The sequence below is a fragment of the Glycine max genome, chromosome 1 (genome assembly GCF_000004515.6).
Source record: "Glycine max cultivar Williams 82 chromosome 1, Glycine_max_v4.0, whole genome shotgun sequence".
Classification (NCBI taxonomy): Eukaryota; Viridiplantae; Streptophyta; class Magnoliopsida; order Fabales; family Fabaceae; genus Glycine; species Glycine max.
The window spans coordinates 56,130,584-56,274,300 of NC_016088.4; the positions used below are offsets into that span (position 1 = coordinate 56,130,584).

Sequence of the window (143,717 nt, forward strand, 5' to 3'; positions counted from 1 at the left end):
TCATTGAGTCGCTGTTCCATCTCTATTGGGGCATCACAGATGGACTTCTGGCTTGATCTCAGACCATGTTTGAAATTTTTATCCTTCTCTTTTTATTCTGACACTCATGCATATCTGATGAGACATACTACATTGGCTTCGGTTAAGTCTTTTTCAATAAATTTGTATTTATTTGTTTTTGTTTTTAGCAAAAAGAAAGAATTCTGTCCCCAGTTACTTTATTCCTTACTATCTTTCACTTGTATAGTTGCATTGTAGCATCTTAAATATCATAATTATCAAATGATTTGAAATTTAAATAAATACGACCTAAAAAGATGAGGTAATATATGTTCTAAACTTGAAAATATTATATATAATAAAAAAATTTAAATACTAAAAATAAAAATAAGAATGAAGTTCATTATAGAACCTATTTTTTAGAAATTGAAAATGTTAAGAACTCATAGTCTCATTCTTAAAAGATCATAACTTATTTTAGTCTTCAAATGTGTAAAAATAGTGACATATTAATTCTTTCGTTAACTCATTACCATTAACCTTAACATGTGAAGTATACATGACATTTGGTTTAGTTATGTGACAGTCCATGTGTACAAATGTTAACCACGTCAATTGATGAGTAAGATGAACTAATTTGTCAATAAATTCTTGATGGATTAATTTGTCACTTTGAAGAGATTTGTTTTTTTTTTTTTAACTGTAATCCCTTATGTGTGACCGTTGAATGTTAATGGCTACTTCTTACCGCTCTTCCTTTATATCATCTTCTTTCTCCTTTCCTTAACGAATTAATTTGCAGACATCTTCTATCAAATGACTATTTTTTTCTTTTCATTTGATTAGAGGCTTGTAAAAAACTTTTTGGGTTGATATTAAATGGGTGGAGAGTCAGCATTCGAGTTTGGTGGAAGCAAAACAAAAGTGCATGATTGTGGTAGCCATGATGATTTTGAGTCTTCCAACAATAATGGATGCAATTCGAGTTTGGTGGAAGCAAAACAAAAGTGCATGGTTGTGGTAGCCATGGCGATTTTGAGTCTTCCAACAATAATGGATGCAATTGGTTTTATGTGGAATGTAAATGTGGGAGGAAAGTTGTTATTTGAACTTCAAAAACAAAAATAAAACTAGGAAGGTTGTTTTACAGTTGCCCATTGCCAAAGGTTGGTTCCATTTATGTCATAAGCTTTGTTTGTTGTTGCTTTGTTTTTTGTCATGAAAATTTTGTGTTGATTGAGTCTTCTATTGTTGATGTGCAACATGTTGGAAGTTATGATTTTTTTATTGGGTGAATCTTATTGAAGAGAGGTGGATAGAAGAGATGGGAGTGAAAATTGATGGGTTACACAAGGAGCTGAAGATTATAAAATACTTTTTTTTTTATTTGTTACGTATGATGGTGGTGGTTTGTTACTTGTTGTGATTGGTATAGGGGTCATGTAAGTGAATAAAATGGTAATGCAAGTTGTTAGTTGATAGAAATTGTAACAGGTTTTTTATTGTAGGTTTTGGTCAAATTAGGACTATATTGTCAGATAAAGGTATATTGTTTATGAATGACATTGACATTAAGTATTATTGATAAATGACATATTTGTAATCGAGTTGTATTCGATTGGCACTAGAATAGTCACATGTAGGCCAAATATTTGAAAAATATTGCATGGTACTAAAACATTACATGCATAATGTCAACATTAAGTAACTTAAGAGAAGATTAAGGAACTTAAGTAGTTTAATATTAATCAACATAACAAGCATAATGTCAACATTAAACTATCAAATATAGTGAAATTTTAGTTGTGACAAGACCAAAACTTGAGCAAAAAAACACTACACACAAAGGCCATGACTATAGCTTCATCCTTCTACCAAAATAAACAACTATGGCCAAATGACCATGACACTAAGTTCATCCTTCTACCAAAATAAACAATAATTCATGGTCAAATGACACAATATAATGTTGTCATAATAGACATTCCCCAAAATAAAAGGCTCCAAGCAAACCCAATGTATCATTGGTTACAAATTTTTCTAATGCATATAATGATCCATAACCAAAAAAACATAACAATAAAAAATGGACAAAGATCCCCAATCATTTCTTCATATTTTCAAGATGCAAAAACCTTGGTGTAGGAATGAAGTTCATGAAATGTGTGGTCGAATCATCCTTGGAGATGGTGCACTCGGGAATTGTATTTTGATAGGTACTGGAGGCTGAACTGGGGATGGCCTAAATGCAGGTGTTGGTTGTATAACCATGAAGTTTGTTACCTGCATCAAAGACAAAATTGTGATAAGCATAATTTTCACCCCATTCACATACAACAATGCTTAACTCTAACATGTAAACAAAGTTCAACAATAGTGTTTACTAAAAAAAAAATGTGCACCCACCAAAAAACAAAGTAATACAAGAAAACAACTTAAGCAACAATCTTAAACCTCATTCGCCAAACCTTAACCCATAAACAAATTTGGACGATCCTAAACCCCATCATCGAAGGAACCAAAGAAAATAATCATCAACAAAAGAGTGTACCCACAATAAAACACAGCAAGACAATGAACCCATCATTTAATGCAAGAAAAAAATACTACACAAGCATATTCATCACTTTACCTTGCAATGTGGTGTAGACGACACAAAAGTTGGTCTTTGTCTTCAAATCCCACAACGAAAAATCTTTGTCACGGTGGCTATGAAGGCCTTTGGAGTCATTTCTCTCACTCTAAGGATGACATGAAGAAGAAAATGTACAAGTTGCTGTCACTCTAAGGGAGGGTTAAAAACAGGATTTCTATGTCTTATTGGAGAGTAAAAAGACATAACATTCTTCTAACAGATAAGTCCCAACGTGACTCAGCACAAAGTTTCCATTGCCTAATTTGTCCCAATATTGTCACGTTGCCAACATATGTGCCACCTAAGTACAAAACCTAATGTTAATGGTGATGGGTTAACAAAAAAATTACACATTTGGAGATTAAAAATTAATTTTTATTTTTTCTGAGATGAAATTGTCGATGCTTGACCCTTTCAAGAAAAAAAAAATAAGGGTTTACCCCGTAATACTAATCGGGACTTTGAGTTTTCTGGAGAACCTCACGTCAATGTAGAAGATGTAAGGAATTTACTTCATGTTTATATCGTTTGGTAACTATTTGAGAGTAGAGAGGAGCATGTAGACGCATATGAGATCCATTAACCAATAATAAACGCTAGCTTGCTGGAGGGGTCCATCACTTAGCCTTATTTCCGCGTATGCGTTTAAAGCATGTTTCAGAATTGCAAGTAGCGTTAAATTTGAGGTAGAAAAAGATTGATGGGGAGAAGTTACTTCACTTGCGAGAAAAACCGGTGAAGACATTAATATCACCTCTTGCCCATTTGGGAATAGGATAATTATCAATGAGAGTTGACTAGATGGTGACAATATTCTTGATTCTTTTTCAACACTAGAAACAATTGATTTTAATTTAAAATTTTGTCCAAACTATCTAGACTCTCTACCACTAAATCAATTTTTATGAATCTATGCGTTCGGTGTAAAATTAAATAATATGTACAAGGTTGTATCTAAGTTTTATCCTTAGCACAGTAATTTTGAATGAAACCAAGAAGCAAGGAAGCAGAGGAGAATTAATTAATCATGAGGGGGTGTTTATGTAAATGAAGTGTGGTTGATTCCTCCTCCCATAATGTAGGGGAGAGAGAGAAGGGGGTGTGATATGATTGAGTGAGATGGGCAGATGAAGAAGGCAGAATGGGCTGGAAGAAGAGAAGGCGTGGCAACAGTTTAGGCCGAAGTGGACATATGTAAGAATGTGGCATTGCGTTTGGCCACCAGCCACCACGCATCACCACCTCCAAAGTCCCTATTACTAATCTCCTCTGACATTGCTGTCTGATGCCGCCAAGACATTATAGGTCCACATTCATTGTTCCTCTATCGCCAAATTTAATTTTTTACTAATACGTACCCATCATCTTTCCTTTTGTCTCATCCTTTGTCTACCCCTCCCTATCCCAATCACATTCTCTACTCTACTTTGCTTCTCAATTCTTTGCTATATATTTTTGGGAGCCCTTGCCAATTCATATATGACACATTTGAATTAAGGTACTAATAATCCACAAGCATCAACACGACACATGATATAAACACGACAATTTGACGCTAGAGCGTAAAAATTAGGTGAAATATTTGTTCAAGTAATTTTCTACATGCCTCGCAGCAGTTTTAAATATCAATTGTGCTAGGAGTTGATGATACAAATTATTTGGGGTATGTGATGGTAGCAGCGGTTTTGGGCTAAAAGGTTTGAGACCCGAGCCCACCACTAATTTCGTTTGATTATATGAACCTATAATCTTTTGGGTTAATGCTTTATATACACTAATATAATAATGTTGGTGAGTTCTTTTTGTAGTATATTAGGTACTATATATAGTTGTTCTCTTTGTATAAAATATTAATTTCTTGATTATTTTATTTGACAATCAATACGTATAAGCTTTTTTTTTTAAAAAAAGTAAACTATATTTTTTTCTTGAAAATATGAGTATTATACTATTTTTGTGTTAAAACATATACTCGTCTTTCCTGATAGATTTGAGTATATGATACTCTATTCTATTTTTAATTTTTTGGTATATGATAGATTGGTGTTAAATTAAATTGTATATTCAATATAAGAGTGGATGAAAGATAGTCTAATATTTTTTTTTTGGAGGGAGAAAATATATTTACTAATTCTATAAAAATATATTTAATAGTGTTAAGTTAAATATATATTAAATTATATATATATATATATATATATATATATATATATATATACATTTCAGTATTAAAGGAGATGACAGTACTATTAATTTACATTTCTGGGAGGAAAATGAAATTTACTAAAAAAATTAGTACATTCTTAATGTAAATTACAAAATTGTGGTCATATTTAATATTACGTGAAATGTAAAGTTTAGTCTTTTTAGTTAATTTCAATACACTAGCTTATTTTTAAATCATTAAATAAGTATTAATTTAAAGTATAACTTTAAAATTAATTATTAAAAATCTAATATATAATATAATATTTTACAATTAAATAATAGTGTACATTATTAATACTTTTTAATTAAATTCTTCGCTTTTAATTTTATACAAACTTACTCTTATTAAATTCTTAGTCTTTTAGATATTCCCTAGCTACATACAACTTACTCTAAGAGTAGCAGGTCCCTAGGCCAGCTAATTATGTTTATAGTAGTATAATAATATTATTTTAGTTTGATTCTCACTTGTGATTAATGCCAAGTCAATTTGGTCATATATTCTAAAGTTAATTAAAAAGCCGGATTTGTTCCCTATTAATGCCAAAACCTTGAGTTTGCATATCAGAAGCTGCCTGCCACTAGGTTGAAGTTAAGAAACGAGGCATGACAACTTGTGTTAGTACTGAGAAGTTGGAGACGAAATTCCATTCATGAGTCATGACAATCGACAAAGCCAAGGAAATGGCTTTGGAGACAATTAACATCAACTTGCACATATCTTAATATAGTGCAAATCAACTTGCTTCTGTGCCCTCACTATTTTCTTTCCCGTTACTCTTAAATTTAAACATGTGAGAGCACGTTTTATGATTGGTGAGACAAAGAAGAAAAATAAATATAAAAAAGACAAAGCTAGATGTGAAGCAGAAAAGGACCACGTATATGCACTTTCTTCCTTCTCCGTGTGTCCTCTCTTATTTTTACAATATATATATATATCCATCTTAATTATACTTTAAATATTTTCCCTCTATTTTTTCAACCAAATAATCTCAATTTCTCACATTCTTCCCTCACTTATTCATTTCCATTTTCTGATTTCCCTTCCTCGCAATCAAACACAGTGGAGGTGGATGCCATTAATTTATGTAACATTCTAGCTAGTAATACAAAACGTGCATACTTCAATAATTCTAACGTTTATGGAAAAGGGTGGTGCTCAAAATAACATGATGGAGTGAAAAAGACATCTACCTAACCCAAAAAGTCCTTTCCTATGCAATCAATCTAGCTAGTTATATATTCTACTTTGTCCTTAATTATTAGATTTTTAAAAACGAATTTGTTTGTTTTATATTTTTTTTCTTCTAATTTTTAAATATATTAATTTTTTTATATATCTTTATTTAATTATTCTTTCTCTAAATATCAATAAAAAATAAATAAATGAATAGAAAAATAAAAAATAATAATTTTAGAATAATAATATAAATAATCAATAAATTTAATATAATTAACTATTTTTCTTAAAAAATTATATTAATTAAAATAATCTTATGATTAGATAAGAAAAAGGGAGCAATACAAATACTAACAATGCATTCAAGTCAATCAAGACGTGCGTTGCTGGCAATGACACGGCTCAGTCGGATCCCGAAATAGAAACAGGTATATAAGGGGCTGCTATATATAGCTAGTGTTCTTAACAAATGAATTTGCTCTGTTAATTATCTTAATTTTTTTTTATATAAAAAAAACAACTTGCGCAGTTAGGTATTCAATTGATTAAATACAAACATGTCTGTATTGGATCATAATACGTGGCTACAAGCAACGTTTAAATTATTGTAACAAGTAACAACTGCTGTGTTGTTTCGTTGTGATTCTTGATATCGAAAACATTAGATAAATGCAATAAACGCCTTTGTCTCATTAATCCCAATCTTTTAATTTACAGGTGTATAAATAGCATTTCCAAAGCTTATGTTCATCCACGTCCTGTTAAACACATTCATTTTCGTTCATGTCATTTTCTCTTGATAACTTCTTCATATTTTGGTCTACGTGCCAAAATAATTGTGATCTCTCATATCGATACAAAAGAAAAAGGTTTTATATTGTATGAAAAACTCTGTTTGGAGCCAATGATCTTTACATCTCAAAAATACTTATTCTTTAATTTTTTTCTTACTGAAAAATATATTTACTGCACATTATAAACGAAATTTTTTTTTCTTTAGTCTTTTTTTCTCTGTCCTGTCTTGTTTTCCTAGTCAGGGTTTGGGATGTTATACGCAAAGGCTTTGGGCTTGGTCCAAGAAACAAACTCTAGAAGGCTTTTTGGGTTACTTCTATCGTCTAGTTGTAGTTGGCCCAGATCTGCTAAGCACAACGAGAAGCGCACCATGCTTATGATGGAGAACCACTCAACTCAAGGCTCGTTATCTTCAGTGTTCAGTTTCAATTGTACACATTAACTTGTAATGTCCATTGACTGAACAATATATATATGTGTGTGTGTTGACCCATCAAACTAATAATCATTTATGTGTGATGCATGATGAGCTTTACAAAGTACTATTTATAGATTTTTCCTCTTAATGGTTGACAAATTTGATGCATACATGCTAAACAAACTAAACAAGATTTTCACATGTTTTGATCCGATGACATTGGTAATGTCAGTAACTTCCACTTGACTCTAATCTTTGTCACAAATTCATCTCTTTCGGATATATAGCCATTTTGACAAGTTTACATTTATCTTCTTCGATTTAAATTTCAAACTAAAAACTCGTTATTTTTCCGGTATCTCAAGAACATTTGTCACATTGTTCATCTAATATCATTTGATGACTATTTTCAAGAAATTTAAATACATAAAGTCGAAGTGCATTTTCAATACTTAAAAAATTTCCAAGTTTGCATCCACAATATTAAACAACTTTTATAAGATTATATTAGTGTATAAAAAAAATTATTCACGTGCAATTGTACTTTCTGCATTAAACATTTTACATTAATTTTCAAGAAAACATGATGTAGATACGTAGCATGCATTTGTATATACAGCTAAAAGATGAAAAGCGTTGATGAATTTTAGACGCCAGAAAGGGATGTTACTCAGATGGTAAATCACTCGCTTAGCATGCAAGAGGCACGGGGATTGATACCCCGCATCTCCAAAATTAATTTGTTTTCTTATGTTTTACATTTGAAGATAATTAACAGCACTACACGAATTAGATATCGTGGATTCTTTAATTTTCTGTTTTTCAATGAAATTTAAGAGATCCAGAGGTACCAACCATTAATTTGGGATTCATATCTAACTCTAGAAATTGGGGCAGAGCTTGGTATAGGCTTTATATTAAATATATTATTTGTAGACTATAGTAGACTTTCAAATCATATTGCAATTGGTTCCTAAAATGATATTTTATATCTTTATATGTTGCTCTGATTTATTAGATGATTGGTTAACAGGGAAATGTAGTCTCAATCGTGTGTGTGCGTTGTGTATGCAGAATGTACGTCTTTAAAAGATTAAATTTGCTTTTTTTTTGCTCTACGAGAAAAAAGTTAAATTATACTTAAAATACCTTTTTACTGTTTTAAAAATTATATTTTCATTTCTTATTAGATAACTATACGTTATATTTATTAATATCTTGAAAAAATTATAATTTAAAAATAAAATAATAATTTAAGCCTTTTTCTAAAAAAATCATATGTAATTATTAAAAACTTGTTTATATTTCAATTTGACATAAATAAGATTTTCTATTATACTATTAAATAGTAGAAATTATTTCAGAGGAAAATGATCATTTAGTAACTGAATGTGTAAATTGATAATAATTTAGTTTATAAAAAATAAAATTTTTGATTTGTTTCATAAATATATAAAAGGTGAGATAATTTTATTTTGTGTATAACTTAATGATAATTTAATATCTAAATTTTAAAACTTAATATCACATGGGTCTTTGAACATTATAATTTAATAATAAAATAATTTCATAAACTTAATAGGAAGATAAAATTATTGTAATTTTTAAATACTAAGAGATTAAATTAGAATTTTTGTTCTTTTAACAATTAAATTATCATAGATTTATATATTTGGAGATCAAAATAATTATTTATTCTATTATTTAAAGTTATTTCTTGTTAATTATTAATGATTTTAAGTCATTAAAAGAGTATAGAAAATTTAATTTGCAAATTTTTAGTCATCGAAACAAGATGAAAAAAATCTTTTGTCTTTATATATTTTCAAAAAGGTAATTTGTAATATGATTTCAACCTGCAACTTTTTCTTCTAGATTTTCTATGCTGATTTTTCTATTGATTTTATGATTTTTTTAAAAGTTTTTCTACAAAAAAAGTTATGCAAAATTTTCTATAATTTCGAGCTGAAATGTGAATAAATCCTTAAATTAAATGAAAATTTTAGATTTTTTTCATATTCCTCATACAATTTTTATTTTGTAAATTTTTTTTTGCAAAAAATATACAAAAGTTATAGATAAATTTTCTATTTTTTATTCAATAGTGGTCAAAGGTATAAAATCCGTAAAAATATAATTTGGGAAGTATTATTGATAAAGTAAAAATACGTTTTAATAACATAAATATAATTAATGAATAAAATATTTTCAATTAGTGTTTTAAATATAATTAAACTAAAAGAGTAATTTTTTAATCACATGTCACATTTTAATTTGAGTAAAAATGAAGACATAAAATATAATAATTGTTTCAATTTATTTATTAAAATAATATAAAACAATTATTATAAAACTATAATTCTTTTTTTAAAAGATTGAACTCCTTTTAATGGTTGGTCTAGTGCCGTCCCACGTACGGATGACGCTCAGGTCAACCTTATTGAACATTTTCATGAATTTTGAAAAATATGGAATACATATGATACAGATGCAGAACACACAACTACAGGGGTGGAAGCAGTAACACAGGTGCAAACAGCAATGGATAAGCCCAAGAGAAGAGTAGGAAGACCAGCTTACCTCAAGGATTACATTTGAGGGTGAATTATAGTTTTAAACAGGCTTAACAAACTTGATCCTGTAATATTCCATTTTGCACGAAAAGATTAGAATTTTGTTATGCATGTAAGATCAAGCAAAGGCAATGAAAAATATCCTTTCTGAATTTCTTCTTCTTTGTGTGGAGGTCCCTGCTCCTCCAAACCAGGTTTAGATTGTAGCTTGTATCAAAATACGTGGAATGCATTTTGAAGTTTTGAATAATACCAATGTCAAAACAGTTCAAAGTGAAATTTGAATTTAATTTATTAGGCACATCTCAAATATTATAGGGGATGTAGCTCAGATGGTAGAGCGCTCGCTTAGCATGCGAGAGGTACGGGGATCGATACCCCGCATCTCCACTTTCTTCATTTATTAACTTTTTATATCTTATAGTACATTTGATGATAGCAGCACTACACCATTATCTCAGCACTAGTGATGCTTATGAATCAAACCTACCCCGTTATAAAGATGGATAAGGTTCTGCCTGGACTCTTAATTCGTTTCTTTTCACCTTTTCATAGCAAAATAAATTAATCATCCATATACGGCAATATATATCTTTTTTATTTAAAGGCTTAATGTTGCACTTTTCCTTCCACGATATCAGAGTCTAAGCCCAAGGTTTTTGATTGTACAATTGTCAGATTTTTGTTATATTCAAATAATTTTGATTTCCTTTTTCTATATTACTGAAATGACGATGCATGACATGTTCTAGTTTTATCCATGTACCAAATTAATGAGTAAAATTAGTTCATCAGGACGAAGGATTTGTGAGGTAATGAAGTTTTGATTCATTTGAGTTAAAGGTAGGATGAAGACTCTATGAACAGATGCTCGTAGAATTGGCCATGGAAGGAGTTGCTCATAGGTGATGAATGATGATACTGAAGCTTGGAGATGATCCAGGAGAAAATAATCACAGAGATGAAAAAATCTTCTGATTTACTTATTAAGAGCCGGATTTGAGAAATCTTACATGCATTTGTAATTATACTGCTATATTACTGTACAATTGCTGAATTAGGATGCTAACAAACCGATTGATCCTACCCAACTGTAACTGAATAATTGAGGAGTTAGATACCCACACGTGATCATGAAGTAGTTCATACGGGAACTGTATACAGTATCATATACATCATCTGATTCTTCTTCATAAATATATATATATATATATATATATATATATATATATATATATATATATATTATAATTTTTGGGTACAACTTTTCCTACTAGCTAGTTACAAGAACATACTCCTCATTGTCGTAATTCAACTTTTAAATATGTTTTGCATTGACGGTGAAGTTGGTATAAATTGTTGATCACCCTCCTTGTTTAACCGTACCTGCATGCTTCTTCACTGAGGTGGGGAAAGAAGGAATTGACCATTGGACAATCGTAATTCAGATCAGCAGGCTTTGCAAATTTATGCCTTCAGCGTATATCAGCCACCACATAGCAATGAGATAAATAAATATCCAATCAAAAGGGCAAAAAGTAAATGGGGTGAATTAATAGGATCATAAGTCTTACCACTCCTGATCAATCAACATTTCATCAGTCAATCCAAACCGTCTCAGTTCCTCTTCTCCATGATGCATCAGTAAGCTATACCTGTTCATGCTCACTCCTTTTAGATCTCCATAATAAGCTATTAATAATACGCATACAAAACATACCTTCCACCAAAACCCTTTTCCATGACAAGCATATTTCCATTTCCCATGTTGTTGAGACTCTCGAACTGTTGAACCGTCCATTTGTACCACCTCATCAGAAAAACTCGAAGTGTTAGTCCGTGAGACACAATGACCAAGTTCATGTCTGTTTTTTTCTCCCCAGGTGGCTGATACCGTCCAATGTTAATATCTGTTCTCAGCGTTTCTCTGAATCCTTGTACCATACATATATAAAACTCAACATCAGTACTTAACTTTTTTATGTACGATTTGCAAAAACATAGTACATATTATTATTATTATTATTATTACCTGTTATTCTATCATATACATCAGCCGCGGATTCTCCATCTGGAAATCGGTAAAAGAAACGACCATAACGCTGGCGTAATGCCTTTTCCACTCTCATCTTTTCTCTGTTTTGAAAATTCCCTTTTAAATCACAGAATCAATTAGTAACTGAAATTGAAAACACACACTGACACACACAAGAAAAGTGTTCAGTTCGGCTAATACCGAAATCTTGTTCTCGAATGCGAGGCTCTTCTCTGAAGCCAGCGATTCTTGAGCGTTGAAAAGGACGAGCGAGGTGCTGCAAGGTTTGAAGGGTCCTTCTATATGGAGAGACGTAGAAGTAAACCTGCCAATGTTGGTCATGGTCATTCTCAATCATTTGCTTAATCCTTTTACCACATTCCTCTGCTTGGACCTTTCCTTTCTCAGTGAGGGATATCTTTGGATCAGGTATCCTTGTGTACACGCTCTCATCCACGTTTCCTTCACTCTCTCCGTGTCTAACAAGGATTATCCTTCGAGGCCTTGGTGGAACTGCAGCGGCAGGGTTGATGTGAGGATTCTTCTCTGGAAATCTGGCTTGGCCATTTAGTTCGATTGGTTCTGTTTGGTTGTGGCAGCATTGGATTAGTGAGCATGTGTTTGTGTTGGAATTTGGTTTCGTTTTAAGCCGTTTTTGTTGAGATAACGGGAGAGATAGAGTGGGAAATCCTGAGTATGAGAAAGGTAACACAGCCATGATGATGGTAAATTTATTAGAGCCACAAAAAAAGAATATGCTTATTTTATGTTCCAATTGCACTTCATCTCATTATTTTTTTGTGTGATTTTCATTTTCAGCTACCAACCAAATGTGATTGTTGCTAAGCAATAACAGCCTCAGAGGTGTGTATAGAGTGATCATGGAATGACAAATGGCTTCATAGGTGTGGTTCCTTGTTGCTATGTTTTTGGAAGAGAAGGTTAGGTTGCGTTTGGTTTATATTTTTTTTTTTTTTTTTTTGAAAATTATTTTCATTTTCTGAAAATTTGTTTCATTTTTAAAAAATTAAAATTTTGGAAATATGTTTGATTTGACTTCTTATTTTTTGTTTTCAAGAAATAAAAATACTAAAAATACGTTTTCAAAAAGATATATTTTTATATTTACTTAAAATTACATTCATTGTCACCGCATTTTCTTTTTATCCAAAATGAGGTTCGTGGTTTCAACTGAAAATAAAATTTTTGTTTTCAGGTTTTGATTTGTTTGAGAAAATATTTTCACTGTTTTAAAAATCCAACCAAACGCATTTGCATCATTATTTTCAAATAGAAAACAATCATACCAAACAAACTCTTATATCCTTTTAGTGTTTGCGTTTCTTTTTGGGCCAGGCTCATCCACATTTTTTGGCCCACCTTTACACCAGAAAAGAAAGCATAGCGAATAACAGTCTCGGTGACCCACTGTTTTTGAGATCTAACCACTTTTGGTTTGGGCCCCTGTTCTGTTCCGTGTTGAGAGACTTTCACTAGATTTGACCTATGGCTATATTATGTCTTGCAAGTTGCAAACAAACAGATAAGGCCTCCGTCCTTAAAACAAGGAATGGCTCAGATGACTTGATGTACATAGAGAGGAAGCATAACTAAACTATTATACTACACAAGAACTTACAATAAACCAGGAATGGGTTGTTTTATCTTGTCTTTTGATTGGTGATTAATGCACCGTGGCGTACAAGCCTTTTTAAAAGGTGGAACAAACAATACATTGTCTAACTATTAGTCAAAATTTATTAAAAAAATATAAATTAGAAGAAAAACTCATCAACGAAACAACAAAAATAAGAAGTTATCTTGTAGCAGAGCCTACTTGTTAGTAATTCTTAATTGAACAAGTGTTTGGTTCTATATAACAAAGCTAAAATGTGTGTATTTGACATGAAAATAAGAAGCTATTAATCGTAGAATATGCATTTGGATGTGATTTTGGTTCAAAATACATGTAGATCCAAAATATAAGTTAATAAAATTTAGTCAAATTTTAAATAATATATGTATGAAATAAAAAAATAATGAAAATACTAACTATTAAAAATTAAAAAATTTCTTTTATTTTGTGTCACAAGAATTTTTCAAATCAATACAGAATGAATATAATTGTATTTTTCATTCCTTATTTTTTTCCAAAAAAAAAAATCACTGGTAAATTGGCAGTTGGAATGGTAGGAACAGAAGAATGAAAATTATAGGTAAAAATCTTAATCTTTTACTTTTTCTAGAACTTTTTGTCCTGTTTCTAAAGTTTAAAATAGATCAATTCAAAGAACAATTCAAAGAAAAATAAAAAATAAAAGAACGAGATCTTGAGGCCGACCCAATCAATTTTTTTGCTTTAAACTCCTAAAAAAACTATTTTTGCTTACTACAAATATTTTTTTTAAATATATCAATAATTATTCAATAAAGAATATTAACTTATTAAAATCAGTTATATATTTTATTTTCAGAAGTCTTAATCTTATAATAATAATTGTCTCAATTTATGTTGGAGTTTTCTTTAAAAGAAAAACTGTAAAAAAAAAATTCTACAAAAACTCTAACAGGACAAAAGGAACAATTTTCAATAAAGAAAGGATAAAACTTATGTACAGTATAATAAGTACTTTAGCTTTATTTTCTAATTAAAGTTAGAATTGTTAAATTTAATGTCGGTTTTTATTATATTTAGTAAGATAAATTTTTAATTTTACTTAATAAAACAATACAAAAAAACCTAAATATTACCCTTCAATTTTATCTTTCAGAAAAATAAAAATAATTTATTTGATTTCCCCTTCTTCTTTATTCATCATTTTAACACCCAAAGAGTATATAATCCAAAAAGTTTAACATGCAAATATTTTTAAAGCTAAAAATTACAAAATATTAAAAAAAAACTTTAAATGCGTATTTTATACACTATGCTTTGCAATTAGGAGTTTTCATCAACTGATTATTTTTAACTTATAAATTGAATGTATACTATAAACTATTAAACTATGTTATATATATATTACTTAGAGTCGTCCTCCCTTAATAGGGTTCCAGTCTTTCCGAAATGCAATATTGATGCTGTTATAGAAACAGGTTTGCAAAAGGATATGGCGGCTGGCTGTAATTAAAAGTCTATGCCTTATTACAGGACACATAAGATCTTCTTCTTCTTTGCATTAATCTGATATAAGATGCATGTACGTACAAACAGGAAATTCAGCATGTAAAAGATCAGTTTCATACATATTTAATTTGTGTTGTAAGTAACTGTATATGGGCCAAAAGAGAGGAAAATTAAACGGATTGACAAATAAAACGAGTTGGCCAAGCAAGCAATTAGCCTTTTCTTCTGCCTCGTCGTCGTCTTCACTGATTTGCAGGGAAGCCTCGTTTTATCGTTAGGGACAGAATCTATCTTCGCTGAGCAAGCTTGCTTGTGATGTTTTGTCGTTTTCCTTTGCTCCGCTGTAATGCTCAAACCTTGTGGCCCCCTCTCTTTTTAGCCTTGTTTGCTGTTAGCCTTTAATACATTTATCCTTAATTCAACCAAACTTAATAATAATAAAAAAATACAATCAGATGGACCAACAAGCATAACTGCAAGAACATTGGACAAGCATGGACCATCTTTACATAACTCTTAGTTTCAGCTGGAAAAAATTGAACTCAAGCTCATTGTTATGTCATTTTCGATGGAGACACTTTCTTTTGAAAAGAAAAAAAATAAGCTACAATTAATAGCGAGTGGATATATATGAGGTGAAACAAAAACCGACCAAGTCAAAGTTGGTGTAAGAATGTGAGGACCAGTTCCTAGCTACATTCCGTTGGGTAGAGGACCATGAGCAGTATGTTCCTTAAACTTGATATTATGTAATTAATGATCTTAATTTTTAAAAAATTATTTTTAATTAAATTTTCAAAAAATTGTCTTCAAATAAAAGTTCTTGCGAAATTTTCACTTCAATATAAACTTTATATGTTTTTCTGTTTAATTATACTCAAATTTAACTTGATTAATTAATTAATTTTTACACAACCAAAACATGTTTAGAAGGTTCAGAATTATGATATTATTAGTCTTTGAAGGTGTGTTTGGGAAACTTCAACTCTCCCTCAAGCACGGTATATGCTTATAAGCGATGTGCTTTCAATTAGTTTTATCATCTGCAACAGCTGTGTCTTGTACCATGGGTAACGAGGCAAACAAAAATAATCATGTACAATCCAAAGTACTTCCAGGCTCCAGCGCGACCAATCTGGTAGGGCAAAACACTATAATTAATAGACGGTTAGACATTACTATATGAATGAAGTGAAATAACTGATCTAAATGGAGAAGTCAATGAAAATAATAAATTCATACTTCATTAATTTGTTTCATCAAATTTGGTAAGGATTAAGGAAATTAAAGAAAATAGTCACTTGGATAAATAAATAATGGAAAAATTGTAATAAAAAATATAGAAATCTCATTACATTCAATTCATAGATCCAACTCTCTAATTTTCACCTTAGTTTTTATTTTATTTTATTTTTACATAGAAAGCTTGGAAAATTGATTTACAACGCTGGAAGGCCCAAAGACAGACAGACTCTAACACTTTGTTTGTTAGCGTTCAACTGAGAAAGAAATGCAACGAAGGATCGAAAGAGAACTGTAGGTGATGAGGGTTTGAACTTCTGTTGCTTGATACCGACGAAATAGAGTGGAGAAATTTAAGAAAAGATGGGCCCCACACAAAAATATTTTCTCGCGATGATATGCAAAGAAATGCATAAAAGTGTGTTAGCTTTTGCCTTTTACTGTACTTCTACTACCCTCACTTCCTTTCACTCATGCTTGTTACTTGTTGTTCGCGCGTGCTCATTCGCTAATTGTTGTGATATGCTTTTTTTTCTTTTCTTTTCTTCTCATAATCCATTTTGTAGCTCATAATCAATTTTCTTTAACCATTATCGGGTGCGTTACTTGTGTGACAATGCATTTCTAGTGAGATATTAAGATGAAGAGCATCAATTATGCATGTGGTACACTAATTTTTTTTTTCTATTTCTCTTAAACCAAGCAACTCATATTTTCACTCTATTTCTTAACTATCTTTCTATTCTTCATTTATTTCCGACAACTTTAAAATTTGAATTTAATTAATAGTCAATTTTGATTAAGGATGATTAAAATTCCTCTACTTTATTATGTTTTTAACGAGATAATGAGAATTTTAATATCATTTTAATTTTTTACCATTATAATTTAAAAGAAAGAAATTACAAGTGTTTTAAAGAAAAAATTGATGCAAAACCTAAAAAAAATATTAAAGATTGAAATAACTCGTTTAACGCACAAGACAGATCCAGTGCATCATTTCGCTTAGCGACCAACTAAACTTAGTGCGAAGAAGGCCCATGAAAAAGTCAAAAGACACGCTTAGTGCAAATTCCGCGCTAAGCACAATCGCCACCATACTCGCTAAGCCCAAATATTGTCGCGCTCAAAGCGTGATCACTACCATATCCGCTAAAGCCCATAAGGGCGCACTTAACGCGAGATCGGGTGGATTCTAAAGCTATCTTAGCCTATAAAAGGAGCAAAAGGAGAGAGACAATGAGACAGATCCAGTGCATCATTTCTAAGCATAATAATAAAGTTCTCTATTGAATACACCCAAAGTCTAAGCATTTCTAATAGAGTAAACTCTCTTTCTTTAGCCATTCTTCCCTTCTTCTTCATTATCCATCCATTTTCTTCTTCTATCCCCATCAACTCCTAAAATGTAAAGTCTCTCACAGCAATGAGAAACTAAACCCCCCATTGTTAGGAGTCTGATAGACCAAACTCTTGTAATGTAATTCTTTCTTATCATCTATTTAATGTAATTTCAATTTTTATTGTTCTTTTCTGTGCTATATTGTTATTGGTTTTAGTTTGATCACTCATGCTCATGTATTGTTTAGGAAGTAATACATTAGAAAATGGTTATTTTATAGAGAAGTGGGAAATAACATCTAAATGAAATTATATAAAAAAATAAAGTGATGTTTGTTTAGCCTATTTTATGCATCTTTATTTTTTATGTGATTTACTATTTTATCTTTGTAAAATAATTTGAGAAAAAAAATAGATAAATTAGACTCTTCATGCACGAAACTAACCAAGTAGAGTATCATAATAAATATAGATGAAAACTAAGATGACATCAGATAGAGGAAAATTATTAATATTACATCACAAGTAGTTTTGACTTGTTAGACTCCAACACATGTACATTCTGCAATCATTTTTTGCATTCAAATTATTATTTATTTTTCTTATCTTCTTGGCTTTTACTTTCCCTTTAACATTTCATTTACAATTTATTGTCTCTTCTATTGCTTGACAATTTCCTACTAATTTCTTCTCCCTTTATTTCCTTCCTTTATACTAAACTCTAAATATAATTCAGTAATTCAATAATAAGTGCTAGCATGAAAAATGTCAGGTTGCTTGAAGCGTTGGAGCGTTGTATAAAGTCAGTAACAATTCACCCTATAAATTCACAATATAAGCGGGAAAAGGAAGAATAAAGAGAACAGAAACAAGGTTCCACATTCTCCCTTTCGTCTATTAAAGATTTGCACCTTGGAGAAAGATCTCAGTCCTAGAGTTTCAATGCAGTCATCACACCTTACCTTCCTCTCTTTCTCTTTCTCTGGTTTTCCGTTTTGTTTTCTATGATAGATGAACTCTGCTGAAATTCTTTGTAATTGAATCGATCTGTTTATTTTAATGCATATTTTCTCTTATGAATTTGAGCAAATTTCCTTTTTGCTTAATGTTTTCTTTGACTGGCCATTAATTAGCGAATTGATCTTAGGTTGTTTATGCTGTTAAAAAAAAATACTGTCTTGTTTGTGATTATTATAGGGATTAATAAACTTCATAAGCAAGAATGTGTATCGAATTTCTATGCTTAAGGCTTCGATAGATTAAGTGTATCTACAGGATTAGAACCGTGGGTTTAATTGAAGGGGCCGGGGGACTTAGATTCAAGGAAGCAGTCTAATTTTGATAATTTGAACTTCAATAGGGAGATTCAAACCCTAGTCGCTTTTATTCATTGTTCATCAGCTCATTCAAAAAACTTTACAAATCCAATTAAGTACAAATTAATCGTAGTAGTTGCATTTAAATCAATGTTTTACCAAACAAATTAGGTTAATAGTTTCTTGACATGTGAAAACTACAATTATTAACTTTTGAATTACCTACGAAACTTAAAATCAAGCACGTTATAAATATTCTTGAATCTATTCATATTAATTTTAAACATAAATAAATATGGAATAAGTTGTATAGTGATAAGTTATGTCAACTAGTTACGGCATGCATATACAATCACGGATCTAGGGGTAAGCAGGAACCTTATTTCAAGACTCTTTTGTATGCTTGAGAAGGGGAAAAAATTAATAAAAATTGAATAAAAAATAGGTTTTAAATTTATGTTTACTTAATTCTATTCTAGTATTGAATTCTATGTATAATTTTACACATAAAATTAATAATTGTTATTTTTGTGAAACTCTTAATTTATTAAAATTAAATATTTAAAAAATTGTGTCAAAAAAATTCTGTCCCTTCCCGTTTGATACATCTATGGATGCGTCCATGTGCATATAGGCCCTTGTTGGAAATAAATGATGCTTTTTTTCCTTCATATTATTACTTATATATGACTAATATATATGCCTACCGAATTTCTTAACAAAAAAGAAATTTTGAAACATGACGTACGGTTCTTTTGTTTTACTTCTTTTTACATCTTTGTTCTCTCAAACTTTGTTTAGTACTATATAATATATCTAACATGATAATATAAAAAAAATGCTTCCTCAAGCTTCATATATATATATATTACCTTGCCTACATCCGCCCTTATACTATGTAAAAATGATCTATATATCAAATTCTATCTATCCTTTCGTTTGTTATCAATCTTATACACACAATGACATATCAAATTATACCATGGTAATTTTGATAATTATTATACTATTTTTATATACGAGGGAAGATCAAATTATACCAGTATAATTTTGATAATTATTACACTATTTTTATATACGAGAATAAATCAAATCATACCGATATAACTTTGATAACTATTGCATTATTTTTATAACTTGATATATAATGTAATTTTTATTGATATAACTGTTAAGTTATATTCACATATTATCAAGATTGTCCGTATTAAATTTTGTCAAAATTGAACAACAAGAAAGTAATCAAATTATCTATATTTTAATATATTTTGAAATATTTATATTACGTCGATTTTAATATATATGGAAAAAAACAAATGATTTTTTATTTATATGAAATTTTGCATGTGCGATCTATATGAAATGAACTTTTAATCCAATGATAAGTTTTAAGAAAATATTATCCAGTTAAAAATTATAAAATTGTATAATAGTTGTGAAACTTATATATATCCCTCCTCTATATATAATAATGGCTATATATAATAATGGGTGGCTTTCATAAGACTTTCCTCTTAAGGAATTCGACACATAATCATCCATCCACACAAGCTGAACATTTGTTAATAAGGGGTTTAGCCTGAAGAAACTCATTTATGAGGGGAGAAAAAGGTTATTTTCATAATTTTGGTAATAACTATTTTAAGGATACATGCGATGCAATCTCTAGTGGTGTTTAATTAGTGTTTAAATTACCATTAATTAATATATAATAAAACACTAAATTTTGCATTTATCCTACGTGCTATGTGGAATGAAAACAACTCCTCAGTCGGAAACAGATTAGAGTTAAATGTTGAGAGGGATACACGAGGATCCCACATAATAATGGATATATGCAAGAAGAACAACGCTAGTATTGGTAATTTTTTGGTACATTGGAAAAGCAGTTAATTATATATCATTGAATTTAATTATTATAAAAATCAATAAATATATTATATGTGATAATTTATATTTAAATGACTGTGTATGTAGTATTATTATTATTTATTTTAAATAATAATTTTTTGGAGAGAAATATCATTTTTTGATGAAGATTAGTTACTATTTTTAACTTTAAATACTATATATTAATATTATGATTAGAAAAAAAATCAAATCAAATTGTAAGGGATAATAATTATTCAAATATACAAAATTATTTATATAACAAAAATTGATAATTATTTTCAAGATTAAAAATTGATAGTCTCATAACTATATAAAATAATCACATAATTTATTAGTTTTTTTTTGTTGACTCTCCAATTTATCATAAAAAAGAGACACTGAATCATCCCTAATTTAATTGAGAAATAAATAAAGTTTAATTAAAAATTATTTTCGTCAATTACATAATTTAGTAGTTTATATTTGTAATTATCGTTTCTCAATTTTTTTATTTGATACATTCCCTCTCTTTATATATGTATAATCCAAATCATTGAATATTTAGTTTTTCTTTCAGAAGAAGATTAACACTGTTGACACTTTTTTTAAAACTATTTTTCTTATTGAATTGCAAAAAGTTAAATTCAAATATTACACGTGGTTGGAGACAAAATTGTGTTTTTTTTATAAGTGTTAGTTTATGTTGTTTATTATATATTTAATATTAATTTGCATATTTGGATAAAATTAAAAGTCAGATGTAACTATCAAATCATTGGTTCAAAGTAGTTTTTTTTCCATATTTTATATTTTTTTATCGTTGTGTCAAATTATTATTCTGTGATGTTACTATTCCGTGACATATAACATTTTGTTTCGTTTACGGCCTTTATCATTTGTATTGACTTTATTGCTGTCGGTGAGTGCATGCCCATCTTTTATAAAATGATTCCATTAGAAAACGAGCGAGGAAGGAAAATTCAAACTGTATCATTACATGCAGTTTGCTACTTTTCAGTTGAAAAACTCCATTGTAGTCCCACAAAAAGGAAAATAATTTACATGAATAACAACAATGAGAGTAGAATCTCAGTATTTGTAGTTAAGAAAATCGTATATCATATATAGGATCTATTTGGGTGTAATTTTTTCTTTTATTTCTATGAGAAAAAAATGAAATAAACTTGATCATGAATTTAAAATTAACACTGCATTAGTTAACCTGTAAAAGTAATTATATTAGTCCCCATGCCCATGCGTGTAGGAACACTAATTTTCATTTCTGAGTTCGTTGGATAGTATTTGCGTATATGCCCATATACACATGTTATTCATATTTCATTTATGTATAAAATTAATAAATCAATTAAAAATTATCAATCTAAACTTGAGTGAGAAAGATTTAAGAAGTTGAAGTCATTCTAGAACTCCCATATCTCGTGATCCATATTTGATGGATGTTCACTCAATTATAATGATAAATCTTTAGAAACATTTCAAGAATGTGAAACCTTCCTAATTTTAATGGAAATGATCCCATTACATGGTTAGTTTAGATTGAATCAGATTTAAATTTGAAATCAAACCAATTAAATAATAAATTAATAAAACTAAAATAATTAAACTAAATATTTTTTTCTCTTTAAAATTGATTGAATCCAATCCATAAATATCTCTACCACCTAAAGTCCACCCACATAAAGCATCATGCACTCACACCATGCACTATGACTGCCTAAATAATTGTAAAAGACAGATAATAAATATACCAAAATAGTAATATGATCCATAACTACGAAAATTACTGTCTAAATAACTATTTAAAGACACAGAGTAATTAATACTACACAAACACTAATAATTCAGACCTGGTGAGTTTCAGTTTGCTTCTTATCCCTTCTCACATATATAAACTTCCCGGCCAAGGTGCGGCTTATCTATTGAGCTACCCGTCGTTAGTTTCAATATTAAAATTCTACCATTAATTAATATCACAACATTTCAAAACAATGGGAAGAACCTTATACAAATACTTTTAAAATTATTTATATAAAAATATCTCTATGTGATTGAATTATGGTCTTGTAAAGTCATCGAATGAGTTATTTCACTTGACGAACGATCGTAGAAATATGGCGTTAGTATTTTAAGTGGAAATCACCACATTGATACATATAATATGCAAGCCAATAAATGTCACTCCGTGCAAGGTGCGTATAGCATATATAATGCCTAAGCATGTTGATGATTTTTTTATAGTGGAGGCAAGGAATATTATTATTGTTTTGTTAATAATAAAAGCAGGCTAGCTAGTTTAGTCGGTGGATTTGCAAAAGCATTCCCCACCCTGCCCCCTTTTGCGTCATTCTCAAATTGAGACACGATTGATCCTCTAATTAAAAAAGTTGCATGATTTTCTCTTTGCACTGCGTCCCACTTATGCATGCTCTCCCCGCTTCAACATAACAGTAACCCTAGTGTAGGATTAGGATGGTCCTAACCACTAATCGCATATATATTCTAATGGTGGTTTAATAGTGTACGAATAAAAAAGAGTTAATTTTAAATGCACAAAGATAAATAAATATGAAGCAGGACCACCCTATAGTTTGTAGCCTGGTTGAGTTGCATGTAGTTACAAGTTTCAAACCTGTTCAAAAATGTTGCTGCTGTTAATGAAGTCCCAGGCTCGTACAGGTCTTACGCGCACACAATCCCCCGCCATTTGTGGAGTTCCTAATTGACCCCTTTCCCACGGCCATGAAAACCATCTTGGTCTTTGAAATTTGAAAACAACTATAAACCAGTCTTCCCTCAAATGTTTGTTTTTCACATCTAAAGAAAAGAAAAGAAAAAATATAACCGACGTTAATTGTCGGGGAAAATAAGAAATTCAAAAGGTAGTATAGAATGTAATTATTTTTTAAAAGATGTTATTTTGAAAAAGAAAGTTGATGCATGCTCCACCTTATTCATTCATTTGTGTATGGTATCCACAATGTGTTGTATTAATTTTGATTAGTAGGATAGGAATGTACCGTCAATTTGTAGTCTCCTACATTATTAACTCCCCAAGAAAGCATACAAAAGCCATACACATTAATTAAAAAAATAAATCTTGAGTGAAAGTTACGGGGGCTAACAGCCAATTAACAAGAGAATTTTTATTGGTAGACAAGAAATTAAAAAAAGGGAAGGGTGATGGAGGAATTGAATGGACTGGAGGTGGTGTTTGTTAAGAGGTGCGCGGAGTGCGCAGTGCACACCTCCATAAAAGAAAAAAGTACAAAGCTGGGTTAGAAGTAAGAAGTGGTGACGTCATTGTGGTGTAGGGCAAAGGAGAGGGGAGAAATTTGGTAATCGGCGGAGAAAGCTACCCTGACTGGACCACTTGCTTTTCAATAGACAAACATTTAAAGCTGTCTTGTGTTCGCCTTCTTCACTCCTCCACTCTCACCCTCGCGCGTTCCTCTCTTCTCTCGCTTTCCATTCACTAACTTCAGTATGAGAGTTTGACTCATTAGAACCTGTGCAACTTTTGTTCAATATTTCACTTCCAAAGACATACAGTGCTCAACATATACAACTCTAAAATTTGTTAGTAAAGATACGAACCATTAATTTACCAAGTTTGGTACTTAACAAATAAATAAATATAACCATTATTATAAAATAACAATTTGATTGGGTTAACTATTAGTGTTTAACTCATTTTAACGGTTTTAAGGATACTTAATGGCTGGGTTAGGTAGATTTAGAGAAAAAAAAAATTGTGAATCAATTAAATGGGATAAGGTTGATTCTTTTTTATTTTATTTTTTGTATTTTTTCTATGTTATTTAAATATTTTGCTTATCCTTTCACCACTTCTCAAACTTTGACCATTTTTATTCTTAAGTTAAACAATGTCCGTTTAAGTTATTTTATTTTAAGAATGTGAAATGACTTATGGTTTGGCTGAATCATCCTAACCGAATTTTGTTTTTAATTAGATAATAGTCTTAGTTGAACCGGGTTACAATCAATAGTTTCGATTGGAAATTTTCATGCGGACGGGGTGATCTGATTAGATCAAATCAATCAATCTAACACGAGATTAACAATCACGTAGCTTCAAATATTTTATCTCTATTACTTTCCCTAAATTAAGATAGATTACGCACTAATAATGATGTATGAATTATTTGTCTTGTTCGTGAAATAGAAATGAAAAGGAAAAACGCAGTAGTCTTCTAAAATATATATGAGATGATGCAAAACATGTTTGAAGCTGGTTTCGATTGAAAATTACCTACGATCAACATTATCATTTTCAATCACAATATAGCAAATCGCCAAAAATCATTGGCAAATAAAACCAGCATCAAAATATTAAATGTACGTACGTAGCTAGCATGCAGTTCCTTCACCATACATTCGGATAATGTAGGTTTTCCTTAAACTTTTTAGTTTATATATAGTTCATTAAATGGCCCGCAGCTTAATTTGGTGCTCGAAGTATTATTAAGTAAAACACCTAATAAGAGTGTTTTAATAAATAAATAGATAGATTGAATTAATGTCCTAGTTAAGTTTTTGAGTTGTATGATGAAATGCAAATGCGCGTGGAAGAGGCATATTTTGGATGATGAATAAATATAAAGAAAAGATGCGGTCCCATGCAAAATGGAGAGATGAGGATGGGTGGAGTACTTTAATACACCAATTAATAAGAATTAGATGGGCAAAGATTGGACCACCTCATCTCAATATCTCATCTCCCGCACAGTCCCTTATTATAGGAACATTATTTACACAAACCCAGGCGCATCTTTTCTTTCTCATTTCACTACTTCTCTCACCTTTTGTCTGCGCTGTGTAAGAACACAATAGTTTACAGATTAAACAACACAACAGAAAACTCTGCTAGCCTTTATTATTATTATATTATTATTTTTTGGAAGAGAACAGAGGCTGGCCCACAAAACTCAGCCCAAACAGAGTTCTCTTTCTGAAACCGTTCTGAAAAAGCCAGTAAAGGACTCCTACTTAGGATGACTTCGATCTTGGGATTCGTTTCCCTACAAAGATCCTCTTAATCCCATCACCATATTTTTTCTCCCTTAAAAAATTCACAAGGCCAGGGTTGTGTGATTGTGAAACAATAAACAAATTCATGGGCGAAGAGAGACCCTACAAATCTACTATTTTTCTATCATGGCAACATTATGGTGGGTTTGGGTTGGTTTTGGATGCGGGTGGTAAAAGCAGAATTTGTTAAAATATCAACATTTTCGTAAACTCATGTGGCGGCTTGTAGTATATGTACCAGGCAAAGGACGATCATTACTTTCTGTTGCTCCTGGTCCTTCATAAGTACTTCGTAGAGAAGGTCTGTTTTTTATTTTTTATTTTTTTTTATAATTAATACTCATATCTGACAACGCCTATTTATTTATATATTCAATTATTTGTATTCAATTTAAAACATTTTCTAATAACATTATTTATTTTACTGGTGGTAGGTCCTTAGGGATAAGAAAAAATTGAGGAAATTTCCTTGATATTTTTCTTACTGTACCAGAAGTCTGTTTTGGTTGTATTTATATCTTGCATTGACCCACTTCTAAGAGAGAGAAAGAGAGAAAGAGAGAGAGAGAGGTAGACATATATCAAATATGATGATCATGGCATGAGGGTCATCATCACCCCTATCTGATCTTCTATTTCTGAGGAAGTATTTCTCATCCTTTGTTCCTAGGTTGGTTTCATGGTAGCTTTATGTTGGCTTATTGAGAGAACAAGTCTGAGATAAAAAGGAGCTTCAACTTACTCTCCAAATCACCACCGTCGCCGTCCAGAAGTAGCTTCCACCGGCCACCGACCACCGCAGGCGCCACAACCACCACCAACCCTACTTTGATGCGTTTCCCACATACCTAACACAAATTATTCCACTCTTCCATTACGGTAAGATCTTATGAGTTATTTAATTACTTTTCACAGAAACAAGCAAAGTAACTGTATATTCAACTTCCTTTCGGCTTTTGGGCTTATAAATAATTCGGTATGGACCTCCCTTAATGATTTTTCAACTCTGTTTCAGTAGCCTTTGGATTCTGTTGCGTGATGAAACAACTCAACAAGCCAACCATATCCCTTGCAGCAAATATTCCAGCAACATAAGAAACCTGAAGCAGTATAAGTAACCGGTGAGAAAGCAATTTGATCAATTGAGAAGAACTTTAGCAATTGTTGAAGAGCTTTATTATATAATTAATTTGATGGCTCGACAACCTTGTGATGACAAATCATCATCTGGATTCTGCTACTCTGATGTGTCATCGGGAAATCCAACGATGTTGGTGAATCAGATCCAAGGCTTTGTGTCAGACCCGGAGATGTACAACCTAACCACAGGCATGGAAATGATAGGGTTTCCAAAGAGTGACACCAACGCTGTCATGTGGAGAAGTTTCATCCCCAAACCGGGTCCTTCCTCTTCCAAAACCATCAACGATAATTCCACAACTTTCTACCACCACGACTACAACAACAAGCATGCAGATTTCACACCAGCTGGGAATATTTCTCAAACAAGTGCCGATAATCTAATCGTGGGAAGTCATGATTCAGCCTCGTGGCAAGACAACATCAACAACAACAATAACAGCAGCAGGTTTGATGATTCTTCTCTAAGGTGTGTGTTTCCTTGTGAAACCAACGAAAGGCCTAGCCAAGGTCTTTCACTCTCTCTTAGTTCAACCAACCCTTCCTCTATCGGGTTGCAATCTTTTGAGCTAAGACAAACAGGCCAACATCTTGATTTTGTTTCGTCGAGTTCCAGAGATGGGTTCTTTGGAAAACCAGTTTCTCTTCAACAGCAACAGATGGTATCACAAGATGGGTATGTGAGTTCTAATTCTAAAGTTGCAAGCGTTTATCAACAAGGACATTTCCTGGTGAAGAACTCCAAGTTCTTGGTGCCTGCACAAGACCTTCTCAACGAGTTTTGTAGCCTTGACGCAAAGCAAAGCGACTTGGGAAAGCCAACAAAATCGTTGAATAAGAAGCAGTGGGAAGAGGAAAATAACGGTATCGGTTCCTCGAAGAAGCATTCTCTGACCTCTCTAGAGTTCGTGGAGTTGCAGAAGAGAAAGACAAAGCTGCTTTCGATGCTGGAAGAGGTATATTTGTTTCCAAAATCTTGTTTGGCTTCATTTATTAAGAGTGTTGTGTAATAATTCTACTTTTTGCAAGGAAATACACCTTTTTATCCATCGTTCCCCAAAATAAGGAAAAAGGTGTGTAAGTAAGTTAAATCCGCGCCTTTACTCCAAGTGAATTTGCTATCCATCTATCTATTCATCCAGGTCCTTTAACTTTTGGGTGTTGAGTGTGGGTTATTTGATGGATGGGATTGGGGGGTCTTTGGATTTTGATTCCTGAACTAACTGAGCAGCCACTACGGGCCCTATCATAAATGCTCTCACCTCATGACAATTGAACCCTTTTCATTTACCTTCACAAACACAAAACCCCTTCCCCTTTTCCTTTTCTTGCCAACATACATGCATGGTCAAATCATTTTCTCATTCCATGGGGGGCCTAGTTATAACTTTCAAATTACAGTGTTAGTTATTGACTTTGGTTTGGCTTCAAGGTTGACAGAAGGTACAAGCACTACCGCAATCAGATGAAGAGCGTGGTGTCGTCGTTCGAAGCGGTGGCGGGGAATGGTGCTGCCACGGTGTACTCAGCTTTGGCGTTGAAAGCCATGTCGAGACATTTCAGGTGTTTGAAGGATGGGATTATGGCGCAGATTCAAGCAACAAGAAAAGCCATGGGAGAGAAAGACCCAGTTGCACCAGGCACAACAAGGGGCGAAACGCCAAGGCTCAAAGTTATTGACCAAACACTGAGGCAACAAAGGGCGTTTCAGCAAATGAGCATGATGGAAACCCATCCTTGGAGACCCCAACGTGGCCTTCCTGAGCGAGCTGTTTCAGTTCTTCGGGCTTGGCTCTTTGAGCATTTTCTCCATCCGTAACAAACTCTGTCCCTTACTAATATATCCTCTTCTTAATTTTGTAATTTTTAGTTTAGCTACTTACATATATTATTCATGTCCCAATATAAGTAACCTACAAAATACATTTTGCTGAAGAATCAATGTTTCTCCCTAAAATAAAATAAGAAAACAAACTGCAAGTTGATGGTGCCGTGAGTTTCTCATGCGTAGCGTATAGAATCTCAATCATTTCTGCTTGCAAAAACTATGGTACATTTTGGTAGTTTCTGCGCATCACTATTCAGATTCCTTCTGCTGGTATTTCGTCATATTATTTTCAATCTTACGTTTCTAACGTGGCCATGTAAATAATTCTTTTATTTGGTCCTCTCTTTATTTTACAAATACTTTTTTATTTAATTTCCGTGTGTAATATATATATATATATATATATATATATATATATATATATATATATATATATATATATATCTCCCTCGTTTGACACCCTACCCTCAAAATTTTGCTTGATATCTAATTACTAGCTTAATTAATTACAGTGATGGTCAGACTATTATAACTAACTTTTGAGTCTATACCATAATTTGCAGGTACCCAAGCGATGTTGATAAACATATTTTAGCACGCCAAACCGGTCTCTCGAGAGGACAGGCACGTTCATATCTTTCTCTAACATATATATATATATATATATATATATATATGCACACACACACATACATACCTCATTTCCCATATTGGTTATATTTTAATTTGCATATAATAAAATAGGCATTAGGTATGAAGTCGTTATAATTATATTATACGATATATGATATGATATTCTTGTGAAAATTGAAAACTCCGTTGGCTGACCCTTATGTTTTAAAGCAGGTTTCGAATTGGTTTATTAATGCAAGGGTGAGACTATGGAAGCCAATGGTGGAGGAAATGTACTTGGAGGAAGTGAAGGACCCTGAAAACAACATAGCTTCCTCAGAAGGGGCTACTGATCAAGACAATGATATAAACCCAAATAATGTTGAATACCCTCCACCTCCTTCTTCATCACGATCAGAGGATCAGAAGCCATCTCTGGTTCGAATTGACTCCGAGTGTGCATCCTCCATCATCAACAACCACAGTACCCCAGATAACAAAAACGACCCAAAGGGCCACGAACAGTGCTTTGGGTCAGTGGAGCTTGATTTTTCATCATACACACACCACTCCTCGGGTATAGTTTCTTACGGAAGTAATGATCAGAATGGGAACAACAACCAGAGTGGGGTGTCTTTGACGCTAGGGTTACAGCAACATGGGGTGAGCCTAGCGTTCCCGCCAGCAACACAGAGTTCACTGTACTATCCAAGGGACCAAATTGAAGATTGTCAACCAGTTCAGTACTCTCTTTTCGATGGTGAAGGACAAAACCTGCCTTACAGGAATTTGATGGGAGCACAGCTTCTACATGACTTGGCAGGGTAGGATATATATATATTCTTCATTTGAGGAATTGAGGATTAAAATGGTGAGTATAATCAAGAAGAAATTAAGATTAGTCTTTTTTTTTTCTTTTAGCTAGCTACGTACAAAACTATTATATAGTACACAATTAATGCTTAATTCCATACATAAAGCTATATATACTCGGTTAATTTGATAAACGTACAGTTTAATTTCATCATGTGCATTCATGCTTATAATTTGGAATTGGGATTCGTAAGTCAAGATTTACACGTACAGAATTTATTTACTTAATTTAATCCTTTGTTTTTGTAGCTAAAAGCTAATTAATATAGTTTCCCTACATTTGAGTTGGAATGCTCCTAATTGGTTCGATCCTCTTTGAGGGACTATTTTGATAGGGGCTTCCGTTTGCCACTGAGCTAGTGGCAAATAAAATTCGTTTTGTGATGGTTGGAGATATTTGTAGTTTGTTATTATGAAAAGCAAAGACTATATGTATATTGAAAAACGACAATAACGTTTGGCTGTACAGTTTTGGTTGGATGCTAAGAAGAACAAGAATTACAAAAAATCAAAATAAAAATATCAAAGATAATTTGGTGGTTGTGGTCCCTAATTCACCGTTCTCATGAAGACAACATCTCGTGCCGATAAGAATTGGTTGCTTTATGATATGTCAACTTATGTTATTGGTTTGTCTGTGCCCCTTTCTTTTTGGCCAATATAAGAGATACCGCTCAATTAATGAATTTAGTATTAGAGGTGCTAAGTTATTCAGTCGATCCTATCACCTCCTATATGTTCTCTAAGGAATTGAACTAGTGTGTTAAAGGATTAAGAACAGAATCGAACTCACCAGAGACAGATACGCATGTACAACCGTACATTTTTTTTATTGCTATGGCAATAATGCAAGGGGGATTTCGGCAACAAGATCTCCTAAGTTATAAATTTGTTGTTGTCATTGTAAAAAAAAATTGTAGCGAAAATGATAATGGTATTCGTTTAAACCCTTATTACTATTTACTATGCATAATAATTATTTAGTTAATTTTTAATTTAATTTGATTGTATTAAGAATATAAATATTTTTTTAATGTATCATTTATATATATCACGTATGTTAACTATTATAATAATTATCTTAAAGTATATACAAATTAAGGATATTTTTAAATAGTTGAAATCTATAAAAAAAATTATAATTAAATGTATATGAAAATTAAACTTAGTTTTTGTTCTTTTAATTTCTTTTTGATGAAGGAATTTGTGTTTGCGGTTATGCGTTTTGTATTGTTATTTTATTATATCATCCCAAGAACGATAATGTTTAACTTAGGGTAATGTCATATATATGAGGATTTAGCCAAAATAATTGAGGAGAAGAAACAAAAGAATAAAAATATTTAATATTTGAAGAAGTAAAACTATATATTTTACACTCTTATATATCCCTTAGTTTAAATGACGTATCATATTATTTATATATTTTTTTGCAAACTACATGTAGCATATTATTTAATCTACATGCTAGCTGATCAATATATGAAACATATCATTATTAATACAAGATATCAAACTTTTTAAATAACAAATTATAATATATAAAATTTAAAATTATATGTAGCAGGAAATACTTATATTTGAGATGTGTATTTTTTTTTTATATATAATTTTGTTGGTTTGGGATGAGTGCACTATTTCCAGTTACGTATTTTCTTATGATGAATCCATTCCAACAGTGACGAAGTAGAAGAAACAAACTAGAGAACAAGCAACACACGGTTTCTTTCTTCTGGTGTGTGTATATACACACGGAAACAAGTCACAACTCCAAGAAGTGAGAATAATAGGCATACAATATACGCTAGTGAAACAAACTAGCTACAGTACATGTGTACTGGGAGAGTGTTAGGCAGAATTATTATATATATTATGTAAGTAAAATCAAATTAAAAAATAGAAATTGATAAACAGTTCGAAGTTTTTGTTGTGCGAAAGTTATGAAAGGATTATTGTTGTTATTTTATTAGGTAGTTATACTTATTTTCTCTCTCTTATGAATGGATATGCACATGTTTATTGGTTAAAAATCTATTCGTATGTTTTTGTGCATGACTTTTTTGTAAAATATAGCATTGCTCTAAAAATATAGGAATAAATTGATATAATATTAACTGTTAAACAAAAAATTAATTATAGAAATAAATTACAAATAAACGAAGAATATTTTCAATGTAAAAAAGAAAGTCATAACCTCTTTTTGTAGGGATAAAAGAAGAGAACGATAATACTTTCTCTTAGTAATATATATTATATCGATACTTCATACATTAAGAAAATTAGTTAACAGAGGAGGGGTGGGGACAAAGGTTAAAGAGAATAACATGATAGCAGGTGGCCAGTGAGTGGATGAGTTCATGGCATGTAGTACAGTGTGAATGTATGCAGTGTAGAGAGATGAAAGAGAGAAAGACAGGCATAAACACGGTGAGAAAGAGGGTTGGATGGTGGTTAGGAGTATGAGGGATAGAAGGAATCCACGCTTTGTGAAAGAGGAGGGTAGTGGACTCATTACAAGTTTCTACTTTTCTAACTTACCAGATGACTTCTAGGAACCAAGTATCTTGAGGATTTTTGCAAGACGGGACAAAGTGAAGGAAATCATTATTGCTCCAAGATGGAACAAGAGTGGGATGAGATATGGTTTTGTGAAATTTATAGAGGTAGAGGACTCTAAAAGGTTGGAGCGACAAGTTGATAATATTTTCATCGGGTCTTTGAAACTGTATGTCAATCTCCCAAGGTTCCAAAGGTCAAGAGGATTTGAAGAACAGAGGGAGGTTCAGGGTCAAAGAAATCACTATGAGGAGGGAGCAAGTCAAAGGAACAAGAGTACTCAAGGATATGAATATAGGTATCCCTATTCATACGCTCAAATAGTGAGCAAAAAGGGTCCTGGTGGTGTAAGATGGATAAAAATACAAGGCAAGGAAAGAGATGATGGGCGGAGTAGTCAAGACTTAAAGTGAACGTAAGTAACATGGAGTGGTAAAATGTAGCATGGTGGCAAGGGTTCATGATATCAATCTGGTTCAGAATATTCACGAGTTGTTTATCACTAAAGGGTTTCAATCAGTTAAACTGAGACACATGGGGGATAATTTCATGCTTCTTACACCATTGGATGGTCTGGAGATGAAGGAAATTGTCAAGGGCCCTGAGGATTGGTTGAAAGAAGTCTGAGTCCATAAGTCAGTAGTCATCAGACGAGTTCTCAAGCAATAGGTTAGCCTGCGTGAGGATTGAAGGGCTGCCTCTAAATGTGTGGCACCAGGAATGTTTTGAGAAAATTCTTGCTACATTGGGATATATTATTCTAATTGAAGAAAAAATAAATCTTTCTCATGGATAAATTATGCTAGGATTCTCATTCGTACTTCTAACATGGAAGTGGTGAATAAGAATTGGAAGCTGAGAATCAATGGACGATGTCATATGATCAGGTTGTTGAGGAAATAAAAGCTCAAGACGTGTGCCATAGTTGCTGTGGTGTTACGAGGTTTATGGAAAATGGCAATGGCTCATATATTAGGAGTCTCGACTTGGAGTTTACTTCCAGTGTATCAAAGTGTTCATCTGATGCTGGTAGGTGGTTAGATGCGGACAAGGTGGTCCGAGATGTTGTTCCGGTATCGGCGATGAGGGAATCCAATCTTCAACGTTTGAATTTGGAGAGGTTGGTCAACAACTTTCTTTCTGTGAGGAGAGACTAACGAATGTTGAAAAGTATGTACAGACGTAGGGGGTGTAGTAGACACAGTCTCACACCAAACTGGCTGTGAAGGTACAAAAGGAGACCAACATAGCGGAAAGGGCAATGATGACCATGATATATATCGTGTGATGGAGAATGGAGTTGTACATCTTAACCTTGTAGACACGCAACATCAACAGGTAGAAGACACAGTGCATCATGAGAACCCTAAGGGTATAGATGACATGTCAAAAGTGGTAGCACGTTGATGACCAAGTTGGGCCCACGGTTACAGACAACATTCGAAAAAAGTTTGAATCAAGTAATGGAAGAATAGTTAAAAAGAGTGTTTTTGGTGTGGGCATATGAGGCCCATGTATAATTGCCGAAAAGGAAAAAGTGAAATACGCAAGAGGTGCAAAACTGATGTTGGCAAAAAGTATGGGTTTCGATCTGTAGAATAGTTATTGCCCAACATTGAGCCTTGTATGGTGAATGAAAGTGTTGAGAAGGGAACTCCATTAAAAGCTCGAGATGGAGCGAGTATGGTAGTGAAATATTGTGAAAATTATGGTACCAGAGGAGGAGTTAGACTCTGTGACAGAGAGATTGAGTTATTTAACTTGAGAAATAACTGTGCAAGACAGGTTATTGAAGCTACTTTTGAAGCTAACGTAGTGGGGGTTACCAACATGGAGAAAGATGTAGATATGCAAGGCAAATCAAACTTGGCTGCTTGGAGATAGCAGGAAGAAAGAAGCAAAAGTCAGGATGTAAAATGCATAGGGATTGCCACTGGTTAGAATAGTGTTGTCCATGTAATGTGGTGGGTTTAGCCTCTATATTGGGTGAGAGTGCAGGGGTAGGGGGTTTTATTTTCATAATTATTGATTGGCATATGATTCGTGGGCAGTTTTTGCTTTATGTTGTTGCTAGTGGTGATTTTGGTTCTGCTGGTTGGAATTTTAATGTGAAGAGTGTGGAAGTTTTCCTTTTTTGTAGGAAGCTTTGTAACAGTTACGTCTTTTTTGTACACGGGCATAATGGCACTGCTTGTACCTTTTTAATGATTATTAATTTATTTTGCAGATCGAAAAAAAGTAATATATATTATATAGAAATAAGGCATTATACGAGTTTTCTCTAAAAAAATTGGGAGAAAGAAATTTTTATTTTATTGTGTTAAGTTGTTAATTTTATTATAAATGTGAGTTCAGATTCGAACCTTATATCTCCGGGAGAAAGAAGGTGATTGAGAAAGTTGTATTTGTATATAAAAATTACACGTAATTGATTGCTGATTAGTGCTATATAACAAAGTAAGAATTTTCTAAGCTAGTGGAGAGTAGACTAAGGGTCGTAGGGCCATTGTTGACCTCCACGCGCAGGCAATAGATTGGAGGAGAATGGAAGTGAAGAAGAATTGTTCCACTGTGCGGTCAATTCGTGTGATAATAGTACACCCTACTAATTATTATATGGTATGACATATTTCGCCTTAGAGGATGGAATTGAAGAGCGAGGAGCTAATTAGAACACCCTAGGCCCTAGAGGATCGTCTTCCATACGTTGATGTTCATTTTACAACATTATATGATATGACATATAAGGTCTTCGCCTTATAGCTTAAACTTCCCAACCAAGTTGCCAATTTTGTCTGTTCAAATAACCCCTTTAATTACTTCGTAAAACAATTTCTGCATGTTGCGTGCGAGATTTCCTTTTCGTACATGTTTGTGTGTGTACGTAGGTATAGACGTTTTGCTAATTGGGTATTAATAAGATCATTATAAATAGAACATATTTCTTACACATAAAAAAAAAACGATTTCTATAGCTACGTATGGGTAGTAATCGTGATTTCTTTTTCAAAATATTTTGATGAGTCCGGGGCAAGCGTCGTTGTAGATTTGATTATTTGCATTGATCATTCATATCCTTTTAAATTGTTGTGTATGCCCACTTGACTTTGTTGGCTTCATGGAGTTGCTTAGACAATCATGATCATTTATAAGCAACGCAGAAGGTTCGTTAACATTAAATAGGTACCCAAAAGAAAAGAAAAAATGATTTTTTTTTTCAACATGGTGGAATCAAACCTTGAGAGGAGAACTGTGATAAAGTAATCGGAGTTCTTGGATGATTTTCCATCGTTACCTGCAATTGCAAATTGAACTCCTGGTTTAAATGCACGTAAACGAAGCTGGACAAACGCTTATTGATTTTTTTTTATTTCTTTATTTTCTATTTTCATTTTAACATATTGAAAAAAATATTTTTCACTTTTATTTTAGAATTTAATTAAAATATATTGAAAGTATAAATATTTTCATTATCATTTTATTATAGTAATCATGTACAATAAAAATTTTATTTTTGTAATAATTACTTCAAAATTTATAGTTAAAATAATTTCTAATTGACCAACAGTAAAAAATTTCATACTCACCAATATTAAGCTACTCTATTTTACTATATTTTTGGGCTCAAAGGATTGATGACTTTACAGAGACATTTGTTACATCCATTCTCGTTCTTTGCTTATTTACTCTCCTTTTCAATTTGTTTTCTAAAATATACACAGACTTCCCTGTTTACATAGAAAAAGGGAGTGAATAAATAAAGAAGGGAAGTGGATATAGCAAATCTGTTTTACAGATTAGTACTTCTGATGAGGCCGTAAGCATTGCAATACTGAGATTGGGCTGGACATTTATCTATATTCGTATCACAAGGTTCATGAATATGCACACCTTTATCACCCCCCCCCCCCCCCCCCCCCCCCCCCCCCATCAAATTCTTTTGAAATTCTTATTCGTTTCTTTCCCTTTCTTATACTTCCCTTCTTGATAGTGAAAAAGGTCTCGTCCTGAATCTCATTTTTGTCGTGTATACCAATTTACCTAGTGTATTGAAGTACGTACGTCAATAGATTACAGATTCAATTAATTTTGGGGTCTTGTACGAAAAAATACTATTAACTTTTAAGTTTACGAAGTATTATGCTAAATGTGATCCAAAGAAAATGGGGTTAAAAAATTCTGCAAGACCTCTTTTACGTTCAGGTGTTTGTAATAGCAATTTAGTTAACCAAAAAACACTAATTAGTGATTTATGCTTGGGGTATATATATTGAGTGGGAGACTCGTTGTAAAGCACGCATATGATTTTTTTTTTCCTTTTTTTCTGTTTGTTGTGTACGCATCTTAATTCTAAGGATTATCTCCGTCAATGAAAAAAAAATTACAAATTGAACGTCTGAGCTATTAATCTGCAACAGAATTAAGTTGAAATACAAATTCGTAACCAATAATATAGCAACAATTATTATGTATTACAACAAGTACGTTCTTTCCCCACCATCCAGTTTCGGGATACTCAGGAAGAATATAATGGCATTAAAAATTCAAGTAACGTCCAATAAATGAAGAAATAAGGTCGAAGAATATATACAAAGAGCCTAATATATATAGGGTAATATTAATCAACACTTGTCACAATTAAGCAGGTTCACTGAACTCACCATCTCTACATACAGCCACTTCTATCTTCAAGATTCCTGTCTTGTTCGATTTCATCACTCTACAACAGTTTCTCCTTGGGGCCTGCAGCCAAAACATATCAACAAAAAGCCGAAACACCAACATTATTAATTTCTCAATAGATGGTGCCACAATTAGTTTCTTCAAGTTAAAATTAATTACCTGAAGCCTCGAAAGTTTAGAAATAAGATCACTAAAATGACGAGGATGAAGATAAAGTTATAATAATATTTAAGGATTAAGATTTTAATAACTTACTCTATCCCATAGATGCGGGTCTTTCTTCTTATGCACCTCTATTTTGTCAAGAGCAGAAGGATCAGCCATATTCCATCGACATTCTGGAGAAGGAATCGGATCTCTTTCATAATCAGTCACTGTTTGTTGCAAGGTAGAATTGAGTTTTGCCTTTGAAAAGTAAAACACGAAAGGTTTCTGACACGGGTTTCTGCTAAACGGGCGTGTGTTGAAGGCATATGCAGTGTAATCTGCTCTTCTATACCAATTGAGAAATGTTCTTGAAGGCATTTCCATCTCCCGCTGTGTAAATATCCCGCGAAATATCTGAACAGCAAAACCCCATGACACTGAAATGGTCCATCTCCTATTTCTGTCATGGCAAATGGATTGTTGAATGAGAGATGCCGAGTCAAGCTTCATTGGAATGGTTAGCCGTTTAATGGCTTCTACTCTAGTGGCATTTGGGAAGATTGGCTCAACCACATCAAGGTGGTGCAGTGACACCAATGGAGTCACTGGATGAGCTGCAAGAAGCCCAAACAAGTTCCCATACACATCATACTGTAAAGAAAAAAAAAAAAAAGCTGTAAAAACTTGCAAAATACTACAGCAAACAAGACTACATTGATTGTGCAAAACAACAACAACAAAATCTTATCCTAAGTCATGAATCACGCTTCAAAAACAAAAAGTTTGAGGAATATTATTAACCATGAGATACACTGATTCTGCAAATTAAAATCAGAAAGAAATATCATGACCTGAATTAATGATGCGTTGTTCACCAAATAAAATAAATATGTCTATTATTACATAACATATAAGTAATAAACATCTTTTTATATTTTGGATATAATATAGTACTTCTAATGAATATATATATTTACTTCTATTTCCTAGGTTTTTTTTAGAATGGTAATTAATCCAGATGACCAAGCCTAGTTTTGCAATGTCTCCGTTAGCTAGCCCTTCAAGATACAACACCAAATTACGGGCCAAAAACAGCACATGTCCTCATCATTTATAGTGTGGTCTTGCTTGCACAACTTTGGACCTGGCAACTACCCAAAACCTAAGGTCCTATTTGGAGTTGTTCTTAGTTTTGAATTTTGAAATTTTTAGAATTAACAACTAACTTTTAGTTTTAGTTTCAAAAAAATCTTAAATTAATTTTTAAAATATGATTAGTTTCGAAATAAAATCATTTTTAAAGTTTCAAATCATATTAAAATTAGGTTAAGACTATTTTAATTTGTGTGACAATGACGACAATAGTAATCTTAGCAGTAGTCGTACCAGTGATGATTGTGATAACAATGATGGTGACAACGACATTAGTAATATCAATAATGATGATAATGACAGTGACAATAATGGGATAGTTGAGGTGACAATGGAAAAAATGGTATTGTTGTTAGTAGTGACATTAATAGTGGTGATGACATTGATGAAGGTGATGGTGGTAGTGGTAAAAATATGGATGGTTATGATAATGTCTAGGGGTGTTCATGGGTACGGGTCATCTGCGAATCTGAATTAACTCAAACCGATCTAAACAGATTGAGTTGGGTAAGTTATGTATTTGGATCAAAATCGAAACGAATCGATCAAAATCGTTTATGTATGGATTGGGTCACGGGTTTAAATTTATAGATCCGATCAAAATCGAATCAAACTGATAAAATTTTTTAGAGTTGTTTGATTTGATTTTAAATACTAATATTGGGACTCCAAGTATTGAAACTGCAAGCATTGGGACAACTATTGTTGGACTTCTTAAAATATTACTTTTAGGTATATTGTTATTTGTTTACCTTTTTTTCATATTTATTTTTTCAGTCATGTTTATAATATTAATGGATTATATTTTATTTATTTGTATTAGTCATTTTAGAATATTATGTTGATGGCATTAAATGAATTAAGTTTACTACTTTCAAATATTTGATAATATTGTGTTAATTGTATTGGATATTTAGATGAATAATGATATAAAATAGTAGTTTTAAGAAGAAAAAAATCAAATTTAAATGGGTAACTCATTGGCCCGAATCGAACCAAATGGTTCATGATGGGTTGGGTTTCAAAAAAAAATTATAAAAATCAAACCGAACCAAACTGATCAAATTTGATTAGATTAGGTCATGAATTTAACTAAAACCGACTCAAACCAGCCCGCAAACACCTCTACTAGTGTCAATGACAATGATAATAGTGATATCGATGTTGATAGTCATTGTGGTGACAGTCAGTTATCACAGCGACAACGATGATAATGATGACGGTGGTGTTAGTGTTGGTGTTGGTGATGTGGTGGTGGAGTGACAATAATAATGATATTAGTTGTGGTAGTAACAACATGATGACAATAAGAACTGTAATTATCAAATGTGGGAAATACATATTTTTTTTAAACTAAAAATCAAATTCACAAATATTTTTTCCTTGTTTTGAAAATAAATGTAAAAGTATTTCAAAAATTATTAAAAAATCATTTCAACTCCATTTTTTGTCAAACACATTTTATTTTAAAAATTACATTTAAAAATTAAAAATTAAAAATTTACAATCATCCCAAAATGGATCCTAATTTGTTTAAAGCCGAAATAGGAGATACCTAATTAAACTGGAACTCAACTTGGAGCTCTTGCAAAGGAATGGTAACATAAAAGTCAAATTTTGGAAACCTATGTGAATTTGAAAACATTGAAGAGGCAGTTGTTACCAACCACCATCCCAAAATGTAGCGTGTTTTGTTTGTAAGAGATTTGCAGTTAGATGCAAAATATTACTATTAAACCAACGATCAAGTTCGGTAGCAACTGATTTTCTGTATAGTTTAATACGTTAATAATTAAAGCATTTAAAAAATAGCACCATGCATACATAAAAGAAATTGCAGTGCTATGAATTTTCAAATTCTTCCTTCTGTAGCTAGGTTTGTTCTTAATTTTTATACTCCGATGGTGTCTACTGAATTTAAAAGCGTCAATTCGGCCAAGTAAATTCATTCAGGCTAATCCGTTAAGGGGCACCAAAATTTCATTTCTTTCTTTATCTTTTTAATTTACTTAAATATTTCATTAATATAATAAATAACATGCAAATCAAATTCTTACATAATTTATCTATGAATATACGTAAAATATAAAAAATAAAAATACTTTTAAAAATATTAATATTTTATAAAGAAAATATAATTTAAAAAATATTTGTAAATGTTGTTTAATTTAATTAAATTATATTGATAATTTATAAATGTCTCATTATATTTAATATTATTTGAAAAAAAATAGAAGAAAAAAAGTAAAAGTTTTCATTGTGGTAAATTATTTTTCTATCATCATTGTATTTTAATAACAATAAAAAAAAAACTTTTTATCTTTAATACCACCCACACGGTTCACTGATGTCGAGGGGGAAAAAAGTTACGGAAAAGCTGGCAATTGCCAACAACAGTAAAAATGGAAAGCTCTACTGTTCTATTCTGGGAGAGTTCAGCACCTCTCACTCCAATGCAGAAAAGGAAAAGGAAACCTAGTTGCTTTGTCCTTTCTCCAACTCCCACACCAAAAGATATTAATATTAACATCACAAATCCTATGACAACAGTGAATTAATGCATGAGACAGTACGGATTACAGAAGCAGGGTGAGGAGAGAACAGACCTGGTGAAAACCGATTTCCTTAGTGAGTGGAACACCGAGTTCAGCCATGCAAGCTTGCATTCGATCATCGGAGCCATAGAGAGCAGGATAGCGCTGAATACAACGGTCCTGCATTTTGCTCAGAGCTTTGGCCAAAGGGTAGCTTATGGCGAAACCGCCCCCACCATAGGCCATGCCGTAGGAGAAGAATATGTTCTGCAAGTGACTCTCCGACAAGCTCCCAATGTAGTACATGTAGTTGTGGTCGTACTTGTTTAAAATCCTCAGCAGATTGTCCGTCACGAAAACGGTGTCGTCGTCGCCCATCACGAACCACCGCACGTCCTTGTGCCCCATACGCAGCGTTTCCGTCACGATGCGCGATATTCGAATCGCGGAGCGGTGGCCCAGCTTGTTGGTGTATACGAAATTGGAAGTGTCGGTGGAAACCTTGGTTGGTGGCAACCCTTCGCTGGGGTTCCTCTTCACGCGATCGTCCAGCCACACCACTCCCCTCATCTTCTCCTTCTTGTACCAAATCTTTATGTAGTTCTTTCTGTGTTCCCATAGCTTCGACGACGCCGCGATTCCGAACACCAGGTGCCGGAGCTCCGTTTTCTGCCCCCGTTTCCCCTTTCCGGCACGGGAATTGTGGGATGAAGATGAAGATTCCGCTTCCGGCCACTCCGTTCCATTTGAGGAAGAGAAAGAGGTTGTGGAGGAGAGGTGGTTGATGATGAAAGGCGCGTGGTTGCACGTGCTTGATGACGTGGACGTGGATACCAGCTTGAGAGTGTAAGCCATGTAGGTGAGTGAAACCAGGAACATGAGCCATACCATAAGCTTCTGGGAGGCCGAGGATCGTGCACATCGACCCTGATCCCACATTACTTTCTCCGAACCTTTCATTCTTCCACTTTTCTCCTCTCCTCCTGTTTAAATGTGTCAAACTCTCTTTCAATACCGTTCACAGAGTCACAAAAGCTTTTGCAATTTCTTTTTTTAATTAAATATTGAAAATTATATATAAATTAGAGATCTCCTAGTACGTACGAGATATCAACACTGAATTTTAATGTACTTAAAATGAAGAGGAGAGAAGCGGAATATTTTTTTTCCTCGGAAATATCATAAAAATGTAGAGCTAATCAATTAAGTGAAAGAGAATTCACAAGGGAAGCTAGGGTTGCAGAGAGCAGAGGATAGAGTGGAGAGTAGAGCATGCAAAGGTGCCAGGTTGCACACTCTTCCTGAATTAAACCAAGTTCCTTAATATATACCAATATTTTAATTGTACAATAAGGGATCACAGTTAAACTAGAGATGAATGTGTTCGCGTGTGACCACTGGTGTGTGTATATGCATGGTATATATGCAAGTGGGGGAGAGTGAATGAATTTGATAATTATCGGAGTTAGTGAAACGTCTAAATTTCTACTTTTATAAGGTTCCTATATATGTTATATGCTATTACCATATATGATAGTGAACAATTTCTACCTCTCTTTGTTTTTGAATCTTCAGGTAGCTAGTTAAGTCCTTAACTACTTTCCTAACAAACAAACTACTCTGTCATCTAAAAACTGGCAATAGTAAGTTCCGTTTGGCTTTTTCTTTCGTTTATCTTGTCGTTAATGACCAAATGCTATATACAACAAAATTACAATACGGATTCTTATTGTTAGCTTTTATTAATATATGTACAAGAATATCTCAATTACTTTTATATAAATATTAAACTTTCGTATGAAAAAAAAAATCTATATATGATTCTTCGTGTGACTAGCTAGTGTTTGATTTAATAACATAACATTAACAATAGTGACCGTGCTTAGCCTTTCTTGTCCGAAACTTCAGACGACAGTTCCTTTTTCTTAGGAATTGCTACTTTTCTTTATAAAATGACAATTTCAGAATTTCTTGACCCACAAAGGAAATCAACACCTTTTAAGAAAAAATTAAAGGAAAACAATAAAGTCAATTCTATGACTTGTCCAGTAACTAGTCGTAAATATGTTGGTTTGGGATGAATTTATATATTCTTTTACGTAAATTATATATATGAATCCATACCAACAGAGACGAAGTGGAAAGAAACAAACTAGAGAAAAACAAGACGCGGCTTCTTTCTTCTGATGTATGTGTGACTACGCACACATGGAGAAACATCTTGTTGGTCCCCAAGCAAACTATAGACACGGTAAACAAAAGTCACATTTGGTAGCATCTTTTTGGTCCCCAAGTCATCATTTAGAATGTGTTTGGATGGAGAAATTTAAAATTTTAAGAAATTTTAAATTTTAAGAATTTTAAATACTTCAATTGAAATTCTTTTATTTTCAAAATTTTGTATTTAAATAAAAAAAGTTAAAATTATGAGGATAAAAAAAATGAATGAAAAAAAGAAAAAATATCATTGGTGTACTAGTTATACGTGTTCCTGAAGAGCACTTTAAGGAGAGAATTTCAATTTTTCACCTTTTATAAGAAAATTGAAATTCCAGATTTTTAGTTGTTTAAAATTCTGTTTTAAAATTTTAAATTTTTCATAAAAAAATATTCAAACAATAAATTCTAGATTATCAAAATTTAAATTCTTTAATAAATTAATTTTCTGAGTTAAAATTCTCTATCTAAACATAGTATCCAAAGATACTCTTATTGCATGGAGAAGATTTTGATATTATTATTCTGCCACCAAATGTTGAATACTAATTCTTGTTTTTCTTGCAAGATAGAGGCCAAATAAACGAAAAACGTGAATTTTAGTTTTAAATTTTGTGTTGTCTGGACGCTTTCTGAACATCACGTGCGATCATAAAGAATGAAAGACGACATACGGATTCTGACAAGTGACAATAACATTATAGAATCTCCTTTAGTTGCATGCATGGAGTTTGGTATGGTGACTGATTTTGGTAAATTGATGTCCAAAGAGTCCTTATTTTGATACATATTACTTTTTTATAATTTATTTTTATTTCATTTTTTTCTTTTTTATCTCTATATTTTTCATCATATGACATATCTATCATATTTATCACTTCTTTTTCTACCCTTTTCCTTCTTCTCTCTATCTCTCTTTTCCCTCCACCCCAATTCACTCCAAAATAGGGTTAAACATTTATCGTTTAATTTTCATGTCCAAATTAATACCAACACCATCACACATCGATCGAACTTAAACTAATGTATTTTTTTTTAATAATGAGAAAAATTACTAATAAGAATAGAATATTTTCATTATGTAAAAGAAAGTTATAACCTCTTCTTTTTTGCATAAGAGAAAAACAATATTTTCTTTTAATAAAATACTACTATACAGGACAACACATAATGAGACATTACAAAATTATGATAAAGAAGCTGGTGGAGAAAGTTGTATTTAGTTTATATATACGAAAATTACACGTTATTCATTGTTATTTAGTGCAACAAATCAAAATAAGAAATTTCATAGCTAGTGGACTAGGGGTCGTAGGGCCAAAATGTTGAGCTCCATGGAGGAGAATGGAAGTGAAGAAGATGTTCCATTGTGCAATTAATTCGTGCGATAGTGAACCTTTACGGGATTACGGATCATTAATTATTAAGAGTGAGGAGCATATATTCGCAACAAGAAGCAATTTCCATGAATTATTAAGAGCGAAGAGCTAAGTAGAGCTTAGAGGAGCGTCCTTCATAAGTTATGATGTTAATTTTACAACAATATGAGATCATATTAGGTCTTCTCCTTCTTCAACTTCCCAACCAACTTGCCAATTTTAATTTGTCCGTTCACATAACCCCTTCATCAATTCCCCCTAAAACAATTTCCGCATGTGTGTGAGATTTCCTTTTCGTACGTGTTTGTGTGTCTATAAGTAGGTATAGACGTTTTGCCAGGTGGATATTAATAAGGTCCTTATAAATAGAACATATTTTTTACACCTACAAAAAGAAAATTCTAGTACGTATATGGGGTTATATTCTCATTTGTCGTGACTTCTCATTCAAAATAGAAAAATATACACAGATCATCTTTTATTTTAAGAAAAAACTTGTTTATTACGAATAACTTTTCGTAAAATTTGACGAATGAATATTATTGGTTGAGATTGTAAAAGCAGGATATTTTTTTGTGTGAAAATAGCATTTTATAATGTATGGTCAGTTATTGCCATCATTCGTGCTTTTGTGCGTAACAATTATCTCATACCAAATAATATTGTCCTTATTTTAAGCATTCAACTAACACTTTATTTTTCTCTATTTGTTTTCTTATCACATGATAATTCTTATCACATATAAATCTTATCGCACCTACAAACTTTTTCTCTTTTCTTACCTCTCTCTAGGTATTGGATATCACATTAGATGTCTATCAAATATTTACCTTCAAAATATTTTGATGAGGCTGGGGCAAGCGTACGTGTAAATTTGGTCATTTTGCATTGCACATCCTTTTAAATAGTTGTGCGTGGCCTCTTCGTTCTGTTGGCTTCTTGGTGGTGCTTTGACGTGATCATTCATAACCAACTCAGAAGGTTATTTGAAGACACTTAATAGGTACCAAAAAGGGGAAAAAAAACAAAAAGAAAATATTTTTCTACGTGTGCTAATTTTTTGTTTCGATAAACTTTGTGTGCTAATTTATACTTTATTAAAATGTATACCGTGCATTTCATGCAAGATTTACTCGGAAGTTTAAAAATGATGAAGGTATCATAATTTCTTTTTATTTTATATGATAAAAAATATGTTAAAAATTTGTCATCACCCTGACCCCACGTTAGTTTCTCCGAATCATTCATTCTTCCACTTACGCTAATTTCTCTCCTCTGCGATACAAAATCCCTGCAGTACCGTTAAACGAAAAAACAAAAAAGGCTCACGAGTAACAAAAGCTTTTGCAATTTTTTTTTTTTAAGTAAAAAGAAAAAAAAGAATCAGATTTCCTAGTACGCTCCAGTTACCGGACACACTCAATTTTGAAGAAAATGAAGGAGAGAAATAAAGAAAATTTAATCGGTAATATTTTAAAGTTATGTGCATGTGGGGAGAGTGAATGAATTTGACAAATTCTGGTTATCGGAGTTAGAGAAACGTCTAAATTTCTATTTTGATTAGGTTCCTATACATGCCATTAATTAGCCCATTACCATATATGACAGTGAACAATTTCCACCTCTCTTTGTTTTTTTACTCTTCAGGGGGTTAAGTGGTTGACTACTTTCTATCGCAACAAACAAACTACTCTGTCATCTAAAACTGGCAATAGTAAGTCTCGATTGGCTTTTTCTTTCGTTTATCTTGTCGTTAATGACCAAATGCAATACACAACAAAATTATAATACGGATTCTTATTGCTAACTTTTATTAATATGTACAAGAATATCTCAATAATTTTTATATAATATATTAAATATATCATATGAAAAAAATCTATGGTTCTTCGTGACTTATAGGGATTAATAACACAACATTAACAATATATAGTGACCGTGCTTATAGCCTTAATTTCTCGTCACAATTGGTACGTAGCATATCTTGTAGGTCCCCTGGTCATGATTTATTGTATGGAAGGGAATTATTCTGCCATACCAAATGTTGGATACTGGATTTTTGACAATGTACTATATGAGGGCCGTCCCTGTGCGCGACATGGACCCTGATCCCAAGTTAATATAATATGAAATCTTTAATCTTATTCTTTGACAACGTATCGTGTGAAACCAATTAAGTGAACATCAGAAATCAGCAAGTGAAGTTACTATCACAAAATTGGCAACCTTACAGTATCACAACCTCTTTTTCTCACCACCTGCGTCGAAGCTGCTGGAAAAGTGTACTTAGATAAGTAAGTCAACCTTATCAATATATAGATGAAGTAGAAGCAGAGCACTAGTATACAAAACAGTATTTATTTTACCTTTTATCTATAATTACGAGAATTTTCACCACCTACAATAGTGTTAATATAACTGCCTTTTGTTTTGCTTCCTAATTTGTGCACCCTATTATAACTCGCAGACAAAGAAAATAAAGTATTGAGACTTGAGACTCACGTCTCAATCTCATGGCCATCAGCGCAAAAACACCAGCGAGGGGCATATTTGTCTCGTAGATTTAGGCAATAGCCCCTCTTTCTTCCTACCCTCAAAAAGTTAAACATGGGCCTAATTTTTCCTAGTGTGGGCCTGAGTGGAAGATGGAGTAACCGGGCTCATCCAATGTCCATAGACCCAAATAAAAGGCTCTACAATGCCATGCAGGGAATTGATACCTTATTGCTATTGGCCCCTACATTAACGCGAAAAATACCATTTTATCCTTTCCTCTTCCCTTCACCTTCTTCTCACCAAGATCTGAATCACGCAACCATCATCACCTCCATGCTGCGCAACGGTCCTACCCTGTCTCCTCCGATTTTATTTTAGGCCCAGTTATATCCATTTTAGATGTATGGTTCAGACCAACTTATTATCACAAGATATTAAATTCATTTTCTAATGTCTGTTGAGACAAATGTTCAGCTACACTGTTAGCTGGAGGTTTTTTTTCTTTTCTGGAACAATGGTATAAATATTAACTAATGAATATTAGATGATTAAGTACATAGCAATAGCATAGCGACGAAATGGACAAAACAAAATTTCCTTTGGCACTTTACATACATCTAAAACTGGAGGTAGCTAACTGATAAGGGAAAAAAACCAATAAAAGAAAACATATATGTTTCCTTGGAGAAGGAGCGCTAAGTAAAAGGGAATACGAATTACATGGGAGCATGAACAGGTAGATGAAGTAGTACAATAAGAACTAATCCTGGTTGAAGCGACTAGCTAGTTTTTCCTTGGAGAATTCAAGCCCGACGAAGAGGCTCTGGAAATCACAGAGATGATCGAATGAAAAGCATTGGCTGCTATCTTTGACTTTATCTGCCCTCTTTTTGGAAGTGGCTTTTGGCTTCTAAACCTGTTCCTGTTGGCAAATTCAGCAGCTGAAACACGACCCATTCTGTTGTTCATTCTCTCAAACAAATTAAACTGATCAATCAATATCTTTTGAATGTAGGTAGCAAGTGTTTTTCTGATAAGAAGAATGTATGGTACGTATGAGTTTATATAGAGAACCCTGAATAAGTTTATCGAAAATTTATTATTTTTAGGTGGTAAAACCCGTGGGCGAGTGATTACAAAAGAGGGTGAAGCAGCTCTGTCTCGATGGTGGGAGTTAGGGAGCATGCCAGCTAATCTGTGTTACCGTATAAGATTCCTTTCCACTCAACGCATGACAAGTTAAGTGTCGAATCCATAGTTTTGATTTTCAGTGAACCAAAAATAAATCATCACATAGATAGAGTATTGGTGTTTTCAGCCTTCACCAGTGCGAGCGATGAACACGTGCGGCTAAATCAGTGGTATCTGCTGCACCGGTACCAATGATTTTGGTCTCGGATAAGTTTGTTAACATTTCATACACCAATTGTTTCATTTTTTAGTCGCTGTCCTCATTTTCAGTGTAAATTAGAAAGCTAGCTGGCTATGTATTATTATTAATTAGAGCCTGCAAGTCAAGTAAATTAATATTAATGTTGGATGGTGATGCGGTCTCACATGGTTATGAAACTTGTTTTGCTGATATCAAACACGACCACCGTGCACAATCTTCTCAGTCTCACAAATACGGGATACTAATACAAAAAATAAAGGTTGGCCTCTCCGTTTTATCTTAATTCCTCGCTCTTTCTGAATTAGTCTTTTTTTGTCGTGGTTGTCTAGGTGCTGTTTGGTTGACCCAATTGTATATATAATGTGGAAGATTCAGGTCTGCCTCCTGTTTGCTTAGACACAACAACATGAACGGATAGAATTTAATTGTTCTGTTTCATGGCATTATTAGAACATTTGTGGAAAATTACATTAAAATGAGAAGGATGTTATACAAATATGAAATTATATGAGAATAATTTAAATGAATTAATTATTATTATCAATACTAATAATATGTATCTGTTTTTTAATAATATATTATTTAAGAATTTTATTGTTAAGCCTAATTAATTTAAGATAGTTATAAGATGAGTGAGCCAATGAGAAGTTTTGTATAAAATTGTAATTGTTGTTGACTTACTGCTATGTTTTTGAGAAATATATGACTTACTGCTATGTTTTTGAGAAATATACAACAACCCGTTTCTATTTAGATAAATAACAAATAGAAAAAAATTGAGATATTATTAAAAAAATTTACTTATTTAGGCAAGCAGAACGGAATAAAAAGAAATGTAAAGATTTTTGTTGTCATTATAATTTTTTTTTATCTAATTGTTGTTCCATACTGAGCTTAAGGCTCAATCAGTATAATAGCTCATCTCAACTCAAATTATTTATAATATCTGTTAATAATAATAATAATAATAATAATAATAATAATAATAATAATAATAATAATAATAATAATAATAATAAACATGATCATAGTTTCAGCCTGTGCAAAAAAAAAATTCCGCTGCAACATTATAATAATTAGGTTTAATTACAAAATTTATCCTTATTTTACCTATTACACTAAATCACACCAATTATTTTAAAAGATAAATATAATATATAAAATAAGAATAAAACTTATATAAGTATATATATTATAATTTATGTGAAAATAAAATTTAATCTTATATATTATATTTTAAAAAATGATATATAAGATTATAAAAATATAATAAATTAAAAAAATTGAATTTTGAACTATTTTCACATAAAAATTATATTAATACTATATTTTGAATCAAATATTCAAATGAACACTTATGTGTAATGATAAAAGAGTGTGTTTCTTTAAAATTTAATGGTCATGTCAATGGTTAAAATTATCTCTGAAACTAAGATTGTGTATTTTGAAAAATAAAGATACTTAAATACTGAATTAAAAAATACAAAAATTAATTTAGTGTAATAGACAACAGGATAAATTTTGCAATTAAACCTAATACTTAATAAGCTAAAGGCTAAAAAAAACGTTGAAAGTATAACTCTAACGTATGAAAATTTGGAGTCACTAATAATTCCTTTTTATTTTATCCTTTTCATTTAAAATTGAATTTTTTTAATAATTAGAGCATTTTCTTTCATTATTTCCTATAATGAGTGAATAATAATAAAAATAATTTTAGTATTAGTAAAAGTATTACTTGAGATAACAAAATAAAAGATAAGAAAAAAAACCAATATGAAATACAAGTAAAATATTATTACCCAAATAACATAAATAAAAAAAATAGCATTCAAGTTATTTCACTTTTGTAAAATTGCTAATTATGATAGACCTATATATAATTCAAGGGTGTGCAAATGCACCTCCACAAATTTGGTAAGTTACATTTCAATGTCTTGAATTTTTGTTGTTTTTTTCCTCTAATTTATTATATTTGAACCCATTACTCTTCAATTTCTCACTATCCAATAACTCAGGTCTACCATAAAGAATATGATTATATTAAATACAGAAAATATTATTTACGTAATAAAAAATCTTAACAGTCGAATTGATTCGCTTGTGTAAAAGGACTCATTAATGATATATGTATCTTATCATAAAGAATAAAATTATATTATTTATACTTTTTTTTATTTCTATTATACTACATATTTTTTCCACTAACCTACAAGTATTCCTATAAAAATAAAAACTACTTATAACTTTTTTTGGCCTTAGGCCCCATTTCTACCCATAAATAAAGAAAAATATTTATAACTAACGGTCATAATTTATCTAATAAATCAATCATATCTTATAAACTGATTATGATTTAATTTAGTTTAATAATTGTCATATCATATAAATTGATTATGATTCGGTTTAAAAATATTGTCCCTAAAGCAGTCATACAAATGTGTGTACCCACTTCCACTCTGCATGCATTTAGTAGTTTCTTTTTTCCTTACCCTTGTTAACTTTATTTAATGGATCAGGTGCCACAACGATTAGGACACAGTAGACCTTATACCCCGAAAAAGGTCCATTTAAGATCCTACATTACCTAATATTTGTATTCTCATCACCTACAATTTTCTCACTACTAATATTGTGATTACTTACATTTTTAAGATCCTATGAAAAGATCCATTTATCCTACCAGCATTTCCTCACACCCGAGTCCCCTTCCTTCTCTTTCATGCCAACATTTTCTACTCCATTTTTCTTCACACCTCACATAATACTTCATGTTTTTATTTTATTAACTTTAAATTTTATTAAAATTTTGTACAGATATATTTCAATTTAAATTATTTTAAAATTATATGATATATATATATATATGTATTATATGTTTTTGTTAATTTAGATTATGAAATTTTTTAATTGTTTATTAATATGGATTTTTTCGATTAATGTTTATTAAAAATTTTCTTAATTTATATTTTTTATTAAATGAAATTTTTAATGTTTATATACATGAATTTTAATTTTTAACATGATTATTGAAATTTACATTTTTAATATTCATATTTATTAAAAAATATAAAAATATAAATTAATCTACTAAAAATTGAAAACGGAATATTATTAAAACAATATAACGGAAATATGATTCGTCAAATAATGTTCAACAAAATCATATTTAAATTTTGTAATTGGCACAAACAAAAAATGGAATCGCATGTTTGCTGTAGTATAAGGGTTATGTACATAATATTAAACACAAATACGTTCTCACCTATAAAATGTATAATAGATATATATTTTTGTACGTGAAAAAAATATTTTTGTTTTAAGATTTTATTACAATAGAGATAGCAGGATAGATATTTGTATCTTCCCATAGGCTTGCAGACAATAACAGGAAAGATAACTTTTTTGTTATTACAATTTGCACTTGTAAACATGGCGATTGAGTTACAATTATGCTCTTAACACCGTGAAGGAAGAGGGTTGTAGTTTCCAATGATGTGGAAGTTTTTCCTCATTTTAAGAGAATGTGAAGTGACAGAATTTCTCTCAATTATGAGAGATCACTCCTCGAATTCCTTCCTCAGGATATTATGGCATTTTCTATGTTTTATTTGAGTGAATTCCAAGCTTAGAACTTAACACCAACACATTTAAGTAGGGTAGAAAAGTGAAATGCAGGAGTCTCGTTAACATTGAGTAAGGGGTAGTAAGGGCACCGAATCAGAATCAGATTTCCATTTTTGCTTTGCGCGCCATGGCATTTTCACCGAGGCGGTTGTGGTTCTCAAGTGCGGCAAACTCGCTTCGCCAAATTACAAGTTTCTTCAACACCGTGCCTTTGTCGATGTTTCGATACCAAAAGGAGATAGAGTCCCAATATTGGTGACATTCTCGGAGAAGGTGTAGTCACTTACAAGAAGAGCGCCAATCTGGTCGCAATCAAAGAGATTATAAAGGTAAAGTAACTCTGAATGTAATAATTGTATTACCCTATTCGATAATATAAAGAGGGAGATCGAAATTATTAATTTGTTGATTGAGCAGGACCTGCAAAATATGATCTTATTTTTTCCTTTTAATTTCAATCATATATACATCTTTTAATTTTTAATGTAGTGGAATCACATGAGATTTGTGTGGGTAAACACCCCTCAATTTAATTTGATAAGTTACATTTAAATATCTTTTTTGTGTTTTGTTCCTTCTAATTTATTATATTTGAAGCTGTTACTCTGCAATTTCTCACTATCCAATAACACCAGTTGTCCCATTAACCCAAGTCTCGGACCTGCCACTATCTATCATTAAGAATATGATTATATTAAATACAGAAAAGATTATTAACTTAATAAAAAACAGTAAAAGACGAATGGATTCCCTTGTATAAAAGGACTCATTAATGATACATGTATCCTATCACAAAGAATAAAATTACTCTAGGAGTCTAGGTTGTGTGTTTTAGTGTTCACAATTGTAGAAATCTTGCGCATGGATGGTTGGTGGTGTGGACTTCAGTCAACACTAAGCAAGTTAGACTAGTCCAATGTTTTTAGTCGAGGCAATGAGCTATGCATGTTAAACTTCGATCCCAGTCTGGAACAAAATTACAAAATTAATATTTATTTATTTTGAGTCTTACATTTGACGTGTCACACCGAAGAGGTTGAGTGTAAGGAGCAGCAATGCTGAGAGAAAAGGATGAGAAATTTGCAAATCAAAATACACAAGGTAAAATAATAGTTGAAATAATTCCAAGCCGGACCAAGAAAAGAAATAACAATATTCTTGGATTTCATGCGAAGTCAGAAACAGCAAAACAAATGGAGCAGCTAAGCGAACTAGGGACTGATTCCTTGGTTAAAGCTAGAGAAAGTTCTTTGTTCTTTTGCGCAAGTAAGTCATATAGGCCGAATATATTAGTGTCAGCGAGTTGCCATTGCTTGTCAATGGTAATGTTTCACTAAGAAAATTTACAAAATGGATGCTGTAGTCAAATTATCAACCAGAGCTTCATGCCATTGGCCGGGAATAAACTCCAACATCACAAAGAGGCTAGCCATCAGGCTCCCGCCCAGCAGAACAAAATGCAACTTGCACTTACACAAGATGGAGATACAACGACACAGCATCAAGAAGAATGTCCTAAACAAATCTTGGGATAGAAATAGAGTTTTAGCCATGGCATCAAAAAGGGACCCCAAATCTCAGCAAAATTCTCTCTCTCCAGCAGATACAGTAGAGCAGTACTACACAAGCATTAATGATAAAGACCTGCGACAATTGGATGAGTGCATATCCGAAGATGCTTGCTTTGATGACTATGCCTTCACCAAACCATTCCAGGGAAAAAAGGTTTGTTTCTGAACCATACTTCCTACCAAGGGTTGATTGCATACGGTAAATACTACGTAGTCTAAAAATAACATTGCAGGAAGTGATACGCTTCTTAGAACAGCTTACTCATTGCATGGGCCGGAATGTGACATTCAGACTGAAACATATATACGAGGGAGATGATTTAACTGCCGTAGCGAGCTGGCACTTGGGTCATATTTCTTTCCTAGATTCATTAATTTTCTCCTTATTGTTCGGTGTTTCTTAAGAAACATTATCAATTTTTGTCGTATGGTATGGCAGAATGGAACGAGAAACAAATCCCATTCACCAGAGGTTGCACCTTCTTCAAGTTATCAAAATTAGGAAAGAACCTGGTCATCTGGTACGTAGCAAAACGATCAAATTCCCAAAAGTCTTTGATTTGTGTTAAACATATGCTCACAATAAAAGTATATTCAGGAACGCTGAGGTATTAATTGAATCACCTATCAAACCAGGAAGCATAGTTTTGGTAACTCCGAAAACGCCAAGTATTTTTTATTTTTATGATAATGAAAGCATCTTCGTTTTTTTTCCCCTTCCTTTATGCACAATCATCAATATCTGATAATCCTATGGTACTTTTCTTTTCGTTTGGATATGTTCAATTGGCGTTTCCTCTTGAGAAATTCAGACCCTATTGAAAAACGTGACTTCAATATTTGATGACTTTCCGAAAGTAACCGAGTGTAAGTCACATTCCTAGATTTTACATTTCCTTTTAACAATCTCAAAATTTCCACTAACATATACTAACATGTACAGTGCGTGTTCCTGCAGGGTTCTTAAGAAGTCCTAATGTAATACTAACATGGATATTGAGAGTTTACAATATATTTGTCGCGCCTTGGCTACATCCACTCCTAGAAGGCTACATAAAGCTATGGGGCTTCTTTGTTCGATTGCTCAACTCTGTAATCACTGTTGTGATTTTTATTTCCAAAACTTTCTTCAAGTAAGGATCACACTATTTCATCACATCATCACTTGCCATCTTCATCAGTGCCACGGTTCCACCATGTCTCTAACAACGAGAGAGCAACCAACGGTCCTAAAAAAGGTGGAAGTGGTGGAGGCCTGCTAAAGGCCACTATTGGGTCAATCGTCTCTTTAGTTGCTAGCCCCCTTTTGTCAGCTTCCTTCTCTAGTTTCTTAGGTGTTAAAGTCGCCAATAAACCTGTGTCAAGTATTTATTTGATTAAGAAATTCTCTTTATATTTGCAAGTCTCCCTCACTCTAACAAGTAACAATTGCATTAAATCAAAGGCATTAGAAAATACCCTGTGAATGTGATCGATTCATCGAGTAGATTTGCCAGGACCTGCATTTTGCAGGCAGCAATGCAAGCGCAACAGGTCCACGCATGTATTCTATAGCTACCATGCGCCCCTGCAATGATTGAACAAAACATGCTTTAGATTTATGAAAGATTCCATCGTGAGAATAAATAAATCAAAACAACTAAAGTATAGGAAAAATAAGCCAGAGGTTTTTGTAAACGGCAATAGACACATCTACATATTGATTTTTGCAACAAGTATGATCACATAACAAATTGATTTTAACAAGCCTAACTTAACTCCAAAACCTAACTAAAGGAGTGAAGATTGTCCCTCATTATGCCAAGCACTTCCTCGGCTCGGGGCGTGAACAACAAATGGTGAATGTTTGTCACCACAAAATAAGGATTAACGAAAGCGTGATCGGATCAGAAGTGGGTCTAATACCATCTTAGAATGTAAGTTTTTGGTCTAACTCAACCCCAAAAGCTAGCTCAAGGGATGAAATTTGTCCCTCATTTATATATTCTAATATGAAATTACTTTTAGTTAATGTAAAACTTGAATTATTTCCAACGGCATCATACAATCCAATCTATAATAATTTTGAAAGAGAAAATTGAGCAATCGATAATATTACTGAATTAGTCTGCAGAGAAGAGAAACGAAAATCATTTGATTAATATTAATTATTAAATGAAATGGCACACACAAAATTCTTGCATGAAACAAGCAATCCCTGGATTACGATGTACTAAACAAAAACACGGATTCTTTAGCTTTCTTTGTAATTTCCAGAAAAGAGAAGGAAAAATTAAAACAAAATAAAACAAATGAACAAGAAGACTTGCCACAAATCGAACACTTGGCTTGCATCTTACGTATTACGGCTACAATTATAAAATTCTACGCTTCGCTTTTTTTTTTTTTTGGATCGACACTTGGATTGCATCTTTAATTCAACGACCGCATTCGCTTACATAGCAATGAAAAATACGCAAACGGAGTAAAAGAATCAACAAGTTTAGCTACATACGAGATCATGATCAGGTATTTTGGTCAAATGAATTCAGAAATAAGGTGAGAAAATTAACGAAGTCTGAAAAACAAATGAAAAGCTTCCACGGGTGGGAATTTTAGGTATAAACTTGCAGGAGTGTGTTTAGAAGATGAAAAGAGTGAAGGAAAGACTTACAGAAAAGTGAAACTGGATGGATTGAAGAGACAGAGGTAAGTTGCAGCAAAAAGAAGGAGACGGAGTGAAGAATAAGCAGCAAAGGAAATGGAAAATAGATTGTTCCCGAAGTTTCCCAACTCTCACTTTTATAGGTCCAGACAGACTCTAGAGTTTTTTGGATAAATTGGAGGCCCATTAACACAGAGGCCCATGCAATTGACCTCCCTGTTGGATCATATACTGCCCATGAAAAATAGTTTTCATTCTGTTTTATTCCACAATAGAAATTTGTTTTGGTTTAAAATCTTAGTATAAATACACAACAAAAATTAGTCTTTATTTTTAAATTATAGGTTGACACCTTCTGTGCGAATTAACTACATAACAAAAATTAGTTTATGCTGTATCATAAATAGTTTAATTATTATTTTTAAAAAAGGCTAATTTGTATCCTAACATGAATTACTTTTTAATAGTAATTGAATTAATCGTGATATAAATAATTTTTTAAAATAGTAATTGAATTAATTAAGATCCAAATTATCTTATTTTAGTAGTAATCAATTTTTTTTATTAGAATAATCAAATTAAGTATTATATAAAATATACTTTTTAATGTCCCGTAAGATTGGCCTAATGGCTGAGATGAAATAGTTACTTGAAAACTTAGGTTTATTTTTAATTGTCGCATTATATGTCAATTTTTTCTGTTTTATAATTGTTCCACATACACAGTGAAAATAAATTTTTGTTGTGAAATCAAATGCAATTGTAAAAAGTATTTTAATAATAATAATAATAAAATAGCATGGAGAATGACATACGGAAATAACATATTATATATGGGCCTTAGATAAATTCATAAGTCTCATATGGATCCAAAAAATAAATGAAAAAAGTAAAAAAAAAGGATAATATTAAAAATTTTAAAAATATATTAGGTATAAAAAAAATTAAATGATGCAAAAAGAATAACCTCATAAATAAGTGTCAAATCTCAACAATTTGCAACTGGGTATTTTTCGGGCCATCAATACATTGTGATTGACTGATTGTATCCTCTCTTTTTTATTGTTTGTTTTTTACATTTGCTGAGAGGGACTATAAAAATACACAAAATTAGTTTCTAGGAGGGACTAATTAGTATTGATGAATAAAAATAAATGAGATTTTATAAAGATTAATTTAACTAAATTCTTTTTTAAACACTTTGCCGAGATTCACTTCTCTGAATAATTATTTTAGTAATTAAAATAAATAAATAAAACCTAATGTGTGGATACAAATTTAGATATCATATTGAATGGGATTAACTTGGTTGAGTTTTGGGTGGGTTAACTTGCGAAGGATTCCAGGGGCCTACAAGATCCCTGCCAACCGAACTCTGTCTATGGAGCTTTGTAGCGTCTTTTTATCTTGTCACCTTTTTCAGAGGAATACAAGTCATCAACGGGTCCATATTCAAGTGCAACAACAAGCTATCAATGCCATTATTTCACTCTTTATGTCTTCTACTTTACAGCCACCCATTTTTTCTTCCATTTATTTATTTATCTATTTAAAGGATCATGCAGAGTAAAAATTATCTATATTTAGTTATAAATATATATACAAATACTTTTTATAGTAGCCCTGATCTCTTTGGTTGGTGAGAAATTAGAAGGGGAAAAGGATGAAAATAATAGGGTTTGCTATGTCGCGTGGAAATAGAATAGATTTTTTTTTTTTTGAAAATGATGATACTTATTGCGTTATCTCTCTCTTATTTTTATTCACCAATTTTTTTCTTTTTCTTTTCAATTAAAATACTTTTAATTCTCCTTTATTTTTCATCTATTTTAATTCCCTTCTTATTTTATTTTATTTTTATGCACTCTGTTTCTCTACTTCCAACCAAATAGACCCTAAACACATATTTATGAACTTATAATTATATTTTTTTAGAAACTATCAAAAGTAATATCATAAAATGATATTTTTGTAATATTCTGACATTTTTCAAGCATTTAAAAAACGCAATACACAATTTTAAAAGTAATTATTTAAAAAATATTTTCTTATGAAAAAGTTAAAAAATTTGGACTCTTAACCTTCATTTAATAGTGTGCAACTTAAATATCACTATTTAGGCTCAAAAGCATATGATTATGTCTCAACTAATGATGTAAAAGATCATGTACGACGGTGCCCCCCAAACATTATGGTTTTGTTGTACTTTTTGAATCGACGAACAACTTTCGTACGATAATTTTCCAAAACGGAGCTATTGATGTTGCATTGCATGATCATCCACTTCTTTTAGAAATTATACATATTTTAGAAACATCCCCATTGCATTGCAAGATCTCAGCAACTACATTGATTATTTATTTATTTATTTAATATAAGTACATATTTATTCACTATATAAAAATTGCGCTTTTATAAATTGGTGTTCGTAAAAAAAAAATAGTGTCATCTTTGCACAGAAAAAATAAAAATTAGTTCTCACACGAGATTCACCATTTTCTTATAGAAAAATCAAGAAATCATGTGTAAAACATTTGTGTTATTTTACCCTCTCTCTAAACATGAAATTATCATAGTAACTTTAACATTATATGAATTGCTTAACTTTAAAATATATTACTTTAACATTTTTTATCATTGAACAAATGAAATGGTATTGCTTATACAAATACCATATTGTTTATATAAGCAGCTTGCTTAATCAATTTTACACAATAAAAATATACTATTGGATACTCATTTAATGTTTACCATCAAGGAAAATAATAATAAAAACTCTTACGTGTAGGACTCATGGAAAAATCATTTAACTTAATAAACAACTATGTTCAGAATACTCATATTTCTGCAAAGATTACAAATCCTTCTATCATTAAAATTTCTTGTTTTAAATGATATCTTATTTGACATCAAGCTGTGTTTGAAAGTATGTATCGTCCATGGAGAGTACCACCTCAACCTTTCCTCAGTGAAAAATAAGGTAAAAAAAAAAAAATGAACGATTAACGGATAGTGTGGGTCTATATTATTAATGAAAGGTTACGCGATATTTGACACTTAACCTACTGCTAGTCCGCCTGAATCACGAAGCTTCAACTTTAATATTATTCTTCTTATATTTTAAGGATTGATAATTTATAAGTTTGATTAGTAAATTGTGTATAAAATAAATATTTACGCAGCAATGTTGTATATTTGTTAATTGACTTGAGGATCCGTTTTTTTATTATTAAAAAAATAATTTTTAAATAAAATAAGTAATTTCTTTTGCTTCAACCTTCGTACTTGAACAATCTCCATTTAAGTGTGTATTTCCCTTAGAGCTTCTAGATATTAGTACTGCTTCTCCACAATGAACCCGAGGAAAAGGTGATGTTGGGTTCATTTTCGAACGACGATACAAGTATTTAGAAGTAATTTGTGAATTTTTTTACTTATATATTATTCAATTTATTCATTTTTAATGAATGTAAAATTTTACCTCCACACTTACTTCAGCATATATAATTAATGTATGAACTAATAGTAGCCGTAAAATCGTTTTATATATTATCAAATACAATTACAGTGGTGGGTGGTTTTGCAATCTACGTACTGATTATACAGTCAAGTCTTGACAACTTTATATCCGGTTATATTCATTTTGACGAAATTGAATTAAAAAAAAAAGACAGGCTAAGCTAAGTAATTGCTTTATATATATATATATATATATATATATATATATATATATATATATATATATATATATTAGTAAATAGTGCATAAATATATGGGAACTGATTAAGGTTGCTGAAGGGAAAAGTATACCTAAGTAGTAATTAACATTATAATTTTCTTGAAAACAACTGAGACTACTGGTTCGTATGTACTTAAAAAAAAATTGTCCCTATTCCAAACACTTTGATTCTTTCGGCTAAACACTAAAGGGTTTCTTTTCTCTCTCTTCCCCCTGTAAGAAAAAGCATCTTTAATTTCTTGTATACAAATGATTAAAGCAGTCATAAAATTCCTACTTCTACTTCTCATATGAATATATTATATATATATATAGTCAACAGGGAAATATTGCCACGGAGAAAACGAATTCAATTGTGTGTTTGGCTTGCTTGAAGGTCCACATCATTTCTCAACCCACATTGCATCCCACTTACTCCTTGTAGTAAGGGAATAATGTAAATTACTGCATAATTAAGCACTATCCTTTAAATCTATCAAGGCAATAATGACTGATTAGGTACAGTGCATTATCATATTAACTGCACCATTTTACTGTATTTAAGTATTTGCATACTTTGCTTAATGAAGCAGACAACAAAACCAGCGGGTATATATATAGATATACATATCTAGGGTTAATGTTATCAGCGACGAAATTAATTGCAATTAAGTGGCATAGATCTTGAAGCTGAGAATCGCGTGCGCCATGAATAGAGGTGAAAGTTCAGGTGGTGGACAGAGCTCGTTGGGGTACCTATTTGGGTCAGAAGAGAAGCCAAATCAGCCTCTGCCCACAAGGACAGCTCCATTACCACCCTATGGCATTGACATCGATAACTCCATGCCCCATCACGGTTCTAACTGCCAACTTGTTGTCTCAAACAACCGATCTCAAGGCCACCACTTGGGAAACATTGTAACTGTATGTAAGCTTCTATGACTATATTTTATATTATTTTAGCTATGATTTATATTCACATCGTCAATCTATATTTGATATTAATTATGATCTAAATTATTTATTTGTTTATATAAATTAAATTTTCTCAATCTATATATATATGTTTCAGGATCGTCCGTCAACAAAAGTCAAATCGGTACCTGGTGGTCATTCATCGCTTGGATACTTGTTTGGAGATAAGTGATGTTTCTTTCTCCGACATTGATTGATAGCGGTGTTATTCTCTGACAAGGAGAATCCATACTGCTTATGGTGTAGCTATATATGTGTGGGGTTTGAGTGAATCACTAATAATTTGATTTTTTAGAATGAAAAAAGAAACCAAAAGATAAATCAAATAAGAGATTAAGTTTTCCCTTTGTTGGATTAGCAAGGATCAGTTTAAATCTAAAAGACAAATTAACTACGAGTGTATAATGTGGGTGATATGAGTGAAAAATAAACCAGTGTGTATTTCTCTGGTAGTTTGATCAGTTTGAATTGAATGTTGAGTGTGTTGTTGTTATTTTAGTTGTACTTCAAATAAATAATAGAAGTTATCTAATTTCATTTCAGTTTTGTGTTAATTGGTTGATCTTCTAATATCGCCTATATTTATATTCACTTGACAAGGAACTTTTTATTATTATTATTATTAAGAATGCATTACATTAAATTATATTTAAAAGGCTAGCTAGAGAATCATTCATTCTCATATAGCTTTTTCTGATTGAATAGCAGTCTGATTTAATTCCATATGTTTTAAGATCAGGGGTTTGTTCTTATATATATATATATATATATGTTGGCCAATTAAGACAGTATTCTTTAGCGACAAACAACTTTATTAAGTGATCTAATTAATAATATAGTTTACTCTAGTTCTCAATTCAACTACTAAACTTCAAATTCAAGAATCAGAAGCTGCAAAAGCTTAGAATTTAGTTACTAGCTGAAAACTGTACTGTAAGTGTGGGTGTAATTCCTTTTTCTTTAGATATATTCCCCTATCATGTATTTCATAAAGAAAAATGGAATACTGGAATCACTCGATCTCACGCAATTTCCCCCCCTCGAGATTATGTGCTCTATATATTAATTTACTGTATAAAAAGTATGTGTTCCGTGTTTACTGAACCCTTCCTTGTGGGATCGATTGTGGCGATTGATTGAGCTCTTAATTTGATTTGGTGGAAAACTAACATTAATGTTTTTGGCTAATCAATTTTGAAATGTGATAAGCGTCCACTCCATTTTTGGGTGGATTGAGTTGAAAAAGAAAGACAGATACGAAGAAAAAAGAAAAAGTAAAAAAAAAAAAATGTGATAAGTGATAAGATAAAAAAGAGAGGAAGAAAAGAACATGTATATATGAAAATGAGAAGGAATAGAGTATATGCTTATAAGTTTTCTTCATTTCATGGTACAGTGTAAAGAAAAATAGAAAGAACATGGAGTGAAAAGTGAGATGGAAGAGGAAGTATATATCTATAATTTTTCTTTTCGTAGTGCATATGGTAATCTATTTAACACGTATAGGCATATATCCAAAATATAGTGCGCTCTAAGTCTGATCTCATTTGGTTGAATGATGTGAGGAAACAGTATATATACATGGAAGCTTTGCTGTTTCTCAGAAGAAACCATGCACTTCAGCTAGCTTTTCATGTTCAAAGAAGTTTCGGCCTTCTCTTTTTTTGTTTTCTTCCTTGTCCTTTTTAATTTCAGTACATTTAATTTGGAAATAGGGGAGGAGAAGGAGGGAGAGAGTGCCAATTAAAAGCTTACCTCATACTCCAAATAACAATGAGCTAATTGTCGTGAATTTGATTCAATTACCTTATCTTTCCCAGGGAGTTAGAAGAAAGAAAAAAATTAATGTAAAAATTACAAGCCCTTCCCTTTTAGCAAATTAACTCTCCTAATTAAGATATTGTACTATATATCCTAAAAATGTAATATGTATGTTTTTTTCAGCATCAAAATATAATGGTAAATAAAAGTTTTGTGAGAGAGTATATATATGCTCCCAACTTGTTCCTGAAAATGACAAACATGATTTTATGGAAAACAGTCATATTTAGCTGTAGTTTTTTATAATCAAATTTGTCTTAAAAGTATGTTTATATAAAAAAATTTAAAAAATTTATCTTTGAGGTGATTAAGGTGAGAATTTTAAGTTTTATGTTTTCAATATAAAAAAAATTCCAAACTTAAATTACTTCAAATTTAATTTTAATTAAAATAAATTTTATATCAAAATTAAGTTTATAATAAATGTTCATGAAAACAATTTTCGTTGGTCGGTGGTTTCATAATATATACCCATTTTCATTCATAATAGTTTTTTTACTTTCAGAAATGCATAATATACTGTAAATATAATTTATCATAATAATATATTATTATGTATGAAAAGGATTACTGATAGCGTAATTATTTCCTTCTGACTGCAGTGTATGTAAATCAAATTAATTTATAAAATAAAATCTGCTAATTTTAAATGTGTTTGTAGTCCTTCAAATATGCCTCTTTCTGCTTTAGATCCCTAAATTTTTCTTTTTGTTTATTTGTGACTTTGACAAATTTAAATCTTCTATTTTATGCCTTTTGTTATAAAATTAATTGCATAGTCACTCTGTTTGTGTATTGTTATATAACCATTTTTATAGTACATGCCAATGTATGAAGAAACCTTGTAAACATTTTTATAGTAAAAAACAAAAAAGTTGAATATTATATAAAAAAGAATATATATATATATATATATATATATATATATATATATATATATATAAAAGACGAAAACTAGAAAGAGACATTTACATAAGAAATATTAAAAATATACACACACTCTAATATACATACTCTTTTAATTAAACTCACTTTATATACTAATATTGAGTAAAAATTATTTGAAATTACAAAAACTTGTGATCTCACTCCATATTTAATGAGTTTCCTTTATGATTTTATTGTTTCTAATAAGTGTCAGAAGTAAGAAAGAAAAAAAAAGTGTGGTGGTAAGTGAGAAATTAAAAAAGAGTAATAACACTAAATTAAGTATCAATGGGAGATTAATCGGAACATAGTGTTCTTAAAGTATGTAACAGTTTCTCGTTGGAAGCACAGTAGCAGTCCTATATTACGAAAGGGATGGTTATACAGTTCCTGAAGGAGAGGAAGGGGTCATTGCCAGCGCTGATGTACATGTATGTTTTACATATATATGGTTTTGATATTTCACAGACTTTCGATCAAAACTTTTGCTCTCCTAATTTTTCATCAAATGTGAAGATATATGCGAATGCAGGACACGCGTGCTTACGTTACGTGGGCTAGAATCTGCTGCCAGTTTATCTATCAGCTAATTTGGCGAAGAGAGAAACTCGATCGGCTAGCTGTCTTCATGAACATATGTGATTGATTAATAGCAAATTAATTGACTCATATAATCATAGGGCGCTAGCAATGTGGCTTAGACCATGAATGGACCAAGCTTTCAGGAAAAAAGATGAAAGAAACTGGCAAGATTGCACGTGCATTAGTCTGCATCATTTCATAGCTAGTAATAGATGGTAGACAGTAGCGATGAAGTGGGCAATGTCTGTTCAGAAATATGTCGGGCTGGCTTTGGTCTCCTATTCTCTTCATAATAAATCACTAACTCACAATTAGCAAAGAAGATTAATTAATTAATTGAGTGCTTCAGAAATTTCCTTTATTAATCTTGAGCCACAGTTTTATTATTATTATTATTTCCTGTGCGTGCATTTAGCCTTTCTCTTCGGTCCTTATTAATATACAAATACATACGCTGTAACGTGTATCATTCATTCATCAAGGATTGGGATCTCTCACTGTTAAACGAAAATTACAAAAAGTACAGAGTTGCGATTATGTTGTTTATACATATTATTCCCATCATAGAGGAGATTATCTAAGGAAGAAAAATATTTTTGATTTTTTTGTTATCATATTATTCAAAAGTATACATTAATTTTACGGAATTAATCTTCATAAAAAAAACTGACAAATTACTTTTAATCAGGTTTTTTTTTTTCTCAATCATATTAATTTCCTTTTTTCTTTTTTTTTTACTTTAACACCTGACTAAACTATTTTCTCTGCTAGACCCCCACAATTGCGGACTAGGATTATGCGGGGATCTAGGATTGGAATTTGGGACTACGAATACGCTTTTGACGCAGACTAATGCCCAAACAAACGAAATGGAGACTGTTGTAATAAGATCGCCTCTTGGACTATTGTATAATGTGAAGTCAAGATTAGCTGTTCTCAACTCAACTCCCTATAGACACATCCTGGTTTTCAGATTAGAATGTAGATCTGGTGCCATGAATCTGCATACCCAATGTAACCAAAGAAGTTTCATGGATTTGTACTGCTATTGCTGGCACTTCAAATGATGGGACTCTTGTGTGGTGCAACATGTTGCCATTCCAGGGACTAGAGAAGATGACGCATTTTCCTTCCCAAATGATAGTTTGTCCATTGACAATGTCCTAGACTTCAGGCTCAAAGGTGCAAGTTCAGGTAGTATCATGACAGTTTTAAACGGAATGACTCGGTTCATGCGAAAAACCTAAATGGTTTACTTCAAAATATGATTGGGAATCAAATAATGAACACGGCCAAGTTAATGATAAACACATTTTTGTCAGCTGCAGCTGAAATTCACTGATTTCATATCCTGAGTGAAGCGTGCAAAATAAATAAGCAAAAGTAAGGAGCAGACAATCTTTTCATTATGGTGTTTGAAAATAGTATCATTGTAAGATTTAACATTGTTAGTTCTACTCTTTAAGTGTAACTGAAAGTCAACCACTTTAGCCACGAAACAAGAAATACAAACCATGTGAAAGCCAGACATCATAGGTGTGTAAAAAATGTTGCTAGATGTAAATATTTAAACCAAAAAAAATGTTAAATTATAAGCAAAAGGCCCCATGCAGACTCACAATTTTTGCTATCATAATCGTTTCCCTAAACCCTGACTTCCATTTCTCATTAAGCAAACTTCAACATAATACAACGGTTTTTATAACTTGTCTGAATGCTAGCAATATTCAATTGGATTCCTAATGAATATTCATTTTCCTTTGTATTCTAAATGCTTAGGACTAGATTACAAGAACAAAGTTTCTGACTTTCTGTGTGCAGCAACTTATCTGAATAATGAACAGGCACTGTATTTAAGGTGAAAGAAGTTTATCTTGATACATTTATACTAATAAGAAAGAAGAATAAGGATTCTCTCACCACCCTTACACACCTCTCATTTCTCAATATCTCTCTTTTTGTCACAATACATTACTAATCATATCAATCACTTATCTCTCTCTGGATGTCTACACCCAAGAGTAATAAGGGAATCATCATTCAAGAAAGAATTACTGACTGGGTGGATCTGGATTGTACTTCACCGATTCCCTCCAGATGAGCTCCTTGATGTGCTCTTCAGTGCATGTTGGCTGCTCAAAATCAAAATTGAATTGCCCAGGACCAACCGGTTCATCATTGATGTCATGAAGTGATGAAAGATATGGATGACATAGTGCTTCATCAACTGGTGCAAATAAATGAAAATACTAAGTCAATACTTAAAAAATGAGAAATTACATTAAAAAAGCAAGTTAAAAAACTGTCCTTGAAACATAATTCTTCTAGCATACCTGTAATGCGTTTGTTGGGATCAAAGATAAGCATCTTTTCTAGTAGATCCAATGCCTCAGGAGACATATTTGGGAATCTAGCGGAGAAATTTTGCTTCCTATATTGTGGAAGCTGTCGAACATATCTTTTGGCATTTCCACTTCGGAGAAATCCAAGGCTGGCATCATCAGGTGAACCTAATAACTTTTAAGGTAAAGGAAACACAACAGTGTCATTTTACAACTTGTACTAATCAATTTACAGGTAACTATAAAATCAGCTTATGCAATCTTTGCATTTTTTTTAAAAAAATTTAACAATAACAGCAGCATTCAAGATGGATGATGTATTATAAGATGGAGTATAATATGTTATTCTCTAGTATAGAAAGGGAAGAACCACAACAATGCTAAAGGTATTGGCTTATCATATCATAAACTGAGATTACCTTCCAGTTATCAACAATAGTAAATTAGGAAGTGTAACGTTATTCAATATTTCCACATCAAGGAGTGAGACAAGAAAAGAAGAGAGAGAAGTGAGGAATAGGATGGGTAATGTGTTGCATGGAAATAAAAGGAAAAAAAATGTTGGGAAAAAGTGTTGTCAGAAAAATGTAGGAATAGCATTATTCAATTAGCAATAGGCCAATAGCTAGAATTGAAAGTAAACAATGAAGCAAGAAGGAATTGGAAGTTTGAAGAGCCTTTTTTTTTTTTGTAAACACGAGGAATCTGAAGTTTCTATTTGGCATTCAACTAATCCACCTCCTACTAGTTGGTAAATTTTGAGATAAAATAATACCTTCAGTCATGTCATGACTTCATTCCCAAGCTGAGGATCAAACCTCAGTCCTTGGTTAAGGGGCCCAAGTGCTAAACCACTTGTACTAACAACCTTTAGTAAATAGCCTGGTTTTGCACTTCTTCTTAGCAAGAGTGCCCATTCTGGACAAATATAGGACATCCTTTTTCTAGGTGATCAGGGCATGAAAACCTCTCAATCCAATTGCTCAAGTCAATTGATTTAGTAAAGAATAGGCGGTGACAAAATTAGAGATTATAAAACAAGAGGAGTAGAAAAATGAAAATCAATGGCTTTTCATTTCCAGTAGCTTCAGCTGGGAGTATTAAGCTAAGCATGTCGGGAAGGTCAGAGGGAAACAGGGCTCATAAGTGTAAATCACTTTCTTTAGAAGGATAAAAGATTTACAGAACAACCAATAAACTAATGCGAGAGATAGGTCATCCAATGCATTACTTAGAATGCTTCCGCAGCCCATAATTTCAAATGGAAGTACCAAACCCATACCTCTGTTATAAGCCTCAGTTGATGAACATAATCTTTTCCAGGAAACAAGGGTTCTCTGGTCATAATTTCACCAAATATGCAACCAACAGACCAAACATCAATCGCGGAGGTGTACTCTGAACAATTAAGAAGCAATTCTGGGGCTCGGTACCATCGTGTGACAACATACTCCGTCATGAAATCCGTTTCAGATGTTGTCCTTGCCAGACCAAAGTCCGCAATTTTAAGGTCACAGTTTGAATTGAGAAGCAAATTACTGGGCTTAAGATCACGGTGCAAGATATTAGCAGAATGCACATATTTCAGCCCCCGTAACAGCTGATATAAAAAGTACTGCACAAGTTTCACGAAACATCAATACCAAGCTTAATTTCAAAAGAAAAGAACAAATCAAAACTTAACAACACCCCTCATGCAATAAGAATGAATCTATTTCATATATTTAAAATACATGTGTCGATTTAATCGCTTGAAAGATTTTTTTCTGTATAGAATATGAATAGAAGGAAACCTGACAGTGGTCATCGTTAAGAGGTTGGTCAGAACGAATAATCTGATGAAGATCAGTGTCCATCAATTCATAAACAATGTAAACATCATTGAAGGCATCCTTTCTGGGAGGTCGTATGATATCCCTAATGGCAATTATCTGCAAAAGAAGATTCATTGATTACTAGACATAGAAAATTAGAAATAGGAAGAGCTTATTAATCTGAAAAAGAGAAGTCAAAGTTAGATACATTTTCATGGTCCATGTGGCGAAGGAGCTTGATTTCCCTCAAAGTTCGTTTAGCGTCAATGATGTTGTCAAAGGCGTTACCAATCTTCTTTATGGCAACTTCCTCGTGCGTATCGCAATTAACAGCAGCACTGAGAAGTGAGAAAGAACAAACAGTGAGGAGGATATTGAAGTATAAGAGAGAAGAAAAGGGAAAACGCATGGATAGATACCAAACGATGCCGTATGCGCCTCTACCGACAGGGCGAATGGGAGGGACATACTTGGAGGAGACCTCGAACAAGTTTCCGTACACGTTGTATTGCACGTATCTACCTCCGTGAGCCATAACCCTCGTTATTATTGATTCTTGCTCTTTGCGTTTGCCTTTGCTACCCATCTTCCAACTCAATCAATGCGATGATGCACTGCAATGCCAAATTTCTCTCTATGCTTATTGTTGCTCGTGAAAATCCGTCATGTGAAGTACACTAATTTATTTTGCAATACAAAAATCATTCATTCCTTTCACATTAATTACTCGGCGCTCTTTGTCCAATTCAATTTCTTAAACTGTTATTATAGGTTATTCAAATATTGTTGATTTCTTCCTATGGAGGCCATTATTACTAATTCAAGGTTGCATCACATCACGCTTCCTAATTCTTATCGTTCTTTATCTGAGTTAATAGCCAATAGCTGATTAGCATTTCTTCGTCTCACGCCAATAACTAATTTTGATTTGCAATTTGCATAGATTTTCTAATGCAGGACAAGGTCTTCTTAAGGACTTCCAATTTAATTTTACATTGACTAAATCTCAAATGATTAATTCCTTGGCAAGTGGGAACTAATTTTTCAATTATATTAAAACACACCGAATCAGTATTAAATATCAAGTAATTACTCATAAAGCAAGCAATTCAACGGATCTAATGTTGACCACAATAAAGTTGTAGAATAAGTCCTCGAGCTCTGTTTGTATTTCTAAGGTAGACGACCATGTCATTCTGTACATATCCCAACGTTGAAGAGTGAACTCAAAAAATTTGTTTTTGTTGAATTAGGTGCAAAAAAATTGCAGGTAATTGACAAGATCGCGTGGCCACTAAGAAGTGAGCCAAGGACGCAATTCTTTTAGGAGACTTGATATAAGATTTTATTTTATTTTTTATGTTTAAGAATCATAAACCTCGGAAATAAATGAGTAGTATAATATTTTTTTACCATAAATTTTATCGTGATATTTTTATCATAATAAAACTTATTTTTTAACTTGAAAAAGTTAAATTCCTTCTTTTTCTATGGAAATATTTTCATGGGAAAAATTGTAAAAATTTCCTAAAAATATTATTTTTTAAAAATAAAAAAAATATGGGAAACAGATATTTTCAATTTCCAAGAAAACTAAAAACAATTCTTATACAAAATACTCCCTTAAAAAATATTATTTAATGAACACCAAAAAATAAAAGAGACAAATGATAAATTAATGAGATAAAATATGACAAAAAGAAAAATATATAAAAAAAGAGAAAAATAAGTGTTTATTATGAATACACAAGTATCATTAGAACTTTAATGTGTTTGGTAAGTATTTACAATTTTTTAAATTCAATTATAAGAGAAATTGATATGAAGTGAATATTATTATCTAATTTGGAAATTGATATGAAGTGAATATTATTATCTAATTATAAATTATATAGTAACTTTTTTGACTCACTTAAAATTTTAAAAGTCATATATAATCATAGTTATGTATTTGTTTATAAACTAAACAAATTTTATCTACTAAAAAAACTTATATAAAAAACATTTTTTTTAAAGTTTTTTTAAAAAAATTTGAACAATTTAATCCAACTATCGACCATAATTTGTGATTGAAGAAGTAACTACTACATAACTATTCAGCAAATATTTTATTTAACTTTACCGGTTTCTTCTTTCATTTTAATTTTAAAATTTTTAAAAATAGAGTAAAAAATGGCTGGAAACAGTTTTACGGAAGAGTAAAAAAAAACAATGTTTTGACAGTTAAAAACCTTAAGTGATTACCAAAAAAATTAGAGTCAGAATTTATTCCTTTCCTTTTTTTTCCTAACGATATACAATAAAGTTCTACCGGAGGTCCGGACGGTGGAGGGAAAAAAAGGAACAAAAGTTTCAAAGGAAATAACCAATACCATTTCATCCTAAACATGATCAGTAATATTAACTATAGTGTCAATTTTAAAATAACTAGTTTTTCAAAGTCAACAATAATATAATCTATGATGGTTGAATAATAGTATAATTATATTTTAGTGTAAAAAAAGTAAAATTTTCACTTTTAATATCTAACTATACGAAAGAGAGAATAATTTTATTTTACAGCGCAAAAAAGTAAAATTTCACCTATAAATATAAATTTATAATTAAAAACAAATATTAATTCATCCATCAATCCAAACATGCACAATAAGAATCTAAAGGTGAGTATTTTTTTCTTAGCACAATAGTTGGCATTGAAATATTTCAGTTCAGATATTTTGAATATTGGGATACAATATGCCAGTTGTAAAAAATAGACTTAAATTGAATTATTGTCACATGTTAAATTTACTATCTTAAAAATTCGCAACAATATATAAAACATCCCAAAATAAAGTTACTTTTTTATTTAAAAATAAAGGCTTTTCCCAGCTATTTTTCACTTTCTAAACCATCAATCATCCAACATAAACAATATTGTCAACCTATAACAAAAACACTTAATTCAAAATCTTCATTGCATAAATAACCGAATAAGTAAATTGTCAGACAGAACAAACAACTTTGGGGAGAGGGGAACTTCTATTAACTCCAATGACAGCCAAAACTGCAAAAACTAGAGCACATATAATTTATATTTAAGAAGGAATGTTTGAACTAGTCGGTGCCCCATAACCACCGGAACCACGACCGAAGCCAGGCCTTCCGCCAGGACCACCCTGCAAACAGAGTTAACACATACATTTCAGGAAAACTTGACATGTCAAAGTAGGCCATCACAAGAACTAACTTCAAAAAATTCATTATCAAAATCAGGACAATGCTGCTCCACAGAAATAAGAGAAAAGAGTAATAGCATTATGTAAACAAGAAGAATTTGGGTTTAACTCATCCAAATAAACTTGCAACCACAGTCACCATGATTTGGACAAAAAAGACAGTGACAACACCCCTCCCCCACCCCTCCCCCCCCCCCCCACCCCCTTCTCCTAATAATATAAAGAGGGACATATAAAAACGTAACTAACAACGAAACATAACAGATACAGAAAATTACAAAACTACAGTTGGTAAATTGAAAACAAATGGTGCAGCACCAAGCTTGATTTTATTAACACAAATAAAAAGCCATACACCATCGTTCGAATGCTAGAACAAGCACATTTGATCTCCCACACAAGATATATAGAAATTATCGTAATTTTTTAGAAGGGGATATACCAATGTTATTAGAAACACGAACAACACGGTCAAAGTCAGCTTTGTAATCAAAACTAGACCACAAAGTAACGACGCACATAAGCATACAAGAAAAGATAGTTAACATACAAAATAAAAGCAAACAATAAAACAAACAAATAGAAAGACAATAATAATGTTGATTGATATATTGCAAAAAACTTACCCCAAAAGAAGGCCTGTAGTCAGCAGGAGCTCCACCCTTGTCACCGAAATCACCGCCAGGTCCGCGTGGACCTCCACGGTATCCATCACGGTCACCGCCGAATCTCCTCTCTCCGTCAAAGCGAGGTGGGCCCCTGTTCAAAACAATCACATTTGAATATTTGATCAAAACAGAAACATCATAGTAAAAACGATGAGGAAAACTGAATGTTAAATTACCTGGGGCGATCACCGGGTGGGCCACCGAATGGTCTTCCGGCGGGCTTGGCCTGCTTCTTGAGAGTGGCAGGGACAATTTCGGATGGAAGGTTGAGGTAAGTCCTAAGGAACTCAATTCCATCGTTGGTGAGGAACCAGTAATAGTGCATCCACGCAAATGTTTCCCTCACGTACTCTCTGGATTTGAAGCTCTGCATCAGCTTTATCACCTGCAGATTCGGCACATCAATCTCCGGGTGCTTCGCCAGATTGAAGTCCTTCTTCGCAAAGCAAACTCCCTCTGAATCAAACACACGTTACAATTTAAACACAACCGTAAAGCACAAGAGGAGACAATGTTAACTAACGGACCTTGGAAGAGGTATTTGCAGATCTCTTTACGGTTCTTCTCGGGAATGATCTGCACAAAACAAATCAAATTAGGATTTGCATAAGCTGATTCCACCGTATGAAAGAGCTAAGAGGACCAAGTTCGGTTACCATGTTGCTACGCTGAAGCGGCGACGTATACAAGCTCTGCTGCTGCTACCACACTATGCGCGATATAAACCCTAATTCTATTTCTGCTTTCTTCCCATTTTATATTGGACTTCTCTCAATTTATTAGGGCTTTCTTTTGGGCCTATAGATGGCCCGAGTTTCAAGGCCTCATCTGAGACCCCCTTTTTCTTTAGTTGGCTCACCTAAGCTTCCTTTTTCTTTTGGTCCATTTGCTTTAGTTGCTACTTATTTAACGTTTTCAAGTTTTCTATTATGATTAAAAATAAAAATGAAATTATTTTAAAATAGATTTAACATAATTGGTGTATGAAAAATTCAAAATGGGCGAACTCAATGGACTACTCCAATTAAGCATGACAAGTGTACTTGTCTCCATTGGGATCGACCCAAAATGGAAAAAAATCAAGTTAATTGATATTGGATTTTGGATTTTCCTCGATTGATAAATTCAGGTTCAGGAATGGGATCAAGTATGTTGGTCCATGTCCCACCCCAAATCCTATCCCAGTGTTATTTTGATATAATAAATATTTTAAATTATTATTATAACCTTATAATAAACTAGTATCCCAATATCATAATTACTATTTCTTTAAGTTATTCAAACATAAATGAGATTAAACAAATTTTGCTTGAATTTTCAATTTAATATGTTGTAATAGATTTAGTCTAATTACAAAAACAATTTATCACGTTTTCTTCATTTGCTATGAATAAAAAAATAAGATAGGATCAAAAGTAAGATGAGAAAACTCAATTCCCAAACAGGGGTGAGGAGGATTGGGGGAGTCAAGGGTGGGGGTGTGAATATTAAATCCGCCCCCACCCCGACTCGTTGTCATGCTAACTCCAAATAACCCTATCTAAAACATAAGCAATGATCATACTTAAAAATTAGGCTTAATTGTACTTGGGGAGTTGTTATTGGTTCCACTCCTATTGTTATTGGTTCCTACCAATAGACTAACACCTTTTTAATTTCCAAAATATCTTTTTCACATAATCATGGTTTCGTTGTAGTGTAGGAGGTGGGATTTGACAACAAAAGTTTCAATAATTAAACTTAACATTAAATAATAATCATTCAACTTAAAGTAAAAACAGTATATTATATTTGTTTTCAAGTTTCAATGACTAATCTTAAAAATAAGATAGTAAAACTTATATAAAACATTAATCCATGTGTATTATATTTTGTGTGTATGAAATAATAAGTTAAGTCTAAATTTACTTTAAACTTTGATAAAAAAATTGGTCCCATTTTTTATTTTCACATGTTACATGTTCAAAAATAAATTATTTAGTTAAAAAAGAGACAACCATAAAATTCATTAAAATTAAAATTATTATTTAAAAATAATTTCACTAAAATAATTTAGATATTAATGTATTTTTAGGTAAATTATTCATTCTCATAAACTAACTCCAATATCTACTTGCTTTATATAAATAAAATATTAACCATTGTGTCTTGTATTTTACATATAATTTTTATTTTAATATTTTCAGTCATACATATGAATTTATAAAAGAAAAACTAAAATTTGTTAAGGTTGACCAAAATTAAAAATGAATTTTTTGGTCATTGGTCAAAGGCAAGGGATACTGTGTCAAACACTAGTTCTGTTAATTAGCTTAAAAACATTATAATTTCATCGTAATAATTTAGATATTAATGTAATTTCAAATAAATTGTTCATTGTAAACAAAGTTTACTTGTTCTTATATTAAAAAAATATTAATTCCTATGTGTTATATTTTATATATAAATTTTATTTAACATGTTGATATATATATATATATATCTTAAATAAAATTAAAATTATTCCATATAGAAGAAAATTGTGAATAGCTTATATAAGTGAGAAAATAATAAATCAAAAATAATAATTACTTGTTAAAAGGTTAATGTTAGATACTAATTTTGCATGGAGAAAATAATAACGATTATATTGATTTATTACATATAATAAGAAATTAATATTATGTTATTTATATTTCTAAGAAATAAGTAGTTTTTTTATAATAAAAAAATACATAAGTTCATAGGCCAACCCGTTTGACACTTTTAGACTATTGAAGTGAAGTAGAAAATTGTTAATCCACAGTTGAATTGGCACGAGACAACCCGATTAAAAAATGTAGTGAACCAATAACAATTATATATTATACATATATTAAAAATATATATTAGACTAATTGTTGCTAATTAGGCTTAAATGAGCTTAATAGTTTCTAAGGGTAGTATATTATTGTTATTCATACTAATTTCTTTTATGTATATCTAAAAATTATTAGCCTGTATTATTTAATTAATTATATTCATACATTTTTAACACTGCAAAACATACATAGATGACCATATCCTTTCTCTTTCGGGACGTGCATGTGTGGTAAGGTAAGGCAACGCTTTTTCTATTAAGACAGACAGGGGGTTGTTATATAAAAAAGACGCGGAAATGTAAAAGGCAAATCCATTATTTATTCTCATTCAAAACCCACCAAATATACAGTCAAAAAACAAGCAAATTGAAGATGCTTTCCATATATATCTTCAAAATCAAACTTTCCTTCGGGTTACAATCGCCTTTATTATTATTCCTTCTCTTTTTTTGCCCTCTTCCATGTCAAAACACTCAATAAAGTAATAAACACATCACGCTTGGTTATATATATAACATCTTATCTTCACTCATTTTTGGCAATCTTTGCAATCAGCAATCGAAAGAGGTTTGAAAAAAAATAATCAAAAGAAGAAAAAGCAATCTCTGCAATAAGTTTCAGCCTGGCCTGGACCATTCCTGAAAATTCTTCCTGGTTAGAGGGAGCACGAGAAAAAGAGTATAGTGGGGACAGTCCTTGTTGCAGTCATAAAGAGGATGGAAAAGGTGAAAGTGTATTGTTTCCCATATTTGACGTGTTTGGTGCTAGTTCTTCCCCTCCAAGTTGTCCTTCTACATTAATACTGTCCCAGAAAAGAAAGTTGGGACATTGTTGTTGATGCTCCACCCACTCATTCAAACCTTGTCTCCGTAGACACTCTAGTGCCATTTCTCCTTCCTCGTCTATACTACAAGACTGTACTTCCATATTTGGCACCATGTTGTCCACGTTCTCTATCAATGGTGGCAGATAATTCGTGGTATCAATAACTGTTGCTGCTGTAAAAGTTGCTGCTAGTTGAGGAGGAAGAACATGGACTTGATGGTGGCTCAAGTTCCACGTTTCAGTACTGCTCAAACCCAATGAATCTTGGAACAATTCTGTTCGTACATTGGTGGTGGTGTCTACTGTTGTTGTCCCTTGATCTAATGAACTAGTGTCAAACATAAATAGGGGGCACGTCGAGGAAAATAAGGTTTCTTGCATCGGTGGCTTTGCTGTTAAATTTTCTTGGTGGCCATAGTGATCTAGTTGATTGGAATTATAATTGAACTGGGGGTGGTGATGATCAACACTTTGTGTAGTGGTCATTGATGAAGTCACCGAAGAAGGCTTTCTAATTTTCTTTTTGATCCAAGAATTCCAGTAGTTCTTTATTTCGTTGTCAGTTCTACCTGGTAAGTGGCTTGCAATGTGAGCCCATCTGCATTTCTCAAACACAGGAACATATATAATTAATTAATTGAGTACGTATGTATATTCTAATGTTTAAATAATGAAAAACAGTATCTTCTTAATTAAGATGTCGCGCATAAAATCGTAAATTGGAAGCATATGTGTCTAGAAAAACGTGGCAAGAAATGAATAATAGATAACAATATAGTTGCTTTTCTAAAGGATTTCAAGAAATAAAGTATTATGAAGAATGTGGACATGAGAGGCTGGGAGTGCACACACAATGAAAACGGACAAGTAAACTTCAACTGACAAAATTGCCTGCTTAACTTCTCCAAACTGTAGCTCCGAGTCTGATTGCTCCTTCAGATTGCTTAATTAATAACTATAGTTGATCTAATTAGGACTAATTCCTATGATTTGTGATTACAATACTGATTATTGAGTAGAATAACGTGTTATAAGTCTCGATTCCATTTCTATCTGCTTTCTTTCCATTCCCTATATTATGTATGATTAAAAATTAATTTGATTATGCTCAAAATTAATTTCAAGTATTAATTATCATACTTTCAACCATCCTCATACTAATCAATTGAAAGAAGAAAGACATGTACAACTAGGACAGAAAATGCAAGAAGAGCAAACAAGTAAAAAAATGGACTGATCATAATTAAAAATGCTTGGTAGTGCTATGGCTAGCTTAATTGTGTCTGCAGTGTGATTCAAACCTGTTGCCAACGACCCCATGAAGACTTATAATTAACTTCTCCTCTTCAGGTGTAAACCTGCCTCTTCTAATATCAGGCCTCAAATAATTAATCCATCTCAGGCGACAACTCTTACCACACCTTTGAAGCCCTGAAAGATACACGAAATTAAGAATTAAACTTCATAAAGAAAAAGCAAAAGGTTGGTTCATCACAAAAATAAGTTGAGGGCGCAATTCTCTATATCATCAAGCTAGCAAGGAAGAAAATGAAAGAAGAGACCAGCTTTCTCTGGAACTTCACTCCAGCAACCATAGCCGTGAGTGGTAATGTATCTGATGAGCTTCTCATCTTCCTCGGGGGACCAAAGGCCTCTCTTAACCTTCTGTTGGTTGCAGCAAGAATGGTGACCCATCTTAATTAATTTCTTTGAAGCTATGTGCAAGGGTCTTCTTCTTCTATTCCTGTCTTTTAGTCTTGTTCCCTCATTGGCCTTTTATTGCCTGGATCAAATGCGGGGATTTGTATGCCAATGCAATAGTTAGGTCTCTCTCTCTCTCTTCCCTCTCCTTTAAAAGTGAGGGGAAGTACACAATGCCTGAGCCGACATTTACAACCTGATGGGGTCCATGCAAGGGACCCAGATCTCCATCTAACCCTAAAATGACGTTTCATCAACCAATTGTGTTGTGTGCTGGCTGATACCATTTCTACGTACATGTGTAGTAGTATTACGTAACCAAACTTTCTTCACACACTTAATTAACAACTCCTTCCCACATCCACAAAAACAAAACTCTCACAGCGGAAGATGAAAACGAAGGAATAATATTGCCGGTTGTTTCATGCGCTTCCCGGTCTGAAACTATTCGGCAACGTCATTACATCATAGCAAGTGCAGTTACTACGTACGTGTGAGAGTGATCGATGGTAATTAAGGATTAATTCAGAAATATAATTATTGCCAAGTGGAGTAAATCACAGCGTTTTCATCTATTCCTGTAATTTTGTATTGGATCAGAAAAATAGATGGTCGTCTCTTACAATATATTATAAATAATTCAATGAGTCCAATGGTTTACACTTAGTTCCTTACGCACGTTTTATTTGTTTCCAATAAGAATTTTATACTGTTGGCTGTCCTATTTCTGCATACCAATTGTTTACACCCCGTAAAATACTCTTGCAAATATGTATGTAGGAGTGGAATGGAAGTATATATGGAACAAAAAGTCACAAACACCTGCAATCAGACAAAAAAGAGGGGGGAAACTGCAGAGACATACGGTTCTAATCTTTGTCATCAACTATATGTTTTAGGAAATAATAAAAACAATTAACAAAATTAAAAAAAAAAACTGATAAAAATGAGTAATTATTTATCTAAAATAAATTAAACCAAACACATACTACAATTTTTAAAACTGTAAATCTTATCTCAAGTGGAATTGTGACAAAAATTACTTTTGCTGCAGTTTTCTCTCTTTTTCTTTCTTAACTAAAACAGTCCTGGAGATATTATGAATTTATGACCATTGTATGATCGGCTAAAAACTGTTGATCTTTTTATGATTGTTTAAAATATTAAAAGAAAAATAGTTTTATTGTATATATATTGTGTGTATTCAACAGATAATAATTTATATATGGAATAATATTATTTTCATAGGCCATAATTTGAATATATATATATATATATAGTTAATTAACTACCTTACAATATATTTGAAGAAACTTGTTTTAGTTTTAGTTTTTAAGCAAGGTTTATTCCTACAGCCATAAGCATGCATTATTGATTTTGTTTTGAACCGTGCCTTACCGTGAGATTCTCATATATCTATAGAGATAATATTCTCTCTCTGGAACGGATATCATATTCTTCCTCCTTGGACACTCAACCCTTGTTTATTTGTTAGTGTTATGCACAAGCCCGGGAAAAACATGTACTTCTCAACTTAAGGCAGAACGTTGGTCCTCCAGCGGTGGCCTCATCGATCAGGCTCAGAACGGTGGTGAGGGACGGTATACAAGGGGGATAAATGATTAAATATTCTTATAGATCATATATAATATAATCTCCATTAGTCTTCACATGATATATATAATATGGTATTAATTTTTTCTTAATAAAATAAAAAACTTAAATACATGTTGTATAGAAATCAATTAATTGAGATCACACATAGATAGTAATCTTGTATCACTTAATAATTTATCTTCAAGGTGTCAGATATGCAAATCCCTTAACAATCCTTCCAAGCTCTACAATTGGACCTCATATATAATTATTTTAACGCTCAAATTAGCATGAATTAAAGTTTAAAAAAAGTAAAATATTGTATTCTTTCAATACATTAAAACATATGTGGGACATCTGTAAAAAAAAAAACATGTGCGACAATATAAAGTTTCTTAGTTAATTAAGATAATATCCTTTTTCTTACAATAGGATAATTTACACGTTATAAAAAAGAAACATATTCTTTCTTTTTGTTATTCACTATTATATAATCTATTAGTAGTATTTACTAAATATATAGCTGATAGTGGCCGGTGGGATAGCGTAAATTTCATATATCCGGAAAGAAACTGACATTTTAAATATTTATTTCTTCTAACAGAATCTTCTAAAGCAATTTATTGTATACAACAAGTGTGAGAAAGACTGAAAATCAGTTGTTGTTTTATGATTTAAGCAAGCCCAAACTACTAATTATTTTGACTTGATTGTCTCTTCAATTAATAAAGAAGGAATAATAAATTCATTAATGCTGTTGGAAAAACGTGTATAAGTAACATGATTGACATCAATTAAAGTTAATACCCTTAATAGGACTTGTAAATTTTAGGTTTTAGATATCACGGGCCGAGAGTTACAATTATTAAAAGATATAATCATTGGTGATCTTAACATTTCTCAACAATTTCAACACTCCAATAAGACCTACACTCATTTTTCCGGAACCTGTGGACCACTGCCACAGACGGCTCAAAGTGGATCAGAATTGGGCGAGTCTAAACTAGATTGAGATTTAGATCAATGTATAATTAAGTTTAATTTATTTTCAGGACCTTAATATATATATATATATATATACGAGACTGCGCTACAATCACCTTGCCTGAGGTGAAATGTGGTTTTCGTTTTCTCTCTCTCTAATTGAGCAGGAATATCTTTAATGAATAAATAGTAATATAGATTTATTTTTAATTATTATAATAATATTTGGTACATGGACATAAATAAGTGAGACTTTAACTTTTTTTTCTTTATCGTTTTGAATGAAATCAAAATATATCTCGCTTTCACTTATCTCTCTTTTTTCCCTAATGATAAAGAACCCAATTTTCTTTTAAGATAGTAGATTATGTAGGGTGAAAAAGTGCTGAAAGAGTGACATCTTCCCATAATTGGATTTATCTGCTTCGACTCGTAAGTTATAAATATTAATTAAACATGCCTAATAGAAGAAGAAAAATGATATATTCCATCTTGTTTTAACATGTCGACTAATAGTAACACATAATTGTAGATTTGTCAACAAAAAAAAAAAGTAGATATGTAAAGATATAAGAGCATGTCACTTATTAATAATCTCTCCGAAGTGGGAAGAGGTGACCCACCGCAGTACATTCCGGAAAGATAGACTGTCGACTTAGCCTAAAGTGGCCTATTATCGTGTTTCAATGATACCTCCATCGAAAAGCTCCATTAGTTATGGAGGTGAGATCATGTTGCTATTACACAATGACATTGGCTCTTAAAGTAACCATGCAGTGAACTTCAGTAGTCTCCTAAATCTTAATATCGTCATCAAGATTTTGCAAATAGATTACTGAATTCGAAGATGATTTCTTTGTCTTGATAATGATTGGATAAAGACGGCATGTCGCAAGTTGCATAGGCAAACGATTAATTATTGATTCCTAAAATTTTATAAATCGTCACAATGTTTTGTCTAATAGAAAAATGGTTCGATAATTTTGTATCTTAATATATTTATAAACTTTGACATTTTAAAATAATTATTTAAGAGTAAAAAACTCAAGCTTTTTTTTCTTTCTTTTGTGCATGTTAAGAATTTCTCTACAAAACTAGTGTCTCTTGAAACACATAGATCATCTAAAATGCTAAATAGGTTTTGTATCATCCGACAAAGCATTTTTCTTAAACACAGCTAAGAATTTAACTCCAATCAATATGTTTAAAAGATTTAACTATGGGCTTAATTGGTTGGTAGTAAACTCTTAAGTTAATCTCTAAGGTTTTTATGTACTTGTATTGATCCTTAAAAAATGTGGTCGCTAAATAAATCCCTTAAAATTGTAATTTTTCATAATATTAGTCTTTTAATTAAATCTTTTCGTCACAACTAAGTTTTTGAAAGGTTTTAAATACGATACCATATTTTTCCTTATAAAAGCTAAAGTGATTATATAAATAAAATATACGAGAGACCAATTTAGTTATAAGTTAAATTTGTAGGAGAGTATTATTTTATAACAAAATATTCGAAGGATCGATCAATTGTTATGATGGCGTTTTAATTTATTTTTTAAAATAATTTGGTAACTAAATTTTTTTAAAGACTATATATGTGTAGTTTTAGAGGACTTGAGGGGTTATTTTAAATTAATTAACTTTAAGTAATTTTTAAATGAGAAAGACTAGTGTTCTTAATGAAGAAATAAGAAGGAAAATGTAAGATATTTTTTCTTTTCAGAGGTGCTTGTTACCAAAAATAGGAAAAGATTATTAAAATAAAAGTGTGAGATGAATTCCTAACACTTGAGGGATTATTTTAAATTAATTAACTTTGAGTAATTGTATTTTATGTATAATATATGCCAGGCTGAAATGTTCACTTGAAGAAATATGTTGATTGTTGGAGAAATATAGGCTCATGTTGTGTTGATTAGTTAGCCCACAAAGCAAGGCATTTGTTTAATATGGCATTTCAAACGTTTGTATTAATACGTATATGGAATATATAGTTTGGGGGCTACTGAAAGGGATGTGGGGGGGGGGGGGGGGGGGGGAGTGTTGATTGATGCGAATGAACCACCAAGTTGATGTGCAAGGCAGGAAAGTGATATTTGCTTGTATGAATCGCAAGCTAAAGCTTTGAAAGTAATATACAAATGATTTTTAAAATAGACCTTTAGGAGGAAATGAAAAGGAAAATGATTGTACTTAGCTTTAAGGAGGAGCAAGAGAGAGGTACGTGGGCCTGCCAGTTGGATTTTTAACCAGTGATTAGCGAGAGAAAATACTATTAAGGGCATTGCCTTTATAAGCATGGTTGGTTAAGTTATTAAGTCATGGATGAAATGTCTCCACCATTGGCTCTTTTAATACAGATGTGATCCGCATGTTCCTCTCCCAATTCTTTCTTTATATCTCTTCATTAATCAAAACTACATTATCCATACAACGTCAATCAATACAAATAATGTACTACTACAGTATAGTTTAGTTGATGAATGAACTATGAAATTTTCTTGGCCAACCACCAAGGGACCCTTTTTTTTTCTCCTGGGGGAAGCGTTCATACTTCATATGGACCCCTCTTTCCTTCAATGGAAGCCCTCTTTCCCCTCTTTCTAATGGAAGCATCAAAAGTCACCCAAAAGCTAAAATAACAATCATAATTGTACGTGAAAATTGTGCTGGCATATTATATTAAATCAAGCGGAGGATCAACAGAAAAATGAACAAGCCAATATGATAATATGGATGACTTTTCCAATAACAATAATAGAACATATCTCTCCCCCCCCCCCCCCCCCCCCCAAATAAAAAAAAAGTTTATTTCTAGCGTTCGTCAATTCATTATTCATTTACAACTGTGCTAGAGAAAGGGATTTTGAATACTCTTCTACTTTATTGTTGTTGGAAGATTGTAGGAAAATGCTTTACTAGGTGCCTATGTATCGACCACTGTTTGAAAATGAAGGAGTTCTTTGCTTTTTAGGGCTGCTTTTTTTTTTTTTTTTGTCAACAAAGGCTGTTTTTATGTTTATATACATTATATTAGACGTTACATAAGACATAAGTTGCCAATAGAGGTCCTTAAACAAGTCCAAGAATTTCAGCTCACATGGGTGCATGTGGGCACTGCTATTACAGGGATGTAGGAACGCACGTTCTAATAGGCTATTGCCATTAGGGTATAAATTTGTTTTTGGTACATTCCATTAGGGTATAGATGCTATATGGAAAATAATAAAAATTAGTTTTTTTATAAAAAAAAAGGGCTGAGCCCAAACTACCTACAGAAAATATAACATGATCTGTCAATATGAATTTCCAAACTAATTAAAATTAAGCTAATCTCAAGATTCACCATCCTATTACTTAGAAAGCTTGCTTCTCTTTTTGACACCACTTTAATTACCTTTTGTTCTGAATTAGCCTCCAGAGTTTAATTGGACAAAACCCAAAATATCAACGTCCAGATGGTCTAAGGACATTTAAACCGAGGTTCAATATTACAGTTACAGGTGATTCAGTTATGGGAATTAAAATATTTCAAAGACTAAATTAAATAACCAAAATAATTTTATGAGACTAAAAAATAAAATATCTAAATTATAAGAATTAAAAAATATTTAAGCCAATTTTTTACGAAAGACATTTTATTAAATTAAACTGCGCCTCATCTATAGGATGATATCTTTAGTTTGTCTTATTGACATTTTGTAGATTTGTGACCTTGTTTCGTAGAACTATTTAAAAGTGTTAAGTAAAAAAAATATGAAAATATTTTGAAGAAACACAATTTAAACCTCCTTTCTTATCCTATATATGTTTTACATTTTGTTGTTAATAGAATGGGAGTGGTGAGACCCTATGTCCCTATAAGTTCTCAAGTGGAGGCATGTCCTTATAAGGATAAGACTGTTTAGATCTCACACTACTGATAAGTTGGGGAGCCTACTCCAAGATATAGGGTGTGTCGCGTAGTGTCTTATAAGTCAAATTTGAGGTTAACCTCAACTTAAAATATGTTAAGGCCTTCTTGTTAATTAGGCCAATCTCATATAGGTTGGACATTTCTAGGGTCGAGTTCAAAGCAAAATTTAACTTTCATAATTATTTATGTAGAAATTTTTATATTGTCAACCAATTAAAAAGTATCATAAATAATTTTTGACATAACTATTATAAAAGACAATCATTTTATTATATGTAACAATTTATAACTAGATAACAATATAGAAAAATGTTTATACGATCATTATGTGCAACTTAATTAAATTCTTAAAATTATTATATGAAATGTGAACTGCAATTAATATTTTTATTTGTATAAAAATCAATTCAATTTTAATGCACAATTAATATAACTATTAAAATAATTATTACAAAAATCCATAATTTTTCGTGATATAACGATCTACGCTCAAATTAGAGAATAAAAAGCTTAGATCATTTTAATTATATTATAAAATATTTATATATTTAAGATATATATATATATATATTATCTATTTTATATATTATTCTAATATTTCTATCATTTTACATCAATGTTTTTTTATAAGTATTAAAATAAGAACATAACTAAAAAATAATTAATTTCATTTAAACTTTATAATGTTAAATAAATAAATAAGAATGTAACTTGTAAGTTTTTTTTCTTCTAAAATGATAAAATAAAAGGTAAACAATAGTATCAGACAGTGTCTACAAATATACAATCTATTATAGAGGTGTCAATTTGGATTAACTTAACCAAATGTCTGTTCAATTCAAGCTGACTTAGGATATGTTATTAGATTCTCAAACTGAATTGGGCTAGACCAATTGAAGGTTGTGAGAAGAACGGGCAGGTTAGCCCATTAACTTATCCTTTCTCTTTCAAAAAAAAAAAAGTTCATAACCATATTAACAACGTAATACCTCACAAAAAACCGTAATAATTTATAGTATATAGTATTTGACTATTTGTATGAAGTCATTTTCTTACTATATTATATAAATTATAAAATATGTGTATTAATATTTACTGTTTAATTTTTTATATTCTTATATTAAGATATTTTGTATCTATATTTAACTTAATTGAATTGATTATAATTTTTTATAAATTATTTTTATTTTATAAATTTTTAATATAAGAATCTAATTTAATATAATAAATTTAGTCTAGATAAATAAGGTTTTAAAAATTATAAAAATATACTGACAAACTACATGTATTTGGAAATTCATTTGACTGGATGTTAATAAAAAATTTATACTTTCTAATACAAAACATTGAAATAATATATCAATAAATTATGGATTCGAATAATATAACTTAATTTTCTTAAATAAAGTTTCAGTTTAAGTATTGTGGATTGTGGATGTGACAAAAACTATGTGGATCAATTCATATATGTTTTTAATCGAGTTATGTGGATTAATCGCAAGTCAATTAATGAATAAAAAACCGTATCAAACAATATTTGCAATGCTACTAAAAAAAATGCAATCAAAATGGACATTTTCCCTTATAGCAATAATAAACGAACAGATAAAACGTTATCGACCCAAGCATTAGTAACAGTCAAGGGTTGGACATGCCCCTTATTTTGGAGCAAGGCCACTCGAAACCAATTTGATATTAACATATTATACTACCTCCGTCCCAAATTGATTGGTTTTATCTTTGAAAAAAAAAATTATATTTGACCGATGTTTTCAATTTTCAATGAAATATTAAAAACATTTATTTTCTAATAAATACTGTTGTCTAACGGGATACTGTCAGGAGCAGAAAATGACTATATATCAAGAGCAAAAATACTATAAGGAGCAGCTGACGAGATGCTTGATGTACAGCAATAATAAGTTAGCACAACAGAAGTTAGTGCAACATGATTAAGTTAATTATAATAATAAATATGCTGCAAATGTTCAATTGTTCAAATTTATTTATTATTTAACAGAACTTTATAGCAGCATGCATGATTTCTGTCATAGGATTATTATGCTAAAATTAGAAATACATTCATATTTGTTTTCTTCTGAAACAATGAGATTATAATCATAGCTTTTGATGAAAAGTGAACTTGTACCAAAGGCAAATCTGAGATGGCAGGGTTGGACGCAATTAATATTTTGAGAAAATTGAGGACAGAGACTTCAATTCTGGCTCGGACCTGCACGCATCAAAACGAAAGGGGATGGATGATGTGATGAAAGAGTATTAATTATTTACCTGAGCTCAGCATAACAAAGCTCTTGATCGGAGAAGAATTTTAGGGTCGAATTCCGAATATCTTCTATCGGAGGTCAAATCTCTAGACTTCGCAGTAACTCAACTATAATTGCCGCGCAATGCCCGATGTACTGTCAAACACAATTTCATGTCAGTTTAAGTTTGAACTACACACATAAACGACAGTCATTCCGGAGTAAATTTTTACGAGGATTTTTTTTTTCAACTGAAAAATTTAAAAGTCTTTGAAATTTGAAAATTAGATTTGTATATCCTTGAAAATATCTTTAATGAAGGCCTTTGGTTGGTTTTTAGTTGCCAGTTTTAAATTTTTTTAGAAACAGTTAGTTTTAATGTTTTTTTGTTTAATTTTTAATTTTAAATAAATTTATTTTAAAAGTTTCATATCCTATTAAATATTGTTTAGAGTTGTTTTTATGAGTGATCATAACCATGATAATAACTGTATTGGCCGTGATAGTTAAGAACAGTGATGATAATACCTAAGATAACAACCACTGCATTGATAGTTGATAGTAGTAACAATAAAAAGATTTATTATCAAGAAGTATGTGATTTAGAAAATTAAAAATTCAATTCAGACCTAACTTTTTATTGATTTTGAAAACCAATATAAAATATTTTAAAATGAGTTGAAATGTTTCAACTCTATATTTATCCAACACAATTTGTTTTATTTTAAAAATTAATAATTAAAATTTTGCAATCACTCCATACGAGTCTTTATGATTTTTTTAAATTAATTCTTTAAACTTATATTTATTTTTTAGTTAAGTGTTTCTGTCTGATTGACATTACGAAAAATTAACTAGCTGAGTTAGCTGTTGAGTTATGTGAGTTTTCAAAGTTGTTATTGGGTGAGATGGAAGAAGACAGCATCATCAAGCATGTGATAACTATTTTTCTTGCTTGTCGGGCGGCATAGGATGCTCCAGCCAATTGTTGTGTGTTGTATCGGCTAACGGCAAGATTGATTCCATTTTCTTATCCACGCTCATACACGCCACACCTGTCTATTTCGAGACAAACGATAATACTCGTCATGACGAAGAGACATCTGGCACCAAATTGCTGCAAAATAACAAAAACTTTCCACACTTTCACTTTTACGTGCCCATTTGACTAGTATAGTTAGTCAAATCCATTGAAATGCTATTGCCTGTTTGAACTTATTTGAAGCAAAGAACTCGTTTTCCAAGGCTCAAAGCACAAAACTTACTTCCTTTTATATATATATATATATATATATATATATATATATATATATATATATATATATATATATATATATATATATATATATATATATATATCCAAACCTTGGTTGACATTTCTCCAAAACCCTCCATGCGAGTTGCGAGCCTTCAATTTATAATCCTAGTCGGCCATATATGTCCATCATTCTCCTCGTAATTTCTTCTTTGACTAATCGATCTATATCTCTACGTTTTCCTATATAGATGTGATTTAATTTGGTGTTGGATGAACTTGCACGTACGCATGCTTGATGGATTGGGATTTGCAAGCTATTGTGGGATGCAACAAAGCCCCTGCAGCCACCGTGATGGACAACCCGCATCTCATTTTTTCTCAACATTTCTGTCCTGAAGAACAAGATGACCTACTTTGCAATTTTCAGGAATTCTCAGAAACCACAACGGTGGTTGATGAATTAGAAGAGCTTTACAAACCTTCCTACCCTCGTCATGTTCATGACAACCCTCTTCCCGTCGTTGCAAATTCCCCACCTATCCTAGATGAAAAAGTCAAAGAACTCAAACCATCAGACAAAACAGCATCTAGATGTAAAAAAAGGTATTCATCATGCATCCAACTGAATTTGAAAATTGATACTACTATTTTTCTTTACATTAAAAGTGAAGATATTATATAATATTACTATTAATTTCTCAGCAAGAAGCGGCAGAAGAATAAGAGGGTGGTGACAGCTGCAGATGGTGTTTCGGACCCATGGGCATGGCGTAAATATGGGCAGAAACCAATAAAGGGGTCACCTTATCCTCGTAGCTATTATAGATGTAGCAGCTCCAAAGGGTGCTTAGCTAGGAAACACGTGGAACGGAGTCATTTGGATCCTGGAGTTTTCATAGTTACCTACACTGCAGAACACAGCGATCCTCACCCTACATGCAAAAACTCACAACAAAGAAAGAACAGTTCCACAATTCCACTTCCAACTACAAGAACTCGGGATGATCAACACACATTAATACCTGTGGTGGCGGAGGCTATCGAAGATGAGCATGAAGAAATTAAGGAGCTTAAGAAAGAGGAAGATTTTGTAGAAGGTGTTGGTTTCCAAGCATCGAAGTTGAGGAACTAAAAGGACTTGCATTAGATGACCGTGGCTTCGTGAATAGTATACATAGGTGGTTCGTCTCAACTCATGCAATCTAATTAACGTAGTGACATGTATTTCATAAATTTAGGCTTTCCATTTTTTCAAAGTGTGATTTGTTTTGTCTGTAGTAAATCTTTCGTTCTTCGTTGGGATACTTCCATGCAACTGAATATATATGAATAACCATTATCACTGCAACTAACGGTTTTAAATGATTAACTATATTTAGCCTTTTATTGTAATTAATTAACATTAACATACTGATACACTCTAAGTAATGATTTTTTTAAAAAAAAAACTAAAAGTATTATTAGATTCTGCAAAAAAATATTTTTTAATGAAATTTTAACATATTTTATTGAAATTAAAATGAAAGTTGTTTATTCAAGATAATAAAATAAGTAAAAACAAACAAACAAACAAATTCTTCTAAACAGACACGGCAATTTTGCAGCGATGGGATACTGTAGATACGTATAATGTATAATGTATTATTGCAATACTGTAGATACGTACGTTTTGAAGTTTACCATCAGAGAGAGCGGAGTCTCCCCTCCACTTTACTCGTTGGGTGGTGGGCAAGTTCCCCGAGCGTTGTCCTTCAAAAAACAAGATGGCTTTGCCAAGAGTATCTGCATAGTCAGAATTATTTGCCGATGAACTCATGTAATGACTAGTCCATTATTAATGTGACTAGGCATGGCACACCACAAGAACAATACACCAATGAATACCAAATTGTACCCCATGATATATGACTCTCTTAACTAACTATGAAGGATTCAGCTAAAGTTGCTAGTATATATATAGAAATCACTATATAATGGGTTAGTACTTGGAGTTTGAGGACCAAGTTAACCTCCTAAAGCAAAGAAGATAAGAAGGTTTTGATAATTTTCTCATATTACAGAAGCGCTACTTACAATTATATATAGTGGATACTAGGGGACAAGTGCTCGACAACCAAAAAACGGAAAGATAAGTGAATCCAGGAATATCCTAACAGAATGATATTCCTATTATTCTCCACTACCTAAAGGCACGATCTGGTGCCTACTACCTAATGTGCGCTTCCATCACGTACGGTGCATGCTGCATGGGCCTCTACTATCCATGTTGTACGTAATCTTTTAAGTAAGCTGGGGTTGTGGCCTTTCTTTTGGGCCTCATAGAACTTACTTCCTGCAGACCCTTGGTGCTATTCGTATCATTCCCGAGCCCATCAAGCCACACCTTGTCCTCAAGGTGGTGAGCAGCCTTAAGGACAGACCAATCCTCCCATGATGTTTCATCAGGATGCAACCCCAGCCATTGAACCAACACCATCTGTTTTAGACCTGAAGCTGAAGGGATACTCTTTGTTGCCATAATTGTTAATAGGGTAACCGTCAGTTGATTGTCAAACGCCATTGGTGGTAGTTCCACAGTTTCTATAGGAGTAGAGGATTCTACATAGGGCTTAAGGATGGAGCAGAGAAACACAGGGTGTATGTGTGATTGCTCAGGCAACTTCAGTTTATAAGCAACCTTGCCCATTCGTTCGATAACTTGGAACAATCCATAATAGCGCTTGGCAAGTTTCGAATATATTGTGCCTGTGGCATATATTTGTCGATGTGGTCACAGCTTTACCATGACCGAGTCACCTTCCTTAAACTCATGATCCCGACGATGAGTGTCTGCAATGGTTTTCATATGTGATTGTGACTTCAACAGCTTACGTCGCAGCAAAGTAAACACGGCTTCCCTTTGACTTAGTAAGTCATCAACAACGTCAATTTTTGAAGTTCCTATGATATACTGAGGGAAGTTGGGGGGGCTTTCTACTGAAGGTAACCTCGAATGGTGACATGCCAGTAGTCGAATGGGAAGAGGTGTTGTATGACCATTCGGCCCATAACAAGAAACGCCCTCAGGAAGATGGTTTTCGATGGACAAATGATCGTAAATATTGCTCGACTACACGATTGGCAACTTCCGTTTGCCCATCCGTTTGAGGATGATAGGCCGAACTCATTCGAAGTTTGGTGCCGCTAAGGGAGAACAACTCCTGCCAAAATTTGCTGATAAACAATGGGTCACGATCTGAAACAATACTTCTGGGCATGCCATGAAGTTTACCAACCAGCTCCATGAAAAGAAGAGCCACCACATGTGCAGTGTGATGCGTGGGAAGCATACCCAGGTGAAGGCCCTTCGAAAAGTGATCAATGATAACAAGGATGCATGTATGGTCGGGATACGCCAGAAGACCCACGATGAAATCCATCGACAAATCCTCCCAAGGTTGAGCTGGCACAAGTAGAGGACAAAGCAATTCTGCAGGCTTCTAGGTCTCATATTTAGTATGTTGGCAGTCTAGGCAACTGACAAGGAATTTACGAGTATCCTCACGGATGGTGCTCCAAATGAAATTGTCCTCTAAGTGGTTCAAGGTTTTTTTGATTCCCATATGCCCCCATGCCGGGGATTGATGAAATTCAACAAGCAGTGCCCTAATGAAGGAGTTGTTCGAAGGTAACTAGATGCGACCTCTGTGCATGATGAAATCTAGAGTTAATGAATACTCAGGATAAGCTGTAGGATTAGCATGGATATCATCACGAAGCTTAACAAATTCATCATTTGAAAGCAGCTCTTTGCGAATGTTGTCGAGGAATAAGAATTACGGCATTGACAAGATGAAGAGAGACCCTGCGGACAACTCCATTGATCGCGAGAGAGCGTCGGCAACCACATTGGTTTTGCCTGTCCGATACTGGATCGTATAATCAAAGCCCAACAATCTTGCTAGATATCGGTGTTGTTTGGGAGTTTGAATCACTTGGTTCATCATATCCTTCAGGCTACGGTGATCCGTTAATATCACAAAATGGTGCCCCAACAAGTATTGGCGCCACTTTTTGACGGCGGGGTTAATGGCGGCAAGCTCGCGGACATAGGTGAAGGAACTTAGCAATTTCAGGCATAATTGTTTGCTAAAAAAGACTATCGGGTGTCCACCTTGCGAAAGAACGACGCCCATGCCCAACCCCGACGCGTCCGTTTCCACCACGAAAGGGATGGTGAAATCAGGTAAAGCCAACATCGGTGAGTGGTTGATGGCGTCTTTGAGAGCTTGAAAGGCAGCGGCAGCTTCCAAGGACCACACAAATTGGTCGTGGCCCAATAGCTTTGTTAGTGGTGCGGCCAAGGTGGCGTACCCTTTAATGAACCGGCGGTAGAAACCAGCTAAACCGAGAAAACCCCGTAGTGCCCTGGTTGTGCGCGGATGAGGCCACTGCTGAATGGCCTACACCTTGTCTGGTACGGGCTTGACACCTTCGTCGGATACCACATGACCCAGATATTCAATCTAGTTCTGAGCAAATGAGCACTTCGAGAGTTTGAGGGAGAATCGGCCAGCCACCAGAACCTAAAAATCACTCTCCAAATGTACCAAGTGGTCAGTGAAATTTTTCCTATATATCAAGATATCGTCGAAGAATACGATGATATGTTTACGCAGGTAGGGCTGGAATAGCTGATTCATTATAGCCTGGAAGGAGGACGGAACATTGCATAGCCCAAAGGGCATCACGCGAAATTCGTAGTGACCATGATGGGTGCGAAAAACGGTCTTGCTAATGTTGGCTTCATTCATCAAAATCTGATGATATCCCTGCATCAGGTCGAGCTTGGAAAACTATTTGGCGTCGTCGAGTTCGTCAAGCAACTCATCCACTGTGGGAATGGGGAAACGATCATGTATGGTTATGGCATATTGAGCTCGATAGTCAACACAAAAACGCCACGAGCCATCTCGTTTCTTCACAAGTAATACCAGCAACGAGAAAGGGCTAGAGCTGGGTTGGATGAGGCCATGTTGAAGCATTGAAGCTACCTGGTTTTCAATTTCATGTTTCTGATAATAGGGATATCGGTGGGGTCGGATGTTAACTAGAGAAGAGTTGGGAAGGAGATTGATGGTATGGTCTGTCGGGCGAAAGGGGGGTAAGGCATTGATGGGTTGAAACAGGGCAGCGTATTTGGTGGTTAAGGTGTTGATGGCAGTCAAGGGGTGCGAAACTAGTGAAGGTTGGGTTGGAGGGGGCTCAAGGCGAATGTGGAAGAAGGTATTGGTGGTTTCGGCGTGAAGGATCCACTAGAGCTGGGAAGGTGAACCATGCTAAGGCGAGGCCTTCCATGTAGAAGGAAGCAATCGTGAGACGCTCATGGTCAGGGGTGGCATGATACTTAAAGAACTGAGTTATCTTGAATATCCAACCTGTTGGGTCAGACCCGTCGAAGCGGGGAACCTCTAGCTTCATATGGTGAGAGGGGTCCGAGGGTGACAATGTTGAAGGGTTTGTGGAGGAAGATGCAAGATTATGTGGGGTGTGATGAGAGGTTTCGAATTGGGTCATACGATGAAGGAGATCATCAATTTTAGGGGACATGGAAAGATGGGAGGAGGTGAGTTTGGCAATGGTGTCTTCTAGGCGGTCCGCATTAGCTTTGGAACAAGTTGCCTCAGCCATTGCAATGAAAGCACCAACGTTAGTACTTGGAGTTCGAGGATCAAGTTAACCTCCTAAAGCAAAGAAGAGAATAAGGTTCTGGTAATTTTCTCATATATTGCAGAAGTGCTACTTACAATTATATATAGTGGATACTAGGGGACAAGTGCGCGACAACCAAAAAACGGAAAGATAAGTGAATCAAGGAATATCCTAACAAAATGATATTCCTATTATTCTCCACTACCTAAAGGTACGATCTGGTGCATACTACCTAATGTGCACTTCCATCACATACGGTGCATGCTGCATGGGCCTCTGCTATCCATGTTGTACGTAATTTTTTAAGTAAGCTGGGGTTGTGTCCTTTCTTTTGAGCCTCATAGAACTTGCTTCTTGTAGACCCATGGTGCTATTCGTATCATAATGCATATGAGAATTAATCAAAGTCAGACTAAATGAGTCACAGAGATAGCTAGGTTGCATGGTTTAAGTGTTGCATGGACAATAGATATATTAATTCTAAACCCCCATTCCTTATTAACACCATATTATGTTGTTTTTCGTGTTTGTGATGTCTTCTTCTTTGTATGCGACTCCTTCATGATTGCCAAGATTTCTTTGTTGGGAGTTTACCTAAGATTATCGATTTTCATACAGAAAGTGGCACAATAAATTTTGATAATTTTTATCTCTTGAGGTTAATCCCATGACTTTAATTATGGAAATATCTTATTTTTAGTATAAAAACTATAAAATAATTTATAAATGAAATATTTAATATTTGAAATTATTTTTTCATTATGTTCAAAATATATATATATATATATATATATATATATATATATATTAAAATTTTGTCTAAAAAATTAAAAATAAGGATAAAATAAAAAATAAATCCAATTTTAAACACCGATTGAATAATAAATAAGTTAATGTTAAACATATTCCATATCTGGAAAATATGAAAAATACTTAATATTTATTTTCTTATAAAGGAATAAAAAATTAAGTAAAAAAGACTAAAATTATTCATAAGAAACTGCAAAAAGCAAAGTAAATTAGATGAGATAATTTATCTCTTATACAAAAATATTCCAATCCAATTTACCAAAAAAGTGTGATTTGTGATAATAATATAGATAAGGAGAGGAAGGAAGGTAGAAGTGGGGTTCTTTCTGGGTATAAAGCAAAGCGTGTTTGGGTACGGGGGAAAGCAAGGGATGATTTGAAGAGAAGAGTCTAGAAACAACACAACACAACGCGAATGGCTACGGCGCTGGAGAAGAAAGCGAAGGAGGCATTCTTCGACGACGAATTCGGTCTGGCCGTCGATCTCTACTCTGAAGCCATACGATTGGATCCGAACGACGCCAATCTCTTCGCGGACAGAGCCCAAGCCCATATCAAACTCAACGCTTTCACTGAAGCCGTTTCCGATGCCAACAAATCCATCCAATTAAACCCTTCCTTGCCCAAGGCCTATCTTCGTAAAGCCACCGCTTGTATCAAACTCCAAGAATACCACACCGCCAAGGTAGCGCTTCAAAACGGTGCCGCTTTTGCCCAAGACGATTCAAGATTCGCCAACTTGATTCAACAATGTGATCGCTGCATTGCAGGTCAGCTTACTAAAACCTCCTCTTGTTTAGGTTTCAAGTGAAGTGTGAATTTCACATTTGCTTTCTTGAATTTCATTTACCAGAGGAATCAAGTGGCCTTACTAGCACCTTGTCTTCCCATTTGAGCAATAGAAATAATGGGATGACTAAAGAAGAAGCTGAAGGAGACAGTTTGCTTTCCCAAAAGAATGAAGCCACACTAAACAGACCAAAATACAGGTTCTCACTTCTTTAATCCCATGCTCTTATTTCTTAACTTACTAAATTCGTTATTAATTCAACAAGATAACTTATTTCCGTCTTCTCATTTTTTCTGCCATGGCTTTACCTACAATTCCCATGGAGATGGTTGATAGGAAACATTATGTAGAACATTTTAAATGATAATTTATAATTTATAATCATATTACTAGGTCCATGTTTTGATTAAGCTTATTATCGGATCATCAAAAAAAGCTTTTAATCAAGACCTTCCTGGGATAGCTTTTCTTTTTAATGATTATTTCCCCCAAAACAAAGGGCTTTTCAGATATGCACTAGGGGGGTCCCTTTACCCGTGTGATACACTTTGTTGATATGTCATGTGACAACGTTAGAAACTTTAATTGAATTTTTTTTTTTTTTGGTATGTCTGTCTCTCTTGTAGTTGTATGTATGCATATTTCTATTTGTATATATGTATGTTGAAATTGCCGCCTCAATTATCTGGTAACCTGTTCGTTATGCTTAACCAGGCATGAATACTACCAGAAGCCAGAAGAAGTGGTTGTGACAATATTTGCAAAAGGAATATCAGCAAAAGATGTGGTTGTTGACTTTGGTGAACAGATTGTAGGTTTATATAATGGATGCTTCGTTTTTTCCTTTACTTATCCTTGCTTGATTTCTTCATGTTTTACATATATAACTCTCCAGATAACTTGAAGTACTTTAACATTACAGCTTAGTGTTACTATTGACGTTCCTGGCCAAGATGCCTATCATTATCAACCTCGATTGTTTGGAAAGGTAACTAATTTATATTGTCTGTGCTTGGTCATATGCTATCTTATTGAATATTGCATACAATAGGATACCGTTCACTTGTCCGTGCTTGGTGATATACTATCTTTTTTAATATCGCATACAATAGATACCATTTTCTGACAGTGACAAAAAGGTGCTGCTTTATCTACCTTGAGCTTGTGTGCTTATTTCACCATGATGTAGACATTGGATACATAATAAAACATTTTTTTGCTTGGTGGGTCTGAGGGGTCTTTATTGATTCCTCTTACTATTTTTTAAGATCCTGTATTGGGACACTTCAATTATAGAATTAAGGGATTCATTTGGAATAAATTGGTGTAGAATTCCTTTTAACATTGTAAATTAATATCATTCTAAACAAGCTTCATACAAGATTTTGTTAGTTAATGAAAGGAATTATTTTTTTTTGAACATTCCAAACATTTGATCAATTATGTAACTTGGTTGATTAAGAACTTTAATCAATAGATTTATCTTTTTGGATACTAGCAAGGCATTCAATTTGCTCATTCTTTTGATGAATTTGTTTATTTTATGTATATTTGCACATTATTTCAGAATGAGGTGTTTGGGATGTGGGCTGGTGCTACCTTAACTTCAGTGTTTGCGTGAATGTGAGGGTGATTGTTAATCAGGAAACAACTGCTTGATTGTATTCTTTCAATTTGAAAATAGGCTATTTATTACTGTGGGAATTGGCAAATGGCAACATAAATATCCAAATTCATTATTAATTTATTAGTAACTTAACCTTCTTTTTCCTTCTGCACGAGCAAAACAGATCATTCCCAACAACTGCAGAGTTGAGGTGTTGTCAACCAAAATTGAAATCCGTCTTGCAAAAGCTGAAGCTATTAATTGGACATCTCTGGAATATGGCAAGAATACACTTCCCCCAATAATAAATAGGCCGATAGGTGAGATGACTATTTATTTAGTTTATCCTTTTTGTGATTCTGTTAGGATCCAATTGCAAGGTATGGGACTTGAGTCCGATGCTGGAAGTGTGAGATTATAGTGTGAGGTTTATAAGGCCTTGGGCTCTCCAACTACACAACTAGCTTTTGTGGTGTGATTCTCTCAAGGTTCTTATCAATTGGTATCAGAACCTTTTACCATGTCTCTTGGCTGCAAACAAGCGGCACTGGTGGTGACAACGGCATTATAGTGTTCGCCCAGGACTGGTAAGAAGGGCTAGTGCACAGCCAGCCCGCATGGGCTCAGTGGCTGTGGAGTGCAGTGGGATGTTAAGATCCAATTGCAAGTTATGGGACTTGAGTCCCACAAGTATGGCATTTTAGTGTGGGGTTTATAAGGTCTTGTGCTCTCCAACTACAACAGCTAGCTTTTGTGGTGTAGTTCTCCCTAGGTTCTTATACCTTTGGTATTTGCCATAACTGTTAATTGAATAAATGAAAATGTAACCTGCTGCTATTACTTTCCTGATGGTGAGCTTACTCTCGATGTGTATCTATGCAGTTCAATCTGAAAGGGCTTCATACCCATCACCAAAACCAAGGACAAAAGATTGGGATAAGTTGGAAGCTCAAGTGAAAAAAGAGGTTTGCCAGCCCCCAGCCCCCCCAGTTTTGGATAATGCAATTAACTTTGTGTACTTGTTTGTCTGTACATCAACAAAATATTTTTATGTCAGCAAAATGGGCTAATTATGGCAATGTATTTGTTGATGTGATTGTGTTTTTACTGGCGTGTCTCAATTCCTCACCAGCAGTGAGAGTCAATAATGTTGGCATGCTGATGGATGGGTGTAGTGTTTGCATTAATTTGAAATATTCAGGATTTTAAAGTGGACACAGGACCAAATAAATTTTGGTTGAACTGGAGGACCTGAATTGTAAACCTACATGATATGTGTTTATAATAAAAAAATTCTAAAGAGTATACATCAAGATCAAACAGAATCTGTACCTCACTACCTCATCATTTTGTGGAACATGTTTAAACAATATTGACGAAAATGTGGTCTGCTATTCAGGAGAAAGAAGAAAAGCTTGATGGTGATGCTGCTTTGAATAAATTGTTCCGTGATATTTACCAAAATGCAGATGAGGACATGAGGAGAGCAATGAGCAAGTCTTTCGTAAGATATCCATTCTTTGCTTGCTTTGAAATTCATGCATTTTATTTCTGCCAATTGTTCTTAGTTTTTGAAATCATTAAAATTTTTCCCCATTTTCCTTTTTTTAATTGTGCTTTCTTTAGTTGGAGTCAAATGGAACAGTGCTATCAACTGATTGGAAAGAAGTGGGATCAAAGAAGGTGGAAGGCAGTCCCCCAGAAGGTATGGAGTTGAAAAAATGGGAGTATTGATTCGGTACTTAAATATTCATTTGAGCTGATGCTTGTGAGAGTTCAAGTTTGTCTCCTCCCAACCTCCTGCCAAAAAAGAAATTCTGTAATTTCTTGTTATTATTTTGTGTTAAGAGAAATTAATTAGCTGGGATAATGACCTAATTTGCTTTTGCTGTGGAAGTGGATTTTATTTTATTTGTATATGTTGATAATGGTAAACATGATGAAAATCCGGTTTTTAGTTTTTATTTATTTTTTCTCAATTAAATATTGGAAATATTAAGTAATGAAGAATAGCTTAAGCAAAGATGCCTCCCTACAAGTTCAACATTTGTAAAGTCAGACTGAGATTTTCAAAATTTCAGGGATTTTTAAGACTAACTTGATTGTTTACTCTAGAGGGTGACAGGAAAAAGTATTCCACTGGCCACTTGAATCTTATAAGTCAATAAGAAAAAATCATTTCTCAGACACTTTTATTTGATCAAATAAATTTGTAAACTTATTAAAACTAAAAATTAATTAAAATAACTTAATTAACATATATGTAATTTACTTGTATATAGACTTAAAAAACTTTATCCTATTTATTTTTTTAAAGATAATTTCTCATTCAAAATAAGAAATATATTAAATTAATACTATATTTTTTATTGATAGGAATAAAAAAATTATTTAAAATTTACAATAACTCACTTATTAATTTTTCATGTTTAACCAACTAAATTAGATTAATAAAATAATACTAAAGATAAAATTAAAGAGTTAAGATGTGTACATTTAATATTTGGACAAAACTAAAAGAGAAACTGAACAAGATCAAATGGTTGGATATATATTTTGGGTCTAGAAAACAATGAAGGAAGAACGAGGAAAGACATAACATGTTCTATGCGTACATTGATCATAAACCACAAAACACTAATTATATATGATTTAAATATGTTAGGTTGTTTTTAGATTATTACCTAAAAATTCATTTTTTTTGTCAAATAGTTGTCTAAAAAAATATTTCAATTTATTACTTATCGTTTAGTCTCCCTTCCATTAAGTGATAACGTGACAGACGAAATGCGATAAATAGTAAATTGAAATAAAATTTTCAAATACTTAGTTGAAAAAAAAATTAAGTAATAATCTAAAAATGATATTTTTCAAGTATGAAAAACTTAATTAAATCAGATTTAAAATGTGTTTCATTCTTCAATTATACATCCATCTTAATTCTTATCTAATATCAATCTTTTTAGGTGTCTCCTTATTTGTTGGAGTTCAAAAAACACAACAAAATGCATGATCTCCTCCCTATTGACTAGTGAAGTACAATAATTAAAAATATTCTTAACATAAAACATAATATTATCTAAAATAATAATTCATAAAAATCATATATCCTATATTTAGTATTTTTATATAGTTTTAATATATACTAATAAGACAATTTTTTTAACAAATATTAATTTGTTAATTTTATTAAAAATATTAGTTGAAGAATTCGAACTCAATCTCTCTCCCCTCCCTTCACCCTTCCCCAATCAGAGTCAACCTTACATCTCCCTGGTAAGATAAAATTATCTCTAGATATTTTCATTTTTTTTCCTCCCACTACCCTAAACCATTACTATTTATTTTGTAAAACTTCAATCAATCCCACTACTCTCGATGGGGTTTTGTCCGAAAATAATTTCAAAGAAAAGATGAAAACCATGAGACTTACATAATAAAAATAAAAAACCTTTAATATGTCTGTCTGGTTATAGTCAAAATATATATTGCCACAAGATAACTGTATTTACAGCCTATCAAAGATGAAATTCAGGTGCAGCTTTCTTTAAGTCTTCCAATGTGTGAGTGGAGCCTTGCAGAAATGTTATCTACTGGAAGAACGATTATGAGCATTTGCATTTCTATTGTTTGCAATAAGCACATCCTGTTGGGTCGTGGCGGGTTGCAAAGAGGAAATACCGGTCCGTCGAATGGGTTGTGGACCTGGTGGCCTTGAATTTTGACCTTGTGTTGGCGTAATTATTCGCTGTGCAATAGACTCATCGTTAAGCTGACTTAAATCTAGACTTCCACGCATTCGTCCAGTGGGAGCCCAATTCTGTTCTGATTGCGAACTGAATAATTCTTCAGGCCTAGAAACTGACTGTGCTGTATTTCCTCTTTGCTCTGTTGTTAACCCGTGGAAAGGGGTGCCTGCTACGGTACTTTGATTTTGAACCAAAACAGATGGCCTGGCAGGCTGGTTAGCAACCATACCTCTAGCTTGATGGCTATGAGTAGTAGCTCCAGATGTTGGAACATTCCTAGCATGGGAACTACCTTGTCCAGCAGCCACTGAAGCACCCCTGGCTGCCGCCTGAAAATTCCCAGATTGCGGAACACCTTGCTGGATGCGGGGCCATTGGGCATTAGATGATCTTGGTGGGGGTGGCCGGAGATTCAGAGCTTGCTGCAGATGCAAATTTCTAAATTCAGAAAACGCATTTGCTCTGTATTGGTTCTGCGGTTGAGTTGGTGCTGACGTATTTATAAGTGGTCCCCGATTCTGATTTCAATGGAAAGTAAAAGGTAAGTACAAGAGCCATAACACAAAGTAAAACATAAAAGTAAGATTCTTCTAATGATTTTCAACTTCACAACGAAAGAAATTAATTATAGGCATCAATGATTATTACAGTATAAGAAATGAAGATTAACAAACCAATACAATGTATAATAGGACATACTCACATCTCCAAAGGTTCCCCCAGAGCATCTACATGCTCACCTTTTTTTTTAATATAAATTTTAGCAGACTTTTCTTGATTTCTCAATGGTATATGATTTCAAGATAGTGTACACTTGTTTTAAGATGAAGAACATCTTAATCTTATCACTTATAAGTGTAGAATCTCAAGGTTGATTTTTTTTTTTTTGCAAGGAGTTTTGATAAAAGAGCATGCAGTTGATCCATGAGAGAATCCAATTACATAACAGAGTTAACAACATGAGTATGTTAATATGGATATGTGATCACACAAAAACTGATATAGAAATTCAAAAATTGGTTAAGGTGGTTTGGATAGTACAGAGTATGCCACTAAAAGCACCGGAGATCCAATGATTTTTAACCCTAGGAAAAGGGGTAAAGGGAGATCAAGAAAAACATTGGAAAAAATTATTGAAAGAAATCTCAGTAAATAATATCCCTAAGAATTTGGTTTTTAACCAAATCCATTGGTATCGTATAATCGATGTAGTTGACCTTACCTAATGGGATGACTATTGTTAATTTGGAAACAAAATTTTTAAACAATGTTAAGTTCAGCACATCTTTTTTATGATTGAGTGTTTACGTTGTCATGTTTTCCTTTCAAGGTACCACAAGATATCAACACTGAAAGTTAAGGAACAACATAACATAAAACAGCAGGTTGTCACTAAGGTACAGATTAAATATACAGTGCATCCTCAAAAGAAGCTACTAAAAAAAAGGAGTAATAATATAGTACTAACAAACCAAACCTGTGTTGCAGTGTGATGCTGAAATGCAGGTGAATTTACACCTGAGACCTGAGGCAGATTCATTGGGGTTCGAGAAAAATGTTGTTGTCTTTCCGTATCACTTAGTATGGCATTCAAAGTATCTACAGAGGTAGGGTTGGACAAAGAAATATGAGGAGTAGCAGAGGAATTGCTAGGTAGCAAGGAACTATTCAAATTAGTTATTGAATTTTGCTGTGGTCCCAATGCCTGAGATTGGACTGGGAGGGCCTGAACAGCTACCGGAGTCCTATGAATATGTCTTGGTGCTGAGGATGATCTGCCATACTCGTTAACTGAATTCATATGATTCATCTGCATCTGCAAGTTGTTTGGTCCCAAAAATTGATTATGCATGGCAGAGTTAACAACAGGGTTATTGTCATGACCAGCAGATTCCTGACTAAATGTAGGAGAAACAGTATCAGGCAGAACAGGTAGCTCAGAATTACCAACTGTTGGGGTATCAGACCTACTACGGACAAAACAAACTCCAGGCCAAAAGTCATCTATTTGAGTGGCAACATTTTGATTAACACCAGTAGAGTTCATACCCAAGGAAGTTGAATTTGGGGTGACAAACTGACTATGAATAGATGCCGGGGTAGGTTTTCTTTCTACAATATCACAAGAGCCCACTGTATCCAAACCATCATCATCTTTGGTGAGGTCAACAGTACCAGGAGGGCAAGTAGATTCTTGTGGTTGAGTTTGTTCCTTTTCACAATTGCGTGCCTTCTTCTGCATCTTATCCACATCATGATCCTTTTCCAAGACTGCCTTCCATGATCCATTAGCAAGAACAATCACTTCCGTAATGTTCTCACCAACATTTTTCAGGACCTTTATTTAAAAAGAAAAAAATAATTAGAGGCTTTTATTTTTCAACTCCCTTCCTGTTCAACCTTTCATTAATCCCTAGGGTCAATTTGGTGTACCCTTAAACTTTTTTATGTGTGTAGTGGTGATACGAGATTAATACAAAACTATAAGCCAAAATTTTCACTCCCAATCTTAAGGTGATACCAATAACCAAACTGACTCTAGGTGTGAGAGGATAAACAACATAATACTCAATTGAAGGATTAAAGAAGTAAATCAACTTGCCTCAACCATGTTTCGGTCAAGACGAATATCAGCATAACAGACATTCTGAATGCAATGAGGGCAGCGCCAGGATGGCCTTTTTGAATTCATATTAATGAAGTTGTCAAAGTCAAAACACTACAATAACGAGAGAAGACAAATGTCAAGCCGAAGGGATGAAACAAATGGGGAATATATAAACATACACGTACAACCACACCACAGACAGACTTATAGCAATTAACCAGGTCATAAAATTTTCACTTTATCATGAGAAGGTATTGTTCTAGATACATTTAAGCAAATTTTACTATTTTAGTACTTTTATCCATACTAAATACCAGAGAGAGAACGGCATAAGTTGCAGTGACAATTTGCTGCACATTAAGTGATGCTAATGCAGGAATAGTCACCTGGAAATGTTTGCATGAATGCCCTTTAACAGGAGTCTTGATACGTGTAAAGCTGTTTTGTACAGATAAAACACAAGACCATCAACTCTTGTCAAAAACGACATTTAGAAAAGAGAAGGACAATCATAAAAAAAAGAGATGAAAACCCAATGTACTTTATAGATAACTGAACAAATTATCTTAAGCATAATTTCTGCAGAGTAAAGCATTCCAGTAAAAAGGAAATAAGCCACAAAACAAGTGTAACTGAAGAGTGATAGATTAAGAAACAGACTGCTGGGTTCTGGATGAAAAAGTATAAATATAATATTCATTATTATGGTTATTTGATAGCAAACATCATTAGGAAAATAGAAATCAGGATAAAAAGAAAAAAAATCCCAATAAAATATTTTTAATATTTTAGATTTATTAATTAATTTCATAGATATTCTATCAAGTACTCTGTACACGACAACCACATAACCATTGTTCATTCATATCTAACTGTAGCCCAATAGAGAAAGGTACCAGAAGTGAAAATAGGGCATAAGTTCCATTAAAGTGAAATTACAAAAAAAAATAGCACTGAATGAATAAACTATATAATTAATAATTTAATATTAGAGATCAGCTAATTAAAGAGGACTTGTTACCTCTGACTTTCTACAATGAACACATAAAGTAGTTCTAACTAAAATTCCAACACAAACATGGCCAAAGGAAACTAGATTTAGCCAAAACATTATTAGACCATCAACATATTAATTGTGAACAGATACAAAGGATAACAGCACAAATGACTAATTCCCCCATTCTTCTAATTCAAGGTCGGCTAAGGGCAAAACTTTCTAATGGACTAGATCCAGAGACAGTGAGAGACTAAAATGGATTTCTAATAACAACTACCATCTGTGTTTACTACTATGCCCAATCTAAAGATGGGATTTCTAGCGACTGACAAAGCAAAGGAATCAAGAAAGAAAAAGTTATCATTGATCAGTGTCATGAACAAAGAAGATCACAACATACCTTATTGGACAATTAAGTGAAATCTGTGAAGCCCCCTCAATAATATCTGAATCTATATATAGGCAAAAAGATAATGAATTAGCAATGGTGGATTAATAAATATAAATAACAATAAGATGTAGTATTAAAAAAAACCCCACAGTTCATCCAAAATATCCAAATTATACCTGAATCAACAGATGTAACAGCAGGCTGAAGATAATCTTGAAGAACTGGATCCTCAAGAAAAGGTGTAAAACTCATATAGGCAACAAGTACAACATAACGACCTTCACAATGATAATGGTTACAATACAGTAAGATGCATATATCGATAGCTATTAGGATGACAGGGAAGAACAGTAGTTTTAAATGCTTACCATTGAACTGGCCCACAGCTTGAAGAAGATTTGTCCCAAATTTAAGCATACCAGTCACATTAGTTGGCACCTGTGGTCCAGGATCCTGATTAACAAAATGACAAAGATAGAAGCTGATGTCATACCCAAGAAAAAAATTCCAAACTAAATGTTTAAGAATGTATGAACAAATATACAACAGACCATTTGAACATTAGTCCTATTGAGTACTCCTTTTCCATTGAGGAGAAAACTACAACATATACAATAAAAGTCAGTCAGCATCAATGTAGACCCCCTCCACTCATTTAAAATGTTTAAAAGCAACCATACTTCACTTGCTGAGGATTTATGAGGCATGCTGATGTCTCAATGTTATCTGTTTGTGCCACCAATAAAAACTGCAGTTGAAGAATGCAATATAACTTAGAACAAAAACCAAAAAGAGAAAAAAATAGTAACAGGTGTATTCAAATTACGAATAAAAAAAATCAATTAATACTATTATTGATAAGCCAAAGAAAATAGATAGTGACCGAAGGTACAAAAGAAACTAAAATATGCTAAACCTTAGATCAAATTATGAAGCAAGCAACATCTTCAAATATGAGGAGAGAAGGAAAGAAGTTTCTAGATATTATTTGACAATTCCCAAAAGATACAAATCCTAACATGAATGTACAGGTTAATCCTAATAAATGAAAATTAGAAACTTTGGGCAATATAATACATTCTAATAATTATAAAAACTACAAGGATGTGTATAGGAAAGAGAACAGATATTCCATCCTGAATTAGTTATTTACGTATTTACAACACTACCCCTTAAGCTGGTGAATGGATGTCAATCGTTCTCATATTGCAAGCTGCTAAAATGACTTAGTAGCCAGGCCCTATGTTAAAACTAGGAGAAATTGTCACACAATGGTTTGCGAAAGGGAGAGTGGTGCAAATATACTAAGCCCATTAAAAATAATTTCTTCCAATAAGGCGGTACGTTTGGTGAAGAATAGGAAGATCATTAGGGTTCAAAGGTGCTAGTGAAGCGGGATGGTATTGGCCTACCATATGAAGGCATGAAGGTGTCAATGGTGGCTGATACTATGGGCAGAAGAAAAAATGGCCATAATGAAGGCAGCAAATAGAGGGCACAATGAAGTTGTTAAATGCTGCAGTGAAGCAGTGTGGTTTTGGCCTACCGTATGAAGGCATGAAGGTACAGACAAAGGTGCCAATGGTGGCTGATGCTCTGGGGCCTGAGCAGAAGCAAAAAATGAGCATAATGAAGGCACCAAATGTTTCAATGAAAGCAGCAAATAGAGGGCAAAATGAAGGTGCCAAATGCTGCAATAAAGACAGTGAATAGAGGACATAATGAAGGTGTCAAATGCTGCAAGAAAGATGGTGAACAGAAGGTACAACATAAGTGCCAAATGCTGCAATTAAGGCAGCGAGTAGAGGGCACAACAAAGTTATCAAATGCAGCAATAAAGGCAACCAAGAGGGCTGCAATGAAGGTGGCTAGGGTTTTTTCCGCAGAAGCAGAGTTCCTAGATTGGGAGCTTTGCTATCAAGTTTAAAACAGAAGATAATAAGCTTTGATACCATCTTGAAATATGAGGAGAGAAGAAAATGAGTTTATAAAATATTATTTGATGATTCCCAAAATATACAAGCTCTAACACGAATATATATGATAACCCTAATAAATGAATATCTAGTCACACAAACCATGTTTAACAAAACAAGTCAATTCTTACAATTTTGTCTTTAAGAACTTCACTCTTGGTAATATGAAAATCAACCACAGAAGCTCCATATCCAGGCTGCATTGCAGGTAAAATCATGTTAAATACATTCTCAACATGAAATAAGAACCAAATTGACAAATCACAAGGAACTACTTGGGCTTCAATCGATGCAAGTATGGGACCCAATTTAAATTTAGGATAGAACCTGCAAGAAAATTCACATGTAGGAAAATTATTACTATTTCAGGTAAAATAAAGTGATAAATTCAAATGCACTATTTCTTATAGGTCTTTTTGTTTTTCCAAGTTGTGATTCTTGTCTGTGGTGATAGTTGCAACTAGCAAGATACAAAAAACACATAAAGCAAAATAGTGTTGTCTATATTAGAAAAAGAAAAGATGTAGCTGAAGTTGAAGATATGTAGAAGAAGTTCGTAGGACCCTACTTCTGCATTATTGTTGATATTGCAGTACTGCAAGATCTAGGTCCAACATTAATAGTCCCCAAACTGCTGTAGACCTTTCTGATCTACACTACACAAAGATGATGGTAAGAAAACATGACAATTAGAAGCCACCGTATGGCAAAGAAGAAAAACTAACATATAAGCAAACCTCATCAGCAATAGTAACAAGTTCTTCAGATTCTTTTGTTTGGAACCATCCAATTTCACAAGCATTCTATAATTATGAAAAGTGTCAGTAGGAAATTCAAAACTATATAAATGTCATGGTGCATAACTTCTGGAAGTTTATAGAGAAAAATATTAAAGATAAGCTCAAAAGACCTAGTATAAATACAATGTCACATTTTGGTCATAGTGATATAGATGAGATGAGTGGTGACATAAGAACCAAAATTCTGCAAGAACTAAAAAAACATTCAGAATCAGATATCTGCATAAACTTTCACGATTTCATAGTTTCAACACAATTATTCTTGCCAAAATATTATAATTCCTGAAAAACTTCGCCAAGTAACAGCTAATAGCGATGAGCAACAACATCGTAAAATGAAAGTACCTTTATAGATATCATCAATACCATCATAGCCGCTTGCGAACATTCATCATTTTTTAGTTGACATATCTACATGGGAAGGGGAAAAAGTAAAAGCCTAAAACATAAATGAACATCATAATTAAAGAGTGAAAAAAGGCACCCACACGACACAATGCAATGGGAATCATCACCTGTTTCACAAGTAGTGGCAGTTCATGAGCCTTGGGTGGAGTTTCGCCATTGGCAAGTGCATAATCAATGCCTCTGTAAAATGTCAAAAGCAAACCTAGTAAAAAGCCCAGCACATTTGTAACAAGACTGAAATTTGATCCGACTCTAGCAAAAAGTGCATTATTTGGAATGCGTGACAAAAAATATAAGATTAGAAAATACGGACCGAGAGAGGGAGAGGCAGAGGTTGTAAAATTCGTAAGGCTCGCCTCGGTTGCCAGGTTGAGCAATCCAAGACAAACGGTCCGCAACTTTGTTGATTCTGAACAAGTTCACCACTGACGGCGACGTATCCGATGTCAACGCCGGCAAACTGTTGTTCATTTGCACTCGAGCTCCGTCGTCGTTTTCTTCCCCAAGAGAGGTTTCCAATCTTGCTGATTCGTAAATTCTCAACAGCTCAAGTGAACACTGTTTACTGCTTGGATTTGGAAGTAAATCACCACCCGAATTGGTTGGAGCAAGCCGGATCGGGTTCAATATTACAACTTGGGTAATTACGGGTGGGTAAATTCGGATCGGGTTTCGGGTAACCCAAAAGGTTGAACGCAACCCATTTCATTTGCGAATAAGAGCAGTGAGGGCACGAAAACAAAAATCAGAGATAGATATGAACCACTTCTCTCCTACTTCAAAATCCATTCGGGTTTTGTAAGGTGAACCCGTACCCGATTTGATTTGTCTCGGGTTGACTACTTCAGAAATACCTTTGGTCTGCGAAATCGGTCAAGTGGAATCTATTTTTATCGGGTTGGATTGGTTGACGGGTTAGCCCGACACATGTTCACATGCAGTAATATCTTTTTTTTTTATTTAACTAGGTGTACCAGTGCAAAAACACGACCAATGTAAAAAAGAAGAAAAAGGCACAGAAATAAAAAATAGAGGAATGTAAAAAAGAGGAAAAAGGCACAGAAAAATAAATAAATTAGAGGAAGGGTGCGGGGGTTGCAAGACGCAACTCGCACTAAGTAACCCGTGACAATAGAAACTGGTACTGACACATGGATGGATGATGAATAAATTACAACTTGCACAGATTTATTAACATTATTGATAACATGTTCTGTGCGCATGGTAAGAAATTTCGCACGGTAAAATTAAATTAAAAATAAACAAGTACGTAAACTATACTATCTGTATAAAAAAAAGGTAAATTATACTGAAATTAAATTATATATTTTGTATTTTATAAGGAAGATATTATTATAAAAAAAATCAAATATAAAAAAATGGATATAAATCTATGCATAATGATAATGTGATTTCTTTTTTTGGTTAATGATGATAATGTGATTTATACTCAGTACTAGTAGCACTTGACATCCAGGATCTTTGTGGTGAAAAACTGAAAATGAAAGTCCCTCTAATCCACTCGACTTTCCATTATGTCAACCTAAGGATGTTCCCAAGCTTGTTGTTTCCACAAGGATTAGTAATAATCTACGTTCAGGCAAACAGGAATCTCGTCGATCAAGCTTCTCAGCCTTTCCATGGTCACATGCTTTTGGAAGCCATTCTAGAAATAATTCATATGCAGTTAAGTTATCAACAAGTAGAAGCACATGCCAATGCAAGGTAAATGGGCAAGGATAGGTGTAATTGCTAGCTCTACTGATATTGATTGTGGTTGTTTCACAAATCTTGATTTGTTTAGTTATGACCAGAGCCTTCTTCCTTCAACTGGCAGTTCAAATAATGAAGTTTGTCCATCCTTTTTTGCTACTGTCAATGGAATTCCTCATCTCCTGTCACACATTCTACAGATTCTAGGTTGCTGCAGGTACAATATTTTCCTTGGCTACCTGAATTTCTGTTACTTTTTCCCTCTCCTTCACCCTTTACCTGTTATTGAGTAAAGCACATCTTTTGCATATACCAGCACTTGTCTGACTATATTGTACACCAGTTGTCCTTTATGTATGCTCTTTTCCTTGATTGGTGTCACAACCGGGTCTGTGATGGGGTGACTAAAAAATAAAAATAGGGAGTTGTTATTGAGTTTATTAACGGAAAATATTAGGAAAAAAAAACTTAAAAGGAAAATAGTCATTGAAACTAAATTTTGGGTTCCAAAAAATCTATGTTGAAGTTGCAAGTAGATATAGGTCTATATGTCTTCACCCCTGCTCACTATATTAGTCTCTGACAGATGCACACTGTCCAAGATTATTATAAGCTGCAGAAACTCTGTGAAATTGCAACTTACTCATCGAGACTGAACCCATATGGAATTATAAAATTGCAGAAGGAAACTTCACAGAAGACCATGAAAGGTAAAAACTTTAAGCCAACTGCAAAACTTGAAGAAGTGCCTTCAACACCATTTCAGCGGTTGGATCCAACATGGTGGCCAGAAGTGTCGACCAAATAATTCTTGCAAAGAAGTCAAGAGTTTCCATAGTTGAGAATAAAATTGGTGTTCATTCCAATAATTCTTGGAAAGGACAAGTGAGAATGATCAAGCATTATCTAATGTAGAAACCTCGACTGCTGACAGCTTTGCATATATTATCATTATGGCTGTAATGAGATTGTTGCAAAGGTTCATTTTCACAAACTAGTTTCAAATGTTGTAAATTTGTAATTTAAATATAGGTGTACAAAACAGCATAATTCTTTGTTCGCTGTATAGCATTTGACTCATCTGAGGCAACAATAGCAAGCAAGCTCTGTCACTGTTTTTGCGCGTGCTTATGTAGGACGACTTTATGCAACCGACATGCCATAGCAATGACATGCCGCGTCTGTTATTATTTTTCTTAGCTAAACTGCTACTCTGCTTAGTGCGGGAGTGACTTACAGTAGTGTGATGCCCCATGCGTGGGTAATTTGGTCCTTACCACTGATTAGAGATGTGACCTAAACTTTTAGTAGAAGGCACAATGAAATTCATTCTAGATGAAAAGTGGAAATTAGTAGAAACGAGTTGAATCTTTATCAGTTTTATCAATTCGAAAGATATGATTTGAGAAATTGAACGTGGCTTAAACTTCAAACCTTTCATCCTTTATTTATAATCTCTCATGGCCACGATTACCAAAACTTGAAAATATATTACTTCATCTCAAAATTTTAACAATACAGGAAGTAAAAAGATTATACACGTAATGAGAAAAGTGTCAAGTAAACATTTGATCGAGGAGTAAGACGAGTGCCATGGCAAAGGCAGGATCAAAGCCAGAGTGCACAATTAACTGAAAAATCTCTATCCCAAAAGAGACGTTTTTGGTGTTAGCTTCCTTCCTCTTGATTTCAGCCACGACCCTTCTGCACTCATCCAACACCTTACACGTTCGATGTGCGTAGGAACCCTCTATGGTAAATGCCGCACACCGTTTATCTGAATGTGAAGAAGCTCCACGGTACACGTAGGCCTGAACGTTGGTGTTGCCATGTAAAATATTCACATGCTTCCTTACACAACAAATTGGCCTATTTGATGACTTGGACAAGTTACTACTACTCCTCCTAGTCCTCGTACGCATGTTATTGTTCCCCACTTCCCCTTCATACACAAACCAGCTATCTAACACTCCAAGCTTCTGCACATCACAAACCATACATAAACTATTACTTTTCGTTATGTAGATAGGTATATCTTTAATTTTTATATAAACAAACTTAAAAAGGAAGAAGAAAATATAACATAAAAATTAAGAATAATGAAGAGAGCTAGATACCCTGCGGCGGCACATGGTGAGGATAGATTTTCCTGAGGCATCCATGAGAGTGACTTCGTTGGGTCGACCAATATAATTGTCGACACGATACACCAAATTTCCATGAGAATCAATCACCGTGAATCCTTTGCAACTCATCACCAAGGATTTTCTCCAAACTGTTAGAGATGTGCACAACTTTTCTGCTGCCTTGTTTTTCTCCTCCTCCTGTTCCTCGTGCACTGCTCTTGACAGGGATTTGAGCCTTGGAAACACCCTCATCTCTATCTCTCTTATTTTGATCTTCTTAATGGAATTCAGAGTCTCTTACTTTCTACTACCTTGCTAGCTAGATTCTCAGTCTTAAGTTCGAACGGGACCAAGGGACATATTTATACTATATTATTTTCACCGAAAAGATAATTATTTAGTTGGTTTTCAATTCTGCTGCTACCATGGGTGACAATATGACATGGTGACATACCCACCCTTATTTATAAGCACACACTCTTTTCTTCAAGGAACACGTATTATTGTATAGGGCCAGGACGTTGACATGTCCTTTTAAAGACACGTTGTTGTTACTTTCTTTTTCTTCTTTTTTTGGGATTTTATATTAACATTTTATTCAATAATAATATAAACTTAACGGATTTCATTTATTTTAAATATATATATATATATATTAACAAGGTTTGGTGTAAATTTAAAATGATGTAAAATTCAAAAAATTTACATAGTACGTTTACATATGATCGGGGATCTTCTTGAATTGGTTTATTTGGTAGTGTTAATTTTTTAAATTATTGCTTCAAAAACTCCTTTTGAACATGTGAGATTTCTTGAAGATTTTTTTAAATTAGCTGTATCTAGTTAGTATCTTTTTTAGTTTTGCTATAAAAGACTGATTGAAGAGATATTTAGAGAGATACAAGAAGAAAAGTATTACATTGAAATGCTTCAAGTAACAGAAACAGGGGAAAGGCGACGCGTGGCAGATTTGCATTAAAGGTGGATCTAGAAGGATTCCAAAACTCTACTACTATTATACTTTTCAAGATCTGGGCTTGTTATTTTCCTAGCTAGTTACGTCTACAAATAGACTACATTCTAGAGGGAGACTACTGACTACTCTTGAGTAGAGAGAATGATCAAAAGAAATTTGTATTAGTTAAGGAAAACATTAACAGATTTTTTTGGGATATTGTTTAAAAAATATATATTTATCTCTGCTAACATTATAAATTAGAATGTATAATTTAAAAAATTGGAATTTTCACTCTTTAAAATTACATTTTTAGTGCTTTTTTTCTTTTAAAAGAGATGCATTTCACATAATATACTCGTAATGAGTAAAAAAATTCCTTTCAACCATACCAAATTATCTTCTTTTTTTTTGTAGTAACTACTTATCTTTTTTAATTTGCCCTCTGTTATTTTTATCTCCAAATTAAATTTGTTTTTTTTTATTGTGAATGATTAAAAGTAATTTAACTTAATAATTTAAACTATTCATTTGTAAATCTAAAATATAAATAATGCATTGAAAAGTATATATTTACTATAAATTCTAATATAATATCATTTGTATATATTAAAAATATTTAAATATATAATTTTAATCATATCAAAAAATTGTGTGTTTTTTTTTAAATAAACGAGCCAGCAAGAATATAATGTGACATTTAACGTCCACCTTATTATCCTTTAGTGATGTTTACTAATGCCTATTAATGTTTGGACTAATTTCTACTCAAAAAAATTGGTTTGGAGCAATTTAACCTACGGAATGTAGAATTGGATTTTCCAAATATTTTTCTTCTTTAAGGAATAATTAATTTGTCGACACCTCATATTTTTCAGGAGTATATTAAACATTAATATTTTTTTATAACAATACCTTGCGAGACTCTTAATTAAATAAACGAAGGACAATAATGAAATGGGTACAACAGACCAGTGGTGTAGTCTTTCAATTGGTCAAGCAGCTGAAAGTGAAACTTGCATGTGGTCTGTGGTCATATGGTGCGTGCTGCCATTAAAAACATACGAGACTAATTGGTTTGACAATAAACGTTGAGGGGACCTCGTTGATATAAATTATGTTTAGTTATACCTAATTTATTCTGTTTCTTTTGTGCATGATTTTGATTTTCTAAAAAGTTAATTAAGCTTCTTTTTTCATTAAAAAAATTAACAAATTTAGTTTCATTAGTTTTGTTTATCGGCAATTTAGTTTCATTGGTAACTTTTTTTACTTTAAACCATCAAAATCTCATTTTTCATTTAATTTTTTATAATTGAATAGATTAAATTTTTAAATATCGAATACTAAAATATCAAATTTTATCTAAAATAAAACTCTAAAACTTTCTTTCTTCAAATCCCTAATCTTACTAGCTATAAAACTCTATATTTTTTAAAAAAATTCACTAAATTTATATTTTTCTAAACTTTAAATTATGTTTTATTCCAAGTCCATTATAAAACTTTAAATATTTTCACTGAAAATCATATCAATGAATTTTAATTAAGAGAAAAAAAGACAAGTTTAAATTTGTTTAAAAAAATTTAAAAAAAAACAAAATTGTACACCTTCCATTCCAATGTTTTAGCATTTTCTTTTTATTCCAAAGTTATTAATGTTAATTTTGAAACTTCCAAGTTTCATAATTTTTTTTTCACATATGCCTCTATTTAAAATATCTAGATTTGATTATAAGAAAAATAATACTTAAAATGTACTTCAATAAATTAATAACAAACCACATTTATATCTTATATTAAATAAAAGTATTTTAAACTAAATACATTAATACTTTACACTTATAAAAAAAATAATCTGTGTATACTAACCTCAATAATTTATTTAAGAAAAATCTTAAAACATCAATAGTTTTAGAATGAAGAATTAGTATTATATGTTTCTTTTTATCAGCAAAACGTACTAATTTTATAAAACAATATGTAAACTAGAATGCAATATTCAGCCTATAAAACTAATATTGATACAGAAGCAAAATGAGTCAGTCGCTTCTTATTGATTTAATTAATCAACCGATTTTATTTTTTTCAATTCAAGTGGATGAAAAGAAGGATTTATGGTTCTGAATCTTCCGATGCAATTGTAACTTTTAGTGGGAACTGGATAAAAAGATCGAATTAACAAGATAATTTCCTTGAAATTGGATGCCAGTTCCATGGGATGCATTGGATGCTAGCTAAGAAGTAAGAATGATAATAGTATTATATTTCTTGTTGTAATTAATAGTGCTTGGTTGAGAGGAGGTGATGTGATGTAGATAGGAAATCTAATGTCCTATATCACACATCATCATCGGCAGTAACTTGTGTGGACTTGTCCTTAGCTTTCTTCAAATTTCAAACACGGCTTTTCTCTTTTTGTGGTTAAATATAACGAGAGCCAGAGCTTTCCAACCGACCCGTGCCGCATTTGGTTACGCAATGTGTCCATTAGCCATATTTGGTGCTTACGCTTTTATGCCTAGTCTCACTAGTCCTTTTCCCTCTCCCCAAAAGGATTAGATAGTTTCAGATCTGTGTTTATTATTTTCCACATCAAATATCACCTTCAATTGTATCAGCAGACATTCATAGGTTCTTAAAATAATACCCGGATATTGCTAATTTTCATTTAGTATTATACAAGATAAATGCTAATAACACCATTTTTTATAGATAACAAATTATTAAAAATTATAAAATCATAAAATTAAAATAATTAAATATAAAATAAGACTGATTATTAATAAATTTCAACTAATATATAAAGTGTGCTGGTAACATTTTTCTGTTGTACAATTGTACAAAGATGACAATCATCTTGTTTGTTTGCAATGCAGGCAAAATCAGACCACATTTGCACTATATTTTTCCTTGATTATTAATTTTGTGGTCGTTTGGCTTTTAAAGTTTTGCAACTTCTTTTCCCCCATCCCATAAATAACGATCCACAAATACCACAAAAGGTAGTCACCATTCACCAGTAGGCTAGGTTGGTCAGATGGGAGGCTGAATTCAGGAAAAAGATATTCAACATGGCCCGAAGAAGAGTAAAAAAACTCCTAATCTAGGTATTAGCTGGAGATTGGTAGGGATATATTTAGTGCTCGTTTGATAAATACGCATGATTGTTATTTTTTAATTACTATATTACACCTTTTATGTATAACTTGTAAATAATATTAATTCACACATAAATTTCAATAAATTTGAATTAATTTTATTACTCGATTTTAAAATTTTCTGTTTAGGGAATGACATGAGCACTATATATCACCATGCAGGATGACACGTGTCCCTAATACTACATGCAAACGATAGTGATTTTAGTGGGTCCTGCGAATAGTTTGTAAACGTCGACCACGTGCGTGAGGACTAACTAGATTTTGGAATTCTGTGATGATAATAACCCTGGTTGATAAGTTCATCAATTTTTTCTCTCTCAAAAAAAAAAAAAAAAAAGAGTTCATCAGCTTTTTCTTTCATTTTATTTGTCATTTAAAATAATACATATTTTAAAAATTAACTATAAACTATATCGATTTTTAGAATAAAATGACTTTATTTCACTGAAATGTTTTTTCAAGGTATCCAGTTACTCTATTTCATTTTTATTGACAGAGTGATTGACGGTGTTTCCTAAAAAAATCTTTTAATTTTTTTGTTGCCGCCATCCGCCAACTCCTCCAAAATGGTTGCAATAACATGAATATATACTACAGTCCAAAAATATTTGTTGATTATTTTTAAGCGTTACACCTACAATATTGGGGGATTATGGGTTAAAAATGTGGTTAGATACTTCAATTTTATAAGGATAATGTTAATTTTTCATGACAGTGATTAGTGATCAATAAACCGAAGAATATTTGATAAAAACAAATGTTTCACTGAATTACAAATTTGAAATTTGTTAAAAATATTGTAAAAATTAGAAACCAGTAAAAAAAAGTTTAAAATTAAAAATCAAAGGGAATAAAATGAAAAGTATTTATATTGGAGTATAAAAAGAGGATGTGAGTATAAGTTTGTGCGAATATTAATGCTTTGAATTTTGTGGGAAAAAAAAGTTTCAATATTTTTACTTATAAATTTACTGTCAACATCTTAATAAAACTTCCTTTCCATTTTTCACAAAAAGCCTGTCTTATTTAACGAGTCATTTATTTTTTTTTCAGCCCTTCTTTGGATACAGCTACACAACATTCCTCTTCCTTGGAGTAAAAACAAAAAACATTCCTCTTCCATTTCTATAATGGGTTTCGGTCATTGAGAAAAGTCCAGTCTTCCTTACAGTAACAGCCCAAAACAATAGAGGGCATATAAACCTCCTACGACCAACCTCATATCTTTAGATTTCGGACCCAATTAAATCTTTAAGCTGAAAAAATAGAAAATTGTTATTTATACCTCCGTTTCTACTAACATGCCTCCTTTTATTCAATAAAATTGTTATTATCTTTCGTGCAAGCAAATTGCCATGGTGGTAGGGGAGATTTAACCAGTGGGTCATAAATCATATAAAGTGAATTTAACACCACACTTTAACTCAAAATCTTAAAGTTTAGATTTATGGGTTTTATCCTCACTTATATGGTACTTAACATTCTCTCATTTATATCTGACGTGGGACTTTACCTCATACTTGTCCTCTAAGAATTTTCTCCTTAAGTGTGAGTCTCTTCTACATGGTAGTCACTTCCTCGAATGAAAGTCATTTTTATCTACGAGTATTCCATGGTAGCCTTAAGAGCTTAATCATGGTTATCCAGTCCCGCTTAGTCACTGTTGTCAACATGCTCTAATATCTTGTACCGCTATAACGCCTTATATGTCATTACACTTATCCTCCAACACATTCTCCTATGTGGTCTCAAGGCTATTTTCAGGGCACCATACGAAGGCTCTCAAACTTTGTCTACAAGATTCCTACCATCTTATTGATATTGCTATGCATATCCTTGTGGATTCTATATATTATCTTTTGGTAGGAAAAACATCAAAAAAGGCCAAGGGGAAGTACAGTTTGACAATTTTGAGAGATAAATATAACAATAGTCCAAAAAATTAACATTGCTACATTAGACAATTTTTTTTTGTTATCATGATATTAATGTGGAGTATTCACCAACTTTACTAATGATTAATATATGTCGAAGAACTTGACTGACCATATTTAATGAAATCTCTCATTTTTTTTCATGCACAAAGTTCGAACTCAAGACATTGTTTAAGGAAACTGAACATATGACTCTTTAAACCAACAACTTACTCATACATTAAACAATCTTTGTGGCTAAGGTTCTAGACTTCTAGTTCATTTTAAGATTCAACAAGGAGAGATGTGGAACTTGCATTTGAAGTACTCCACTCTCAATATGCGGTTAAACATAATCTTGCACGTACTTAGTAAATGGATACAATCAAATATATAATATATGCATTCATCATGTTGCATAATATAATTGTTGAATAGAATGATACATATATAATTTTAACTTTGATTATAATAAATAATGACATCTTAATAGCTCAAGTATCTAATAAGGATTGCCTTGATTTTGCAACATGCATACGAAGAAGATTAAGTATATCTTTATGAAAAACAAATTCATTGATATCTTCGTATAGATCTGGTGAAATATATTTGAAAACATAATAATATTTTTTTATATTTATAAATAATTTAACTTAATGTGATAAAGATAAAATAGATTTTTAATATTTTTTTGCATATTTATAATTATATATATATATATATAACATATTATATGAGAATTACTCTCTTATATGAAAATGAGAACGATCATTCTCATTCATTAAATTAAAATAAAAGATCAATATTAAAATATTTTAACTATTGAATTTTTATGAGATTTAATCAACACAAAATTAAATATTTTAAAATTTTAATTTACGTTAAAAATAAATTAAAAAATATATAAAGATATAGAATTAATTGTGAGAGCTATTAGAATAAAAACTATAAATATTCTTAAATCTTATATAACAAATATAAATTAAGAATCCAAATACGTTAGAAATAATTTCCTCCTGCTTAATTGGAGGTTTCAAAACTGGGTGTTTATGGTTAGAAAGGGTACTCCTAACCAAGAAACCACTTGAGGACGAGCACGTTAGAATTACTCTAATAACAACTAAAGTTGCCTCTTAATCCATGATCACGTCATAATTTGACTGACGTACTTATAGAGGCGGGTAGTTACCTTATCAAATCAAATGAGACAGGATATCTATATTATCTACATATATGATATTATAATAGAAAACTTCAACTCGTATATCCAAAGAAAAATTTCAACTGGCGTGTTATAACTGAACTGAAGATGTGTGAATATTAGCTGTAGTTTTAGTAACTGCGGGGGTCGGTAGTTCATTTGCAAGCAACCGAATCACTCATCCGCAGAGAACGTGGCTGGGTAAAGAACCGCATAGTATGATTCCCATGCATACTTGTTAGTTGTTTCTTGCGTTAGCGTATTGTGAGCTTAAAGCAGAAAAAGAAAACTGAGACTATGGAAAGCTTGTCCTAAGAATAATTATTTGTTAATATTTTAGACATTTCAAAAATAATGACTTTTAAGAGAGTGAAACAAGTGACGGGAAAGGAATCGATGTGCAGTCCATTTACTTTAATTTCTTTTTTTTTGCTAAGTATAAATTATTATTTAAAAAATAACTAATAATTCTTTTAGAGAAAAATATTGTATTAATGATAACAAAACAAATTAAATTATAAGACACACTGGCTTAAAATTCTTTTAAAATTTAAAATTTGATTTATTACTAAAAATATATATTATTTATAATTTATAAAAGTCTCGTTATGTCAGATAATAATTAAAAAATTAATGTCATGGTGAAAAAAATTAAATAATTAAACATTAATTGAAAAATTGAGGAAAGTAACTATTTTTTTTATTAATTAACTGGTTAATAAATATTGATCTGTAATAAAAACTCAGAAAAAGTCTATTCTAAAACGAAAATTGGGACGCATAACTAAGTTAGAAGGAGAATATTATTAATATTATTCTAAAGGTGAATATTTAAATTTATAATATAAGAATGATTTTTTATAATATAAAAAATATTAAATATATGACAAACCTCGATTAGAATGAAATGAACAAAATCATTTATCAAGATTAAGGGGAGGAAACAAGAAATGTTCATAGAGGCAAAAAAAAAAAAGTTTATCCCTAGGATGAAAAGAAAAGAGAAGTTTATAATAATTCACACACTTCAGACAAATTTTAAACAAAACATAGAGCATCAAATTCATTTTCATCAATTATTTTTTCGTTATTAATAATTTGATATCTTAAATGCTTGGAGCATTATCATTACAATTGAAATTATATAATATATTGATACTAGTCAATAATTATTATGAATTTTCCGTTTCGCAGCCAACGCCATTGAAACCTAATTGACTTGATTTCGCATATAAGTAGCACTTCACCATATGCGTGACGGAAAAAAATGTGGATGTGGATCCCTTATAAGGCAAATATCTTTTTTTATTAGCATAGAGTCAATCTTTTATTAACGAATAATTTCACCGAAAAATCTGATTAACTATTTTTTAGTGGGATCTATTAATAGCAAATATCAAACAAATGCTATAAAAAAAAAGTGTCATATTTATATATGATATTTGAAGCCACGTACATATGGCTAAGCATGCGGTCAAATTGAATTAACATGGTTAGTTTAGTTTAAAATAATTAAACAGCGACTGTATTATATTAAATAATTTTGTATTATTATCTAATTATAAATTAATATTATTGTATATGATAAGTTTGTTAATTTATATAATAATTACTTTAAAATTATACTAATGAATAATAATTTTTTATTAGTTGATAGTGTAAAATATTTTATAATAATTTCTGATTAGTCATACAAAGCATAAAATTAAACTCTAAAATAAATTAATAAACAAAAGAAACAAGTGAATATTGTTGATATGTTTCCTTTTGACTTTGAAATTAAATATGAAACCTTCTAATAAATGTCTGTAAATTAAGTATATATATAACTTGTACCATAAGACTTCTCTTTTCTCTTGGCAGAAAATCAACACGGAGCAAGGAGAAGAAGGAAAAGTCGTTTGCCAAATATGATTTACCAACCACCACTTCACTATAAATTAGAACAATAAAATATGCAGAGAGAAAAAAAAAAAACCCACCTTATCTGCAGTTGTTTGACGCCATACACGAATTTTTCATTACCAGAATGAACCACACTCGCATACTATTCATTTACCTAATTAAATTAACTAATGGCTTTGCCATTGTAACTATAGTGTGTGTGTGCAATTGGTTGGAAGAATGAGCATAATGACTTTAGGAAGTTCACCAACCTCTGAATTTCTATTCACATATTTTCATGTAGATATCAATGATAGAAATCAAACGAGTAAACCACACGGCCAACAATCTGTGTCAGCATGGGTTTTGGTGCGATGCGACTTTATAGTAGGGTATGTGTCAAAGGTGCATTTGTGAATCCGGCGTTTTGCTTAGCCCTTGTTAAGTGTTTGTGAGGGAATGGGATGAGATCACTTAGCTAGCATGTTGCATTCAAATCATAGACCTAAATTTGATTTTTCTTTGAATATAATGTAACCATAGTAAAGCAATAATAACATCAACATCAGTAAACATAAGAAAAAAAAGGGGGACCAATATTGCATCAATTTCTTGACTTTTAAATAAAATAGTCAGTTTATAAATATATTAGAGTATAAATATTAGGTAAAATATTGCATCGTGTAAAAATAAAAAAATTGAAAATTATATGATAGCATTATGCAGAACAAGGCCACAGATACCAATAACAGCAGCACTAACAGGCCCAAGAGAGTAACCCACAGACCCACATACCTGGAAGACTTCGTGTGAAGATCCGATGCTATTCTAGAAGCTACCCTTAGATCAAATTCCCCGCGTGTTTAATTTCCCCACGTGTTCCTTTAGCTGTTAGATTCGAAATTCTGTTATAACAAACTAGAGCAAAATATCTTGTAAGAAAGCTATTATAAAAGCATGAATGAATAAACGGGGTAGCAGAGAAGAATATTTTACTGCAAATTTAGTTTACTTACCTTCAATTCAGTTTTCCCTGCAACTCTATCCACTGAGATTCGTATCAAATTGGTCCGACCTGCCCCCGACGCCATGCCCGATCACCATACCCGCCAAACCACCACCGACAAGCTCGAAGAAGCTGTCCACCGCCTCTCCGAGAGCCACACTTCCCTCTCCCAAGGTCATCAATCCCTCAATTCCAAGATTGACAATATCCACTCTTCCCTCACAGCCCAAATTGAATCCCTCTTCGAACGCCTTGCCACCATAGCCCTCCAACCTAACCCCTCCCCTTCCCCAAACAACTCAGCACACATACCTCTTTCCCCTGCCTCTCGCCATCATCACCTCAAGCTCGACGTTCCCCGTTTCGATGGCCACGACCCGTTGGGCTGGATATTCAAAATATCCCAGTTCTTCGATTACCAGGGTATCCCGGAGCTCGAACGCCTCACCATCGCTTCATTTTATATGGATGGCCCGGCCCTCTCTTGGTATCAATGGATGCACCGTAATGGCTTCTTCTCTTCGTGGCCGGCCATGTTGCAGGCACTAGAGTCCCGTTTCGCGCCATCGTTCTACGACGACCCCCAAGGTCAGCTATTCAAGCTTCAACAAACAGGCACCGTTACCGATTACCTTACAGCTTTTGAGCGCCTCGCCAACCGCACCATCGGCATCGCCCCTTCCTCTTTGCTCAGCTGTTTCATCTCCGGCTTGCTCCCGGAGCTCCGCCGCGAAGTCCAAGCCCTACGGCCTCTCTCCCTCCCACAGGCCATCGAGCTTGCCCGGCTTCAGGAGGACAAGATGCTCGATCGTCGCCGCGGTCCTCGGCCTCCGCCGCACTCCCCTTTCCCTCCCTCCCCCCCCCTCTCCCTTCATCAGTCGCTTCCCCTTCCCTTTCCCCGAAAACCCCATTTTCCCTTCCACCCCCGAAACTCCCTGTCAAGCGACTCTCCGCTGAGGAGCTCGCCGTACGCCGCGACCAGGGGCTCTGCTACCATTGTGACGATAAATGGTCCCCTGGCCACAGATGCAAGTCCCGTCTCCATTTGCTCATCGCGGACGAAGACGTTCTCTCCCCCGACTTCCCCTCCGCCGACGACCCTAACCCCACCCTAGTTTCCCAGATCAGCCTCAACGCCATGGAAGGCTCTCCCACCCCACAAACCTTTCGCCTCTATGGTTCCATCGGCCACCACCGCGTCATTATCCTTGTGGATGGCGGAAGTTCTCATAACTTCATCCAAACACGGATTGCCCGCTTCCTTAACCTCCCTACTGCCCCCACCTCCCCTCTCCGCGTCATGGTCGGCAACGGCCACACCCTCGACTGTGACACTGTGTCCCCTCAGATCACCCTCACCATTCAGACCCACCCCTTCACCCTTGACCTACTTCACCTCCCCATTTGCGACGCCGATATCGTGTTGGGAGTGCAGTGGCTCAAACATTTGGGCCCAGTCACCACAGATTTCGCAGCCCTCACCATGACTTTTCTTTCCTTGGGCTGTCCCATTACGCTAATTGCTGATGTACACCCCACCCCATCCGCTGTTTCGGCCCATCATATTAAGAGGCTCGCCACCACCCACTGCATCTCAGCCCTTTTGCCACATTACACCTTTACCGGCCCAAACACACCCCCTCCCCTCCGTCCCGCCCCCCGACTCCATCCCTGAGCCCATCGCCACCGTACTCCGTCGATACTCCACCATCTTCTCCGAACCAACTCATCTCCCACCTCCCCGAACCATCCAACACCACATTCACCTCTTACCCAATGAACCCCCGGTCAACGTCCGCCCTTATCGTTACCCACACTACCAAAAGACTGAAATCGAATCTCAGATCACAGCCATGCTCGACTCTGGCCTCATTCAACCTAGCCAGAGTCCTTTCTCCTCCCCCATTCTCCTGGTGAAGAAAAAAGATGGCTCATGGCGCTGTTGTATTGATTATCGTGCACTTAATACCATTACCGTTAAGGACAAATTCCCTATGCCGACGGTGGACGAACTACTCGACGATCTTGGAAAGGCCTCCTGGTTTTCGAAGCTCGACCTCCGGCAGGGTTTCCATCAGATTCGCATGGCACCTTCAGATATCCCCAAGACCGCTTTTCGCACGCACCAGGGTCATTACGAGTTCCGCGTAATGCCCTTCGGCGTATGTCCGGGAGCTTCATGCAATCACTTCGGCGGTCCGCAAGTGGCGCCACTATCTTCTGGGTTCTTCATTCACCATCCTTACTGACCATAGGAGTCTTAAGGAGCTCATGTCGCAGACGATCCAGACGCCGGAGCAACAGACTTACCTGGTGAAGCTCCTTGGTTACGATTACACTATCCGTTACAAACCTGGGGCCCACAATGTCGTCGCCGATGCTCTATCTCGAGTTCCTACCGGCGAATTCCTCTCCCTTACCGTGCCTCACTGCGACTTTCTCGATACCCTCCGTCAAGCTTTAATGGCTGACACCCAATATCAGGAATTACTCCACGAAATTCAAACTGCACCTGCCGCCCATCATGGTCTCTCCATTCGTAATGGACTCATTCTTAAGGACCATCGTATCTGGATACCTTTCCCCACGACCCTCACATCCACATTGCTTGAGGAATTCCATACCTCTCCCCTCGGAGGACACACCGGAGTTGCAAAAACCCTCCACCGCCTCCGACAAAGTTTTGACTGGCCCACCATCAAGAAGGATGTTCAGCGTTTTGTGTCCCATTGCCCGGTTTGCCAACAAACCAAATACGAAACGAAGAAGCCCTCTGGTTTGCTGCAACCTTTGCCTATCCCGGCAAGGATTTGGGAAGATATGTCAATTGATTTCATTACCGGCCTCCCGTCATCACAGGGCCATACTGTCATTATGGTTGTAGTCGACCGGTATTCAAAAGGGGCCCACTTCGGCGCTCTTCCCACCCAGCACACTGCTCATCAGGTCGCCGTTCACTTCCTCACCCTCGTCTGCAAACTTCACGGCTTCCCGCGCAGCTTAGTCTCCGACAGGGACGCTTTGTTCCTCAGCCAATTCTGGAAGGAGCTCTTCCGTCTCAGCGGCACCCAGCTTCGAATGACGACTGCGTATCATCCTCAGTCCGACGGACAAACCGAGGTCGTCAATCGGACTTTGGAACAATATCTCCGCGCCTACGTCCACCACAAACCCAGCCACTGGTTTCAATACTTGCCCCTTGCGGAGTGGTCTTACAATACCACGGTACATTCCAGCACGGGTTTTACCCCGTTTGAAATCGTTTATGGCCGGCCCCCTCCTTCCACGGTTGACTACATCCGCGGTTCCTCCCCCATTGATGCTGTTGATTCACTGTTAACAGACCGAACTGAGCTTCACGCACTCCTCCAGCGCCGCCTCCAAAAGGCCCAATCTTCTATGAAGGCCACCGCCGATAAGCACTGCCGCGACACTCAATTCTCCATCGGGGATTGGGTTTATCTCCGCCTCCGCCCCTATCGTCAGAAGTCCTTAGCTCCATCATACACGAAGCTTGCTAAGCGTTTCTATGGCCCGTACCAAGTGACTGATCGTATCGGCCCCGTCGCTTACAGGCTTGCCCTCCCTGCCACATCTCAGATCCACAATGTCTTCCACGTCTCATTATTAAAACTTCATCAGGGCCCCTCACCTACTACCGACGCTCCACTTCCCCCTCTAGCCGTTGATCACCATCCCCTCGTCAGCCCTTTAGCCATACTGGACTGGAAATGGGATACTTCGGTCACTCCTCCGCTACGCATGGTACTCGTCCAGTGGGCCGGTTTACCTCCTGAAGATACGTCCTGGGAATCTTGGTCTGAGTTACAGTCAGCCTACAACCTCGAGGACGAGGTTGTTTTTGGAGGCGTGGGTGTTGATAGCATTATGCAGAACAAGGCCACAGATACCAATAACAGCAGCACTAACAGGCCCAAGAGAGTAACCCACAGACCCACATACCTGGAAGACTTCGTGTGAAGATCCGATGCTATTCTAGAAGCTACCCTTAGATCAAATTCCCCGCGTGTTTAATTTCCCCACGTGTTCCTTTAGCTGTTAGATTCGAAATTCTGTTATAACAAACTAGAGCAAAATATCTTGTAAGAAAGCTATTATAAAAGCATGAATGAATAAACGGGGTAGCAGAGAAGAATATTTTACTGCAAATTTAGTTTACTTACCTTCAATTCAGTTTTCCCTGCAACTCTATCCACTGAGATTCGTATCATTATATAAGTGAAAACAAAACTCATAAACTTGAATTTTAAATTTTTTTGTTAAAATATGATGTTAATTTTATTTATATGATTGTTCGTAATTTATTAGTCTAATTCTCTTCCTAATTTATAGACCACGACTACTCAACTTACCGCATGAGTAAATTCTACGATGAAATAAGTCAAATATCGAATAGGAATGAGAGGTAAAAAACAGAAACAGGATAGCACTCTTTCTTTATTCTTTTACTCGGGCCTTCGAATTGTCAATGTACTCTGCATGTTCTGGCAGTTTTTGCAATTTCCAAATTTTAAATACAAATAGCTAACCGTATAATTAAAACAAAGCAGAAAACCTTTTCACACCCGAAGCAGGGGAGAGTAGCTGAATAGAGAGGCAATCACCTTGCAGTATGTGTATTGTGTGTTAGTGTCCAATCTTGATTCTGTCACTGATATTGAAAAGAAAGACAGTTTTGAAATTAACCACTGTTTAAGGATTATGAGATCATGTCAATATGCAATAAATGCATTGATTATCTTGTTAATTCATTGTGCTGCCGGCCAGGGGAAACTTCGTTTGAAGTTGATTTCAACTAATTAGAGTAGCCTGTCCACAAAACAAAACAAGAACATAGACTTATAATTAGTTCTAGAAGCTTCTTTTGTATGATGAATCTAAAATGGGATAACATTTATTACATACTTTTTTAGTTTATTCATATTTCTAAATTAACAATTAACCATATGTCTTCTGCTCTTTCTTAACTTTTAATTCTTTTTTTTTTAAAAAAACTTTTAATTCATTAATTCTCTAGCCACTACGAGGAGGGGGAAAAAACTATCATGGCTTTTAACTTCACGCCACTTGCTTAATAAAGGAAATCGAGAGAATGTAGAATCCGAGAATAAGTGGGCTTCTTCTAGAAGACCATTACGTATGAAGCCACCACAAACTTCCAAGTTTCAAGTCAATTATTCACCAACTCCTATTCTCAATAAGAATTGCTTATATGGAGAAGAAAAAAAACTATATATTTTAACATTGTCATTTTCTTTTTATAATTGAGATGTCTATTTTTCTCGACAGTTATAGTTTTATTAAGGATTTTGTTCCTCAAATTGAATTAAATTGTTGGAAGAATAACTTTATCTCCTTTGATAGTCATACTCCACTCTATCACAATTACATTTCATAAAAGATAAAGTAATACATGGTATGTAAAAAAAATGCTTAAATTTTAACCATGATTTTGACAAATCGTAAAGAATTATTTGGCCCAAAAGAAATGGGTGCACATGAATGAAGAATGGATCATTATGAATTTTTTAAATAATTAAAGTCGATTCATTTAAAATAACAGAATCAAATAATATAAAATTCTTTGACGTAATGGAATTTAAGGAAAATTTCATTCAAAAGTCGTCGTGGGCCTCGTGGCCGAACGAGCACTGGGCATTTAGTTATTGCATATTGTTTTTTGAAAATTGGTTATTGCATTACATACGTAAAAGAACGATATTCGTCAGATATTTATATTTTATGTTGATCATTGTTGAATTTTTGGCTGATTTGGATAATTGGAGCACAAAAGCCTGGTTAGGTAGTAATACTGTAATAGGCACGTAGTGTGCATACTCTGTAAAGTGTAAACGCAAGTCTGTCAAAATCAAGATTTTTTTTTTACTTGATATCGCCAAATAACATTACTGTAAGGTTAGTTTCGGACCAAATTCTTTTGAGTATCATACACAGGTTTTGTCAATGGGACAAATTCAAAATTGTGACTTCTTTCTTTCTTTCTCCGTTCATCCTTAAATGTGTATTTTAAGACAAAAATTAACTTATTTATGGTTTGAATAGGAATGAATTTGAATTTCTTTAAAAAATATATCATGTTTTGAGGTTTGTGAATGAAAGAAAATAAATAAGAAATACAAGTATCTCACAAGCAATTGAATTGTTTTTTGTTCCTTTTCATGTTATTTTCTTGCCCATTACATGTAAATTACAAAAGGCAAAAGACACATCAAAGCCAAAATTATGCTATCTTTTATAAAATGAATTAGAAGTCTAGAACCTTAGCCACAAAGGTTGTCAAATGTACGAGTAAGTCGTTGGTTTGGGGAGTCATATGTTCAGTTCCCTTAAACAATGTCTTGAGTTCGAACTTTGTTCATGAAAAAAAAAAACATTATTGAAATGAGAGATTTCATTAAATATGGTCAATCAAGTTCTCCCACATATATTAATCATTAGTAAAGTTGGTGAATACTCCACATTAATATCATGGTAACAAAAAAAGTTGTCTAATGTAACAATGTTAATTTTTTGGACTATTGTTATATTTATCTCTCAAAATTATATATGTATCATTCTATTCAACAATTATATTATGCAACATGATGAATGCATATATTATATATTTGATTGTATCCATTTGCTAAGTACCTGCAAGATTATGTTTAACTGCAAATTGAGAGTGGAGTACTTCAAATACAAGTTCCACATCTCTCCTTGTTGAATCTTGATGTTGAATAAATAGCTTTCTTTTTTCTCCTTGTGGTTTTGGGACACTATTGACAAACATAACCCAGTGGGAATGAATGTCGTTGGACTGGTTTAATATATACATTAATATCACTATTTAAACTTGCAATGCCAAAAAATACATATCAAATTCTAAGTTTTGTAAAGTCACTATTTCAAGCATGGTCGTGAATTTAACATGATTACCTTGAGAAATTTGCCTTTTTCATACAATCAAATAACTTTTTATAATTTCTCAGTGCATACAACGAACATACCAAAAAAGTTGCATGCCTTCCTCATTAGACACTCATTGTTATAGTTGTTAGGTCTTTTCAAACACTTAACCCCAAACACCTCCTTATTCACCTTATACAAATCTCTCTAAGTATTACTTCTCACCTATATACTGATCATGATTTTCAAAGGCTATAGTACAACTCAAAATGAATACATGCTTTCACATTCAGAACTTTCATTGGAATTGAGCCTTTATGTATGCAAGAATCTAAAAAAATTAATCTTTGAACAAATGACTATGTTCTTCTCCATTATCCCAATTTATTATTATTCTTGTACGTTTGCACTTAATGATGTTTGTTGGCTTTCATTTCCTTTGTCTCTTAAGTATTAACATCATGGGTTGTTCTTCATTGTTCATAATTTTTGTTTCGAAGAGTTGTTACTCAATATTTTGTAGTTGTGGAATTGTTAGAATCCATTAAATGTTTAGCATAATTTGGTAAGAAGAAAAGATTATAAAAGTAACAAGAATATTCAATAGATTTACAATCAAAGTCATTCTTAAGTGCGTCTTGGTGCCGGACAGTCTAGCTTTCGGTTTCCTAACTGGCTATGGACAAGTCCTTTGTGTGAGGAAGTTCTCTTTGTCCAGATACATGACTCGTAACTTATTGTGGCGGATCTCTAGAATCGTAACAATTGGAAATTTGCAACGTCTTTATACTCCTTTCCCTGAACGTGTGAGGAATTCTATCTTGGAGGTACATATCCCTTTAAAGTTCGAACCCTTTGGGTGAGGATGTGATTGCTTGGTTGGGTAACAATAGTGGTGTCTACACAGCTTCTTCAGCATACAGTTGGGTTCGGAAACATCCAGCTCAATTGAATCCAATCTGGAAAAAGATTTGGGAACTTGAAGCTCCCTGAGAAGAGTCATTTCTTCATGTGGCAAATTTTTCGTAATGCCTTGCCCACGAATAGCAAGAGACATGCTTGTCATCTCTCTCCTTCTGCTGCATGTCACAGGTGTTCGATCAGAACCAGAGGAATCCACTCTACATGGCTTGAGAGATTGTCCTCGCTCCAAGGAATTTTGGCTTCGTATGGGATTCGGTTCGAATACTATCCTGACTTGCCAGAATATTCAAGCTTGGATTTTAGCCGTGATTAATCATCGACCATCAGCTCTTATTCTTTCTACAGTTTGGTGTTTGTGGAAGTGGAGAAATAATTCTATTTTCACCACTGAGCAGTGGGGAGTTCCTTATGTGTGCAATTTGACCCGTTTAACAACAACTGAGTTAGAATTGTACTGTTCCAAGCTACCTAGAGTGACTATGCATATCCTTGCGCAAATATCCTTTTGTAAAGCTAAATGCATATGGATCTTGATTGCATAATCCGAATATTATGGGTGGCAATGGTGTAATTCTGGGTGTTCAAAGAGATTGGCTCTCTGGGTTCTCTAGTCTGTATGGTCACGGTGACTCTTTGCGAGCTGAACTATTGGCTCTTCGAGATGGGATAGAATATTCATGGAGGTTGGGGTATAAGCATCTCCAATGTGAAGTGTATTGCCTGGAGGTGTTTGAACACATTAGTGATATCAACAACCAGGCAGTGGACTTGCATTTGCTCAAGGATGTTATCTATGACATCGGAGATCTCCTCCAATTTTCGTGGGAGGTCATCTTCAAGCATGATCGAACAACGTACTGCGAATGGTGTAGCCGATACCCTAGTTGGTGGATGAGTGTGTTTGCAAGGCTCTATGGAGTTTATAGTTCCTCCGCATTTTGTTTTATATGTTTTTGTGCATGACTTAGTCAACCTTGGTTGATCTTGTTGTTTATCTTTCCTTACTCTAAAAAAAAAAAAAAACATTCATAAGCAAATGTAGCTTTCGTTGCATATTTCCCCCATCAATATAATCATACCTATTGTTTGATTTTGAATCTTTGATCCCTTAATTTGTTTTAAGGTATTCAATCCCTTGATTTTTTTTATTACAAATAAATCCTTTTGTTATATTTTCCTTGACTTAAAACTCTCACAATTTCATTTTTAAAATATTCATAAATTGAGTAGATCAAATCATTTTAAATATTCATTCACCTTAAAAAGTTAAAACATCATACAATATATCGATTTTCATTCAAATTAAAAAATATCAATTTTTTCCTTCAAACCTTAATTTTACACCCTACTAAATCCTTTAAAGTTTATCAAATTTATACTAAAACTTTAACTTTTAAAGTCATTTAATATCTTAAATTTATCATATATCTCCCACAATTTAACTAATTAAAAGAATATTTTTAGAGTTTTAACTAAGTTGACTAGAAACTATTTTTTTTAATTTAAGAAATAGATTATATTATTTAATTTATTCGAGAAGCCTTAAAAATAAAGATATCCTAATAAATAAAGGTCAAGTGAATCCCTTTCTTCTTATCCATTGTGCCCCAAAATATTCAAAGATATAACCTTTTTTTTTTATCATTATTCAAAGATATAACTAAAATTTAAAACATATCGACGTGACATTAAAATTAAAATAAAGCAAGAATTTAAAGCACATAACACCTGCATTGAAAAGTATTAAATGATTTGTATTATTTTTAACCCATTGTCAGAATTTATAAATTTTTTTACTGAAAAAAATGTTATGTTTGCTGAATCCTGAATTTGAAATTAAATTTATTCGTTCGTATGTTACTTGATGCATTCAACTATTTGATGAGTGCTGATAAAATTAATTTTGCAAAATTGATTTTGATTAAAATTAATTTAAAAGTGATATGACTTATATTTAAATATTTTTATTATAAAATTAAGTTAAAACTAAAACTAAATATAAATTTTATAATAATCTAATGCAAAAGTCACTTTAACTCATGAATTTTGGACTTAAAATGAAGCGAAACATATAAAATTAATTTTATACCTAAAATTAATGTTTTAATAACAAACCAAATTAATGATGTTAAAAAGCTAAAATTAAAATAACTTTTTTTTCCCATAGAAGACAAATCTTGGAATGAAACATTTAACATTCCTATATATTCAATACTCATGAAATTCGCTGTGAAATATTCTCATAGCAGTTATATCTATGTCCAGAAGGCTAAGGTAAAATAACTATTTACTTGAAACTTAAAAGAAGAAAAAAGGAGAATCCAGAAAAACAAAACAATTGATGGCGACAACCGTGAGTGGAGTTTACTCGGCCATCCATGCCGTCGACTTCGGAGACTCTGGAATCGTAGTTTCCTTTTCTGGGCCCACCACACACTCTCAGCCGTATGCAAAATAACACAAGAACGTCTTTTGGTGCTCTCAGTCACACATTACACTACATACACATTTTGATTTTTCTATTAAATAACCACACACACCCAATTACTGAATAAATTATTCCACGTAATCTTTGTTCTTCCCATGTCCCATTATGAAGTCCTAACTTGTATAACAAACAGCGCCTAGCTTCATTTGATTTATGCTGCAAAAGCAAAGCCATTGTCCTTTTCTTTGGTCAATTTTTTTGTTTCGTTTCTCTCAATAGCTCTGTACACCTTGTCTTTTTCTTAGTAGATTGATTCTCCTTACATTAATCACCCGGTCCTATACTCTACTCTCTCTTTTCCCCAACCAAATTCGTCCGAATATAACTTCCCGCGCACGTTAGCAAAACGCACCTTATCGCATCATTTAACATACTTATACCACCTTAGATTAAAATATCTGTATATTAGTATAAAATTAAAACTTATAACTATACTATACATTCTTCTGATTTTGTTTAATCATGAACGGTGCTCCCAAGCACGAACGCCGCTGGGCGTCCGACACCGTGCCGGAGATGGCATTCGTCAGCGCCGGGACTTCGCCGGGAACTGAGTACAACTCCGTCACCGACGAGTACGTTGAGGTCACTCTCGATGTTCACGACGATCACACCATCGTTCTCCGCGACGTTGAGCCGGTGACTGTCGTTAACATCGACGACGGCGTCGCAACAAGTGGAAACGAAACTCCGACGTCCTCCGCGTGGTCGCCGTCGATCAGGAGGAGCTCTCCTAACCGGTGGCGGCAGTTCTCGCAGGAGCTGAAGGCCGAGGCGGTTGCGAAGGCGAGGCAGTTTTCGCAGGAGCTCAAGGCGGAGCTGCGGTGGTTCTCGTGGAGCCAAGGCGGATCTGAAACGGCGTTGGTGGCTCGAGATCTCAGGAAGCAGCGCGCTCAGCTTGACCGCAACCGCTCCGGTACGAAGAAAGCGCTCCGTGGACTGAAATTTATTAGCAGTAAATCCAATGGCGCTGACGCCTGGAACGAGGTGCAAAGCAATTTCTATAGTCTTGCCAAGGACGGTTATCTTTATCGCACTGATTTTGCGCAATGCATAGGTACGATTCCTTTTCAAATTTCAGTTCAGATTCTTGCGTTTTGCATGTGCATTTAATCGGTTTGTCATTTTCACTCCTTGTTTGAAGAGTTTTGTATGCTTTGTTTAATTTTTTGAAGGGATGAAGGACTCTAAGGAGTTCGCTCTGGAACTATTTGACGCGCTGAGTCGTAGACGTAGACTGAAGGTTGAAAAGATCAGCAGAGACGAGCTTAACGAATTCTGGTCGCAAATTACCGATCAAAGCTTTGATTCGCGGCTTCAGATATTCTTTGACATGTAAGTGTTGATTGATTGAATATTATTTTAAAGTATACAATCCAATTAGTTAAAAAAAATCTTTCACGTCATTTTTTTTCTTTTCTTTAATAAACACTTGTACTTTTCCAGGGCAGAGGATAAATAATAGTCTTCCTAAATTTTCGTAATTTGCTTTGGTAATTAATAATTAAGGATTTCACAGATTTATGAGAAATATTGCGAGGTGAAAAGAAATATTGTATTAATCTAAATTTAAAATAAAATAAGATTATGAAATATTTTAATTGTGATAGAGATAAATGTATTTTTTTTTTTTTACATTTTGTAACCAATAACTAAATATCGTTGTCTTACTTGTCTTTGTTTTTTTTTTTTCTCCGTGTCTAATTTAAATCATAATGACATTCATAGGGTGGACAAGAATGAAGATGGTAGGATCACCGAAGAAGAAGTGAAAGAGGTACATTTCAGTCTGAAACTTCATTTCTGGTTTGTAATTAACTGATATTCGTGACTGTTTACCAATAAAATTTGAATAGTAAATCATATAACCAACAACTTTTTTTTAGAGGAATGATTCAACAACTTCGAGAGAGGGAGAGACAGACTTGGCATATATAGTTAGCTAAAAAAATTGCTTACAGTTAGAAGTAGTTAATTCATCTCTTCCCATGCACACTTAGTTAACACAATTAATTGCACCCATATCTTTAATTGTATATGTTTTAAATGTATCGTTTGCTTTTATTTTTAAAATTTGAATTTTATATATCATCTATCTTATCCTTCTTTTCTTCTTTTCTTTTGTTAATTTCCTCAAGAAAAAAACACGTGCATTTTCTACTTTTATTATAATTTTAATTAATTATTTTATTTTGTAGTTTATGCTTGCATAGGTGCTATTCTGATTCAAATGACACTTGTGCTATGTATGTTCTGTAGCCAATGCAAATGCGTAGTGTGGTATCAAGTTGAGTTTTAATAATTGACCGTAACAATATCCAGGATTAGGTGAACCCTGGTTGTCTACAATGAAGGTTATATCTCTCAAACAAATAAAACGTAAATATAATATAAAATTTTAAATGTGCAGATATATTTTTAATAAATTAATTATTATTATTCAGTCTTTCCACTACTACGTTTCCTAATGTTCTAAAGCAATAAAGCATATTATTAGTTACTGTTGATTGCTATCCAGTGAAAGTTAAGTCATATTGATCAAATGACATTTTTTTTTAATTTTATTACATCATTTTCTCTTCTTATTTTTTTAATAGTTGTAAAAGAAATTTTATTAGTTTAATGTACAAACATAATTTCACTTTTAAGGCCTATGACCAAGCCCAAACATCACATTCTCATTTTCCTTATTAAACCAAATTCCTGGAATTTATAACGTAGACGCTTTCAGTGCGGTTGGTGGGGGCATAGTCGTCATTTACGTTAAACATTTTTTTAGGTGATCCAAAAATGTGCATGTCATAGAAAATGCCATCTGTCTAACCATCAAATAATTGTTTCATCCTAATAGTTCGGTGTTTGTTTTGTAAATTACATCGCCTTACGTGAAATTTGTTTAATCACTAGTTTATTGGCGCCAGCACATAACACTTACTAGTAGTCTTTAGTTAAATATTTTAAAATTTGAATATATTGAAGAAACACATATTTACATCAATCGACTAAAAATAATGATAACATAAAATATATAAATATGGATAATTTTTATTTTATAAGTTAACTTTTGAATTTAAATTAATTAGACTCTAACTTAACCTATCATATCACTCTCCTTATAAGTAAATTTTATACTTAAAATGTCTAATTTGACATGAAAGAGTACATTGAAAAAAAATATAAATATCATATCAACTAAAAATAATATCTAAATAGGATATATAAATAAGAAATAATTTCACTCTACCAGCTCGATTTTAGCGTTGAATTAAGTTTAAACTTAGGTTAAAAGAGAATAACTTAAATTAATATTCTCAAATTTAGATATTAAAAATATAATTTCTTTAAATTTGGATTAAAGAAAATTTGTGGCTCTTAGTTATTTGATAGTTTGACCTTATTTCAGTACAAGTCGGGTGAATAATAATAATAATAATAATAATAATAATAATAATAATAATAATAATAATAATAATAATAATAATAATAATAATAAAACAACCTTTTTCTTTTGCCAAGAAAAATAATACCTTAAGTCCCGAACATGTGAAGATAACTCACAATTCTTACACGGTTTCTAACTGATACCTCCTCCACCCGACGATATTGCTAGAAACGAGAATTTATAAACTTATGAAAATTTTATCATTAAATTAAATAATATCACTCTTTAAAATTAAATTTTGTATCAAACAATTGACATATCTCATTTGATTTTCAGATCATTATGCTAAGCGCTTCAGCAAATAAATTATCCAGATTGAAAGAGCAGGCCGAGGAATACGCAGCTCTGATCATGGAAGAGTTAGACCCTGAAAGACTTGGCTACATCGAGGTGGGAGTTCTCTACAAATGATAACATATGAATTTATCAAGAATACATGCATATATTTTAATTCTCTAACACATATGAGTACGTCACAAAAGAAAATCTTTGTAAGTGATAGACATTAATGTTAATCCAATCCATGATTAATTTGGTTTCCATTGTTAGATTTGTTGGGGTTGTTTTTAGTTTGTGTTTAAGAATAAATGATAAAAAGTTTTTAAAAAATAGAAACTTTTAATTAACGATATTTATTATATTGAAAATATAAAAATATATTATTTATTCTTTTAAGTATTTTAATAAAAATACTTAATATGTTTAATACTACTAATTTTTTATGCCATGTATTCATGAGAAAACGGCCACTTAATTTGTTTTGTTGTGTTAATTAACTGGTTAATTAAGTCAATGCATGACCAGCTCTGTTCCTTTAGTACCGTCCAAAGTTGGGCGAAATTGATTAACAAATTACACGCTAGTTAATTAATTGGTGTAGCCTAGCCCTCGATGCCTAGACTTACTAGGTTTTGTCGATGAATGTTATAAATAGTCAATTGAGGATGCCCTCGTCATTATGCACGTAATATGATGTTACTTCAAATCAATTACTTAAGTATATATTGTAGTGACCATATTAATTTATTTAACCAATATAAAACTTTTAGAAGATATGGGTGATTGATAATAGGCGTTGGGCTGTATTGTTTAAGGACACTTGTGGGTAAAATAAATATAAAAAATATTTAATGAATATTATTTATTAAAATAAATACTTTTTATAATGATTTCATATTGGTCTTTACCATAAGTTAAAGTAATGAAATAATTTTTTAAATGTGTAATTTAGTGATAAATTAAATTTTTTTAAAAAAATATCACATCATATTACGTAATATTATTGAGAGTTAAAATGGTAACAAGAAGAGTTTATGATAAATTATTTTAATAACAAAAACTTTAGATAAGTAAATTAAGAAGTGATAAAAATATCTTTTGAAAGATTAATATGATGATTAATTTTTTTGAAAAACAAATGTGATAACGAGGATAACTTTGAAAGACTAAATTGCGAATTGTTTTCTTCTTATTTCAAAAGGTTGACATATGTTTTTTTTAAGGATAAGTTTAAAGACTAGACATTTTTTTTTCATACTAAGCTGTAAAAAAGAATATGGAACCTTTCTAACCTACTTTCATTACTTTTATTTATGGCGCTTTCAATATAGTGCTTTTAAATAATTTAATTTCTTATCATTTATATTTTTTTACTTGTTAATTATATATAGACTAGACGAATTAAAGCTAACATTGTCTGGTCATCATCCTTTGCATAAAACACAGGAGCATTTATTCGCTCAAACATTTTACCAAGATCACGTCGTGGGGTATAATTTATAAACAGGTCGTATTAGTCATTAATCTAAACTCCATTAAATGTTAGTAATTATTTTCAAAATATTAAATATATTTATATTTTTCATATAATAATATTTTACCAAGATAATTTTACTCAATTGGTTGGTTAAACAGGATGTACGATACAAAATAACAAAAGAATATTTCCTTTTTAGTAATAATTTTTTAGATTGTTTTCTTAATTCAAGTTTGAAGACACAAATTAACATTAATCTTACAATAGAGGTGAAATACAAAAAAATATAATTAAAAATATTTAGAAATATTATTTAATTGGTAAAAGATTAATCATTGGTAATAAAAAAAATGGACAATCATATTCAATAGGATTTTTTTTTACACAAATCCTCTCTGTGTATAGTGATAGTGTTTTTAAGAATATTTTTTCAACATCAGCACTTTGAAGAATTATTGTTGAGGGGTGTTTCTAAGGTCCATCTTTCTTCATGCTTGAGCATCTTACTATTGAGTGGAGTAGTTTTATTCAACTCGTATGTGCGCATGCTCCATTTTGTTTGTTGCTCTGTATCAAGGAAATAATCGACACGTTAATAATATGATGAATAAGGTTGACATGTGTTGAAATATCTTTTGCATATACGATTCGACCTCTTTTAGTTTTGCGACATTTTTATGGTCTTTGTGTTGCCGCAGCTATGGCAACTGGAGACGCTTCTGTTACAAAAGGACACGTATCTCAACTACAGCCAAGCACTAAGCTACACCAGTCAAGCTTTGAGCCAGAACCTACAAGGACTAAGGGCGAGAAGTCCGATACGTAGGATGAGCCGCAGAATGCTGTACTATTTGCAAGAAAATTGGAGGAGACTTTGGATTTTAGCATTGTGGATTTCTGCTATGATTGGGCTGTTTACGTGGAAGTTCATCGAGTACAAGAGGAAAAATGCTTATCATATCATGGGTTACTGTCTTCTCGCGGCCAAAGGTGCTGCTGAGACTCTGAAGTTCAACATGGCACTTATACTCTTGCCCGTCTGCAGAAATACCATAACTTGGCTCAGGTCCACCAAGTTGGCTTACATTGCACCTTTCGATGATAACATCAACTTTCATAAGGTACGCCCCCACACAACACCACCAGAGAAAACACGTTGAATAATGTATAAAAGGTAGTGAACGCTGTCAAGTTTCTATAATTATCATTCCAAAGTGGTGTTTGCTCTTATCCCTCCTTGCTTATGTATGATGATCCAGTTAGTGCTCTTGTCCCTCCTTAAGTCTATAGGATAAGATATTGTAAGATCACTTTTATGACAATGTTTTCTTACACTTTTATGGTTATTAGTAACGTATTCTTATCTGTTCATTAGGGTTTTCCTTTTAACAGAGGAGGATTTAGATATTTTATTCATGAACAGTTTGATGGGATCATTGGGGATTTTTTTTTTACTGCATCATTGGGGATTTGTTAACCATAAGGGTATTGATCAAATAATTAAAAGTAAAAACTATTAGAAGAAAAATTTAATATATTACAAAATTTAATTTTTCATATTTAATATACTCATAGTTATATTAACATAAGAATTCATGCAAACTGCCTAAAAGTTAAATTAATTTGTTAAAGCAATCACATCATATCGTTGAATATATTCATAGCTATGTTAGCATATACTTGGATTTACATGAAATTCAATGACACTCACGAAAGTAAAATAGAAAACGCAACAATAATTTTTATGTGATTCCTAGGGAAGGATATAATGTTTAGTTCTGGATGCTTGCAGACAATTGCTGCGGCAGTAGTGATTGGTGTTATACTTCATGCCGGGAATCACCTTGCTTGTGATTTTCCTAGACTTGTAAATTCGTCTGAAAAAGATTATGAGACGTATTTGGATGGCGTATTTGGTGATCATAAACCCAGTTACGGAGACCTCATTAAAGGGGTTGAGGGTGTGACAGGAATTCTGATGGTGATTTTGATGGCAATAGCATTTACTCTTGCAACAAAATGGTTCAGGAGAAATCTCGTTAAGCTTCCTAAACCGTTTAATAGGCTCACTGGTTTCAATGCGTTCTGGTATTCTCACCATCTATTTGTGATTGTTTATGTCCTGCTCACTATTCATGGTGTATATCTTTACCTCGAGCGCAGATGGCACCTTCAAACGGTATGCAGTATCATATTCCAATTATTTAGGATTAGGAGCATTATCATAGGTTTTTCTTTCCTTGTTGCTTATTGGCTACTTGACACATTGATCTCTGTTTTCAGACATGGATGTATCTTGCCGTTCCAATTTTACTTTATGCCGGGGAAAGAACGCTAAGATTCTTCCGTTCTGGTTTCTATACAGTCCGTCTAATAAAGGTGAGCAGGGCTGCAGGGGAATAAAAAGTAGCGTTAGGCGCTTCTAAAAGATTAATCAAATTCGTTATATATTGGGCATTTTACTTGTTTGCTTACATTTGCTCTTGGCTAATCGTGTATAGCCAAAGTGGACAATGCTAAAAAATAAAAACTGTAGGAATCAGAACTACCACTGCTTTCAATAACGTCTCGAACTTATGGATCTTTTTTCTTTGTGAAAACATTTAGGTTGCCATTTATCCTGGAAATGTTCTGACATTGCAAATGTCAAAGCCGTCTCAATTTCGATACAAGAGCGGACAATACATGTTTGTGCAATGTCCTGCTGTTTCTCCATTTGAGTGGTAAGTTGCAATTTTTGTTTTTCTACATTACTTTTCTCCATTTGAGTGAATTTCTCATGCTTCATGTAAATTTAGTACTCTACTGGTTTAACCCCTCTCAGTCTCGGATGTCGAAAAAAGAAAGGAATTGAAATGATATCACCTTTTACATGTTACGATTGCCGCTATTTAACAATACAATGTATGTGTGACAGGCATCCGTTTTCAATTACCTCTGCCCCTGATGATGACTACCTGAGTGTTCACATACGGCAACTGGGAGATTGGACACAGGAGCTCAAAAGGGTATTCTCTGCGGCCTGTGAGCCTCCCTTAGCTGGGAAGAGCGGGCTTCTCAGGGCTGATGAAACCACCAAGAAATGGTACGTAGCGGGCTTGCTTATTTGTTTGCCTTGTAACTTTGTCCTAAGAAAAAATGATTTATGCTCATATTCCCGTCGTCTTCTTGGTATGAATAATTTACACAGCTTACCAAAGTTAAGGATAGATGGACCTTACGGTGCGCCAGCACAAGACTACAGAAACTATGATGTCCTGCTACTTGTCGGTCTCGGGATAGGAGCAACACCTTTTATCAGCATTCTGAAAGATCTTCTCAACAATATCATCAAAATGGAGGAGCTGGCGGTAAGTTTTAGCCCAACAAGTAACAATATTTATTGACGCTTTTTCATGTAAAAATGTAAACACTATGATGTTTAAAATAAGCCTTGTCAAACTGACCATTCTTCGAAGGTCTTTATTTACGATGAAAATAATAATCATGGTTGCTTTCTATCCAGGATTCAGTCTCTGATTCAAGTAGAGGTTCAGACCTTAGCACTGGGAGCGCAGATTCACTATCTTCTAATAAGATTTCTCCTAAACGGAAGAAGACACTGAAGACTACCAACGCATATTTCTACTGGGTAACAAGAGAACAAGGTTCTTTCGATTGGTTTAAAGGGGTCATGAATGAAGTTGCTGAACTTGATCAAAGGGTATTAACTGCTACGGAATATTTATCCCGTTAAAGAATTTTCTCTTGAAGAATTCTTAGTATTCCTTTCCATTTCTGCCAGATGAGTAAGTCATATTTGCATCAGCTAATATTCAATGTCTAATTATGGACTTCAGGGCGTTATTGAGATGCACAACTACTTAACTAGCGTATATGAGGAAGGAGATGCCAGATCCGCCCTCATTACAATGGTGCAAGCCCTCAACCACGCAAAAAATGGAGTTGATATTGTTTCCGGGACTAGGGTAAGCCTTTGATTTTTGCCCTTTACCTTACCCTTTATGCGTTTTAGTTTTGGAAAAATAGAAGTGTCCTAAAGAGTTTGCTTTTCAGTCTTGACTAAGTTGATTTTAAACCTTGATTTGCATTTCTGAATTTTACTATCAGCTGAGAACTCATTTTGCTAAGCCTAACTGGAAGAAAGTTTTCTCTAGAATATGCTCTAAGCACTGCAATGGACGAATAGGTCAGTCAATCCAATCAAGCATGCATTTGTAGACATTATTTACATCTTTCACTAACATCCTCGATTCGCATCAGGGGTTTTCTATTGTGGCGCACCGGTTTTGGCAAAAGAATTAAGCAAGCTCTGCTTCGAGTTCAACGAAAAAGGTCAAACAAAATTTGAGTTCCACAAGGAGCATTTCTAAGGGAATTTGGACGGAGCTTCATATCTGTAGCTAGAATCAACACAATTAATTTTATTGGCCAGATTATAAGATATGCTCAATAAGCTAAAACCTTAAGTATAGAATATGAGGCATTGTACATCCCGGCCAGCAAGATGGCTGGGCATTTTCATCATACATGTGGCTGCAGCTCAAAGGAGATATTGCCCTCATTCTGGCGAACCGCATAGGTTATTGGCAAGATACATCCGATAGAAAATATAGAACAGTTTTGAAAGTGATAAAAAGGAATTAGTTAGTGTTCTGGCTAAGGCAAGGAGCAGGACATAGGTTGAACGGCATGTGTGGATAATTTTTTCTTTGAAAAAAATAATCGTTTTGTATTATTTTTTTTATAAAAATATTGAAATGATTATTTTTTAAATAAAATAAAAGACAACAAACAGATACAAAATTTTCGTTTTCTTCGAGTGGATTCTAGTATCTTTGTAGAATATTGTGGGTGAAACTAGTGTTTAGACCCTGCTGCTTCTGCTTGGATTTCTTATCCAGGAAAGGAGATAAACCCTGTACATGAGACGAGACTATTAATAGTATGTTGACTATGTTCTTTTTCTTTATTATCCAGTGGCTACTATTTTTATCCTATAAGGGAAATTGGTGCTAAACAGGAATTATAAATGAGCTTATGTTAAGCAGTTCCAATCTGTTCATTATCAAAATAATGTTCATCCAATTGGATGTTGTTTGCAACAAAAAATTAACGTGAATTGGGCTTTATTCATACTGGCTTTCCCGAGCCTGTTCACAATATTCCGAGTAGCCTTTACTTACTATTTATAGTGGGCACTGCTTCTCCAAAGTAAATTTATTTTAACATGCATAAATTAAAATTTATTGATGAATTTTATTAAATTATAATTATAATAGCTTTAAATTAAATCAAGGATAAACATTCTTATTTTGAATTTTTTTTCTACTTCATAAAAGTGGCTATATGGAATGGCACATGATAAATAGTCAGAGGCAAACAAACAATCTTATATTAGGGCTGTTGAATATTATTTTTTCTAGAAGGGATTAAATATAAGAGTATATAATATTGTAAAAACATTGTAATAGATGTTAAGAAAACATTTGAACTCTGGGTGGCATGCCCCATTTCTTTTGAATCCATCTCTGTAAAAAAAAAAATGGTTCAGAAAGGACAGTATTTGCCGGCATTGTCTTCTGGACTTCCGGCAATTGCTTTTGGTCTTTCAAAATAAAAAAATGCTATCAGTTTTATCATTTAAAAAGAAATGTGTTCAGGCGTGTTTTAATATGAAATTTAGAAGACGATTTAACGTAAATCTAAAACTATCAATTTTTAATGTATCTATAGTTAAAATCACTCAAACTTTAAACTCATTTTTTTCCACTTCGGCTTAATTTGAAGATCGACATTATCTAGTGTTTTATATCATGTACCATTATTGTGTTGGTAAGATGATTAACTGAATGTAAATACACAATTAAAAATAGAAATAAAAAAATATTATTTATTACTTGTTATAAATGTTTTCGAGTTTTAAATATTCAGAAAAGGAAATTTTATCATTTATAATAATCTCCTCGACTTGAACATAATTAACTACACTAAATGAGACCTGTGCTCTAGAATAAAAAAGATATATATCATAGTTATTTTAATTAATTTAAAATAAAATATATATTAAATGTAGTTGTCTTAATTAGGTATAGTTATGTATTATAAGATAAAAAAGTCAGAAAAAAAGTAAATATATGTGATTACTACCTAATAAAATTCTTTTATATATAGTTGATGATAATTAACTGATGTACGATTGATTGCAATCTATAACAACTTAACGTAATACAGACCCTTCATTCAACTTTCAAACAATAATTAAATTCATCGACTC

The 143,717-nt window shown here is 33.0% G+C and overlaps 15 protein-coding genes and 1 non-coding gene across 26 annotated transcripts in view; 8 read left to right on the plus strand and 8 right to left on the minus strand.

Moving 5' to 3' along the window:
* The first annotated feature begins 10,129 nt into the window (after window positions 1-10,129).
* TRNAA-AGC (transfer RNA alanine (anticodon AGC)) lies at window positions 10,130-10,202 on the plus strand. The gene has a single exon. It is a non-coding gene; the product is annotated as a tRNA-Ala (tRNA).
* An 806-nt stretch (window positions 10,203-11,008) lies between these two features.
* LOC100800012 (phosphoglycerate mutase-like protein AT74H) lies at window positions 11,009-12,699 on the minus strand. The gene is made up of 5 exons (XM_003517427.5): window positions 12,049-12,699; window positions 11,845-11,964; window positions 11,533-11,746; window positions 11,387-11,467; window positions 11,009-11,285 (listed from the first exon to the last, which is right to left on the minus strand). The coding sequence occupies exons 1-5, from the start codon at window positions 12,563-12,565 to the stop codon at window positions 11,189-11,191; spliced, it is 1,029 nt and encodes a 342-aa protein (XP_003517475.1). The 5' UTR covers window positions 12,566-12,699; the 3' UTR covers window positions 11,009-11,188.
* Window positions 12,700-25,549: 12,850 nt separating this feature from the next.
* Window positions 25,550-30,565, plus strand: LOC100800542 (homeobox protein BEL1 homolog). Of its 3 annotated transcripts, none has more exons than XM_041017276.1 (6): window positions 25,550-26,113; window positions 26,483-26,691; window positions 26,831-27,908; window positions 28,385-28,767; window positions 29,344-29,404; window positions 29,627-30,565. In XM_041017276.1, the coding sequence occupies exons 3-6, from the start codon at window positions 27,006-27,008 to the stop codon at window positions 30,218-30,220; spliced, it is 1,941 nt and encodes a 646-aa protein (XP_040873210.1). In that variant the 5' UTR covers window positions 25,550-26,113; window positions 26,483-26,691; window positions 26,831-27,005; the 3' UTR covers window positions 30,221-30,565. The 3 variants fall into 3 exon arrangements, with proteins under 3 accessions (XP_040873210.1, XP_014632543.1, XP_003517476.1); XM_014777057.2 differs by having other exon boundaries at window positions 25,576-26,113; window positions 26,247-26,691; window positions 26,828-27,908; XM_003517428.4 differs by having other exon boundaries at window positions 25,576-26,113; window positions 26,247-26,691.
* A 6,681-nt stretch (window positions 30,566-37,246) lies between these two features.
* LOC100801444 (uncharacterized) lies at window positions 37,247-42,726 on the minus strand. The gene is made up of 3 exons (XM_003517429.5): window positions 41,410-42,726; window positions 37,760-38,302; window positions 37,247-37,564 (listed from the first exon to the last, which is right to left on the minus strand). The coding sequence occupies exons 1-3, from the start codon at window positions 42,295-42,297 to the stop codon at window positions 37,460-37,462; spliced, it is 1,536 nt and encodes a 511-aa protein (XP_003517477.1). The 5' UTR covers window positions 42,298-42,726; the 3' UTR covers window positions 37,247-37,459.
* A 12,191-nt stretch (window positions 42,727-54,917) lies between these two features.
* On the minus strand, window positions 54,918-56,774 carry LOC100801976 (uncharacterized). Of its 2 annotated transcripts, none has more exons than XM_041017810.1 (3): window positions 56,330-56,653; window positions 55,479-55,587; window positions 54,918-55,375 (listed from the first exon to the last, which is right to left on the minus strand). In XM_041017810.1, exons 2-3 carry the CDS (start codon window positions 55,579-55,581, stop codon window positions 55,182-55,184), a joined length of 297 nt encoding a protein of 98 aa, XP_040873744.1. In that variant the 5' UTR covers window positions 55,582-55,587; window positions 56,330-56,653; the 3' UTR covers window positions 54,918-55,181.
* A 4,292-nt stretch (window positions 56,775-61,066) lies between these two features.
* LOC100306586 (uncharacterized) lies at window positions 61,067-61,833 on the plus strand. Its single transcript, NM_001250201.1, is given in 2 exon segments — window positions 61,067-61,306; window positions 61,455-61,833. Coding segments are annotated over 2 exon segments (291 nt in total). The 5' UTR covers window positions 61,067-61,090; the 3' UTR covers window positions 61,530-61,833.
* A 4,456-nt stretch (window positions 61,834-66,289) lies between these two features.
* LOC100803024 (mitogen-activated protein kinase 4-like) lies at window positions 66,290-69,854 on the minus strand. Its single transcript, NM_001254449.3, has 6 exons — window positions 69,263-69,854; window positions 69,052-69,181; window positions 68,823-68,960; window positions 68,312-68,644; window positions 67,021-67,204; window positions 66,290-66,914 (listed from the first exon to the last, which is right to left on the minus strand). The coding sequence occupies exons 1-6, from the start codon at window positions 69,427-69,429 to the stop codon at window positions 66,739-66,741; spliced, it is 1,128 nt and encodes a 375-aa protein (NP_001241378.1). The 5' UTR covers window positions 69,430-69,854; the 3' UTR covers window positions 66,290-66,738.
* A 1,782-nt stretch (window positions 69,855-71,636) lies between these two features.
* Window positions 71,637-73,555, minus strand: LOC100803556 (40S ribosomal protein S10-1). The gene is made up of 5 exons (NM_001415064.1): window positions 73,386-73,555; window positions 73,257-73,305; window positions 72,906-73,185; window positions 72,688-72,820; window positions 71,637-72,001 (listed from the first exon to the last, which is right to left on the minus strand). The coding sequence occupies exons 1-5, from the start codon at window positions 73,386-73,388 to the stop codon at window positions 71,921-71,923; spliced, it is 546 nt and encodes a 181-aa protein (NP_001401993.1). The 5' UTR covers window positions 73,389-73,555; the 3' UTR covers window positions 71,637-71,920.
* A 2,314-nt stretch (window positions 73,556-75,869) lies between these two features.
* Window positions 75,870-78,214, minus strand: LOC128125823 (myb superfamily protein). The gene is made up of 3 exons (NM_001415066.1): window positions 77,957-78,214; window positions 77,696-77,825; window positions 75,870-76,992 (listed from the first exon to the last, which is right to left on the minus strand). Exons 1-3 carry the CDS (start codon window positions 78,087-78,089, stop codon window positions 76,275-76,277), a joined length of 981 nt encoding a protein of 326 aa, NP_001401995.1. The 5' UTR covers window positions 78,090-78,214; the 3' UTR covers window positions 75,870-76,274.
* Window positions 78,215-88,215: 10,001 nt separating this feature from the next.
* Window positions 88,216-89,475, plus strand: LOC102667019 (WRKY transcription factor 22). Its single transcript, XM_006573726.4, has 2 exons — window positions 88,216-88,719; window positions 88,819-89,475. Exons 1-2 carry the CDS (start codon window positions 88,412-88,414, stop codon window positions 89,246-89,248), a joined length of 738 nt encoding a protein of 245 aa, XP_006573789.1. The 5' UTR covers window positions 88,216-88,411; the 3' UTR covers window positions 89,249-89,475.
* Window positions 89,476-95,032: 5,557 nt separating this feature from the next.
* On the plus strand, window positions 95,033-98,747 carry LOC100194420 (SGT1-1). Its single transcript, NM_001249643.1, is given in 8 exon segments — window positions 95,033-95,387; window positions 95,471-95,606; window positions 96,122-96,218; window positions 96,330-96,395; window positions 97,198-97,333; window positions 97,896-97,978; window positions 98,413-98,517; window positions 98,640-98,747. Coding segments are annotated over 8 exon segments (1,086 nt in total).
* A 1,703-nt stretch (window positions 98,748-100,450) lies between these two features.
* Window positions 100,451-108,643, minus strand: LOC100780539 (E4 SUMO-protein ligase PIAL2). Of its 3 annotated transcripts, none has more exons than XM_006573727.2 (16): window positions 108,256-108,643; window positions 108,050-108,122; window positions 107,880-107,945; window positions 107,472-107,537; window positions 107,303-107,385; window positions 107,010-107,061; window positions 106,866-106,931; window positions 105,439-105,506; window positions 105,310-105,358; window positions 105,127-105,211; window positions 104,935-105,036; window positions 104,768-104,819; window positions 103,757-103,808; window positions 103,365-103,481; window positions 102,240-103,100; window positions 100,451-101,280 (listed from the first exon to the last, which is right to left on the minus strand). In XM_006573727.2, exons 1-16 carry the CDS (start codon window positions 108,411-108,413, stop codon window positions 100,600-100,602), a joined length of 2,631 nt encoding a protein of 876 aa, XP_006573790.1. In that variant the 5' UTR covers window positions 108,414-108,643; the 3' UTR covers window positions 100,451-100,599. The 3 variants fall into 3 exon arrangements, with proteins under 3 accessions (XP_006573790.1, XP_014632556.1, XP_014632565.1); XM_014777070.2 differs by having other exon boundaries at window positions 107,880-107,973; window positions 108,256-108,312; XM_014777079.3 differs by lacking the exons at window positions 107,880-107,945; window positions 108,050-108,122; window positions 108,256-108,643 and having other exon boundaries at window positions 107,303-107,390.
* A 96-nt stretch (window positions 108,644-108,739) lies between these two features.
* On the plus strand, window positions 108,740-110,721 carry LOC102667270 (uncharacterized). 6 transcript variants are annotated; one of them, XR_001388872.2, is made up of 3 exons: window positions 108,740-109,667; window positions 109,757-109,872; window positions 110,242-110,721. XR_001388872.2 is itself a non-coding variant. In XM_006573729.3 (3 exons), exons 1-3 carry the CDS (start codon window positions 109,444-109,446, stop codon window positions 110,309-110,311), a joined length of 420 nt encoding a protein of 139 aa, XP_006573792.1. In that variant the 5' UTR covers window positions 108,740-109,443; the 3' UTR covers window positions 110,312-110,721. The 6 variants fall into 6 exon arrangements, 3 of the variants coding, with proteins under 3 accessions (XP_006573792.1, XP_006573793.1, XP_014632575.1); XR_005892332.1 differs by having other exon boundaries at window positions 110,338-110,721; XR_005892333.1 differs by having other exon boundaries at window positions 109,780-109,872; window positions 110,338-110,721.
* Window positions 110,722-111,125: 404 nt separating this feature from the next.
* LOC100804978 (protein LURP-one-related 17) lies at window positions 111,126-112,222 on the minus strand. Its single transcript, XM_003517435.4, has 2 exons — window positions 111,773-112,222; window positions 111,126-111,634 (listed from the first exon to the last, which is right to left on the minus strand). Exons 1-2 carry the CDS (start codon window positions 112,031-112,033, stop codon window positions 111,212-111,214), a joined length of 684 nt encoding a protein of 227 aa, XP_003517483.1. The 5' UTR covers window positions 112,034-112,222; the 3' UTR covers window positions 111,126-111,211.
* A 19,939-nt stretch (window positions 112,223-132,161) lies between these two features.
* Window positions 132,162-142,574, plus strand: LOC100805517 (respiratory burst oxidase homolog protein A). Its single transcript, XM_003517436.5, has 14 exons — window positions 132,162-133,299; window positions 133,418-133,577; window positions 133,971-134,019; window positions 135,961-136,074; window positions 138,139-138,561; window positions 139,233-139,619; window positions 139,724-139,819; window positions 140,048-140,163; window positions 140,358-140,525; window positions 140,631-140,790; window positions 140,946-141,143; window positions 141,280-141,408; window positions 141,551-141,629; window positions 141,704-142,574. Exons 1-14 carry the CDS (start codon window positions 132,705-132,707, stop codon window positions 141,811-141,813), a joined length of 2,784 nt encoding a protein of 927 aa, XP_003517484.1. The 5' UTR covers window positions 132,162-132,704; the 3' UTR covers window positions 141,814-142,574.
* A 1,111-nt stretch (window positions 142,575-143,685) lies between these two features.
* LOC102667904 (late embryogenesis abundant protein At1g64065) overlaps window positions 143,686-143,717 on the plus strand; it is an 881-nt gene continuing 849 nt past the window's right edge. Inside the window, exon 1 of the mRNA XM_006573731.4 lies at window positions 143,686-143,717. This exon is cut by the window's right edge and continues 849 nt beyond it. The gene's annotated coding sequence lies outside the window, so the exon portion shown is untranslated.

Bases quoted from the DNA above. Each gene is read 5' to 3' on its own strand.
- LOC100805517 (XM_003517436.5), top strand. From the start codon at position 132,705: ATGAACGGTGCTCCCAAGCACGAACGCCGCTGGGCGTCCGACACCGTG. The intron at 136,075-138,138 runs GTGGGAGTTCTC...GTGTTGCCGCAG, and splicing joins AAAGACTTGGCTACATCGAG to CTATGGCAACTGGAGACGCT. The intron at 141,144-141,279 runs GTATTAACTGCT...TATGGACTTCAG, and splicing joins TTGCTGAACTTGATCAAAGG to GGCGTTATTGAGATGCACAA.
- LOC100800012 (XM_003517427.5), bottom strand. From the start codon at position 12,565: ATGGCTGTGTTACCTTTCTCATACTCAGGATTTCCCACTCTATCTCTC. The intron at 11,468-11,532 runs GTATGTTTTGTA...GAGCATGAACAG, and splicing joins GAAAAGGGTTTTGGTGGAAG to GTATAGCTTACTGATGCATC. The intron at 11,286-11,386 runs GTAAGACTTATG...TATACGCTGAAG, and splicing joins ATGTTGATTGATCAGGAGTG to GCATAAATTTGCAAAGCCTG.
- LOC100801976 (XM_041017810.1), bottom strand. From the start codon at position 55,581: ATGGTAGCTATAGAATACATGCGTGGACCTGTTGCGCTTGCATTGCTG. The intron at 55,376-55,478 runs GTATTTTCTAAT...TACTTGACACAG, and splicing joins GAATCGATCACATTCACAGG to GTTTATTGGCGACTTTAACA.
- LOC100780539 (XM_006573727.2), bottom strand. From the start codon at position 108,413: ATGAACAACAGTTTGCCGGCGTTGACATCGGATACGTCGCCGTCAGTG. The intron at 107,386-107,471 runs GTTTGCTTATAT...TGTGTAGTGTAG, and splicing joins TTGTTACTATTGCTGATGAG to ATCAGAAAGGTCTACAGCAG. The intron at 101,281-102,239 runs GTTTGGTTTGTT...CATTGAAATCAG, and splicing joins AGCATCACACTGCAACACAG to AATCGGGGACCACTTATAAA.
- LOC102667270 (XM_006573729.3), top strand. From the start codon at position 109,444: ATGAAAGTCCCTCTAATCCACTCGACTTTCCATTATGTCAACCTAAGG. The intron at 109,668-109,746 runs GTAAATGGGCAA...TGATTTGTTTAG, and splicing joins GAAGCACATGCCAATGCAAG to TTATGACCAGAGCCTTCTTC. The intron at 109,873-110,241 runs GTACAATATTTT...AGTCTCTGACAG, and splicing joins CAGATTCTAGGTTGCTGCAG to ATGCACACTGTCCAAGATTA.
- LOC100803556 (NM_001415064.1), bottom strand. The intron at 72,821-72,905 runs GTAATTTAACAT...TGTTTTGAACAG, and splicing joins CCACCCGGTGATCGCCCCAG to GGGCCCACCTCGCTTTGACG. The intron at 72,002-72,687 runs GTAAGTTTTTTG...CTCTGTTTGCAG, and splicing joins ACTACAGGCCTTCTTTTGGG to GGTGGTCCTGGCGGAAGGCC.
- LOC100801444 (XM_003517429.5), bottom strand. From the start codon at position 42,297: ATGAAAGGTTCGGAGAAAGTAATGTGGGATCAGGGTCGATGTGCACGA. The intron at 38,303-41,409 runs GTCTGTTCTCTC...TTTTCTTTACAG, and splicing joins AGGAAATCGGTTTTCACCAG to TATGATGTGTATGGGAACTT. The intron at 37,565-37,759 runs GTAAGTTATTAA...TTTTGGCTGCAG, and splicing joins ACCCGCATCTATGGGATAGA to GCCCCAAGGAGAAACTGTTG.
- LOC100800542 (XM_041017276.1), top strand. From the start codon at position 27,006: ATGGCTCGACAACCTTGTGATGACAAATCATCATCTGGATTCTGCTAC. The intron at 27,909-28,384 runs GTATATTTGTTT...TTTGGCTTCAAG, and splicing joins TGCTTTCGATGCTGGAAGAG to GTTGACAGAAGGTACAAGCA. The intron at 28,768-29,343 runs GTAACAAACTCT...CATAATTTGCAG, and splicing joins TTTGAGCATTTTCTCCATCC to GTACCCAAGCGATGTTGATA.
- LOC100803024 (NM_001254449.3), bottom strand. From the start codon at position 69,429: ATGGGTAGCAAAGGCAAACGCAAAGAGCAAGAATCAATAATAACGAGG. The intron at 68,645-68,822 runs GTTTCCTTCTAT...AAACTTGTGCAG, and splicing joins TTAACGATGACCACTGTCAG to TACTTTTTATATCAGCTGTT. The intron at 66,915-67,020 runs GTATGCTAGAAG...TATTTGCACCAG, and splicing joins TCCCAACAAACGCATTACAG to TTGATGAAGCACTATGTCAT.
- LOC128125823 (NM_001415066.1), bottom strand. From the start codon at position 78,089: ATGGGTCACCATTCTTGCTGCAACCAACAGAAGGTTAAGAGAGGCCTT. The intron at 77,826-77,956 runs GTCTCTTCTTTC...TGTATCTTTCAG, and splicing joins TGAAGTTCCAGAGAAAGCTG to GGCTTCAAAGGTGTGGTAAG. The intron at 76,993-77,695 runs GTTTGAATCACA...TGAGAAATGCAG, and splicing joins CATGGGGTCGTTGGCAACAG to ATGGGCTCACATTGCAAGCC.
- LOC100804978 (XM_003517435.4), bottom strand. From the start codon at position 112,033: ATGAGGGTGTTTCCAAGGCTCAAATCCCTGTCAAGAGCAGTGCACGAG. The intron at 111,635-111,772 runs GTATCTAGCTCT...TGTGATGTGCAG, and splicing joins TCACCATGTGCCGCCGCAGG to AAGCTTGGAGTGTTAGATAG.
- LOC102667019 (XM_006573726.4), top strand. From the start codon at position 88,412: ATGGATTGGGATTTGCAAGCTATTGTGGGATGCAACAAAGCCCCTGCA. The intron at 88,720-88,818 runs GTATTCATCATG...TTAATTTCTCAG, and splicing joins GCATCTAGATGTAAAAAAAG to CAAGAAGCGGCAGAAGAATA.